Source organism: Dipodomys merriami, unplaced genomic scaffold, assembly GCF_024711535.1.
Source record: "Dipodomys merriami isolate MVZ:Mamm:240054 unplaced genomic scaffold, mDipMer1.0.p SCAF_340, whole genome shotgun sequence".
Classification (NCBI taxonomy): domain Eukaryota; kingdom Metazoa; phylum Chordata; class Mammalia; order Rodentia; family Heteromyidae; genus Dipodomys; species Dipodomys merriami.
Genome location: NW_027204938.1, coordinates 86,071 through 230,249, shown reverse-complemented (window position 1 = coordinate 230,249; position 144,179 = coordinate 86,071). Strand labels below are relative to the sequence as shown.

General features: G+C 38.1%; 2 pseudogenes; both read right to left on the bottom strand.

The window, feature by feature from the left end:
• Positions 1 to 5,525, bottom strand: part of LOC138803563 (tubulin beta-2 chain-like) — a 5,756-nt pseudogene extending 231 nt beyond the window's left edge.
• Positions 5,526 to 34,233: 28,708 nt separating this feature from the next.
• Positions 34,234 to 113,438, bottom strand: LOC138803562 (leucine-rich repeat-containing protein 14B-like; annotated as a pseudogene).
• Positions 113,439 to 144,179: the final 30,741 nt, after the last annotated feature.

Genomic DNA, 144,179 nt, shown 5'->3' with positions numbered 1-144,179 from the left:
GCCGATGAAGGTGGCCGACATCATGAGTCTATGTGGGGGTGGGGTGGGGGGGAAAGGAAGGGGGGATGTCACACACAGCCATCTTCACATTGTTGGGGATCCAGTCTCCAACGTAGCTGCTGTTCTTGTTCTGCATGTTGAGCATCTGTTCATCCACCTCTTCATGGACATGCAGCCTCGGAAGATGGCAGCCGCTGTCAGGTAGCAGCCATGGCGGAGATCACAGGTGACCATCAAGTTCTTAGGGTCAAATATCTGCTGGGTGAAGCTCGCGCACTGAGAGAGCATGGTGCTGCTGGCTGGCAAGGCTGGCCAGGGGCACAAAGCCAGGCATGAAGAAGTGCAGGCGGGAAAGAGCACCATATTCAAGGCCAGCTTGTGCAGGTGTGCATTCAGCTGGCCAGGGAAGCACAGGCAGATGGTAACCCCGCTGTTGGTGCCTGACACCAGGTGGTTCAGGTTGCCATAGTTGGGCGTGGGCAGCTTCAAGTTACAGAAGCAGATGTTGTACAGGGCCTTGTTGTCGATGCAGAAAGTTTTATCTGCATTTTCCACCAGCTGGTGGACAGAGAAGATCGCGTTGTAGGGTTCCAGCACTGTGTTTGACACCTTTGGGGAGGGCATGACACTAAAGGTGTTCATGGTGTGGTTTGGGTACCCCTCTTGAATATTGTTGAGAATCAGGGTGCCCATGCTTGACCCGGTGCCACCTCCCAAAGAGTGGGCCAGCTAGAAACCCTGTAGATAGTCACACCTTTCTGACTTCCGCCTCACCACATCCAGTACCGGCTCCACCAGCTCAGCTTCCTCTGTGTAGTAGCCCTTGGTCCAGTTATTGGTTGCCCCGCTCTGGCCTATCAGACACAAGCCATGATGGGACACACACTCCAAGAGTATTTACTGTGCCATTTGCATTGTGAAGACAACAGGACTCTTCTGAGCCAACCTTTGCTTTTAATTTAGATAACTTTGGTGAAATAAAGGAAATGTTTTCATTGTATCTGGGACCCTACAAATCACCCAGGTTCTAAAGAAATAAAGACAATGTGGAGGAAGATACATTTTAACCCAAATCAACTACTTGTAGAAATGAAGAACAGAGCCTGCCTCAATACTGGAAATGTAATTAGTTTCACAGGAGGGACAGGAGCCCATTGTGATCATAGGAAAGCTAAGCTGCAAGCACTTGTCTGCACCTTGCTCACACATAGCTATGCTTTGATTTCTGGTGTCCTGAAGTAGTTCTCTGTTATTGCCGGGCCTTTGAAATGACCAGCAGTGCTGAATCCTTGTTGGAGGCTTTCCCTGATTGCTGATCTTTCCCTTCAGAGGCTTCTATGTCATGGAGGGCTTGCAGAGTTGCACTGATCTGAGCTGTCTGAGTGGCCAGGGGCATGACTCCAGTGGAATGGAATAGGTGGGTTAGGTGAGGACAATATCTAGGTGTATAAAGGCTCAGCCCAGCACTGGAGTGCCTGGATGTTAGGACCCATAGACCATGATGACATACCAAATATGAAGTTGTCTGGCCTGAAGCTCTGGCCAAATGGTCCTGATCTCACTGAGTCTAAGGTTCCAGGCTCTAGGTCCACCATGATGGCCCGAGGAACATATTTTTTGCCTGTGGAGACAAGAGTTGACTTAGGCCTATAATTGACAAGAAACTTAGGGGCAGAGCTTATGATTCTGAGTGACTCTCAGCATTCATTACAGAAATTACAGCATTTGAGACATGGAAACAGAAAAGATTGGTTCAGCCATTGAGGGATTTTTTGAAGAGGAGATTAGCAGTGGTTCTCTCACTTCAGCCCTCCCTTCTTTTCAGGCCTCCTGGTCACTTCCGCCTTTTGCACACCATCCCATCCCTGCCAATCCTCCAGGGCTAGTCAGTCTTTACTGATGCAGTCAATATAAGCTAGCTTATGTGGATTCAGAACAGGCAGAAGAAAGTAGAAATGCATTTGGAAGGTGGATGGAAAATGCCTCTCAACTGTGACTACCCTTTTTGCCCTTTGGCCAATGAGACAGTCATGAGACAATCAAATTGCTTCAGCTTTCTTGTCATCAAGAGGTGATTCAAACTTATGCATTCTCTTTCTTGACACTGTCTCTCAAATTACAGAGGAACAATATGGTAATCTTGCTTCACAAAAAAAAAATGGAAAAGACAACATTGAAGGAAAAGCTCATTGCTTCATGATGAGTGTTGGGCTGTTAAGAGCCAGTTGTCATTGTTGGAGTTTTTTAAAGTTACTCACCCATAAATCCTTACAGGTGTCTTCCTTGCCAAGGTAATTCAAGTGATTGATTGATATTACCCTTTAAAACTTCCATGGAGATGTTGAATATTTTTGTGATTACCATCTTGTTGTGAGATGAAATCCACTTCTGACTTAGTAAGGAATGGACTTGAGAATTCTGATAATTCTCTTAGAACTTCAATTCTGAAGGAAGCTAAATAAATCTTGATAGGATAAGAACAAATATATGTGAACTAATCTTTCCTCTTCATCCCTTTTCCTTCCCCAGTACTGTTAATTGGGCCACTGGCTCCTCTTCTCCAGTTCCAAATGCCTCAGGCCTTAACCCATTCCTTCTCCACCTCCTCGCATTTTTCTCGTCTCCATTCCTGCCAGTTTTCATCTTCAGGTTCACCTTTAATTCACCTGCTATTGTCTCTGCACATTCCAACACTGTAGATTCCACCAAATGTGGCTTGTCAAGGGAAATAATTATACACTATTTTCTTCTCATATACTTGTACTGTACTCTATAGTAAATCCACTGGCTACATAGCATGTACCTGTTATTAAGTATGATGTCATGTAGAGACACTTGAATGTGTGTGGCAGATTATTTGTAGGTTCTATACAAATACTATTTTATATAAAGAACTTGAGTGTGTGAAGATGTTGTTATTGGTGGGGGTCCTCGAGCCCATTCCATGAGGATACTGAGGGGTGATTGAATTTTAAGTAATGGTGCTGTTTTCATACTTCTTTAAATGAACTTATGAACTTATTAAAAGACTATTTTTTCAGCCCTTTGTTTATGGATCAAATCTATAATCCTAGCTAATCAGGAGGCTGAGATCTGAGGATCATGTTTCAGTGTTGGCTCAGAAGGGAAGGAATGTACTTGGAACTCTTATTTCCAATTAACCACACACACACGCGCGCGCGCACACACACACACACACACACACACACGCACCACAACACAACACAAAGCTAGAAGAGAAGCTCTATCAATTGAGCCACTAGTAGACTTCCATGTGAACAGTGACCTGATTGAGCCTCACAGGTGTCTGCTGGACCAGACATCCATTAAAAGGGCTAAAGAATGCAGATATCTCATACAAGCTGTGTGACATCTCTGATTGGGTCTGGGATGGATATGGCCACAGAATGTCCTATGACCTTGAGAGTCATATAGCTCTCTCCTACAGACAATTAAACCCTGTACAAAGCATCCCAGTAAGTACCTTCCCTTAGGACCCCTCCTGTCTAGCAAGACATTTGATATTCTCTTCTTCAATAAATCATTGCTGTTTTATTCTTCCCTCTGCATCCATGAACTCATTCTTTGAGATCATAGAGACAAAAGATGTGATTCAGTTATTAGGTTTTCAGTATCAACATGATGGCCTGCTTCAAAACAGAACTTTTTTCTGCTTCCTGGGCACCAAAGCTGGTGGATCCTGAATGCTTTTATCTTGAGCCCTTTTTGTGTTGCCACCAAACCTGTGCTAGAGTATCATCAGTGCCCAAGGGACACACCGGGAATGCGTTTGTTCCAATCACACATGGTATACCTAGGTGTTGAGTCTGCAAACATGATGGGTACTCACAGATGTGTGACTTAGTGATGTCAGCCACTCAGCACAAGGTTTCCCTGGACCAGAGTCTCATCTCCATGCATTGATTGGATGATAGGTGAAACCTTTGTTTCTCATACACAGATTATATCCTGATTGTTCCTAGCAAATGAATTCCATAGACCACAGGGGAAACAAGCTGAATCCTTCTTTTAGTCATTTCTTCCCTAACACTGACACATCTGCTCCTTGAAGACACCATGGCCACATACCTCTCAGTAGAGGCTTTCCAAGACCCTACTCCATCATGTCACCCACCCACTTCAGATCTTTTAGCAGCCACTTTCCTCTAATAAACACTTCCCTCACGTCCAGCCTCCCCTATGAAAGTCTTCACTGTTGGGTTTTTATCCTAATGTAGGGGTCACATGCTTAACTATCAAGGTCATGGTTATTTGATATCTTTGGGTCTACACACAGGACTGCTCAGGGCCATATTGATCCAATGTCTATGGCTCTGTTCACAAGACTGCTCAGTGCCATGGTGATGGGATGTATAGTGTCTGCATATGGGACTGCTCAGGACTATAGTGAATGATGCAGAATATCCATAGAAGGGCACCATTTTCCCATTGAGATTTTCAGCTTTCATTACTTGTGTATAGCTGGTATTCCACACAGCACTCTAAAATCTATGGGAATTTAGGAGAGAGCCTCTTTATCATGAGTTAGCAGAGAATGGAATAAAATAGAATACTCAGCTGTAGTGGTGGTGGCTCTAGCTGGTATTTCTTGATACTCAGCAGACTAAGATCTGAGGATCTAAGTTCAAGGCCAGTCCAGGCAAGAAAATTCAGTGAGATTCTTATCCCTAATTAACCACCAAAAATCCCGAAGTAGAACTATGACTGAAGTGGTAGAGCACTAATCTTCAGCAAAAAAAAATCCAAATCAATGTTTATGCATTAATTTAAGCCTTAGGACCAACACACACACACACACACACACACACACACACACACACACACACAGAGAGAGAGAGAGAGAGAGAGAGAGAGAGAGAGAGAGAGAGAGAGAGAGAGAGACAACCATTTGTCCAGCACTGGTGGCTCACACACCTGTAATCCTAGCTATTTAGGACGCTGAGGTCTGAACTTCAGAGTTTCAATCCAGCCTAGGCAGAAAAGTTTGAGACTTATCTCTAATTAACCACCAGAAACCAGAAGTGGTCCTGTGGCTCAAAGTGCAAAAGCACTAGCCTTGAGGGACAGTGTCTAGGTCCTGAGTTCAAGCCTTTCGACTGACAAGAAAAATAAAATGTAACACCTGGATCAGGTCCTTTGTCTCCTTTGTTTGAGGAAAGAGTCTACAGACAAAAAGGAAGAGGTAAGACAGCATAACTTTATTGAAGGAAAAGACCATCAGAACCCTTGCTAGACAGGAGAGGCCCATGGGAGGGAAGGCACTAGTTGGTGTGGGTTATGTAGGTATTAATGAGGTGTCTTTAGGAATGAACTATATGTCTCTCAAGACCATTGGACAGTCTGCAGGTCATATCACTCCCCAGGCCTAGTCAGAAGCTCCACAAAGCCAACCCAAGATCTTTATGCATTCTTTAGTCCTTCTGAGTAAGTTATAATTTTGGTACCTACCTCTGGGGTATAGTCACCTCATCACAGTGTTCATTGTTCCAGGGGCGATGGGCCATGATATGATGTCAAGGAGCCTGCACACAGGACTGCTCAAGGCCAAAGTAAAAGAGAACTTCTATGGGAGAGAGACTTTGCCTCCATTGCACAGACATGCTCTTTTTATGCTCTGATAACTCTGGGCGGTTTTTCCATGTTTTCTCATTTTTTTCTCCAATGCTTTAGATGGAAACCAGGACATCATGCATGTAAGGCACGCACTTTCCCATTGCACTTATATTTCTTTCCTTGGATTTGTTTTTAAATGAGCAGTAGATTTCATCTTTGTGTATAGGAAAATAGTTATCAAATATCTCCATTTTAAAGGTTTCAGCTGATGAAGTAGCACAGTATTTTTTATAATCTAAAATAGAGATATTCTGCCTTGGATATGTCCAGAGGCCTCAAACATAAAAAGGCTTGGGATAACTGCTGTGCAATTGGAAAGGCCAGGTTGAAGCCTTTTCCTTTTGCTCCAGCTTGCTGTTGCACCAGTGCTCCTTTCACCAGAAATGCTCATTTTCTCCATTTCTGCTCTTTGACACTTAGCTAGAGGAGTCAGCTCCAGCCCTCTGAGAACTCTCTATGGGGGTGCGGAGTGGGGATTCCAGTATGGGAGAGGGCTTCTCTTCCCCCTCCATCTTTTGTGCTGGTCTTGGGCTTGATCTCAGGGACTGGCTCAGTCAGTTTTTCTGTTTGTTTATTTTTTCTTGTTTGTTTGATTTTTAGTCAAGAGCAGAACTTAGGCAACAGTTTCACTTCCAGATATTTGGGCTCCTAATTAGTGATGAGTCTCATGAACTTCCCTACAAAGGCTGGCTTTGAACCTCATTCCTCAGATGTTTGCCTCATGAATAACGTGGATTATAAGCATGAGTCACAATCACCTGGCAGAGAGAGGGGTCTTCTTTCAGACATACCGACTACACAGTGACAAAGATCAAGAGGGGTAGCCTCTTTGTTTCAGCTGACCCAATCTTTTTCCATCACATCCAGCGTCAGCCCTGTACCAGCTATGGAGAAGAGCTTGGTGCTTCTTCAGGCCTGATCTGAATTAATTCATTGATCATACTAATAATAAATAAAATATTTCATGAGTATGTTTGTCTTCTCACCAACAGGAACGGATCTAGAAATCAAGAATCATTTATACCTTAGCTTTCCAACTCCAGAATGTAGAAAATTACTCACGTTGCATATGCCTTTCTTTACTAAGTGAATTAGATCAGAGCAGCCTTCACATGTGCTTCTCACCCAGTGGAGATGATAACAAGGTAGCAAGATGTTGGGCAGTCTTGTATAGAAATTGGGCAAGGACCATAAAAACAAACACATTTTGACTTTGAAAGGCTGGAACAAAATCTACAAAGCAACGGTCCCCATAAACAGGCAGGAGTAGCAATACTAATATCAGATAAAATAGACTTCAAATTAAAATTAGTTAGAAGAGATAAAGAAGGTCGCTACATACTAATGAAGGGATTTCTCCTTCAGGAGGATAGTACAATTGTAAATAGTTATTCGCCAAACAACGGAACACCCAAATTTATCCGAGAAACACTCCTTTCTCTCAAATCTCATATAGATCTAAAAACATTATTGTTGGGGACTTTAACACACCACTATCGCCACTACATAGATCAACTCAGCAAAAACTCAACATAGAAACCGCAGACCTAAACAGCTGCATAGATCAACTAGATTTAACAGACATCTACTGAATATTTCACCTAGCAGCATCAGAATACACGTTTTTCTCAGCAGCACATGGAACATTTTCCAAAATAGACTACATTTTAGGTCACAAAGCAAATTTGTCCAAATTCAGAAACATTGAAGTTATACCTTGCATTCTCTGAGACAACAAGGGAATATAATTAGAACTCAACACCAAAAGCCACCAAAGAAAGTCCTGTAACATATGGAGGCTGAACAACACACTGTTGAACCACCAGGTGGTCATGGAAGAGATTAGAAACAAAATTCAATTGTTCATGATATTCAAAAAAAATGAGCACACAAACTACCAGCTTCTCTGGGACACAGCAAAGACAGTACTCAGAGGCAAGTTTATAGATCTGAGTTCCTACATCAACAAATTGGAGAGAGCTGAAACCAACAATTTAATGAGACAGCTGAGCTTCCTTGAAAAAGAGCAGCAAGATAAACCCAATCCAGTAGATGGAAAGAAATAAAGAAAGTTAAATCAGAAATAAATGAATTAGAATCCAAAAAAATCATAGAAAGAATCAACAAAACAAAGAGTTGGTTCTTCAAAAACATTAACAAAATTGAGAGACCCTTAGCAAATCTTATCAGAAAAAGAAGAGAACACACCTAAATAAATAAACTCAGAGATGAGAATGGTAACATCACCACTGAAACAACCAAGATTCAGAATATTATAAGGGAATATTTCTCAAAACTTTATGCTTATAAGTTTGAGAACTTGCCAAAAATGGACCTTTTCCTAGCAAATATCGACATGCAGAGACTAAACCAAGATGAGTTAAACCATCTTAACAGGCCCATATCAAGAATTGAAGTAGTAATAGCAATCAGAGACCTCCTTTCTGCTGTTTTACAGCGGAATTCTACAAGGCCTTCAAAGCAGAAATCACACGAGTACTCATTAAACACTTCAATGAAATTAAAGAGAAAGTTCACTACAGAATTCATTCTATGAAGCTATAATAACCATCTTCCCAAATCCAGGCAGGGACTCATCAAAGAAAGAACTATAGACCCATATCTTTGATGAACACTGATGCCAAACTTCTCAACAAAATTTTGGCAAATCAGCTTCAACAATTCATCCAAAAACATCATACAGCACAATCAAACAGGATTCATTTCAGGGATGCAGTGCTGGTTCAATATACGCAAATCAATAAACATAATTCATCACATCAACAAGGGTAAGGACAAGAACCACATGATTATCTCAATAGATGCAGAAAAAACATTTGACAAGATCCACCACCCCTTTTGAAGGTTCTGGAAAAATTAGGAATCCATGGAACATTCCTCAATACAATAAAGGCTGTATAAGACAAACCTACAGCCAGTATTATACTCAATTGTGAAAAACTAAAGCCATTTACTCTAAACTCAGGAAAGAAACAAGGATGCTCACTCTCTCCTCTACTCTTCAATCTAGTATTAGAATGCTTAGTTACAGCAATAAGACAAGATGCAAACATAAAGGGAATACAAATAGGGAAAGAAGTAAAACTCTCCCTCTTTGAATATGAGGTGATCTTGTATTTTAAGAATTCCATGGACTCTGCTCCCAAATTACTCATGGTGATTAAAAACTTTGGCAAAGTAGCAAGGTATAAAATTAATCCCCCAATATCAATGGCTTTTCTATATGCCAACAAGGGGAAAAGTGTGGCTAAAATCAGGAAAACAGCTCCATTCAGAATAGCCCTACAAAAAATAAAATAACTAGGAATTAACTTAACCAAAGAAGTGAAGGACCTCTATGATGAAAACTTTAAAAACCTGAAAATGGAAATCGAAACAGAACTTAGAAAGTGACAAAAAACTCCCATGCTCCTGGATTGGAAAGATCAACATCGTCAAAATGGCAATACTTCCCAAGGCTATCTACAAATTCAATGCGATATCTATCAACATTCCAACCTCATTCTTCAAGGAAATAGAAGAGGCAATCTAAAAATTCATATGGAACAATAAAAGACCCAGAATAGCAAAAACGATCCTTAACAGAAAGAACACTGCTGGAGGAATATCAATACCAAATTTCAAACTCTACTATAAAGCATAGTAATCAAAACAGCTTGGTATTGGCACAAGAACAGACCTCAGGACCAATGGAATAGAATTGAAAACACAGAAATGAACCTACAGACCTATAGCCATCTAATCTTTGATAAGGGAGCTAAAAAAAATAGAATAGAAGAAAGACAGCCTCTTCAGTAAATGGTGCTGGCAAAAATGGTTAACTAGTTGTAGAAAATTAAGCTAGATTGTTATCTATCTCCCTGCACCAGAATCAACTCCAAATGGATCAAATATCTCAGAGTCAAAGCAGACACTCTGAAAACTTTACAGGATGGAGTAGGAGAAACCGTAGGTCTCCTTGGCACAGGCCAAAATTTTCTTAATAGATACCCAGAAACACAAGAAATCAAAGAAAAGTTGGACAAATAGGATTGCATGAAAGTGCATAGCTTCTGTATGGCAAAGGACATAGTTCGCAAGATTAATAGAAAGCCCACGGATTGGGAGAAGATCTTCACTATCCTTACAACAGACAAGGTCTTATATCTGAAATATACCTGGAACTCAATAAATTAAATCCCCCAACAACAAATCTTCAAAGAAACAACTCCCCAATAAATAAGTGGGCTAAAGACGTAAAGGGAAAATTCTCTGAATAGGAAAGAAGAATGGCCAATAGACACATGCTCAACCTCTCTAGCCATAAAAGTAATGCAAATCAAAAAAATATTGATATACCACCTCACACCAGTTAGAATGTCTATAATCAAGAAGTCTAATTACAACAGATGCTGGAGGGGATGTGGACAGAAGGGAACCTTACTGCATTGTTGGTGGGAGTGTAAACTTGTTCAACAACTTTGGAAAGCAGTATGGAGCTTGCTCAAAATACTCCACATAGAGCTGCAATCCCACTTTTGGGCATTTACCCAAACGTTCACAATCAACAACACACTAAAGCTCCCAGCACAACTATGTTTACTGCAGCATTATTTACCATTGCTAAGATATGGAACCAACCCAGATGCCCCTTGGTAGATGAATGGATCAAGAAAATGTGGTATATATACACAATAGAATTCTATGCCTCCATCAGAAAGAATGGAATTGCCCCATTTGTTAGGAATTGGAAAGACTTGGAAAAAAATATATTAAGTGAAGTAAGCCAGGCCCAAAGAATCATAGGTCCCATGGTTTCCCTTATTTGCAATAACTAGTATATGTCTGAGTCAACCAGAAAAGGTCAGATAAGTTGATGTTAGGGGAATGAACCCCAAGGTACGTATTCAGATGTTTTTTGTTTTTTTTTTTCCTTTCATGCAATTGTTTCTATCATATTTACAAGATTATTTCTATGTTGCTTTGTATGTCCCTCCACCACAGTATAACCCATACTTTCACTGTTTTTGATGTTGGGATAATTTGTGGAGGAGAAGTGAAAAAACAAATCGTTTAACTAGGGATACAGGTGGACCCATTGCACCAATGAGATGTACAAGTTGTTATGTCGAAAAACGAACTTAACAACTTGGGGGAGGATCGGTTGGGGGGAGGAGAGGAGTATGGGAAGGGATGGGAAGGGGAAAGGAGGAGTCAACAATGCATGGTAAGAAATGTACTCGTTATCTTGCCCATGTAATTGTAACTCCTCTGTATGGAATTCTCATAGTAAAAAAAGTAAAAAATAAAATAAAATAAAATAAAAAGATGTTGGAAAGGGTGGCTCGTCTGAAATCTGAGCTACTCAGGAGGACAAGATCTGAGGTTTGAGGTTTGAAGCCAGCCATAGCCAAAAACTGACACTTTTGTCTCCAGTAAACCAACAAAAAACCTCAAGTGTATCTCAAGTGACAGACCCCTAGCCTTGAGCACAAAAGTGAAGAGAGAGTATAAGGCCAAAAATTCAAGCCCTAGGGCCATCACACACATATACACGCACACACACACACTCACACACTCACAGAGTGGGAGAAGCTACGTGGACTAAATGAACAATTGGGACTCTGCCAGTGGTTTTTTGTTTTGTTTGTTTGCTTTTGTTGGTCATGGGGCTTGAAGTCTGATGCTAGGCACTGTCCCTCAGGTCTTCAGCTCAAGGCAAATGCTCTACCACTTGAGCCATAGCGCCACTTCTGGTTTTCTGGTGGTTTATTGGAGATAAGAGTCTCACGGACCGGGCACCAGTGGCTCATGCCTGTAAACCCATGGTTTCCCTTATTTGCAATATCTAGTATATGTATGAGTCAAGCTGAAAAGGTCAAATAATGTGATGTTAGGAAAATGAACCCTTAGATATGTATTTTAATGTTTTTTCTTTCATGCATGTGTTTCTAACGCATTTATAAGATTATTTCTTTGTTGCTTTCTATGTCCCTCCCCCACAATATAACCCCCGCTATCACTATATTTGATGTCAGTATAACTTGTGGAGGAGATGGGGGAAAAAAAGTCGTTTAAGGATTCAGGTGGACCTGTTGCAACAATGAGAAGTGCAAGTTGTCATGTCAAAAACGAGCTTTACAACGTCGTGGGGGGGGGAAGGATTGAGTGGGGGGAGAGGGGGGAGGCTGGGAAGGGATGTGAAAGGTAAACAAAGGAGGAGGCTGCAATGCTTGGTAAGAAATGTATGCATTATCCTGCCCATGTAATTGTAACCCCTCTGTACAGTATGTTCACAAATAAAATTAAAAAAAATAAAAAAAAGAGTCTCACGGACCGGGCACCGGTGGCTCATGCTTGTAATCCTAGCTACTCAGGATGCTGAGATCTGTGGAATGCGGTTCAAAGCCAGCCCAGGCAGGAAAGTCCGTGAGACTCTTATCTCCAATAAACCACTAGAAAACCAGAAGTGGTGTTGTGGCTTAAGCGGTAGAGTGCTCACCTTGAGCTGAAGAGCTGAGGGATAGCGCCCAGGCCCAGAGTTCAAGTCCCATGACGGAACAACAACAATAAAAAAGAGTCTCATGGTCTTTTCTGCCTAGGCTGGTTTTGAACCATGATCCTCAGATTCAGCCTCTTGAGTAGTTAAGATTGCAGCCATGAACGACTGGCACCCAGCTATGCCAGTGTTTTTAATGATCTCCTTCCCTCATGAGTTCTGCTTGAGAATGTGGCTTCTGCCTTTGGACAGTGGCCACCGGTAGCGCTAGCTCTGGTCAAATCCAGGAAGGAATTTCTGAAGCTTCTCTGACCCTGTGTACCCAGGCACCCTCACCACCAGCCCTCGCTGCCAACAGGAATGAGTAATGAACAATCACATGACCAGATGAAGTGCAGAAAATTCCATGCTTAGTGATCTTTTACTCTAAATAGCATTTTTAAAAGAAACATTTGGTAACACAATGAAGAGACAAAGGTCAAGGGGGGAACCAATACAACAACAATATAAACAAAACAATATGTTGGAAATGATCTGTACAACTTGGGGCTGGGTGATGGGGGTAGAGAAAGCAGGAGAAAATTGAGGGATGGGGTAACAAGTTTGTCAAGAAATGTATTTATTACCTTATGTAACACTAAACTGTACATCATCTTGACAATAAAAATAAATAAATAAAAATGTATAAATAAAAGGAAAATTTCAGCACAGCAGACTGGGAGTGAAAAGTCATGTTTATGAAAGCAGAGTCAAACAAGAATAGTTTCTTAGGTTAGTGAAGGAAAAGATGATGTCATATTCATTTTTATATTACTCAGCCTCAGAAGACAATGACCACATACTTAAACATACATTTTATGCGAGGCACTATTGTCTCATGGATACAATTCTAGCTACTCAGGAAGCTGACATCTGAGGACCAACGTTCAAAGTCAGCATAGGCTGACAAGTTTTCAAGACTGTTATCTCCAATTAACTAGCAAAAATAATGATACTAGAGGCATAACTATATGGCATATCACCAGCCACAAGCCAAAACAAAATAAAACAAAGAACCCCAGTAAGAATGAGAGATCCATTTTTCAAGACCTAATAGTGGGACACACACACACACACACACACACACACACACACACACACACACACACACACACACAGAGGTAAGCAGGATGCTATCACTGTATGCCAGAGATTAACTTGTAGGTATGCTAGAAACTACTTCTCAGGAGATCTCTCCCAACCCTGAGCAAAGGACAGGCTCTCTGAGAAGATCCTCTCTTCCCCTGGCAAGTCCCACATATGCACAGCCCTCTGTCCTCCAATTAAATCACTTTGTTTTGTGTTTGCTCTTATGTGGTCTTGAACTCAGGACCTTTTACTGTGATGTAGCTTATTCACCTTTTCAGTGCTTACTTGGAAATAAGAGTCTCATAAACTTTCTTCCTAAGACTGGCTTTCAATCTCTTATCTTTAGATCTCAGACTTAGTACCTAGGGTTACAGGTGTGAGAAATGAGTGCATGACCTCTAAACTATTTTTAAGCCTTAAATTTCTTTTTTGTGCATTCATGGTCCCCCCTCTTCTTTTCAATGGCAGTCTCTGTGGTTTTCTGACTCATTTCCTTTGGCATTCAGTGATATCATTAACCAGATCTCTGATGGTGGGACAAATCTCATTGTTTGATAGACATACAAGGAAAAAGTTGGGGCTTGAAATTTTTCCCCAGGTAACAGGAGATTAAAAACTTGGTGAGGATAGGAGTAGAGAGGTGGTCGTTAGGATTCTAAGGTGTATTAGTTAATATTGTTTAAAAAGAAATTAGGATATACTTACATAATTTTTCCAATTTTTAATGCTACTCATTAAAATCATATTCATTATGGTTCGGACCTGGAATGTCTCCAAAAAGGAGTCATCCATTGTAGCGATTAATGTTCAGAGATGCAGCTTCAGTGAAGTAATTGCATTTGAGTGCTCTGTCCTCATCAGTAAGTAAATCCATTGTTAAGTTCCTAATTTGATAGACTTTTGGAAGCGATGGAATCTTTGAAGGTTAAAAGACCTAGTTGAAAGACCTGGGGTTTTAAAAGTGATATCCTTTCCTGGCCTGTTCCTCTCATTTATCCTCGTGCTCTGTTTGATTCCTATTTGGTCCATGAGCTGAGTAGCTTTTTCTTAACACATGCTTCCACCACAATGTGGCAGACTCTCTGGAATCTTCCCAGATTCATCAAAGGACAAAGCTGCCCTTGAGTGTGTTTACCACAATGATAAAAATAGGTAAATCTGTCATTTTTGGAGGTTAATTGCTTTTAATTAGAACAGTGATTCTCAGAGTATGGCTCAAACCTACATCATCAGCACTGAGGAATTGTCAGAACTGTCCGGTTTTTTGTCTTTTAATATTTTTTGGTAGTTCTGAGGTTTGAATGAAGGGTTTTACACATTGTAGGTAGTCACTCTAGCAACTTGAGCCATGCCTTTTAAACTTTAGTTATTTTTCCTATAAGGTTCTATGTTTACAACCCCAAGGCAAGCCTCAAACCATTATCGTATCATCTAGCTTTCTGAGTTGTTGGATTTACAGGTGGGTTTGATCCTGAGATAGGATCTTGATAATATTTTTTCTGAGTTGGCCTTGCTTCCGAAGTAGCTGAGATTATTGGCTAATGCAAACCCAAATTGTTGGCTGTCCTTTTCCTTTGCCCCAGATAAGCTAATTAGAGAAGAAGGGTAAGAGTGAGCCTATCCAAATGATTTTGGGGAAATGTAGATTAAATGTAGATTGGATTTGCAGGAACTGTGTTGAGGACTGCTTTAGTAGAAATTTAAAAAAATATTCTAAGGATGATAAAGGCTGATTTTTGAAGAGATATGAGTGATGGAAAAACATGTTTATCACTCTTTAATTTGTTATCTGTCCCTTCACAAACATGTGACATCCAAAGCTGGCAAAACTATGTCCATATTGTCAAACATAGCTAACATCCTGTCCACACACAGCCAGCAGGCAGCAGATATCCATTATTAAGTTAACATGCATAATTGAATAATAGTAGAATATTAAACTATTATTTCAGTCTTTATTAGAAAGACAGTCAGCAATGTAGGCCCATATAGTTCAAGCATTTGTGTGTCTTAAATCATTTAAATAAGGATACAGTTGGACTCATTGCAACAATGAGATGTACAACTCCTTATGTCGAAAACGAACTTTACAACTGTGATGGGGGAGGAGGATTAGGAGGCGGGGTATGGAGAGGATGGGAAGGAATGGGAAGGGGAAACAAAGGGGGAGACTACAATGCTTGATAAGAACTGTACTCATTATCTTGCCCATCTAATTGTAACCCCTCTGTATAGTATTTTCACAATAAAAAAGTGTACAAAATATCTGGGTTCAAGTTGTAATTAATTAACTTTAATTTTTGTGCCTTTCCTGGGCTTGAATTCAGGGCCTAGACAATGTCCTCATGCATTTTTGCTCAAGATTTGTGCCCTACTGCTTCAGACATGGCTCCACCTCTGGTTTGTTGATGGTTCATTCGAGTTAAGAGTATTACAGACTTTCCTACCCAGACTGGCTATACATATGATTCTCAGATCTTAGTCTCCTGAGTAGCTGGGATTTATGAATATATCATCAGTATCCTGAAAGCTTTTATTATAGAGATCTTAACATGTTCATTTGTATGCAGAATTAGAACAAATCATTATTTTCCTTAAAAGCTTTGATTGCATATTCTAATTATAGCATGTGCATTAATTTTGTTGCTGTCATTAAAAATCCCTACAACTTCGGGGATTTAATTGACTTAAATTTTGTATATCAAAGTGACATATAAGCTTGGTACTGGTGGTTCGCACCTGTAATCTATAGGTCTCTGGGTTCATTTCATTTCTGATTTTTCAATTCTATTCCATTAGTCCTGAGGTCTGTTCTTATGCCAATACCAAGCTGTTTTGATTACTATGGCTTTATAGTAGTTTGAAATTTGGTATTGATATTCCTCCAGCAGTGTTCTTTCCGTTGAGGAGCGTTTTTGCTATTCGGGGTCTTTTATTGTTTCACATGAATTTTTGGATTGCCTCTTCTATTTCCTTGAAGAATGAGTTTGGAATTTTGATAGGTATCGCGTTGAATTTATAGATAGCCTTGGGAAGTATTGCCATTTTCACGATGTTACTCTTCCCAATCCAGGAGCATGGGAGGTTTTGCTATTTTTGAAGTTCTGTTTTGATTTCCTTTTTCAAGATTTTAAAGTTTTCATCATAGAGGTCCTTCACCTCTTTGGTTAAGTTAATTCCTAGGTATTTTATTTTTTGTGGGGCTATTACAAATGGAGTTGCTTTCCTAATTTCAGCCAAAGTTTTCTCATTGTTGGCATACAGAAAAGCCATTGATTTTGGGGGGTTAATTTTATACCCTTCTACCTTCCGAAAGTTTTGAATTAGCTTGAGTAATTTGGGAGTGGAGTCTATGGGATTCTTTAAATACAAGATCATGTCATCTGCAAAGAGGGAGAGTTTTATTTCTTCTTTCACTATTTGGATCCCTTTTATGTTTGCATCTTGTGTCATTGCTGTAGCTAGGCATTCCAATACTAGATCGAAGAGAAGTGGAGAGAGTGGACATCCTTGTCTTGTTCCTGAGTTAAGAGGAAATGGCTTTAGTTTTTCACCATTAAATATAATGCTGGCTGTAAGTTTGTCATATTCACCTTTATTGTATTGAGGAATGTTCCATGGATTCCTAATTTTTCCAGAACGTTCATCATAAAGTGGTGATGGATCTTGTCGAAAGCTTTTTCTACATCTATTGAGATAACCATGTGGTTCTTATTCTTGCTCCGGTTGATGTGATGAATAATATTAATTGATTTGCGTATATTGAACCAGCTTTGCATACCTGAAATGAATCCTGTTTGATCGCGCTGTATGATTTTTGGATGAATTGTTGAGGTCGATTGTCCAAAATTTTGTTGAAAAATTTTGCATCAATGTTCATCAAAGTAATGGGTCTATAGTTCTCTTTCTTTGATGAGTCCCTGCCTGGTTTTGGGATGAGGGTTATGATGGCTTCATAGAATGTGTTCGGTAGTGAACTTTCCTATTTCAATTTCATTGAAGATTTGGAAGAGTATTGGTGTGAGGTGTGTTTGAAGGCCTTGTAAAATTCCACTGTAAAAACATCTGGTCCTGGACTTTTCTTAGCAGGAAGTCTCTTATTGCTGTTTCTATTTCCATGCTTGATATGGACCTGTTAAGATGGTTTAACTCATCTTGGTTTAGTTTTGGCATGTCAGTATTTGCTAGGAAAAGGTCCATTTCCGTTATTCTCAAACTTATTAGCATAAAGTTTTGAGAAGTAGTCCCTTATAATGTTCTGAATCTTGGTTGTTTCTGTGGTGATGTTTCCATTCTCATCTCTGAGTTTATTTAATTGGGTGTGTTCTCTTCTTTTTCTGATAAGATTTGCTAAGGGTCTGTCAATTTTGCTAATTGTTTCGAAGAACCAACTCTTTGTTTTGTTGATTCTTTCTATACTTTTTGGATTCTAATTAATTTAATTCTGATATAATTTTAATTATTTCTTTCCCTCTACTGGATTGGGATTTATCTTGCTGTTCTTTTTCAAGGAGGTTTAGCTGTGTCATTAAATTATTGGTTTCAGATCTCTCAAATTTGTTTATGTAGGAGGTCAGAGCTATACACTTGCCTCTGAGTACTGCCTTTGGTGTATCCCAGAGGAGCTGTTAATTTGTGTGTTCATTTTTGTTGAATAGCATAAACATTTAAATTTTCTTTCTAATGTCTTCCATGTTCCACTCGTGATTCAGCAGTGTGTTGTTCAGCCTCATGTGTTACCAGAATTTCTTTGGTGGCATTTGGTATTGAGTTCTAATTTTATTCCCTTGTGGTCAGAGAAAATGCATGGTATAACTTCAATGTTTCTGAGTTTGCTTTGTGGCCTAAAATTTGGTCTATTTTAGAAAATGTTCCATGGGCTGCTGAGAAAAACCTGTATTCTGATGGTGCTGGGTGAAATGTGCGGTAGATGTCTATTAAATCTAATTGACCTATGCAACTGTTTAGATCTGCGGTTTCTCTGTTGAGTGTTTGCCGAGTTGATCTAACTAGTGGGGAGAGTGGTGTGTTGAAATCCCCAACCATTAATGTCTTTGGATCTATGTGGGTTTTGTGGGAGAATAGTGTTTCTTTGATACATTTGGGTGCTCCATTGTTTGGTAAATAGATATTTAGAATTGTAATATCCTCCTGAAAAAGGGATCCCTTAATTAGTATGTAGGGACCTTCTTTATCTTTTCTCATGAATTTTCATTTGAAGTCTATTTTATCTGATATTAGGATTGCAACTCCCACCTATTTATGGGGTCTGTTTTCATGGTAGATTTTGTTCCAGTCTTTAACATTGAAAATGTGTTCGTTTTTACGGGCAAGATGTGACTCCTGAAGGCAGCAGAAAAAGGGATCTTGTTTTTTAATCCAACTAGACAGTCTATGTCGCTTACTTGGAGAGTTAAGTCCGTTAACATTAGTAGATAGAACTGAGGGGTATTTGGTATTTCCTGCCATGTTATCCACCTTCTTGGGGGCTGCAAAAACTAGGTTCTTCCTATGGTTCTTGGATTCTCAGTTTGGGTGCAGTTTCTTGGCCTTTATTGTGGTCTTGTTTGTTTTCTATGTGTAGGAAATCTTTAGGAATCTTTTGTAGGGCTGGTTTGGTGGAGATGTATTGTTTCAATTTTTCTTTGTTATGGAAGGTTTTTATTTGGCCTTCAGTTATGAAGGAGAGTTTAGCTGGGTACAGTATTCTTGGTTGATAGTTGTTTGTTTTTAAGGCATGGCATACATCATTCCAGGCTCTTCTTGCTGTGATTGTCTCTGCTGAGAAATCTGAGGTGATTCTAATTGGTTGCCCTTTATAGATGATTAATCTTTTCTCCTTGACAGCTTTAAGGATCTTTTCCTTGGTCTGAGTTGATCCTGTTTGGATTGTAATGTGATAGTGGGATGTTCTATATTCTTCTTGTCTATTTGGGGTTCTAAAAGTTTCTTGTATCTGAATAGGCCTATCTTTTTGCATGTTTGGGAAGTTCTCTGCTAGCATCCTGTTAAACAAATTTCCTAGACCATTAACTTCTGTTTCTAGGTGCTCCTCTACGCCCATTATCCATAGATTAGGCCTTCTGATGGTGTCTTCCAAGTGTTGGACAGATCTATCATATTTCTTGGACTTGTCTTGGATGGTAGTATGTTCTTTCTCTATAATATCTAGGCTGTCTTCAAACCCTTAGATTCGATCTTCTTCATGGTCTAACCTGCTGTCCAGACTTTCTACTTTGTTTTTTTATCTCTTTTCCTTCTAATTGGTCGCTTTGATGGCTTCATATTCTTTGTTGAAACTTTGTTTTAGATCTTGTATGAACTTCTTTACTTCCTTAATTTGATGTTCAGTGTTTATTCTCAAATCACTTAGTTGATTAGTTATGGTTTCCTTGGACTCCCATTCCTTCTGTTTGGTTCCATTCAGCATTGCCTTTTTGGTCTTCCTGACTTCCTTCAGCTCTTTGTTAATGTATTCCATGAATTCCTTTAGTGATCTTTGTGTATTCTCATCCTGCTCTCTCAATTCCTGTATTACTCTTTGCTAGCTTCCTCCCTTTCGTGGGATTCCTGTAGTTCTCTTTGAGTATTCTCAGCCTGCTCATGCCATTCCTGCCTTTCTCTTTGTGTATTCTCATGCTGCTCACGCAAATCCTGTATCAATTTTTGAGTAGCTTCCTCGCGCTTATGATATTCCTGTATAAACTTTTGGATTGCCTCCTCTCTCTCCCTATCACGCTCATACAGAGACCTTTTTATGTTTTCAATCTTTTCATTTATCATTTTTGCCAGCAGTGTTTGTAGAGCTATTTGGGAACTCTCCTCTGGATTATTCATTATCTGTTCCTTCCCCTGGTTATCAAGAGTGGGAATTGAGATACCCGGATTTGCCATTTTTCTTGTGTTTTTCCGTCTTACTCTGCCCGTTTGAGATGAAAAGAGCTCCAGTGTTGTGCTAGTACACTATCTTAAGGCAAGCATCAACCAAAGTCTGAATTTGCACACACAATAGTCTACAGATACAATCTAGTTCAACAGATACATCTATTCCACATCAAACAACTATATGTTAATGGGCTACAAACAGCGAAGAAGAATTTTCACAACCAGAAATTATTAGGGTTAGGGAGAGATGTGGTTAAAAAAAGTAATAGATTGATGTGGGAAGGCACAGGGAGAGTTAACTAAGTCCTAATCTCAAAGCAGGAAATAGGTTGTGTAGGATGAAAGTAGAGAGAGAGATAAAAAAGAAGAAATGGAAAGGGAAAAGAAAGAGAATAGAAAAAATATAAAAGTAAAAATTAATAATATTATGCAGAACAAAAACAATCTATTTAGAGAAGAACGTGAATATATTGAGAGAAGGGGAAGGATATAAAGCAGATGTGAAAAACTTAAAAATAAAAATCCTTAAGGGGCTGGGATGGTGGCTCAGTGGTAGAGTGCTTGCCTTGCATGCATGAGGCTCTGGGTTCGATTCCTCAGCACCACATATACAAAAAAAGCCGGAAATGGTGCTGTGACTCATGTGGTAGAGCACTTGCTTTGAGCTGAAGAGTTAAGGGACAGCGCCCAAGCCCAGAGTTTAGGCCCACAACCGACCAAAAAAATAAAAATAAAAATAAAAATGCTTAAAATATTATATAGGTATAAAGAGGTAGTACTGCTATTAAGGAATTTAAGCCTCAGAGGTTTTGAATTGAGTAATAAATTTGTGGATTAAGTGTGTACACAATGGGGGATATTGTCTAATAGTCAACTAAGAGTTTATCTGAGGATGAGCAGGACAACAATTAAGTCACATAAAGAAGAACGAAATAGAGGAAATGGTGAAAAGGACAAGAAAGGAAGAAAAAAAGATCAGAAGTCCAGTAGAGCTAAACAAAAAACAAAAAGATAATTAAAAAAGAAAAAAAGAGAAAGAAAACAAAAAAAGAAATAAAAACGCACACTCAGGTATCCCTAAAATAAAAATTATAAGAGGAATAAAAAGTTACTGGAAAACAATTTTTTTTAAAACGCAAAAATTAAAGATTAAAAAAAGTTTTAGAAAAGAAAAAAAAATTTTATATAAGGTACCAAAAAAAGAAGAAGAAGTAGAAGTAGAAGAAGAAGAAGGAGAAGAAGAAGGAGAAGAAGAAGAAGAAGAAGAAGAAGAAGAAGAAGAAGAAGAAGAAGAAGAAGAAGAAGAAGAAGAAGAAGAAGAAGAAGAAGAAGAAGAAGAAGAAGAAGAAGAAGAAGAAGAAGAAGACGAAGACGAAGAAGAAGAAGAAGAGGAAGAAGAAGAAGAAGAAGAAGAAGAAGAAGAAGAAGAAGAAGAAGAAGAAGAAGAAGAAGAAGAAGAAGAAGAAGAAGAAGAAGAAGAAGAAGAAGAAGAAGAAGAAGAAGAAGAAGAAGAAGAAGACGAAGACGAAGAGGAAGAAGAAGAGGAAGACGAAGAAGAAGAAGAAGAGGAAGAAGAAGAAGAAGAAGAAGAAGAAGAAGAAGAAGAAGAAGAAGAAGAAGAAGAAGAAGAAGAAGAAGAAGAAGAAGAAGAAGAAGAAGAAGAAGAAGAAGAAGAAGAAGAAGACGAAGACGAGGAAGAAGAAGAGGAAGAAGAAGAAGAAGAAGAAGAAGAAGAAGAAGAAGAAGAAGAAGAAGAAGAAGAAGAAGAAGAAGAAGAAGAAGAAGAAGAAGAAGAAGAAGAAGAAGAAGAAGAAGAAGAAGAAGAAGAGGAAGAGGAAGAGGAAGAAGAGGAAGAGGAAGAAGAGGAAGAGGAAGAAGAAGAAGAAGAAGAAGAAGAAGAAGAAGAAGAAGAAGAAGAAGAAGAAGAAGAAGAAGAAGAAGAAGAAGAAGAAGAAGAAGAAGAAGAAGAAGAAGAAGAAGAAGAAGAAGAAGAAGAAGAAGAAGAAGAAGAAGAAGAAGAAGAAGAAGAAGAAGAAGAAGAAGAAGAAGAAGAAGAAGAAGAAGAAGAAGAAGAAGAAGCAGAAGAAGAAGAAGAAGAAGAAGAAGAGGAGGAGGAGGAGGAGGAAGAAATTTCTTTGATTTTTTTTGGGGAGGGGTGGGAAAAATCCAGTATCTCCCTTGTGTATGTAACCAGCCTCTTGTTGGAGTCTCTGGTCTGCTTGTGGTCCTGTGTCTTGGTTGGTTTCTTAAGTCAGTTTTTTCGAACAGGCAGAAACATGCTCTGCTTTACCCAGGATTTTGCGATCCTCCTCCAAGGCTAGTTCAATGGGAGGCAGATCTACTTTGAGAATCACAAAAGAGGGAGTTGCAGTGATGAAGCTAGGTTCTGGGTAGAGTTGAGGCCTTTCAACAAACAGTAGCTTTTCCCGCTGGCTAGTTTGTGAGAAATTCACAGCACCCACTCTGGAGCCATTCTCAGGGTTTCTGTTTACTGAATTACAATTGATTGTCGAGGCTGCTGAAGGGAGGGGCAGCTTCTGGCTCTGATTACCCAGTGAAGAAAGCCACTGCTAGGGCTGGCGCCTGAGCTGGGTGACTTTTCCCTGGGTGGAGCTGAGTCTGGCAGGTCACGCCGCTGTTAAGTTCTTTTGACCTGCTAAATGACTTGTTTTATTCCAAGGCTTGAGTTGGGGCTAGCAGCTCCAATGAGCTTTGTCAGTATCCAAGATGGAGATCTCCGGTACTGGGGGGGTGGGAGGGGTGGCCTTCCTTCCTCTGCTCCCTGGGAAGGAGTGAGGATGTCAGGCTTCTACTCCCGCCGAGTCTTGGTTCCTGGGTCATCTCTGGTTCTCTGAACTGCAGGATGAAGATGTCCGCTCCTTGTCGGTTCTTGCTGCTGTTGAGTAGAATCCACTTGCCCGCTGCATCTGGCTCCTTCATCCCAGACTCTCTGTGGTTCAGGTATGGCCCCTGCAGTCGCCGCCGCCAGTGCTGCCGCCAGTGCTGCCGCCGCCGCCGCCACCGCAGCTGCTAGCAAGAGCTCAGATCTGTCTCCTAGCCTGGATTTTCTCTCTCTGGCCTGACTCTCTTTTCTGTGATGGCACACTTGGTGTGATTCTCTGGCTTAGGACTGTTCACTGGAACTCTAAAACTGCTTTCTATGCGAGAGCTTGTTTAGACTCCAGCTTCTGCTCCTCCATCTTCCCGGAATTCCATCTCCATGAGACTCTTATCTCCAATAAACCACAAGATAAACCAGAACTGGCACTGTGATTCAAGTACAGTGTTAGCCTTGAGCTGAAGAGCTAACTGACAGCTCCCAGGCCCAGAGTACAAGCCCCATAACCAAAAATGTGTATATTCAAACACACACACACACACACATACGTAGTGATTGTGTTATTCTTTTACCCATTCATCATTGGTGGACCTACAGCTTTCTTAATGATTGCAATAAATATGGACAAGATCACATAGTAGATCTACTATTGCCAACTTAGATATTTTAAAATGTGCATTTCCATGCAATTTAGTACATTAATGATGTTGTCCAGTGATCTACTTTGAAACTTTTTCCATCTTCTCTAATTGAAACATTGGAGAAATGCACCTTCTACAGATCTGCTTTGCTAATTACATCACCATCAATTATTTAATGCATATGGCATTCCATTAAGGTAACTGTCTTTTGAACTAGTGCAGCTGCAAGCACTTAATCATTCATATGTTTACTCATATTTTTTTTATTTTCAAGATGATGTACAGAGGGGTTACATTTACCTAAGTAAAGTAGAATGTGCATTTCTTCTCAAACATGTTACCACTTCCCTCATTTTTCTCATAATTTCCCTCCCCTCTTACACCTTCCCCCCAAGTTGTACAATCATTTCCGACATATTATTCTGTGTATATTGCTGCTCTGTCATCTTTTCTCACCTTTCTGTTGTTCCCCTTCCTTTTCCTTATTCAGATAAATGTATATAAAATACCAGAGTACCAAAATCAAATACAATGACAACAGGGGATATATCGTAGTGGGAAGAAAATACAAAAAATTTACTTGTTTTTATTTTTTATTTTTGGCAGGGGGCGGGTGGTCATGAGGCCTGAACTCTGGGCTGGGGCCTCTCCTGGGGCCTCTCCCTCAGCTCTTCAGCTCAAGTCTAATATTCTACTACTTGAATCATAGCATCACATCTGGCTTTTTCTGTTTAGATGTTGCTGAAGAATTGAACCCAGGGCCACATGATTGCAATAAATAGAGGCAAGTACTCTACTACTGAGCCACCTTCCCATCCTGTTGTTGCACTTTTAATGTACTATGTGATTTTTTCGTTTTTTTGGTACATTCTCTTTTTTTTAATGAGTTTCAAATAATTGTGGAAAATTCTTTCACATACAAATAGATCCTGTGGAAATTTTAGCTAGAAAAATTTTCTATGTGTTTCATTATTTTTTATTTTTGTCGGTCATGGGACAAAAAAAAGAAACTTTGCCACTTTAGCGGGGAGGGGGGGAGGGAGGAGGAAATGGGAAGGTATGGGAAGGGGAAACAAAGGAGGAGCAACAATGCTTGATAAGAAATGTACTCATTTCCTTGCCCATGTAATTGTAATCCCTCTGTGTGGTATTTTCACAATAAAAAACAATAATAAAAAATTGCTATGTGATCTGGTATATAGGTATAATACTGTCTTCTTTGGAGGCCAAAGTAGGAAGATTTCTTGTTCAAGTCCAGCCCTAGTAGATTAGCAAAACTATATAACCCCCAAGTATAAACAAAAGGGGTTGTGGACATAACTCAAATACTATAGCACCTACGTAGCATGCACAGGCTTTGGTTCAATCTTCAGGGGAAACAAAAGTGAAAAGGAAGAGAAAAAATCCTGAATTTTCAAAGTTGATACTGTGCAGATATTTCTAGATAACCATTTAGCCATCAAATCTATACAGGAATTTTTAGAAAGAGATAAGAATTTCAACAAATTGCAATTGCAGCAAACATGGCTTATTTATCTTATTTATATTATGGTGGGAATAATAGGCAATTAGAATGAATATGAGAGCTTCAGAAGAAATTGGCAATTTATCGAGGAAGAATGTCAAGCATTGCTTTGAGACACTAAAAATGGAAGCAGCAGGTCAGATTTCAGACATATTTGCAGCTGAATTGGGATGTAGACCAGCCCTGCCCTTACTACAGTCCCCTGAAAAATTTTTTGCCAACCTCTGCTATCCTTCTGGGCTGTAAAGCCATTCTCCTAACCTGCTCAGAGACAGGGGCTTCACCCCAACCAACGTCTTACAAAAAAGTTCACCTTTTGCCAGCCCCAATCAAAAGTCCTGACAAATAAGCAATGGAATTCCCATCTCTCCTTCGTGTTTTTGAGCTAAAATTCTGCAGCCATATTTTAAGAATGTATTTTCAAGATTGTTTGAATTCGTGTTTCCTGGATGGGAAACTGGAATAGCCCCAAATGCATCTATTTTTATTTGTTTCCCACTCTGCTGATGTTGTACTCACTTGACACCATGGAAATCATTGTGGGTAACCCTTGAAGTTGAGCTAATTTTTCAAGGCCCCTGGGCAGTGGGATAGATCACCCTCTCAGATTAGCTATTACAACCAGTGATTAAAGTGTAACCTGGTCTTTCAGAAATAACAGAAATTCTGCCACGTTTTTCAGTTCTGTTAAATGTGGTGGACAGAGCTAACCCTGAATGCTGGCTGCATGTTGGGTTGCCATAGAAGCAAGCGGCATCCTTGGCCACTTGTTCCACAGAGAAGCTCCTCCCTGTGCCAGCTTAATAAAGCAGAAAGTACCTTTCTTTGTTGCTGGCATAGCTATCTCTGCCCTCCCCAAGATAGCTGAACAATAGAAGGGGTATCTCACTAATATGTGGCATGGAAAATACAGGCAACAAAGTGATGGACTTAGCTGTGTCCATCGCTGGCCTTAATGACCCTAGGGGATAGGTGAGATTTTACATTAGACAAGATCATCAGTAATGCCAGTGGGAGATTCTTGTCTAAGCATTGGGAATAGCTCTCAGTGTTTCTTTTGCCTACATTAAAGGCTGCTTAATGCACTAGAGCTTATCTTCGAAAAGACACTGAAAGGAAAAACAGAGGGGATCGAAAGGGCCACAGAGACACAGAGTTGTCCTAGCCCCTTGTTAGGGATCTTAGAAGAGGAGGTGCACACATGTGGAAGCCCTCAATTTAAGCCTCACTTGATTTGTGAAATAAAATCATTCACTGAGTTGATGTGCCTCCTGGATTCTGCCTACCTGCATGATTCCCTTTACAATTCACCCAAATGCCAAGGATGATACAGTACACTGTACTCAACACTCTTTAAATAAACTGAGGCTCAGGGATATGAGCATGAGTTCCTTGGTAAGCAGCAATGCTGGCACTTGGATCTATGACTCCAGCTGTGAACCTACACTTCATTTGTCTTTTCTGACCTTGAAATAAGAAAATTCTCTTTTCCTGCCTGCCAGCTAACTAGCTCCATGCTCAGTGCCCACTTCCCTATACTCCAGTTCTATCTAGAGAATAAAATACTCGAAGTCATCTATCTTCCACACTGATGTGTCTCTGCTTACCAGGAATCAATGCCTGGGGTGCTGGTAGGGCAGCAGAGGACAGCCTCCTTCTGCCTTCCTTATTTCACGCAAGTTTCTTTGTATATACTATCTCTCTTGTAACGCAAGGCTCTGGTGGAGCAGTGTTGCTAATGGGGCAAGATAGAAATCCTAGGAGGTGGAGTTCTCTTTTAATTTTAAATTCCTTAATTCTCAGTTGTCTCACTTTCTGAGGTATAACATATAAGCAAGGGGACAAAGAAATATGCTTTTAGCAAATATCAGAAGAGTTCTCTGTGTCTATTAGAATTGTTGTTTTTGTTGATCATAGAGTTTGAACTTAGGGTCCCGGCACTGTCCCTGGGCTTTTTTGCTCAAGACTAGAGCCCTACCACATTGAGCCAAATTTCCACTTCCAGTTTTCTGGTGGTTAATTGGAGATAAGAGTCTCACAGACTTTCCTGCCTGGGCTGGATTTGAACCACAATTCTCAGATTTCAGCCTCCTGAGTAACAAGTATTACAGTCGTGGGCCACCAGCACCTGGCAGAAATTTTTTTCTTTTTTCTTTTTTTAAATACTGTGAGATTTGCAGAGAAAGCAAGAAATTAGAATCTATTGTTGGGAGAACAAATTAATTAAATGTTTTGTGGACAGCTTGACAAAGTACATTAAGTAATGAAATATGCCTCATCTTTGACCCAGCTAACTACATCTGAATATTCCTCAAAATAAGTCACAGAGAGAGGAAGATATTCTGGGCAAGCATGCCTCAGCACCATATGTCCATCCTAGGCAAGGTCTGGAAAAATAACCTAGGTGATAAAATTATTACTGCATGTATTCAACTAACTGGAAAGCAATTCTTAAAATACTACATGCCTATTGAAAGGAAAAGGTATTCTTGACACAGGAAGCAAAACAAAAACAAAGTGTTAAAAATAATAGAGTTATCTTGGGGTTCATTTCGCCTAGCATCATCTTTTCTGACCATCTCTGCTTGTCTCATATGTCTATAGTTCTAGCTATTCTGGAACCTAAAGCCAGAAGCTCACTTGAACTCTAGTTCAGGGCTCACCTAAGCAACATATTGAGATACTGTCTAAACACAAATAGCTGTCTTCATCCAACCAGACCATGCTCAAGAAATTATGTAGTCCCAAATGTTTGTATAAAGTACACTTAGGAAGAAGAGGTTCAGGTGTACCTTCACATACAAGGGTGACAGATAGGTAATGACAAATATTTAAGGCTTGAAGACAGAATTTTTATTGTGTTCACTATAAATGATGTATTTGAACAGATCAGACAGATAGAATTGTGTCCATTCATTGAGCCTAAATCAGAATAAAACATACTTAATCGAATCCATTACATGTTACCACAAATTATAAGGCAGCTATCCAACCTGGGTCCTTGCATCCAGCATAAGGAGAATTCAGGTAAGAAGAAAACATATGTAAAGATGATCGAAGGGTTTAGTAGAAGAGAAAAATAACAAAGAGCACATATTATAGACACACCACAGAGAAAAGGGCAATTCGGCCCAGGTCAGCCATCTTGGCCATCTTCCTCATTACAGAGATTGGTCTTGGGTTAAATAGGGAGAATTGTAGACCTTGAAGATGGCTTTCCGATTGGTGGCTATCCTTTCTGTTTCTTGTAATGTTATGACTTCAAAGATTTATTGTCCCATCCTTATGTACTCAACATTTTGAGCATACTCTTTATTCTTCTGTAGCCCTCTTCGCCCATATCCATGTCAGCTAGCTTTGGTTTAGCAGCTGATCATGCCATCTGCCTGTTCTATAGACCACATGTTCTGATTGACTACTTTGCACTAACTCACACTAGAATTACTCTGATTTAAAAAATATGCCATGTTATACATGCATCTGAACATGTGGTAGTACATAGTACATTATGTATCAGGTAAAAATAGGGAATAAACATTTTCAGAACAAATACTGTAGTATATTCCCTAAAGTATTAAGTACTACAATTGTTTTATTGAAATGTATAATCATACGTAACTGGTATTTTTGTCAATAAACCTGCTTTTATTTAGGAGGAAGTATGTACAGAAATAGCTCTTAGACAGAATATTAAGTTATCGTAAAAACAACTCCACTTCCATTTCTATTCAAGATGGGTAATTTAGGTATCAATTCCCTCACTTTCTAGAGCAATGAGTTCTCTTCTTCATAGGCAGAACACAGATTCTGATAGCCTTCTTGCTTTAGAGCTGGCCCTGACATCACCCTGACACACTGGCATGGCTTTTTCTTCCCACCAGGTTTCTATCAGATAGGGAAGCTTTATGGTTGCACACTGAAGACTGACCACCCCAATCTCCAGTCCATGTCTCCCAACTTGAGATAGTATATTTCTTACAGTACCTGAAGTCCATTAGTCCATTAGTCCATTATCTATCTATCTATCTATCTATCTATCTATCTATCTATCTATCTATCTATCTATCTATCTATCTATCTATCTATCTATCTATCTATCTATCTATCTATCTATCTATCTATCTACCTATCTATCTATCTATCCATCCATCCATCCATCCATCCATCTATCCATCTATCCATCTATCTATCTATCTATCTATCTATCTATCTATCTATCTATCTATCTATCTATCTATCTATCTATCTATCTATCTATCTATCTATCTATCTATCTATCTATCTATCTATCTATCTATCTGTCTGTCTGTCTGTCTGTCTGTCTGTCTGTCTGTCTGTCTGTCTGTCTGTCTGTCTGTCTATCTATGCTCTATTTTGTGTGCCAGTACTGGAGTTTGAATAGAAAGCCTCATGCTCTTCCTTAGCTGTTTTTGTTCAAGGTTGTCAGCCTCCCATTTTAGCCACACTTCTGCTTCCAATTTTTTGCTGGTTAATTAAATATAAGAGGCTATGGACTTTCCTGCCCAGGGTGGCTTTGAAACACAATCCTCAGATCTCATCCTTCCAAGTAGCTAGGATTACAAATGTGAGCCACCCCTGGGTGACTTCTTATCTTCATACACCTCCTATGGTTTGTGTCATCACCCAAAGGGCTTCTAGCCATAGAAAGCTTACCCATTCTGTCCATGGTTTCAAGATGGAGGCAGCCAAAACTGACAGTCTCAAAGCCTGTGATTTCATCCCACTAGACCCTACCGAAGCCTTCACCACATGAGGCATCTCCCTGCCATGTTCTAGCTCCAATCTTTTTATATCCTTTCTCCCTTTTCTCACCTTCTACCCAGACATGCATAATCTCATCATTAACTTGGAACTAGTCATCTATCCATCTCATTCCTGGCATTTAAAGAACCCCTGGATTCCAATAGCTCAAGCCTGTATTCCTAGCAACTCAGGAGTCTGAGATCTGAGGATTGTGGATCAAAGTCAGCTTAGTAAGAGTGAAGCCCACGAGAACCTTACCTTCACTTAACTACTAGAAGTTGAGCTGTGGTTCAAGTGACAGAACACGCTAGCATTAAGTAATAAAGTTCAGGGACCATGTACAGGTCCAGGTCTGTTGTGCATGTACACAAATACGCATGAAAACACATAATGTAATCTGGTTTTATCATTTGGTGTTTGAATAAGGCTACTTGTTTACAACCTTAGGAAAGAGCACATTTCAGTTGCTTTTTCTACAGTGAACTTGGATGTAAGTCCTGTGTTGTCCTCAAACCCCTGAGTTTCAACAACTGAATATTACAAGTACTGGGATGTTATGCCTGAATGAAATCAACTGATGGTTGAGTCTGCCTTTGCCAGCTGACACTGTCCACAGGGTACTTCTAGTCTTTAGACACTTCCTATGGAAGTGACTGTCCCTTGTAACGTAAAGACTTTTCAGCTGGGGGGGGGGAGGGTGTTGGGCTGGTAGGGATGGTAAGGGGAAAAAAAGGAGGCAACAATGCTTAATAAGAAATGTACTCATTACCTTGTTCATGTAATTGTAACCCCTCTGTACAATGTTTTCACAATAAAACTTACTAATAATAAAACAAACAAACAAAAAAGACTTTTCTGCCCCCTGGCTCCTGAAACCTCCTCTGAAGTTTTCTTCCTCCTGTTGTCAGGATTCAGCTCATGTGTGCTCCTCTCCAAAAGGCTGAGCAAGCTTTCTTAGAAGATGCATTCTGTCTCCAGGGAGAATGAGACATAATACCTCTTTGGGCAGTAACTCAGGTTTCTGCCCAATCCCATCTGCCAGGATTTTGACTGGGCACTCAGAGCTGCAGCTAATATGGAATGAATGAAAAAGACAACAGTGAAATAGAAGACCTCCCAAAAGAGCTTAGAGAAAGAATCATAGATTGGAAATTGCTTGGAATATGGTCTTCCCTCCATGAGGCCTCTCCATTTACTAGCTAGCATTCCTGGGCTGGAGTGCCTCTTTGTGGCTCCACCCTTGTTCATGTAGACAATTCCTATATTGCCAATGTAACATCAAAAGCTGATGTTCCCAGGGACATTGGAGGGGACAGTAAGAGGTAGCTACCTATTACTTACACACAAACTACTTAGGCTGTCTAAAGAAATGAAGTCTGGTCATTTGTAGCATTGTGTTGGCAAATTCACCATCTATGGATGGGAGTGCACCTTAATCCTAGTGGAGCTAGAAGAGTCATACAAACGGATTACCCTGAAGCTTTGAGCAGAGCTAGCTGTTGCTGCTGGCTTCTCGACTATTATGTCTTTGAAGTACCAAGAAAATGATGAAAACATCAGCACATCAAAGCAATTCTCAGTGTTCTTTTGTCACAAGAGTTCCAAAATAAGTTTCCAGCAATAGTTTTGCAAAAGCTTTGGCTGCTCTGTCCCCAGGAGAGACGTCACCTGCCCAAAGTGCCTATTGGACCTGGACATCATCTTAGAAACCAGCTCATCTGGGCTTGTTTGAGGGCTCTCGAGGTAGAGGCGGGGGTGGGAAGTTGATATCCCCAGACCTTATGTCTTTTATCGAGGCATTATCTCTTATTATAATGGTCTCTTTTCTTTTCAGTGAATATCAAGTGTTGTCCTGAATACTGGGTACAAAGCTGTGAACAGAATGAGGTACTTTCATCATGGGGCTTATTTATTGCTGCAAAGCCTAATGCATCATAAATAAGTGGAGATTATGCAGAATATTATGAGAAAAAGTCATGGTAAGGAAAGCCAAACTGTATGATTTCACAATTGAGGGTTGTGTAGCTTATACACAAAGCCCAAAAAACAAACAGCTTTAATGTTGTTTCTCTTTTTTTTTTTTTGGTGGTAGTAGGGCTTGAACTTTGGGATTGGGCGTTGTCCTTGTGCTCTTCAGCTGAGGTCGAGAACTCTATTTGGTTTTCTGGTGATTATTTGGAGATAAGAATCGCAGGGAGGGCTGGGAAGGTGGCTCAGTGCTAGAGAGCTCTCCTTGCATGCTTGAGGCCCTGGGTTCGATTCTTCAGCACCACATAAGCAGAAAAAAAAGCAAGAAATGGCGCTGTGGCTCAAGTGGTAGAGTGCTAGCCTTGAGCTGAATAGCTGAGGGACAGCACCCAGGCCCAGAGTTCAGGCCCCACCATCCGACCCCCACGCCAAAATAAAAAAGAATTGCAGGGAGTTTCCTGCCCATGTTGGTTTTGAATCGTGATCCTCAGATCAGCCTCCTCAGTAGCTAGGTTTACAGGTGTGAACCACTGGTGCCTGGCTAATGTTGCTTCTTACTTGCTCACCTTTGGTGCCAACGACCTCCATGAGTCAAATCTCGAAGTGTCAAATTGAGAACTATCTTGTACTTTGAGAAGTTATAGGGAAATAAAAAATTCAGAGATATATGCCACAGGTTAGGGAGTCAAAGTTGGATTTGAATGTTTTGTCTCCCTTTGGGTGAATGCTTCCTCTTCAAAGATTTAACACTTTTCTCAAAAACAAAACCAAAAAATATGGGATGGATATACTTAAGCCATATCTTGTCTTGAAAGCCTTCTTGTTTTGAAATTATTTTAAACTCAAAGAAGAGTTGCAAAGAGTAGTGAGAGTTCCCACATACTTCTTCACTGCTTTTTTACTACGAACATACTATTAACATCTTATATAACCACTCTCATTTACTGATTCTAAGACATTCACATTTGCACAATATTTTCAAGCTCCAGATGTTATTTGAATTGTATCATATCCCTCTCTAATGTCTTTGTGTATGTGTTCTTGTATTAAAGTACTGATGGCCACAAAAAGGGGTCAGAAATAATTTTTTCCTTATCTGAAAAGGAAGAGGCATGGGACATAGTGCTAACAGTGTGTAAGTGTGGAGACTGCACATTTTGGAAATGGTTACAAGCCTTATTAAAAGAACTATCTAGCTAATAAAAGTTGTCACCCTGGTCAATTGTCCTGGGCCACTGCCTCAAATGTTGCCTTAAAAACCAGCTGGACACCCGCCTATCAAGCCTATGCCACATATCCTTAACCAGTCTTAGTAGAAATTTGCAGCCCAGAAAAATGTGTGATAACCCTTTTGAGTCGGTGTGGGACCCTGCTGCTGCTTCTACCCACCCTTCTGGATAAAGTTCAAGGACGGCCTTATAGTCATCTGGAAGGAAATCTATGTTGTCATCCTGACCATGTTGACCATAGTGACAGTGGACTGGACTCCTGCCTGACTCCATCACCTCTGACTGCTTCCCAGTGGAAAGCTGCTTTGGATCTGCTGAAACTGAGTCTGTGGTATATTATTTCAGTGATATCCAGTAACTCTCTCTATTCCCACAGTAGATATTGAGGGCAAGGATGATATCACTGGCTTGCCTCAGGCACTTCAAGGATTAGGAAACTAGAAATCCACTCTACAATCAAAGCCTTGCTTGGTTTGGGTGTGGTAAAAGGCCGCTTCCAACAATAGCTATAAAGGAGAGATCTTTATCAATGGAGGTAGTAAGAGGAATGAAACTCACCCCTGCTATTAGAATTAAAAATTTAACAAAATTCTCCACCCAAGGGATGCCTTGAGGCAGTTCTAATAACCTGGTTCCTCAAGCCAAAGAAACAAAATGGGCCCAAAAGCCACAAAGAAACTCAGGGAAAGAAAGAGTGTAGTAAAGAAAGCCTTAGAAAGTAATTGAAAAAAAATCTCATCTGGATTTTAAAAAAAAAAGGATATAAAAATAAGGATTGTCTTAAAATGTTTGTCACAGTGAAAAGGGGAAGAAGACAAACCCCAGAAAGTTTAAGTATGTAACAAATGGTAGGAGTATGTCTTAAAAATGAAGCTTATGAGTAAGTTGGTATGAAATTAAACTAGCTTTCATATACATAGAGTCAGGATGGGTGAATTGATGTGGAACTATTCTTTATGTTTATCTGTATGGTAGGGAGGAAGGATATGCCCACTTCAATCTAGATGCTGGTTTAGCTAATTAGAGCAGCCAGGTAGACTCGTTGTGAGAGGGGATTCTCTTAAATTTACCATGACTGAATGACTCCTTCCCTTTGCCCTTTTGCGCTCCCATTGCATTGTCTATTCCAAAGGGTTTATGCCCTGTGAAATGATGTTTGGCAGACCATCCTTCTTGTGTCCTCGCTTAAAAACTGCAATGTTGACATAGATGACTGCTCCAGTCTTTACAGGCACTGCAGACTGTTCAACAGGAACTCCATTCCCAATTTTAGGCACTCCTGCAGGCAGCCCCTGTAGTTGGCCCTAATTACTGATCATGAGACACTGTGTGGGTCATATGACATTAAAAAAAACTAACTATCCTCAGTGGAAAGGACCTTATACTGCTATCCTAACAGCTCCAACCACTGTCAAGGTGAATGGGATCTGGTCCTGGATGCACACTTCACCACTTAAGGTGGCCCTGCTACCAGAAGAGACAAATGGATGGTGTATAAGGACCCTGAAAAGCCTCTCAAGCTAAGACTTATCTCATCATAATTTTTCATTTATGCTTCTGTGCTCTAAATGATGTTAACTACCACTGGCAGTTTAAAATCAAAGAGACAAGGGGACAGTTTTCTTACTTCTGCTATTGTAATGTCCCTGATTGTAGCAATTTAATTTTACCAACCAACTCAACTTGTGGAATATGACAAACTGCTTCAGGTATCTTGATGTCACACCCCTTCTCCTACTATGTTCTGGTGCAATGGAAGCCTATGGTCATACATTAATCCAACCTTGGCCTCTTGGATTTTGATATTAGCAGTTCCCCAATTAAATCTTTATACCAAAAGTGAAAATTTTCAGAGATTGTTATCCCACCTCTTAACCAAGAGGACAGATTTTATTCCTATAATGTTAGGGGTGAGTCTGGTTACCTCTGTTGGAGGAGCAGCTTTTGCTGGAGGTGCTGTAAGACATAGTTTAAAACTTGCTCAAGAATTTGAGGAGAGGGTAGATGAGGATACTCATGCCTCTTCAGTGTCTCTGGCATGCATACAAAGACAAATGAACTCTCTAGCGGGGGTGGCCTTGCAGAATCATAGGGCACTAGACCTTCTCACATCTTCCAAAGAGGGAACCTATGTTTTTCTAAGGGAAGAGTGCTGATACTGTGTAAATGAATCACGGCTGGAGAAGAAAACATAAAGGTTCTAGGTAAACTGTGTGAAGGACTCCACCAGCAACCATCTGCTAAACTAGATCTAGTATGGGTTCAAAGCCTTTTGGCCTGGTGGCTAGTATCTCTAGCCACCAGCAATTATACTATTTCTTCTACTTGTTATTACTGGTTCCTGTGTGGTTAAGTCTTTGATATCACTTATAGAAAAAATAATTGGGACTGTCAAGCTGATGGCCCTTCAGGCCCAGTACAGCCTCCTGAGTCAGGAAAAAGAGTCAAGAATTTGACTCAGTTACAAAAAGAAAGGGGAATGTAAGGATCTCTTAGGATAAAAGACCCCAAGACCAAGCAAGGACACTGAGTCAGAATATTAACCTCTTATGGGGAACTGAGGAATGCAATAATCTCTTGCTTGAAACTGAGGAATGAAATAACAGGAAATTGCCATTGTAAAAGTCCCTTGTTTGAAAAAAAAAGTTGATGTTATCATATTAATACAACTTTGCAGCTTGTACCTGCTTGTGTTTTTTGCCTTCAATAGCCTAGGCTGTGTTCATGTTTAGGGTCATAGTGTTTGCTCCCAAGTCTACACTGTGTCCCTGGCAGGACAACTTCTGTAACACCTAACAAACTTCTTTAATCTCTAAGCCCACTTTGATGGACTCATTCTCAGACCCTGTAAGAATTGAAATAACAGTGATTAAGTTGTCTTAGACACTAATGAGGGGAATTTGTTTTAAGGATATCTCAGGTAACCTCAAAGTAAGAATAGAGTAGGATCAGACCTAAAATCTAGAAGTAGCCATGAACATCCATTGGCAACCTGGGAATGATTGTCTCCTGAACCCACATACCTGTTTCAGCATTCTCACTGTTAAGAAAATGGAGGAAAACAGAAAAGGAATAGGCCAGACCCAATGATCAACAGGTGGGGACTGTTTATTGCCAGCAATGTGCATAGACCTTTCAGGTTTGGAGGTTGTTTGAGGGACTATATTTTGGATGGACTTATATAGGGCTTGTTTTCACAAAGAAGCAGAAAATAAAAAGTGGCTTATGCTCTCTTAGGCCACAAGGAGACTTCCTTGACCAGGCCCACAAGTTGAATGTTCTACACTGGATGAAGGGCTATTGCCCCCTGGGGACCAAGTGTTATATCCTTGGCCAGGCACCGATTGGAACCTGCCTGCTGACAGGCATGTGGCCACGCTTGTTTTCTTGTACCTGGTGTCTTGCTTGAGCTGGAGGAATTAGGCAGGAATCAATCTTTCACTCACTGTAACAAATTTTTCAAGCCAAATTGCACAGATTCCAGCCTGTTACCTTTCCTGCAGCAGAATGTGGGGACATCAGGTTATACAGTGCTGTGGCGTTTTAGTGAGAGCAATGAAAAGAGTCCCCAGTATGTGACTTCTGTTAGAGTCATAGGAACTCTTGAACAGAAAAGTGTTGGTAGCTAGTTGTGATTCAGCTAGCTGCAGAAGGTCTCTGGCATCTCTAAAGGAGAACTGGGTCTCTCTGTTGACTGCCACTGGCAGGTAAGAATGTTACTGTAACAGAATAGAGTTCTAATGCCTGTTCCCAGAGCTAGGGCTGGCTCTGATTAGTAGAACCAAAGGACGAGGCTTGGGAGTGGTAGAGGCTGGTGGTCAAATGAATCTAGCTGCTCAGCAGAAAATGGAATATGAATTTTACTAAGAAATACTGGAGCATCTCTTAGTCATGAGATACCCTCAAATCAGGCTTTCACTGAGCTGGATGCAGAGCAAAACAAGCACAAAGCCACTGGTAACAACCAAAAACCAGCCCTGCTTCTATTCCCTGCAAACATTCTCCAGGAAATATTGCACACCATGCAGAACAATTCCTACCAGATCTGCTGAGTTTCTGCTAGGCCCAAAAGTCGGGTTCCCTTTCCATTTTACTTTTCATTTTCAGTCTTTTTCTCTTGTTTGTTTTTCTATGAGATCTTCTTTTATTTGTATTTATACACACACACACACACACACACACACACACACACACACACACACACACACACACACATTTGTGAAAATACCTTACAGAGAAGTTACAATTACATGAGTACATGAGCAAGGTAATGAGTACATTTCTTATTAGGGAGGGTAAGAGGAAACAAAGTGGGAGGCAACAATGCTTGATAAGAAATGTACCCATTACCTTTTATTTGTATTCTGTGACAAGTGATCTGATTTTTCCCTGTTACTGCTTCCAGCACATGCTGCCCTAGGTCCAATTGAAAACTCTACCACAACGCCTGGACCTCTGCTGTAACAGCTTCACCTAGTCCTATAATTGAATCCCAGGAGGCTGGGAATATGGCTCAGTGATAGAATGCTTCCCTAGCATGCATGAATTCATGGGTTCGATTCCTCAGCAACACATAAGCAGAAAACACCAGAAGTGGTGCTGTGGCTCAAGTGGTACAGTGCTAGCCTTGAGTAAAAGAAGTTCAGGGGCAGTGCAAAGGCCCTGAGTTCAAGCCCCAGGACTGGCACAAAAAAGGAAAAAGAATTGAACCCCAGGGCTTCCGATGTCACATTTAGAAGGCATGTTTTCTTCCTACATTGCCTGTCATGTGTATCTACAGCTTTCTCTAACAAAGGTTTTTCATTGAAACTACAGTTGCTTACATCTTAGCCTTAGGATCTGATATAGGGATTGATCTCTGGGAAACAGGGCTGGTTGAAATGCAAGACATTTCCTTAGCACAATTCAAGGGCCTACTCTACTTGTTTTAATGTTCTGGGAAAGTTTTCTTTTTTTGGGGGGGGGGTCCAGTCGTGGGGCCTGAACTCTGGGCCTGGGCACTGTCCCTCAGCTCTTCAGCTCAAGGCTAGCACTCTACCACTTAAGCCACAGCGCCCCTTCCGGGGTTTTCTTTTTGCTTATGTGGTGCTGAAGAATCAAACCCAGGCCCTCGAGCATGCAAGGCAAGCACTCTACCACTGAGCCACCTTCCCAGCCCCTGGGAAAGTTTTCTAAAGCAGTTTTGAAAGTTTGAAGCAAGAAAGCACCAAGCTCATGGCTGGTCTCATTAACTATTGGGTGAAAACTCCAGAAAAGTGGTGGGAGGTGGGGATGTCTTCCTGCTTGGCCCATAGTAGCACGGCATGCAGCTCTTCTGCAATCAAGCATATTTCTACTGATCATATGTGGACATGGCCAGCTCATCCTGGTACTCTCCAGGTAGTATTTCTTAGGCACCAGGAACTCCATGTAATGAAGTTCAGGGAGTTTACACAGTGCAGAGAAGAGGCGCTTGAGGGTTCAGGCTGACAGCAGGTTAGCAAGGAACTTGAGCTCCTAGAGATAGAGGCAGGAACACAGGCCCAGGATCATCATGACCACATAGCTATGGGTAATAGCACACTCCACTGGGGTCCACACCCGCACTATCTGGGCAACCTGTTGCCGGAGCTTGAGGAAAGTAGAGGGATATAAATGAAGCAGATTGTGTCTACTGAGGTGCAACACATCCAGCTGGGCAGCATGGATACAGTCTGCCAAGAAGTTCATGTCCACATGGTTCAGAGCACAATTGGCCAGGTCCAGCATTCTCAATCATGTCCTGAACGGGCTGTAGAACATGGAATAATCAGCACTAATCAGAGGAGTTCCATGTGAGCAACAATGGATGTGAGCAATCCATCTGCTTGTCTGCCACAGAGAACAAAGACTACACCTTGCAGGGCAAGTCTTGTTCTTACCTGACTGCATGCAGTCTATGAAAATAGTTTGTGACACATGATGCTACATGAAATGCAAATGTCTGTGTCCATAAATATGGTTCACTGGGATGCAGGCTGGCTCCCTTGCTTTCAGACAGTCTACAGCTGCTGGGCTTGCTGTGTGGTTCAGAATTAACCTGAACCAATGAAACCTTTGTCTTCATCTCACCTAAATGGCAGATTTTATCAACAACCATTTTCATATGAAAGGAGTTATGTACATGATCCTGGAGAGAACATCCACTCTGAGAGCTTGCTACAGAGGAAATGAGGCATTAGTAAGAAAAAAGAGCCATTACTCTAACAATAGAAGAATCCATTACTGTAGAGCCAGGAAGGGAAAGCCAGACATCCCCAACTGAGGCACCATATCCACAATCCATTAATTCTGATTTAGATAGTGTTGGCAGCAAGCATCAGCAAAGGGGCAGCTGGGCCCTGTCTCTGACTGAGTCCCTCACTGTCTGTGCATGCCCCTCTTGATATCATCAGGCTTCTGAGTGTTGGGATTGCAAGCCTGGTTTTGATGCCTACCTTACACATTGTCTCTTTCTAACTAGAAGCAGTCCCCTGAGGTCCCTCACTATTCTGGATCACTCCTGGTCCTCCAACTTCTTTATTTCTCTTTTGTGCTCTCTTATGTGCAGCTCCAGAGAGCATTGAGCTTGGGGCTTTGTGAATAAGCTGTTCTTCTACCTATCACTCAGTGCCCCTACAGCCTGTGAAGCCAATGACCAGAGTGCTTGACCCATCCCTCCTCCTTTCAGTCTCTGAGATTCACCCTAGGAGAATCTGGATCTTCCCTGTCAGCATGGAGAGGGCCACACTCAGCTCTATCAGGTAAGTCATGTGACTGAGCTCTCAGGAGATGGAGCCAAGGAGGCAGTCTTCATGCTTAGAAGTTGGGACAGAAGTGAAGGGTGTGTCAAAGGCCTTAATGTGGAGGATGAGTGAAGTCAGACGAGGGAATCCCACCTGGGCTAACAACTGCTGCACATGCCAGCATGTAGCCGCACATTGTGGGCCACTTCCAGCTTGCACAGCTAACCTGTCCTGGCTAGGCCTAACACCTGCAGAAGCTACCCAGGGCTCAAGCTGTCTTCCCTGAATGAGGGGCAGTGCATTTGCAGAGCAGCCATACCTGCTGATTCCAGGGCCTGCACCACTATCTCAAAGTTGCCTTCAATGGGCTGGGAAGGTGGCTCGGTGGTAGAGCACTTGCCTTGCATGCCTGAGGCCCTGAGTTCGATTCCTCAGCACCACATAAGCAAAAGGAAAAAAGCCGAACGTGGCGCTGTGGCTCAAGTGGTAGAGCGCTAACCTTGAGCTGAAGAGCTGAGGGACAGTGCCCAGGCCCAGAAGGGCCCCACGACCGGACCTCCCCCCCAAAAAAAGTTGCCTTCAATGACAAAGAAATAAATGAGGACTTCAATAGGTCACTTAACTGCACAGGGCTCTGCCTGTAGTTGGCAGCATATTCTAGCCAGGAGCTCAGTGTAGTTCCATATTCCCAGAGCCCTTCCACAAGGGCATTGCTGTACCTGCACATCCCGGATACCCATAAGGTCAGATTTCTGCAGCTGATGAATCCTTTTAAAGAATTATTTAAGAAAGATTTTTCCTTTGTTTTATTTAGAAAAGAATATTTTAAAGGTTCATTCCCTGGAAAACACTTCCCCAGTTTTAAATGCCAAGACAAATAGTTGGGTTCCACATGAGAGTGCCATTAAGATACTAGAACTCTACGTACTTTTCAGGGATACAATGAATTTTGGGATGACTCAATGTTTTAGGTATCCATGATTCTAACACTAGATACATTTCTACTTTCTCAAAACACTGAGAAGAGATTTTGATTCCAAGAGACTTTGAAAAATAGTATGAAGTCTTTCATAACTCCGCATCAACTCTTCATTTTATGAACTTATTTTCCTAATATAATTTATGAAGCTTTATAGTTAATTATTTTCTCCAAAGTCACAAAATCATTTTTTGAAGATTTTCTAATAGGGATAAAGCTTTGAGACTGAAAGGTCAATATAATCCTTTTTGTCTACTATAATCAAGAATCTCTTAAAATTATTGTTGAATGTTAAATTCCTCCAAAGCCTATACTTGAATGGAATCGCTTCTATCTTGAGGGTATGAATTGTGTGTGCTTGGGAAAAGTTCCATTTATCCCATTAATATGTGGAGGATATTTCACAGTAAGGAGATCCAGGTAGTACTTACCCACTTTGGTCTCATCTCTGTACTCTGTGCGTTTGGGCAAACTTCAACTTTGTTCACGACTCATTTAACTTCTGTAGATTCTATGATGAAGATACTCTTTTTTTGTGGGGCGGGGTCTGGTTGTGGGGCCTGAACTCGGCCTGGGCACTGTCCCTCAGCTCTTCAGCTCAAGGCTAGCGTTCTACTACTTGAGTCACAATGCCACTTCTGGCTTTTTTCTTTTTGCTTATGTGATGCTGAGGAATTGAACCTAGGGCCTCAGGCATGCCAGGCAAGCACTCTACCCCTGAGCCAACTTCCCAGCCTGATGAAGATTCTCTTAAATTTAATTTTTTTCTAAAATATATCAGAAACCTGTAAGTATTCCTCAATACATCATGTATTCCCACAACTTATGCAATCCCTTCCTTTGATAAAAAGTCCTTCCTCTAATTAATATTAGCTAACTCCAATAGTATAGTATAAATAATTACTCAGGTTGAGGAGAGAAAGTTGTTCTATAAGTGAAATAAATACTTAGTTTTATCAAATTTTATCATTTTTAACCTCTGAAAAACTCTAGAGGTCCTAACTAAAAGCAGCTTTCATTTACACACACAAGAAAAGAGGTTAATTAATCTATTATACACTAAGAACAATGAACCTCTGACAGAAAAACCCATGGCATTTTTAATTATGGCTGTTATTATTATTTTAAGAACTTTTGTATCCCTTTTTATCCAAAGAAAAAAATTAGATACTATTCTTAAACAGACCAAGTTTCATTACCAAGAAAGGTAAAAGAAAACCTAAATAATGTGAGAAAATAACTATATATTATAGATTTTAACCTCAGAGAATATATGAAGAACTCCTCAATCAAGTAACACAAAAGGAAATTCACTTTAAAATAGTTGTGGAACTTCAACAAACATTTCTTCAAAGCAGAGAGATAAAGCACCACTAAGCAACCCCAAAGTTGCTAGGAAAATGCCATCAAAATCACAGGAAGATACTGCTTCATGCCTTCTACAATGACTGTGACTTAAAAAAAATACAGAAAATGGTCTGGGAATGTGGCTTAGTTGTAGAGTGCTTGCCTAGCATGCATGAAGCCCTGGGTTCAATTCCTCAGTACCACATAAATTGAGAGAGCTGGAACTGATGGTGTTGCTCAAGTGGTAGAGAAAAAGAAGCTCAGGAAGAGTGCCCAGACCCTGAGTTCAAGCCCCAGGACTAGGAAAAAAAGACTTGGCACAGCTAAGGTAATGAGAATGTAGAATGTTACAACCACATAGAAAACAAGTTGGTGAATCTTCAAAGAGTCTAACATAGAATTACAATATGACTCAACAATTCTATTTGTAAAGATACAAACAAACAATGGACAATAGAACTTACATGGATGCCAGTGTTCATTGTAGCATTATTTATAAATACTGGAGAGAAACCTTCCGAATGTTCATTTATAGATGAATGAATAAACAAAATATGGCATCTCATAGTGTGGAAATTAATGTGCCACAAGAAATAAATTACACTCTGTCCATGCTGTAACATGGATTGCACCAACCTTGAAAAACATTATAAAACTAAGTATTTCAAACCAGACACAAAAGCATAGCTCATGTATGATTGTACTTATAAGAAATATCTAGAATAGACAACAGAAACTGATAGCAGATTAGAGATTGTCCACAGTTAGAGGGAGGAAGAGATGAGTGACAATTTATTGATTAATGATGATACAGTTTCTGTCGGGTCTTTGTCCGTCCCACGAAAGATGGACGGGGTCTGAGGAAAGGTAAGTGCGGCGCTCGCCCGTTCCCCAGCCTCCCTCAGCCCGGGAGACAATCAGACCCAGGAGGGAGCCAAATCCAGCAGGTAGAAAACTCATTTATTAACAGAGAGCAGCCTTTTTTAAAGACAAAAAGGCAAAGGAGGAAGAGGAACCAATCACTGTCAAGGTCATACCCTATCATGCACCTAAGCCTTCACGGACTGGTTAGGAACTGATCAGAAGGTAAATTGGGCTCTGCCCACTCTACTCCCTCCCAGCGCCATCTTTGCTGCCCATGTGCTCTACACTTTCTGTTTGAAGCAATAAAAAATTTAAATACTGGTGATGGTTGCACAACACTATGAATATGAGCAATGTAACTTAAACACTTATATATTGGAAATTTGGTTATTTATAATTCACCACAGTTTAAAATGTCAAAACATGAAAATTAGTATTAAAGATGTGTTTCATGGGCTGATAAAAACCAAAATGACAGCTCAACATGAGTGGCTCATGCTTGTAATCCTAGCTACTCAGGAGGCTGTGACCTGAGGATTACAGTTTGCAGCTAATCCAGTCAGGACTTTTATCTCCAATTATATACAAAATAAACTAGAATTGTGGCTGTGACTCACATGGTAGAGAGCCAGCCTTGTGTGAAAAGGGCTAAGGGACTTGAGCTCAAGCCCCAGTACTAGCACAAAAGAACAAAAAAAAAACCCAAATGATAATGGTTGTTCTCAGCACTCAAGAAACCTACTAATTTTTGTTCTTTCTCAATGTTTCCCTAATGTTAGGATATGAAAACCACATCCAGGAACTTTTAAAAATTCATCTTTCCTCAGCGTTTCCATAAATGCATGGCAAATCCCAGAATTGCTATACTGATTTCTATTACAGGCTTGTGACATCATGATTTCAAAACCACACACAAGGGGCTAGGGATGCAGCTCAGTGGTAGTCTTCTTGCGAAGTGTGCACAAGACCCTGTGCTCCATCCCCACGACTTCTATGAAAAAACTCCAAATCACAACACACATACTCATAAACAAAAGTATTGTTTTAACTGATCATTTCCTATAAGAATGGCTTCTATTATTTCTTTGACTAATGTTTAGCAAATCTGTGGCTCCTAAGAGAGACACAATTTACACTAACAGAGTTAACTGAAGTGATAATTTATGTGGAAGGTAGAAATTTCTCATAAACTCTAACGGAGAGCATTATATTTCAAGTGGTACTAGGGAATTTCTTTTATCTTGCAGAAACCAGTAACATTTAGAGGCACATCAAAGACCTTTTAAAAGAAAATATGGGAAAGAATAACACGACCATTTAGGAATGCCTCAATTTCTTTTTGAGACAACAAAATAATAATAATAATCAGAATGAATATTTTCTGGATTTTGAAGATTCTGCGTATTAGCACAATGAAAATATGAAGTTTTTATAAAATTTAAAACTCTTCATTCTAACAGATCACATACAGTTGGATTTAAAAGTTTCTCTTTCTTATTTGGTAAAAGAAAATGTTACATTTTGTCTGGCTTGCCCCAGAGGATCAAAAAAAAGCAAGAAAATCCAAGTATTCCAGCTGGTTGCTGGTGGCTCATACATGTTATCTTAGCTGAGGATGAGATCTGAGGATTGCAGTTGAAAGGCCAGGAAGAAAACTTCCTGAGAAATTTATTTCCAATTAACCACCAAAGAAAGCCAGAAATAGGGCTGTGGCTTAAGTGGTAATGTACTAGCCTTGAGCAGAAATGTTCAAGTACAGGACCCTAGTCCTGAGTTCATGCCCCAGGATTAGCAAAAACCAAACGAAACCAAACAAAAAATACCACCCAAGAGAAAACCCCCAAATATCCCCTTTATTCCAATCTTGCTTTCTCAGATATTAGTGAGCACATGCCTGATAAATCCTGCCCCATATTGGTGAGCATTGTGCCCCCAGGAAAACTTGATCATTCTCCATCATGTAAACTCTGAAGTGGATGAGAAAGGGAAGTGTTTGAGACTTAAGCACTAATATTTCGTTTAGTATCTTTTTTCCAGTAGCAGGAAAAATTGATGAAAGTCTGTTATTGCAATATCTCAAAGCTGGGATTCAGCCGAGCTGCATTCCTGAGTTCATAGAAGAATTTACGTTAGGAAGTGGCGCTGTAGCTCAAGTGGTAGAGCGCTCGCCTTGAGCTGAAGAGCTAAGGGACAACGCCCAGGCCCAGAGTTCAAGCCCCACGACCGACAAAAAAAAAAAAAAAAAAAAAGAATTTACGTTATGCTCCTCAGTTCAACAAGAAGAGGTCCATGTTTTTATTTTCCATGCTACTTCAACACTTCAACCCTTGACATTCAGATAGAACACACACACACATATGCCTTCAAGGGCTTCTCTTCCACATTTTGCAAAAGATAACGTTGAGCATGTAGGTTTAGGTATCCATTTCTGTTGTTGCCAGGGGCCAGCCTCGGATCACAATCCTCTACATACTCATCCTTCATAGCTCAAATTATAATGTGTACCATTATCCCTGCTTGTTGGTTGATCTTGAAACTCACATTTTACCCAAGCTGGCTTCAAAATGCAATCTTCAATACTACTTTCCAAGGTGGTTGAGCAAGTTTATACTCCGACCAACAATGCAGTAAGGTTCCCTTCTGTCCACATCCCATTCAGCATCTGTTGTTAATAGAGTTCTTAATTATAGCCAATCTACTGGGGTGAGGTGGAATCTCAATGTTGTTTTGATTTGTATTTCTTTTATGGCTAGGGAGGTTGAGCATTTATTTCTTCATTGGCCATCCTTCTTTCCTCTTCAGAGAAATTTCTCTTTCATTCTTTAGCCCACTTATTTATTGGGCAGTTGTTTCTTTGAGGATTTGTTGTTGGGGGATTTAATTGAGTTCCAGGTATATTGTAGATATGAGACACTTGTCCATTGTATGGCTATTGAAGATCTTCTCCCAATCAGTGGACTTCCTATTGATCTTGCCAGCTATGACCTTTGTCTTGCAGAAATTCTGCAATTTCATGCACTCCCAATTGTCCAACCTTTCCTTGATTTGCTGTGTTTCTGGATCTCTTTTACAAAAATTTCTGCCTGTGCCAAGGAGACCTAGGGTTTCTCCTATTTTATCTTGTAATTTTTTCAGGGTGTCTGCTTTGACACCCAGGTCTTTGATCCATTTGGAGTTGATTCTAGTACAGGGTGATATATAAGGATCTAGCTTTAGTTTTCTACAAGTGATTAACGAATTTTGCCAGCACCATTTACTGAAGAGGCTGTCTTTCTTCCATTCTATTTTTTTTAGCTCCCTTATCGAAGATTAGATGGCTATAGGTCTGTGGGTTCATTTCTGGGTTCTCAATTCTATCCCATTAGTCCTGAAGTCTGTTCTTGTGCCAGTACCAAGCTGGTATCATTACTATGGCTTTGTAGTAAAGTTTGAAATTTGGTATTGATATTCCTCCAGCACTATTTTTTCTGTTAAGGATCGTGTTTGCTATTCGGGGTATTTTATTATTCCATATCAGCTACTTTGAAAAATAGTATGGAGGTTCCTCAGAAGACTCCATATAGAGCTCCCCTATGACCCAGCAATACCACTTTTGGGCGTTTACCCAAATGATCACAAACAAGGCCACACTAAAGCTACCAGCACGACTACGTTTATTGCAGCATTATTTACCATAGATAAGATATGGAACCAACCCAAATGCCCCTTCATAGATGAATGGATCAAGAAAATGTGGTATATATACACAATGAAATTCTCTGCTTCCATCAGAAAGAATGGCATTGCCCCATTTGTTAGGAAATGGAAAGATTGGTACAAATTATATTAAGTGAAGTAAGTCAGGCCCAAAGAAACATAGGTCCCATGGTTTCCCTTATTTGCAATAACTAGTATATGTCTGAGACAAGCAGAAACGGTCAGATAAGTTGATGTTAGGCAAAATGAACCCTAAGATAAGGACTCATGTTTTTTTTTCTTTCTTGTGATTTTTTCTTTTTTTGAGGGGGGGGGGTCCGGTTGTGGGGCCTGAACTCTGGGCCTTGGTACTGTCCCTCAGCTCTTCAGCTCAAGGTTAGCGCTCTATCACTTGAACCACAGCACCATTTCTGGCTTTTTTCTTTTTGTTTATGTGGTGCTGGGGAATTGAACCTAGGGCCTCATGCATGCAAGCAAGTGATGTACCACTGAGCCACTTTCCCTGCCCCTTTCTTGTGATTATTTCTAACATATTTATAAGATGATTTCTTTCTTGCTTTGTATGTCCCTCCCCCACAGTATAACCACTGTTTTCACTGTAGTTGATGTTGGTATAATTTGTGGAGGGGAAGGGAATAAACAAATTGTTTAAATAAGGATACAGGTGGATCCATTTCAACAATGAGATGTACAAGACGTTATGTCAAAAAACGAACTTTACAACTTTGGTGGGGGGGCGCATATGGGGGAAGGGATGGGAACAAAGAAGGAGGCAACAATGCTTGATAAGAAATGTACATTACCTTGCTCATGTAATTGTAACCTCTCTATATGGTACTTTCACAATTAAAAAATGCAATCTTCCCTATCTCCACCTCCAGAATAGCTAGGATTATATATATGCCACCGTGTTCAATGTAAAATTAACTCATTTTTTTGTTTGACTGAGGTTTCAACTCAGGGTGGCATTCTACCACTTTGTCCATACACCAGCTCTTATCAAGTTTTTTATCTTTAGTTTATGGATCACTTAATTCACTCCAAGTATCAATTTCATTTTAATTTTAAGAATTATAGTTTATTTTTGTTTTCCTTAAAATATTTGTGCAAAGGAAGGAATGTTCTGTTTGAAAAATAAAGATAGTTACCCTTTAAAATATTTACTCTGTATTGAAACTCTTAGAAGCAAGGTATGGCTCAAGTGGCAGAGCACCATTCTTGAGTAAAAACCAAGCAAGCATGTGAACAAGCCCAATTTTACCGCACACACACACACACACACACACACACACACACACACACACACACACACACACACAACAACAACAATAACAACAACACTTGGCATGAAATTTTAAGCTTTACAGGTATTAATAATTTTACTTCTCACAAAAATGATTGTGTTAACTAATACCTATAGTTAACACACGAAAAGTCACTAGAATTATATATACTATTTTATTTTCCAGATGAGGAAACTGAGTCATGGGAAAGATCAGAGGATATTTTAGAAGAGGAAGCCAGGAATTCTGTTTTAGAACCTACAGGACTTAACACACCATTGACACTATAATACTGCTTGATTTAGTGTATTAAAAATCCCCTCTGTACATTATTTTTACCACACCTCTGATGGACTTCCTGCTCATTGTGTTGATTAAAATTTGACCACTTTCATTAATTCACTAAACATTTTCCCAGAGCTGCCCATGCTTCTGAAAACACTAAGCTAAGAGATAATTTTGAGGGTCAAGTAAAAATCTGCAGAGATAGGTTTGTATGAAGCTAATGAAGTTTAAGCTTATCCTCTTGGGAGCCCTTCAAGATCTTGGAAGAGGAACAAGCTGTGGTCACCCAGTCAAAAATTTTGATACATTTTGAGACATATAAATTCAAATGGATAGAAATAGTATGTCTTTCTAACCCAATATTCCTGTGTCGTTTGGCATGCTTTCTTCCCTTTTTAATTATTTTTAGATAGTTGTAGGAGTTTCAACTAAATGTGTCCCTTTACATGTACAGTGCATTTTGATCAGTTAATGCTTCCATCATTCTCCCCTCCACATATCCATTTCCTTGCCTATTTTCTAATATGTCTGAGTTCCATTTCCACATGTGCAAATTGAATATTATTACTATATTTGCCCACCATTCATCCCTCTATTTGTCTACTCACTTCTCCTTATTTCCCATCCCTCTCACTCATATTTGAGCTCCTTAGTATTCTTTTTGTTAAACTGTTGTTCAAAGTTGTACTAATTTATATTTCCACCAATTAAGGTTCCTTCTCCCCTCCTACTCCATTCTTGTCAGCATTTGTTGCTGTTTGTATTCTTGATGATGGCCATTATGTCTAGAATGAGATGGAATCTTGATTCTGTTTTGATTTGCATTTCTTTTTTGGCTAGAGGTCTTCTACAGGTTGTATTTTTAGGTTAATAACCATGTCCTTTGCTGTGCAGAAGCTTTTTAGCTTGATACAATCCTGTTTGCCAAGTCTCTTTTCTATTTTCTAAGTTCCTGGAGTTATATTTAGGGAGTTTCTGCCTATGTCAATACATTCTAATGTTTACTCTTTCCTGTAGTAAAGTTTTAAATCTTATATTGAGGTTTTTGATCCACTCTGAATTGATATTAATTTAAGGTGTGAGAGAGGTCATATATATGGACATTTGGTTTTCCCAGCACCATTTGTTGAAGAGGCTGTCTTTTTCCACCATACATTTTATCAGATAGCTGTGGGTTCTTGTATTCATTTCTTCGCCTTCTAGTCTGTTCCACTTCAGGTCTGTCATACTTTCTAGAGTGGCTAGGACTATTTTGAGATTAACTAAGGAGAATGTGAGTTGGAATTCATTTAGTTTGATTTTACAGAAGTCTCTGATAATCACATATTGAATAATTTATTTACTGATAGTGATTGTACTGTAGCAATAATTTTTATGGCACATTTTTAATAGAAACATTGAGCAAAGCTGTTTAATTGTTTAATCATTTGTTAATGAAGAGGAATTCATCACATAGATTGAGAGAATATTTTGGTTCTCTTGCTGATTGATATATATACACTTAAAATTGATGAAAGCAACATAATTGTTAGACACACAGGTTAATGAGTGTCTAAGTAAGTTGAAAATGATTTAAGGTTAGTCTCTGGACAGGAAAAAAATAAAAGGATCTGAGAATATAGAACTCACCTAGAAAAAACTTCAGAGAAAGGATTTCACAAACAAGACAATTCAAAACTGAAAATATGGAAGAATGAAAATATAGTCAATTATATTGTATGAAAGTATGAATTATTTTTTATAAAATATATTAATAAACAATTATCATTTTACAAAAGATTTATAGTATAACCTAAAATAGTAAAATACCTTTTCATTTCAAAGAATGAAAAAAAAGATACCAAAGGAATATGGGATAACTGCAAAAGACGTTACATATGGATAATGGGAATATCATAAGGAGTAAAGGAAAAGAAATAGAAAAAGTATTTGAAATAATAATGACAGAACTTTCCCCAAATTAATGTCAGGTATGAGCTACACTTTCAGGAGAAACTCTGGTAACAGCAAGTTACCAGAATGAATTCTGCAAACAACAATAAAGGCCCCTAAAAGAAGAAAAAAATCCTCACACAAACAGGTATATGTGGCATGCTGTAATAGTTCATGGTTATAAATTAAAAATAGCCAAAAGGTCTAAGCATCTTGCAGAACTGTAGTACAGGTGATGACAAGTCCCTGGACACTTTCCTGATGTCTATGACAATCAGAGGGAAACCTTCCTTGACCCCATGAGAGCAGAACTTTCTAGAGGATTACGAGGTTCCTATGACAATGAGTCTGAAATACCTTATTTTCCCTGTGGACAAAGTCATTACACTACTTATAAGCTATATGAATCTTAAAATGAAGCTTACTCCTGCAAAATCTGCTTAAAGTGCATTTATGAAAGAAAGAACTGATAGCTCAATATAAGAATAAGAAAATGGGAAGCATTCCTAAACTCTGAAAATGGAATTCTCAAAGTTAGTCAGCTGACTACTGACCATATACATGCCCTGGACCTGCTTCTATTTTCTACATTGTAACACTGCTAGTGGTTCATACCTGTAATTATAGCTACTCAAGAGGCTGAGATCCTAGGATGGCAGGTCAAAGAAGTCAGACTGGGCAGAAAAATACCAGAAAATCTTATCTCCAATTAACCAGCAAATAGCCAGAGGTATGACTCAAATGGTAGCATGCTAGCCTCAAATCTCAAATAAATAGAGAGAGAATCCAAGGCCCTGAGTTCAAGTCTCAATTCCGGCACACAGAAAAACAAACTAAAAGAATACTGTTATGGGGGGAGGGGAGCATCAAAAATATAAAAAATAAAAAAGAATACTGCTAAAGGAAAGTTTTTGAGTATTAGAAGGGGCTCAAGATTTATAACTTTATATTATATACGCATATAATACGTACAGCTATAATTTAAAATATATAATCAATTTATACATGTAAGAGAGTCCAATCATGATATAGATTATATAATATGTTTTTCCTTTTTTTACTTTTTTATTGTGAAAATACTGTACAGAGAGATTATAATATATTTTTCTATGGACGAACAAAGACAAGAATTTCATTTTTAGAAGCCAAACAAGTAAGAATATGAAGTGAAATACTTAAACTCTACTAAAAACAAAAATCACTAACCTGGAATTCTGAACCCATGAAATTATCCTTCATCAGTCAGATAAATATAATTGACATCTACATTAGAAGGGATTGTATTCAAGTTCACACATGAAAAAAAAAAAGGTCACACATGAGCTTTCATCGAGACAGAGAAAATTCCAGGTAAGAAGATAAATGAAAACAATAGAAATAATATAATACCTGCTCTTGGACCAAATAGAATTAAACTTGAATTCCATAATATAAATTAATAATAGAAAGATACTTAAAGATTAAACACTGCTAGGTGTCCAGGGTACATATCTGTTGTCTTAGCTATGTGAAAGGCTGAGACTAGGCAGATTGATGTTCCAGGCCAGCCAGGGTGGAAAACAAAAGTCTTCAAAACTTCATTTAATGGAATGAAGATGGTATACACCAGTCATCTCAGCAATGATGAAAATCCATATGGGAAGGAGGTGAGACACATCTCAGAAGTATATAACCAATGCTAAAAAGACTGGAGATATGGATCAGCAGTATGACACCTGACTAGCAAATGTGAGGGCCTGAGTCAAACTCCAGTGTCACCTAAACAAAGAAACGAACAAATATATCTCAAACTGTGAAATGCATCAGAAGCAGTGCTTTGAAAGAAACTTCTAGCACTGAATGCATACAGTAGGAGGTAGACCTCAAGTTATTAAACCAAGTTTCTATTTTAGTTAACTAGAAAAATTCCTGAGTTCAATCTCTAATACCACTACCACCACCCAGAAAAAATAAATGAAACTTGTAGAAAATCCATACATCGAAACCTGCAATGATAAATTCAAAAGTAATTCTTTGAAAAGATCAAGAAAATCAGTAAGATACTACTTAAGATGAGGATAAGATAAATTAACAATATGAGAAATAAAAGAGATATCTGATAATTTCAATGATGTTAAAGTATAATAAAGATAACAAAGGAATATTGTGAACAAACCTATGCCACAAATTTGATAATCTAAATGTAATAGACCAATTTCTTCCAAAATATCTGTCAAAATTTACACAAGAAGAAATCAAGCAGGATAAGTCTGAATCAATTGAAAAAAATTGAATAGCTAGGATTACAGGTGTGAGAACCAGAACCTGTCCATCTTAATGTATTTTTAATGACTTCAAGTCTATCAAGTTATCACAAAGACTGTGAAATCTTATTACTTATTTATCCCTTTTTATACTAGGTGCTATTCTAGGTTTTTTTCCATGTATTATTAACCTGTGTGATAGTTACATTATGCTTTGAGGTTGGTGTAACTACAAATTTTCCAGAAAGAAATTGATGCAAAATAAATTGTTCAATTCTATGAGGCGGTTTAAATGGCACACCGGGGGCTCAAACCAGAATTTGGTGTTTGTGCCTTAGTGCAGTGTACTCCTCTCTGTGCCACTTCTGTGAGATAGGATGCATTTATAATTCCATACCTGGATTTCTATTTCACTTTGAATTCTATAGCATTTGCTATGGGTTCCATAGCTTTGTTTTTATTTCCTCTGTTGTAATTTTAGGTCTTAGAAAGGGCAGTGATTATTTTTTTACTCTGTCCTATTGTTTCAGATTTTAGACTATATATGGACCCAGCATTATAAAGCAATTTTCCACTGGTCTAGATAATTTAGCACACACTGCAAACTCTGAAAGCTTCAATTGGGAGATATGTCCAATTACTTTCCAATCTATTTTTATGTAATAATCAATTTTGAAAGGATAAACCATATTCTGTTTGTAGGATTTGCATTTTGCTTAAAATAAAGTCCAATTTCTGAGATTCTCTAATAAGCATTGTAGATTATCCAAAACCTTAGCAAGTCAAATACTTGTCTCACTTCTTCGTCTACCAAGAAGAAACCTGGAGTTCCCCAATCTTAATATTTTGTGCCATTTTGAGCATAATATTGTAACAGGTCCGAAGGCCCTTTGACTGAGGGGCACTATCATTTGGGCTCAGAGATTAACCAAAAGCAGTATAAAAGCTTGGCATCTCAGCTTCCACTTTATATCCACCTACCAGACCAATGACTTACTGTATCCAGGTTCCAGCTGAGAAATCCTGAGATGATGAACTGCCTGGCTCTCTATGAGTACTGCCTTCCAACTCTCACCACATGAACACGTGTGTGACTGGGACTTTAAAATTATGCATTTGTTATTGGATGCTGGTGTCTCACACCTGTAATCCTAGCTACTCAGCAGGCTGAGATCTGAAGATCCTGATTCAAAGCCAGCCAAGGCAGGAAAGTCAGTGATATGTATCTCCAAATAGGTAGCCCTGAAAAGCCCAAAGTGGAGCTGTGGCACAAGTGGTACAGTGCTAGCTTGACTATAAAAGCTAAAGGAGTGCATCCAGGCCCTGAGTTCAAGACCTAAGAGTAGAACAAAAAACCAAACTACAAAAACAAAAAATATGCATTTCTCTCCTGCCACTGCCTTTTCCTCCTATATAAAGCTAAAGAAAATGTGTACTCAACTTGGGAGGGGGAAGGAAGTAGCTGGGGAGGTGGGGAGGGAAGGTATGGTAGAGGAAAAACAAAGGAGGAGGAAACAATGTTCGATAGGAAATGTATTCATTACCTTACTCATGTAACTGTCCCTCTGTATTCTATTTTTATAATAAAAAACATAAAAAAGAAGAAAATATATGCTTAGTCTGGACCTATGGAACCAGGAGTATATTCCTGGACCCTGTAACAATGGGTTTCATCTATCAAAGTTAATGGACGTATCTTTGATGCTTATATTCATAAGCCATCTATTTGGCATTTTGAATTTATGACAACATTTTTTGCTAGCTTTCAGACTTGAACTCAGAGCCTTGCACTCTTGCTTGGATTCTTCTCTCAAGTCTGGTGATCTCCCACTTGAACCACAGCTCCACTTCTGACTTCTTGTGGGTTAATTGGAGATAAGAGTCTCTTGGATTTGCCTACCTAGGCTCACTTTGAACTGTGATCCTCAGATCGCAGCTTCCTGAGCAGCTTAGAATACAGGCCTGAGCCGCTGGCACCCTCCTATAACAAATATTTTTAACTTTTCAAAACCTCTGTGATCACCTGCCCTTGGAACAGGTAGCAGTACTCTGTTCTATACCAATTTTCCTCCACAGCACCTAAGCAATCGTCCCAGAGAAATCTTCCCTTACCTCCTACTACCCTGTCCCTAGACACTTCTCTAACCCCAATTTCTGTCTCTCTGCTCACACTGTCTTCATTTTCTCCACACTACTTACTGTCTTCTAAAATAACAAGTTGAACTATAAGAAATTGTGATTCACTTAGGGTAGAAGCTCTTGTTTGGTTTCTATGTTTACTTCCACATGGTCCAACATTAAAACAAGACATTTTATCTGCTTCATCAGTCAACTATCCCTACTTCCCTAAATCCAGTACCTGGCAGATATAATAAGATATAAACCATCTTTTCAATCTCAATCATTTCCTTCAATACTGAGTTAAGATAAAAAAAAATCAGGATGATAATTGACAGCACTTCCACAGAGAAGGCCTTTGGGTGTGATTTCTCTACATGTCTAATGATACACCTTTCAATACACACACACATCAACCCTGATTCAAGCACACGTTGTGAGCATGCCACAGCCATTGCTCTGTCATGGGATTGTAATATAAATTCCATTTAATAGTGTCATTACATAATGGAGTTTTTTGTGTTTCCCTGTGAGCATGGTACTTGTTAACTTTGTAGCAAATTTAACAAGCATCTCAGTGACAACCAAACCTCTACATCTTTTTCCTGTGAAAGGTGCAATGGGGAATGATACCAGGCAGGCCTGTATCCTTATATTGATCCAGTTAATCAATTTTATGATGGAATCATTATTTTGAACTTATTCTGCTAAACTGTAGTTAGTTTGCCAGATATGCATTTTTTGAAAATGGAAGAGCTTTGTGGTGCTAGGTCCTCTCCAGGAGAAAACCCACACAAAGGGATAGATTTTTCTATATCTCTTGCTCAACAATCTATTTTGTAAATATTTCTAATTGTGGATTGTTTTTTGGAACTCCTAACTCTTGAACTCAAGTCCTGTGCAATGTCCCTGAGCTTCTATTACTCAAGGATAATACTCTACCACTTGAGCCACAGCAACACTTCTGGCCTTCAATGAGGAATTGAACCCAGAACTTCATGCAAGCACTCTACCACTAAGCCACATTCCCAGACTATGGGTTTTGTGTGTGTGTGTGTGTGTGTGTGTGTGTGTGTGTGTGTGTGTGTGTGTGTGTGTGTGTGTGTGTGTGTGTGTGTATTGGTTCTGGGCTTGAACTCAGGGCCTGAACACTATCCCTGAACTTTTGTACTTAAGGCTACTGCTCTATCACTTGATAGCTCCACTCCAGGGTTTTGGTGACTAATTGGAAATAACAATCACACCAACTTTCTTGTTCAGGCTGGCTTCAAACCATGATCCTCAGATCTCATCCTCCTGAGTAGCTAGAATTACAGGCGTTGGAAATCTAATTCTGTTTGTTTTATTTTTGCTTGCAAATAAACCTATGCACATTGAATTTCAAACTTTACACTGGAATATTGTTTATATGTTTGATGAATAGTGATATTTCTATTGCAATGTTCATCAGAAAAGTATGAATAATTTCTGAAATTGGGTCATTATTTCTGTAGTCAATAACATTGTGATAACAAGTCCAGTCTCTGGCAAATGATTTAAAAATTTATTCTCTGAGATCAATTCATCTTTTTAAATTTGTACCTATCTTCAGTGATCTTAAGGATCACTTAAGGAATAATAATAGGAAGTACTAGTTTGGGGACTATAATAACTGCTCTTGCATTTTACATTAATGAAATGTATGTGAGAAAAATTAAGTTTTTAATTACCTTTTCTCTGAAATTTCCAAACTACCAACAGATTATTTGATAACCTGAAGTTAGTGGTGACTCTGGGGGGAAGGACCTTGATTTGCAGCATTTGCCAAATTTTGTGCTGTAAGTAGTCCCATAATGGGCTATTTTAAGCTAATCAAAAGTTAAGCCCTTTTATATTTCTAAGTACTTTGTCACGGATTTTTGTAAAGTCAAAGATGCATTCGCCTTCCAGCTGACTATTATACTATGAAACTCCTCTTCAAAAACATTGGCCAAGATAGAAAAATAACAGTTACTCTGTCATTTCAGAACTAAAATATGTGGCTTAGATGGTAAGACTTCCTTCAGTGCAGTTTACTCTATGGTTAACAGGTGGCTTATTGGATTCAACTGTTGATAATCCAGCACTGATCCTAGATTCAGAATCAAAGTAAAACTTCACAGTTACAGACAGAGTTTATTCAGTACTTGCTTTTAAATTAGAAAATAAGCTTAAATAGTTAAAACACAAATAGGGCACAGATTTACTTTAATCTGTCAAAAAGATAAATAAATATTTAATGGTTTAAATTGTGACCTTCAAAAATAGGTACAAAGTCTGACCCTTCTATTACCTTTGCGTACCTGGGAGTATGATCTCATTTAAACATAGGCTCTTTGCAAATGTAGTCAATAAAGGATCTTAGTGAGACAACATGTGAATTTAGAGTAGACCCTAAACCCAATGATAAGGTAATTTCAGGGATTGGATTTGTTTGGGTTGTTGTGCAGTACGGCACAGATCATAATTTACCCGAAAGACTCAGCTACTCAATCCCAAGCTGCTTGTTGCCCATGGAAATATGACCTGCCAGATCTTCTGGGTGTTGTTCTTTTGTTTCGTTTGGTTTTGTTTTCCTGAGAAGAAGCCAGAAGCAAGATTTTCATTTGATAGCACTGTAGTTTTAAATGTCTCAAGCAAGGGAAAAGGAAGAAAATAGAAAAAAAATGATTGGTTCTTTTCAGGTTTTGAACAAATGTATGACCTTTGCTTTATAAAGTAACGTCTAGATCTAAAAGAGTTATGATAATTTGTTGTTTGGTAATTGTCATTGTTTCTCAGTGCTTTCAATTAACAATGCTTCCAAATCAAATAAAATAGGCTTAAAATTTGTCATCCTTTATCATCCTAGTTAGAGTGGCCGATGTGTATACAGGAATATCTTAAATTTACAGGCAACTGGTTTTCTAGAACCATTTTGAAGTAAAGAATTTCAAATGATGAAAGTGTGGTATTACAAAACAATAATTTATTTTGAAGGTTCAGCTTTTTCATATACTGCAAGGTAAGCTATTGGGCTGTTGGGTGCTCATAATAAAATGATTGTATAAAGAATTTTAATCTCCGATTTTAGGTTTTAAGCCTACAACTTTTAGAACTAGTTATGTCTTTAAAAAGTCAACTATCCAAGTGAAAAAGGAAATCCATTTTCTCAATTTTCAATCTAATTTGAAGAACATATTTTTAGCTATGGGAACAATAGTTAGCTCTGCCTGATGACATGTTGTCTTTAAATTTTATGAAAAGAAAGAATTAGAAACAATTTCGAGGCTATATATTGCAGAACATAGAGGAGGAGGTTATATTGTAATTTGATTCTTTATTATTATATGCTGTGAGGTTACAAAAGATGGTGACAATTTACATTATTCAGAGGTACAGCTCATGAAGCACTGCCATGGTAGCTGGAAGTCTGACTACAGAATTGGTCCAGACAAGACCCGCCTGCCAAGAAAGCAAACTAAAATGACGTGATATGATAAAAACAAATGAGTGAAAAAGTGGCTACAGCCATTTCCTATCAAATAAAATGATGAAAGAAAGACAGATGGGCCTCGTGGAGCAAGATGGTCGGGTTAAAAGTGAGGATAAAATATTTAACTAAAGGCAGCCACTATTGTTGCATATATATTTAATAAGTTGAAATAAACAAGTGTATATAGCCATAAAGACGAACTGTAGTTCATTGTAGTTCTCTGAAGAGGAATATGGGATATATGGAAAACAAATTATCATAGGAATAGGAATGGGCAACAAAGATTTGCATAAATGAAATAGAAATAAAAGCTGTTTTCTGGAAAACTAATTGTTTTTTATAGGTGGATGATTCATAGATGATCTGTGTGTGTGTGTGTGTGTGTGTGTGTGTGTGTGTGTGTGTGTGTGTGTGTGTGTGTGTACGTGCGTGCGCGCTGTTGTCACTGGGCACTGGGACTTGAACTCAAGGCCAGGGTACTACCCCATAGGCTTATTGCTCAAGGCTGGTGCTCTAGAAGTTCCAAATATAACTTCTCCTAAGTAGCTGGAGATAAAGTCTTCTCTGTCCTGGCTGTCTTCAAATTGTGATCCTCAGATCTCAGCCTCTTGAATAATTACAATTACAAGCATGAGACATGAGTCAGTGGCTACCTGATAAGTCTATGCATGTTTTTGTGTTTTGTATGTTTTTAAATATTCTCTTTTAAGAAAAACCATGAAACATATGAAAATAAAACTTAGTTGAATTAAAAATTTAGCCAGACTTTGTGAAATATTAAATGCCATAAGATGTGTATTGCCTGGGATTTCACTTCTAAAATAAATAATTTAAGCCTTTTTATTTGAGAGATGAGAAATAATTTTCTTCTCAAATGCACATTTGCAAAAGATTTTGGAATGTTGTCTCTAGTGATTTTGACTTTTTTAGGAGATGAATAATGATGAAATTATATTTTATTCAGGGTTCAGAAATCTATCAAACATTTTTGGTTTGCATAAATAAACAAATGGTTAACATTCTATTTTAAAATAAAACAAAATATTCTCTTTTGGTAAAGTTTCCCATAGAAACCTAAGAAAAATAAAATAAATAAATGAGAACATCACTGAGGCTTTGCTCCGAATGATTTACAGTATCCAAAAGTTTTCACTTGCTTTGTGCTAATATTGTCCATGACCATTACATGGGTTTTCAGGAAAAGCTATTATCCATTATGTATACCATTCATAATTGACTCATAGCTCTTACCAGCATGCTGTTGAAATTCTTTTCACTTACTATTTTGGGAACAAAGAAAAACTCAAGGGATTTTTATGCAAAATTTGTAGTATTTCCCCCATTTCAGAGTCCAGGAAGGCAATGTAAACTTTTATGACTCTCCTGAGTCTCAAATTATTCTGCTTTAAATATTCCCTGTATGAGAAATAAAAAGAAGCAATCTATATGTGTGAACTATTTTTAATGTCAGTTTAAACAGATGTTTATCCAAACAAGTCATACAAATCATCATCATTAGTCTTTGAGAGTATGTTCGCCATCATTATCAGGGAAGGCAAGTAAAATTATCTTAAGATATTATTGCTGTTAAGATGGCTATTATAAAAAAAGATAAGAAAACAGATGAGAGGAGTAAAAACAACTATTTTCAATCAGATAGAGAATTCAGAACCTAGATCTCAGAACCTTTGTGCTCTCTTGAGGGTAATTCAAAATAGTGCAATAACTATGGAAACCAGTATGAAGATGCCTCATAAAACTAAAAATAAAACTTCTATATGATTAGTAATTCTACATTTGGATATATATCTAATAGATTAAAATCAGGATCCCATCAAAGACCTTGGAGTCAAAGCAGACACTCTGAAAACATTACAGGATGGAGTAGAAATAAACCCTAGGTCTCCGTTGCACAGGCCGAAATTTTTTTAATAGAGATCCAGAAACACAACAAATCAAAGAAAGGTTGGACAAATGGGATTGCATGAAATTGAAGAGCTTCTCCATGGCAAAGGACATAGCTAGCAAGATCAATAGAATACCGACGTATTGGGAGAAATCTTCACTAGCCATACATCGGTCAAGGGTCTCATATCTAAAACATACCTTGAACTCAAAAAAATTAAATCCCCCAACAACAAATCTTCAAAGAAACAAGTGGGCTAAAGACTTAAAGAGAAACTTCTCTGAAGAGGAAAGAAGGATGGCCAATAGACACATGAAGAAATGCTTAACCTCCCTAGCCATAAAGAAATGCAGGAGCTGGGAAGGTTGCTCAGTGGTAGAGCGCTTGCCTTGCATGTATGAGGCCCGGAGTTCGATTCCTCAGCACCACATAAGCAAAAAGAAAAAAAAGCCGGAGGTGGTGCTGTGGTTCAAGTGGTAGAACGCAAGCCTTGAGCTGAAGAGCTGAGGGACAGCGCCCAGGCTCAGAGTTCAGGCCCCACGACCAGACCCCCCCAAAAAGAAATGCAAATCAAAACAACATTGAGATACCACCACACTACAGTTAGAATGGCTAAAATCAAGAAGTCTAATAATAACAGATGCTGGAGGGGATGTAGACAGAAGGGAACCTTAAGTCATTGTTGGTGGGAGTGTAAACTTGTTCAACCACTTTGGAAAGCAGTATGGAGATTCCTCAAAAGACTCCACAGAGAACTCCCCTATGACCCAGCAATCCCACTTTTGGGCATTTACCCAAATGTTTATGAACAACACCACACTAAAGCTACCAGCACGACTATGTTTATTGCAGCATTATTTACTATAGCTAAGATATGGAACCAACCCAGATGCCCCTCAGTAGATGAATGGTTCAAGAAAATGTGGTATATATACACAATGGAATTCTCTGCCTCCATCAGAAAGAATGGCATTGCCCCATTTGTTAGGAAATGGAAATATTGGAACAAATTATATTAAGAGAAGTAATGCCGGCCCAAAGAAACATAGGTCCCATGGATTCCCTTATTTGCAATATCTAGTATATGTCTGAGTCAAGCAGAAAAGGTCAGATAAGGTGATGTTAGGGAAATGAACACTAAGATATGTATTCAAATGTTTTTTTTTCTTTCATGCGATTTTTTCTAACACATTTATAAGATTATTTCTTTGTTGCTATGTATGTCCCTCCACTACAGTATAACCCTGCTTTCACTGTACTTGATGTCGGTATAATTTGTGTAGGGGAAGGGGAAAACAAATTGTTTAAATAGGGATACAGGTGGACCCATTGCAACAATGAGATGTACAAATCGTTATGTCTAAAACGAACTTTACAAACTTGGTGCGGGGGAGTGGGAGGAGGATTGGGTGCGAGGGAAGGGGTAGGATGTGAAGGGATGGGAAGGGGAAACAAAGGAGGAGGCTACAAGAGGCTACAATGCTTGATAAAAAATGTACTCATGGGCTGGGAAGGTGGCTCAGTGGTAGAGCGCTTACCTTCCAAGCATGAGGCCCTGGGTTCGATTCCTCAGCACCACATAAGCAAAAAGAAAAAAAAATGGAAGTGGTGCTCTGGTTCAAGTGGTAGAGTTCTAGCCTTGAGCTTGACTGGACACCCCCCCAAAAGAAAAGAAAAGAAAAGAAATGTACTCATTATCTTTCCCATGTAATTGTAACCCTCTGTACAGTATTTTCACAATAAAAATATATAAATAAATAAATACATAAATAAATAAAATAAAATCAGGATCCCAAATAGACATCAATATTTCATATTTTTTGCAAAATTATTCACAATAGCCAATATAATGAACCAAACCAAGCATTCCCCAATAGATGAATGCAGAAAGTACAGTATGTACATACAAAGGGATATAAATGAGCCCTAAAAAATTCTGCTACAGAAAAGGTCAAAAGCTATGCACATGTGGCCATAGAAGATGACCCTAAGTGAAATTAACCCCAAGATGGGGACAAAAGTGGTTTTTTCTTTCTCACTGTTGTTTTTAATTTACTAGGTGATTTTTTTGTATGTTCTTCCCATCATGGTATAACCCCTGTTGAAACTCTATTTGATTTCAGTGCTCTGCATCTTCTAATGTGGGGAGTGGAAGGGAAATAACAAAGTGCTGAAACAAGGATACAGTTTGACCCATTGTAACAATGAGATGTACAAGACACTTTGTTGAAAATGAACTTTACAACTCTGTACAACTTCGGTGTCGGGGAGAGGGAGGAGTTCGGGAGATGGGGAAGGAAGGAATAGTAGGGGAAAAACAAAGAATAAGTAACAATGCTCCATAGGAAATGTATTCATTACCTTATTCATGTAACCATAGCCCCTCTGTAGAGTATCTTTACAATAAAAAAATAAGTTCTGCTACTTTCCCCAAAAGGTGTGAACTGGAGGACTTTATGTTAAGTGAAATAAGCCAGTCACAGAAGAATGCCTACGAGATTTGGCTTCTTTGAGGTATCTATAATGATCAAACCTACAGAGACAGGGAACATAGTGGTGGTTTCCAACAACTGAGGGGAAGGGGAAAGTGGAAAGTTGCTTGATGAGAATAATGATTGGGATTTTTTTTCTTGTGACTATCCTGGGACTTTAACTCAAGGCCTGGATGCTATTTTGCTCAAGTTTAATGCTCTACCATTTGAGCCACATCTCCAATTCCTAATTTCTTAGTACTTAATTAGAGATGAGTTCTATGGGCTTTCTTGCCAGGGCTCACTTCGTACGAAGATCTTTAGATCTCAGCCTCCTGAGTAGCAAATATTACAGGCATGAGCCACTGGTGCCCAGTAACAAAAAAACTTTATGTTGGATAAGTATGTTCTGGAGATTGGTTTACAATATGGTGCTTGTAGTTAACAATTAAATATTGCATATGCCAAAATTTAAGATGTTTAGATTTCATAGCAAGAGTTTTTGCTACAAAAGAAAAACAAGGGAATATGAAGAAATTTTGGGTTGGATATGTCTATTACCAGGAGGGAAAAAGGAGCAAATTATTCTTTAATCTGTTTATATTATCTCCAAAGGATCATGACCTAAAAGCCCAAAAGCTTTGTCTGCATTTAGCAGGTGACAGTGGTAATCATTTCTACTAGACATTGAATCAGTAATGTTGAGTAGAAATCTAGAGTGGGAAAGTGAATGTTTATGGCTTTTGAAGTTCTCAGTTCCTGGAAATTTCCATACTGATTACAAACAAGTGAGGAGAAATAGGTGAAATTAATCCACACAAATATACTCTAAAACATATAGTGGTCCTGCAAATTACACACTCTCAAACATATTTCTCATCAATTTCTGAAAACCACTCACAAAATTCTCAAGTAGAGAGAAAACTTTTGAAAGAATTTTATATTTAAAATGCTAATTGGAGTCATATACTGCTTTTTTGATTGGGAATTTAGTTTGTCAGGTGGCATTATATTTCTTCTAGAGTTAACGAGGTTTATAAAAAGATGAGGCAAAGTAAGAATGTTCCTAAACATTGCAAAGATACATTCATTTCCCTGTCCTGAATAAGAATCAATTTTCAATACCCAAGATACCTTCTTTTATGACCTTTATAGAATTATAAATATCAGAACATGCCCTTTTTAATTGTCCAAATTTCTGACAGGAAAATATCTAAATTATTTACCGTCAGCTTTCTTAATTTTGTACTCTTATCTCTAAGCCCAGTGCTTGACATGTAAGTGTCTAATAATTGTTAGATGAGAGGGAAGGTATTCTTAGAAAAATTCAGTCCTTTTGATCAAAGATATAGCCTCTGTCAGTATTGTTACCTTGTCACCATAAGGTATTCATTAACAACTTTTGTCAATGTAGGAGAAAATCTTGTCAAAGTAACGATGTTTTATAACAAAGGCAAGGCTTGCCATGAAAAATTTTAACTTGGGAAATGAAATCAGTATTAATCAGTGAAAAACATTATATTTTCATCTCTGTCACTATAGTAGCAACTGGATTTCTGCTTGTTTTGATCTCTATCCTTTATCTTCTATCTTTTATCTTCGATCCTTTATCTCTGCTCTTTCAAAACTAGGATTGAGAAGGAGTTCATGTCTAAGGAGGGGGATAGAAGAGTAAGATAGAGTAGAAAGAAGGAAAAAATTACTGTAGAATATTAATTGATTTCAGTATAATGCTGCCCATTTAGGAAGTATATATGGTTACTTATTTTTATCCGAACATATGAAAATACTAAGATGGTCTCAGTAAAAATAGCACTTAAACCAAAATTACACCAAAGCCTAGTGTTTACACCAGGTGGTCACAACAGTTCAGGAGAATTGAGCATCAGCAATTGCACATCATAACGAAGGATGACAGGTTGTGTTCAAGATGAAAAAGGACTCAAATGACCCAAGAAAGTATTAATGATGATAACTCAGTTTTTCTCTACCACCTTGGAGACAACTCTAGAAGATCTTAATAATATTAAAAAATAATAATAAACATATAGAAGTGTAACAATATTAACAATACAGGTCGATATCTTAAGATGCACAATGGATTATGGTTAACCTTGTCATCATTTAAAAGTACAACTTACAACATAACTATGCAGATAAAATGATTAGTGTAACTGACTGTGGAATGCATCATTTTAGTTGTAGACCCTGAACCACAAAGATATTTTGAATTGTGGTCACTTTTGTAGTCATGTTTGTAATATTTGTGATGTTATTCTGGATACATAAAAGGCAAATAAATGTTTTAATACTATTAGTAAGAAATATTTTCAGAGACAGAGATGAAAGAAGAGGAGAAAGCTGAGGAGAGAAATTCAAAGATGTTGAAGTAAAAACCTTGTGTATTTAAACTTAAGTTAGAAATATTAGGCAGAATTCATGATTGCTATTTTCCCCTCTAAGGAAAAATGCAGCTGTTTTTAAGGCTTGGGAGTATGACAAATCAGATGCAATGAACATGGAGAATTCCAAATTGTCATATAAAAATGTGCTCCTAAATGGAACCAGAGCTCCTTGGGAAAATGGTTGGTTCTTTGTGTAGGACAGGAAGTATTCTTTCAGTATGAACATCTGATGTATTTTTGTATCAGAAAGCAAGAAACAAAAACTAATGAGGTTATGTCAAAAATAGGATGCAAAAATCTAGGTGCCAGTGGCTCATGCCTATAATCCTAGCTATTCAGGAGGTTGAGATCTCAGGTTTGAAGTCAGCCAGGGTAGGACTCTGATCTCTGGCCAACCACCAGAAAACCAGAAGGTAATGATATTGTTCAAAACATGTTTAGCTGACTTAACTGTAACATCTCCATACATCACTTTATAATAATAATAAAAGTGCACAAAAGGAAAATAAAGTAAAACTAAAAAGAATAAAATTGCAATGTAATATAAGTTGCTTCTGTTGGTACTTAAAAGGAGGCAGAGGAACAAAAATGAAAATCACATACCAAACTCATTGAAATATGTATGTCATTGTTAAAACATCAACTCATTATTTTAACTATTAGTAACTTTAAAAAAAGTTAAGCAATTATCCTATATTTACTTACAAATGTTATTTCAGATAACTATAAAGAAATAAATTATAAAGGAATACAGAAAGATTCCAGTTAGTTAATTGTGAAGGATAAAAAAAAGTCATATTTAAACACTAAGTAATGATGATCAATATATGCCAGAACTTTTAGCTAAAATCTTGATGTAGAGCTTTACAATGAAAGGAATCAAGTTGGCAAATCCTTGAATTCACTGATGGTCTCAGCACCAGTAACTTCTGGCATAGTATATTACTAAAGCAATAGCACCTCCTATTATTTATCCTTAAGAGCACTTTCTCCTTCAAATAATGAATCTGATTCACTTCAGTATTTAGTGCTCAATTCCAATCAATGGGAAATACTTTAGTACAAGTCAATTGCCATAGGAGGAAATAACCACGTGCATTTGCAGATATTCAAGAAAATAATTGACTAATTTCTATAATAAGCTAAAAACATAAAGGAAGAGAGTGAAAGAAAGAGCATGAGATTTTAAGACAACTTAAAAGACCAACAAATAGGAGCAATACAAGATAAACTCAGATATACAAGAAGCATAGATACAAAAATGATGGTCCAAGGCAGGCCCCGAGAGAAAATGGAAACGGGTGACTCTCTCCAAAAAATAACGAAGGCAAAAGAAGGGCTTGGGACATGTCTCAAGTAGGAGATCACCTGCCGAGCAACTATAAAACCCTGGATTCAAATTCCAGTATAAGCAAACAAACAAAAAAGAAAGACCAATAAATATCAGCAGATTGATTTTTATGCTTATTTCCCAAAACAAAATGAAATAAAACAATGGTAATGATAATTTGGAAATGGGCTCCTAATTGAAATATAACAAAGACTCACTAATTTGGGTAGCTGTGATAATACTCCTTTGTCAGAGACATCTTGAAATGTTAAAACATGGAATAACATGATTTTGCTATTGCTTTAAAATATTCAAGGAGAAAGAGAGTAGGAAGAAATAAAATAATTTTGGAAACATGTTGATGGGGGTTTCAGGTAGTGAATGGGTGTTAGAAATGTTATACTTCGCTATACTTTTGTCTGGAAAATGTTACAATAATTCTTAAAAGTTTCACTTTTTGGTAAGTTGCGCCATCAAGTTACATAGAAGAGAAACATATTTAAAAATATGGATTGCTAAAGTTTATAGTTGAATCCAAGTTTAAAGAAGAAATTAAGTCATTTGGTTTAAACAATAAACAATCTGCCACAAACTGGTATCCTTTACTGATGTGGTGAGACTATCACAAACCTTGGAAGATGTCAAAATAAGTCCAAACATGATGAAGAGAGTAAGTCTTATAGTGTAGCTCTGGTCTTAGTCTGGTGTAAAATCATAAAATGTTAACACATGGTGCTGATATGTTTTAATAAATTTAATTGTATACTTCGTAACACATTTTGTAAGTCATTGAATTTGTGGGACCTTTGCTGTGCAAAGATTTGATGTATTAAAAGAATCAGTTATGTTAAATTATAATTGCAATGTTGTATAGAAATACTCAAATCTGCTGGGCGCCAGTGGCTCACGCCTGTAATCCTAGCAAATGAGCTGGCTGCGATCTGAGGATCACAGTTCAAAGCCAGCCCGGGCAGGAAAGTCTATGAGACTCATCTCCAATTAACCACTAGAAAACTGGAAGTGGCGTTGTGGCTCATGTGGTAGAGCACTCTCCTTGAGCTGAAGAGCTGAGGGACAGCATCCCAAGCCCAGAATTCAAGCCCCATGACTGACAAAAATAAAAATTAAAAAATAAACTAAATAAATAACGATATACTCACATCTGTAATCAATGGTTAGATGCTCAGAAAAATATTTGTTTCTAAACTTTCAAAAGATTCATAAGATTTTCATTAGATGAACAAAAGGACCTTAGTGAATTTTTGAATTATTTAGCACTTACTTGGCATTTAAAAATCCTGTCAAAATTAGTATTCAGAAATTTAAAGCTTTATGTTATATTTTTTATTAAAGAAGAAAAAAATCCATCCTATGAAAATTGAAACACACTATGTTTATTTTAAGATGCTTTCTTTGTTCAGGATTTTATGAACTTTTTAGAATTCTAGGATCTTTCATTTGCATATTGAAAAGGAATCATGACACTTCACATTTGTCATGACTGATATAAGTTGATTTGATTATTTGCTGTTTAAAATAGAGGAGGTTGTGTGTTTGTGTAATGTACATTCACATAATCATTTTCGTAATGAAACAATTGTATTTGCAATACATACCTCTTGGTGAATAAATCTGATCAGGACACTACTTAAGACAGACGTCATTGAGATATGCCCTAGAGCAATGTATCTCCTGAGACAATAAAGATAATGATTACAGGACTAAATGTTCATATTTTAATTAATTAATTTTAATTTAAAAATTATTTTTACATAGCTAGTCACATCTTTTTTTTTTGAAAGAATTCTGTTATATAACTGCAGTCTGAAGTTCTGTGCATTTGACATTTCAGGTATTCTACAAATTGAATATGAAGATTTCATTTATTTTTCCCAATAATATATCAACCAGGAGATGTCTGTTCAGAAAGAGATCATTGTCTTCAGTGGTTCTGGGTAGATGGCAGAGGAGAAGCTGGAGGCTAAACAAGCTCTCGCATGTAAAGCAGGTTTAGTGTTCCAGTGAACAGTCTTAAGCCAAGGAATCACACCAAGTGTGCCACTACAGTACAGAGACTTTGGCCAGAGAGGGAAAATCCAAGGAAGGAAACAGACCTGAGCAAATGCCAGAAGCCGCAGCTGCAGTGACGGCAGAGGTGGCAGCGTCCGTAGCCACCATACTTGCAACACAGCGAGTATGGGACCTAGGTGCCAGACGCAGTGGGCATGCAGATTCTACTCAACACCAGCAAGAACTGACAAGGAGAAGACATCTTCATCCTGCAGATCTCAGAAGAGAGACAACCCAGGAACCAAGACTCTGGCGTGAGTAGAAGCATGACATCCTCACTCCTTCTCAGGGAGCAGAGGAGGGAAGGCCACCCCTCCCCATCCCCACTACCAGAGATCTCCATCTTTGATACTGACAAAAGGCTGGCTGGGCAGCTAGCTCCAACTCAGGACTTGGAAGAAAACAAAAGATTGATTTAGCAGGTCACAGGAACCTAACCTGACTTGGCAGGCTCAGCAACACCCAGGGAAAATTCACCCAGCCCAGGCAGAAAAAGCTCCACCCATACAGGAGTGGTTTTGTTCACTGGGTAAATAGAGCCAGAGACAGCCCCTTCCTACAGCAGCCTTGACAATCAATGGAAATTCAGTAAACATAAAGCATGAGAATGGCTCCAGGATGGGCTCTGTGAGTGTCTCAGAAGCTAGCCCCTCAGGGAAAAGCTACAGTTTGCTGAAAGGCCTCAACTCTACCCAGAACCTAGCCTCATCAAAGCATCTCCAAAATAGAGGAAACAGCCATCTCCCTCTTTTGTGATACTCAAAGCAGATCTCCTCCCAGAGAACTACCCTAGGAGGAGGATCACAAAATCTTGGATAAAGCAGAGCAATTTTCTGCTTACCCAAACAAACTGACTTAAGAAACCAATCAATCCACAGGAAAATCAAACACCATAATCAGATCAGAGACTCCAACAAGAGACTGGTTATGGACACAAGGGACATACAGGATCTTCCCATGCCCCTCAAAAATATCAAAGAACTCTTTTATTGTACCTGTTTTAAAAAAAAACTTTTTTAACTTTTCTTAATTTTTAATTTTTAACTTAAAAATTGTTTTCTATTAAACTTTTTTTTCTTCCTCATAATTTTTATTTTAGGGGAATATGTGTGTGGGTGTTTTTGTTCATATAGGTTTACTAATGTTTTGATCCTTTATTTTCTTTCTTTCTCATTCTTTTCACATTCTCTTCTCTTTTGTTCATTTTTGCGTGATTTAATTGCTGTTCTGCTCACCCTCAAATATACCCGTGGTTGATTAGACTTAAATTCCTTAATAGCAGTACTACCTCTTTATACCTATATACTATTTTAAGCATTTTTATTTTTTAGGTTTTCAGGTCTTCTTCCTATCCCTCCACCTTTCTCATCCTATCCCCGTTCTTCTCGGTATATTACATTTCTAATTTTGCAGAATTTTAAAGTGTTTCACTTTTTAATTATAATTCTTGTTTTTCTTCTCTCTTTTTTCTTTTTCTTCTTTTTTTCTCTTTCTCTACTATCATTCTATCCAATCTATTTCCCTCTTTGAGAGTAGGACTTAGTTAATTCAACACTCCCTTTATCTTTCCACAGCCCTCTATTCCTATTTTTACCCACATCTTACCCTAAACCTAATAATTTCTGGTTTGCCAAATTCTTCTTTGCTGTTCGTAGTCCATTAATACACAGTTGTTTAATGTTGAATAAATATATCTGTTGAACTAGATTGTATCTGCAGACTTTTGACTGTTCAACTACACACTTTGGTTGATGCTTGCATTAAGATGGTATTCTAGCACAAAACTGGTGTTACTTTCATCCCAAATGGGCAGAAGAAGACGGAAAAACAAAAGAAAAATGGCAAGTCCTGGTATCTCAAGTCCCACTCATGAAAATCAGGGGACAGAACAGACAATGAATTATCCAGAGGAGAGCTCCCATAAAGCTCTACATACACTACTGGTAAACATGGTAAATGAAAAGATTAAAACCTGCAAAAGACACAGTGTGAGCGTGATAAGGAGAGAGGAGGCAAACCAAAGATAAATACTGGAATATCATGAGCTTGAGGAAGCTACTCAAAGATTGATACAGGAATTGCATGAGCAGCTTGAGAACACTCAAAGAGAAATAAAGGAATGGCGTGAACAGGCTGAGATCAGTCAAAGAGACAGGAATTGCATCAGCTGGCTGAGGACAGACAAAGAGAAAGTCAGGAATGCTGTGAGAATACTCAGAACACTGAAAGAGAACTACAGGAATTGCATGAACTGAGGAAGCTAATCAAAGAGTAATAAAGGAATAGAGAGAGCAGGATGAGAATACACAAAGATCACTAAAGACATTCATGGAATCCATGAATAGAGAGCTGAAAGAAGTCAGGGAGTCCACAAAGGGAATGCTGAATGGAAAACAACAGAAGGAATGGGAGTCAAGGAAACCATAACCAATCAACTAAGTGATTTGAGAATAAACACTGAACACCAAATTAAGGAAGTAAAGTTCATACAAGATGTAAAACAAAGCCCCAACAAAGAATTTGAAGCCATCAAAGCCGACCAAATAGAAGGAAAAGAAATATAAAAACAAAGATGAAAGTCTTGATAGTAGGCTAGACCATGCAGAAGATCGAATATCAGGGATTGAAGACAGCCTAGATATTATAGAGAAAGAACATACAACCGTACAAGACAAATCCATGAAATATGATAGATCTATCCAAAACTTGGCAGACACCATCAGAAGGCCTAATCTGAGAATAATGGGTGTAGAGGAGCACTTAGAGACAGAAGTTAATGGTCTAGGAAATTTTTTAACAAAATCTTAGCAGAGAACTTCCCAAACATGCAAAAAAATAGGCCTATTCAGATACAATTAGCTTTTAGAACTCCAAATAGACAAGACCAGAATAGGACATCCCACCATCACAGTATAATCCACACAGGATCAATTCAGACCAAGGAAAAGATCCTTAAAGCTGTCAAGGAGAAAATATTAATCATATATAAAGGGAAATCAGTCAGAATCACCTGAGATTTCTCAGCAGACACAATTAAAGCAAGAAGAGCCTGGAATGATGTATGCCATGGCCTAAAGACAAACAATTATCAACCAAGAATACTGTATCCAGCTAAACTTTCCTTCATAACCAAAGGTCAAACAAAAACCTTCCATAGCAAAGAAAAATTGAAACAATATATATCCAACAAACCAGTCCTACAAAAATTCTTAAAGATGTCCTACACATAGAAAACCAGCAACTCCGCAATAAAGGCCAATAAATCGCCCCTAAACTGAGAATCCAAGAATCATAGGAAGAACCCAGTTGCTGCAGCACACAAGAAGGTGGATAACATGGCACAAACTCCCAAATACCTCTCATTCCTATCTCTCAACGTTGAAGGACTTAACTCTCCAATTAAGCGACCTAGACTGTCTAGTTGGATTAAAAATCAAGATCCTTCTATCAGCTGCCTTCAGGAGTCACACCTTGCCCATAAAAACAAACACATTTTCAAGAAGAAAGGCTGGAACAAATTCTACCAAGCAAACGGCCCCCATAAACAGGCGGGAGTTGCAATCCTAATATCAGATAAAATAGACTTCAAATTAAAATTATTGAGAAGGGATAAAATATGTCACTACATACAAATTAATGGATCTCTCTTTCAGGAGGATATTACAATTCTAAATCTCTATTCACCGAACAACGGAGCACCAATAGTTAGCCACTACTTTCCCTCAAATCCCACATAGATCCAAAGATATTAATTGGGGATTTTAACACACCACGCTCCCCACTAGATAGATTAACTCGGCAAAAACTCAACAGAGAAACCACAAATCTAAATAACTGCATATGTCAACTAGATTTAACAGACATCTACCTTATATTTCATTCAGGCAGCATCCAAATACACATTTGTCTCAGCAGCATATGGAATATTTTCTAAAATAGACCACTTTTTGGGTCAGAAAGAAAACTTGTCCAAATTCAGAAACCTTGAAATTATACCTTGGATTCTCTCAGACCACAAGGGTATAAAATTAGAACTCAACACCAAAAACCACCAAAGTCCTGTAACACATGGAGGCAGAACAACACACTGCTGAATCACGAGTGGGTCATGGAAGAGATTAGAAACGAAATTCAAAGGTTCAAGATATTGAACAAAAATGAACACAAAAATTAACAACACCTATGGGACACAGCAAAGGCAGTACTCAGAGGCAAGTTTATAGCTCTTCGTTCCTACATCAACAAATTGGAGAGATCTGAAACTAACAGTTTAATGACACATCTGAACCTCCTTGAAAAAGAGCAGCAAGATAAACCCCAATCCAGTAGATGGAAAGAAATAATTAAAATTAAATCAGAATAAAATAAATTAGGATTAGAAAAAAAACATATATAGGATCAACATAACAAAGAGGTGGTTCTTCGAAAAAATTAACAAAATTTACAGATCCTTATCAAATCTTATCAGAAAAAGAAGAGAACCCACCCAGAAACATCACCACAGAAACAACCAAGATTCAGAATATTATAAGGGAATACTTCTCAAAACTTTATGCTAATAAGTGCGACAACTTGTCAGAAATGGACCTTTTTCTAGCGAATATTGACATGCCAAAAGAAAGCCAAGAAGATTTAAACCATCTTAACAGGCCCATATCAAGCATTGAAATAGAAACAACAATAAGAAACTTCCCAGCTAAGAAAAACCCATAACCAGATGGTTTTCAGCAGAATTCACACCAAGCAGAGCTCACACCAATACTGCCCCAACACTTCAATGAAATTGAAAAAGAAAGCTCACTACCAAACTCATTCTATGATGCCATCATACCCTCATCCCCATACCAGGCAGGGACTCATCAAAAAAAGAGAACTATAGGCAGTTTTCTTTGATGAACATTGATGCAAAACTTCTCAACAATATTTTGGCCAATCGACATCAACAATTCATCCAAAAAATCATACTATGAAACAGGATTCATTTCAGGGATGCAAAGCTGGTTCAATATAGGCACATCAATTAATATAATTCATCACATAAACAAAAGAAAGCATAACAACCACAACGTTACCTCAATAGATGCAGAAAAACCATTTGACAAGAGCCAACACCCCTTTATGATGAAGGTTCTGGAAAAATTAGGAATCCATGGAACATTCCTCAATACAGTAAAGGCTGTATATGACAAACCTACAGCCAGCATTATACTTAATGGTGAAAAACTAAAGCAATTTCGTCTTAACTCTGGAACAAAACAAGGAATTCCACTCGCTCCACGTCTCTTCAAACTACTATTAGAATGCCTAGATACAGCAATAAGACAAGAGCAAATATAAATGGGATCTAAATAGAGAAAGAATAAGTTAAACTCTCCCTTTTTGCAGGTGACATGATCTTGTATTTAAAGAATCACACAGATTCCACTACCAAATTACTCAAACTTATTCAAAAGTTTGGCAAAATAGCAGGGTATAAAACTAACCCTCAAAAATCAATGGCTTTTCTGTATGCCAACAATGAGAAAAGTGTGGCTGAAATTAGGAATGCAACTCCATTAGTAAAAGCCCCACAAAAAATAAATTACCTAGGAATTAACTTAACCAAAGAAATTAAGGACCTCTATGATGAGAACTTTAAAAACCTGAAAAAGGAAATAAAAACAGAACCTAGAAAGTATTAAAAAAACTCCCATGCCCCTGGATTGGAAAGATCAACATCATGAAAATGGCAATACTTCCCAAGGCTATCTACAAATTCAATGCAATACCTATCAAAATTCCAACCTCACTCTTCAAGGAAATAGAAGAGGCAATCCAAAAATTCATATGGAACAATAAAAGACCCCGAATAGCAAAAACGCTCCTCAACGGAAAGAACACTGCTGGAGGAATATCAATACCAAATTTCAAACTCTACTACAAAGCCATAGTAGTACAAACAGCTTGGTATTGGCACAAGAACAGACCTCAGGATCAATGGAATAGAATTGAAAACCCAGAAATGAACCTACAGACCTATAGCCATCTAATCTTCGATAAGGGAGCTAAAAAAAATAGAATGGAAGAAAGACAGCCACTTCAGTAAATGGTGCTGGAAAAAAAATGGTTAACTACTTGTAGAAAACTAAAGCTAGATACTTATATATCACCCGGCCCGAGAATCAATTCCAAATGGATCAAAGACCTCAGAGTTAAAGCAGACACTCTGAAAACATTTCTGGATGGAATAGAGGACAAACCCTAGGTCTCCTTGGCACAGGAAGAAATTTTCTTAATAGAGACCCAGAAAGTCAACAAATAAAAGAAAGATTGGACAAATGGGGTTGTATGAAATTGCAGAGCTTCTGTATGGCAAAGGACATAGCTAGCAAGATCAATAGAAACCCCCGGTTTGGGAGAAGACCTTCACTAGCCACACAACAGACAAGGGTCTCATATCTAAAATATAGCTTGAAATCAAAAAATTAAATCCCCCAACAACAAATCTTCAAAGAAACAACTGCCTAATAAATAAGTGGGCTGAAGACTTAAAGAGAAACTGCTCTGAAGAGGAAAGAGGATTTCCAATAGACACAGGAAGAAAAGTTCAACCTCTCTAGCCATAAAAGAAATGCAAATCAATACAACATTGAGATATCACCGCACCCCAGTTAGAATGGCTATAACCAAGAACTCTAATAACAACAGATGCTGGAGGGGATGTGGACAGATGGGAACCTTACTGCATTGTTGATTGGAGTGTAAACTTGTTCAACCACTTTGGAAAGCAGTATGGATATTCCTCAAAAGACTCCACATAGAGCTCCCCTATGACCCAGCAGTCCCACTTTTGGGCATTTACCCAAATGATCACCAACAAGACCACACTAAAGCTATCAGCACGACTATGTTTATTTCAGCATTATTTACCATTGCTAAGATATGGAACCAACCCAGATGCCCCTCAGTAGCTGAATGGATCAAGAAAATGCCATATATATACACAATTGAATTCTCTGCCTCCATCAGAAAGAATGACATTGCCTCATTTGTTAGGAAATGGAAAGACTTGGAAAAAATTACATTAAGTGAAGTAATCTAGGCACAAAGAAACAAAGGTCCCATAGTTTCCCTTATTTGCAATAACTAGTATATGTCTGAGTGAAGCAGAAAAGGTCAGTTATGTTGATGTTAGGGCAATGAAACCTAAGATATATATTCAATTTTTTTCTTTCATGTGATTGTTTCTAACATATTTGTAAGATGATTTCTTTGTTGCTTTGTATGTCACTCCCCCATACTATAACCCCTGCTTTCACTGTATTTGATGTTGGTATAATTTGTGGAAGGGAAGGGAACAAACAAATCGTTTAAATAGAGATACAGTTTGACCCATTGCAACAATGAAATGTACAAGTCATTATATCGAAAAATTAACTTTACAACTTTGGTGATGGGGGTATAGGGAGCGGTGAATTCGGTGGAGGTGGCGGGGTGGTGGGGAGAGGATGTGAAGGGATAGGAAAGGGAAACAAAGGAGGAAGCTACAATGCTTAGTAAGAAATGTACTCATTATCTTGCCCATGTAATTGTAACCCCTCTGTACAGTATTTTCACAATAAGAAAACGAGATCATTGTCTTCTTAATCCTTAACATCTATAACATCTGTTAACATTCTTAATAGTCTATAACATCTGTTTATTCTTCTGAAAGAATGTCACTTTCAACAAAAAATGTCATCCTCAGATTGCTGGGACAGAATTCTTGCAAATGCAACCAGCAATTGATGTTTATGGCTTCCAAAATTAAGTTTGAGCCTGTTGCATTTTAGACAGTCCATGAACGAAACGTATTCAGGTTCCTGCTTTTTTTGGCATTTTCTTTTGGCATTCTCTTCCATTACCTGCCTGTAATGCTCACAGTCACAGTGCTCTTCCTCCTTTGGCTTTGAACCCACTTTCTATAGAACATGGCTGTCATTTGGACTGCATTTTAAATAGGCTTCAGATTCTTGGAACTTCTGTTTGTCCTAGATGTCTAGCCTTAGAATAACAAGACTATGTCTATTAGATTTTTTATGGTAGTATATTACATTATGGTCTCTAATAAGAGTAGTAAACTGGGTCTGCAAGTACTTCATGTATTTCTAGATAAATTACTTCATTCTCTGCTGTTTCAAGGTAAACAAGATTCGTCATATTATTTAGCTCTTGTCTGCCAATTTTTTTTTCTTGTCTCAAGGATCAGATGCCTTCTATGATTCAGAGTCTTCCTCTGCTGCTATTAGAATATTTCAACCATTTGGGGGGAAGGCTTTTTGTAAATTTTCACTTGCAAGGTTTTCTTCCATGTAAGTGTTAATTGAAAAATACAAGGCAGTGTTGTCAGCTTTAACAAACTCAATATAAAAAAAAGAAAAAAAGCAGACAATGTTATTTCTCAAGACTTTATGACTGTTTGTGGACTTGTTCTGAATCATTTTTATGTGACTCCTACCTCAAAAATGCAACAAAACTAGTTCCACCATCTATCCCATAATGTTCCAGAGTTTTCCTGTTGTTACCATTGATAAATGCAATGAAGGGAACAAGTGACTCATTGAAAATAAACGTAGTGCTAGGTTTCCAGACTTGGAACTATAGTCTAGGAGTTTAGATATGACACCACAGCAGGAACTTGTTCTTAGAAATAAAATACAATCCCTACTGATAAAAATATCCTATCATTTATGAACTTTGAATGCCTTTTTTGTTGCTTTTTATGAAATAATAGCATTTTTTCTGAAGGCTAGGAAATCCAAGCTCAAGGTCTCTTTTGGTTAGGACCCGGGCTCTCTGTTTCCAAGATGATATCTTGTCACTGCACTCTTCTAAGAGGGGTGCTCTATCTTCACTATAGGAGATCTAAGGGCAAGGAGGGGAGAATTCTCTTCATCAAACACATACAAGGACTTGTAATCTACTTACCTGTCAAGTACCTCCTAAAGGTAATGCCTCTTTCTAATAGGCCTTTGATGATGAAGTTTCAGTGCTAGTTCTGAGAAGACAATAATATTCTAAACATAGCAAAGCTAGGTGCCAGTGGCTCAAACCTGTAATCCTAGCTGCTCAGGAGGATTATATCTGAGGATCACAGTTCAAAGCCAGTCCGGGCAGGAAAGTCCGGGAGACTCTTATCGCCAATAAACCACTAGAAAACCGGAAGTGGAGTTGTGGCTCAAGCGGTAGAGTACTTGCCTTGAGCTGAAGAGCTGAGGGACAGCGCCCAAGCCCAGAGTTCTAGCCCCACGACCAACCAAAAACAACTGTCCTACACATAGCACAGATATTTATTGAAAATGAAGTAGTAGTTTTTTTTAATACTATCCTATACAAAGAAGAGTAGAAAATATTAGGAGTGATGTTTAGAGTTGAAGGTAACTGTCATACAGGAAGTGGACATGGTGGGAGAAGTAGAGTGGAGGAATGCTTTCTTGTTATGATTTGAAGTACCAATGAGAGTTTAACCATGTCACATGAAATATTTTATTGAGAATAAAAATATTTGAAGAAAATTTTGAGTGACAGCCAGACATTGACATTGCAGAAGAACTAAGTCTGATGTTAAAAATCAACCCATTATAAAATGGAATCTGACAGAGTAGAAATCCTAGAACCCGAGATGAATGCTAAATACTTAAAAGGACTAGATTTTAACAAGAGTATCTGCCTCTTAGTTTTCTATTGGGCCCTTCAAATTATGTAGCCAGAGTGACCAATAATAATTACTTGGACTCTAACAATTCTGATTAATTTTGACTGTTTTTGAGATATATGTAAATAGATTTATGTACTATGTGTTTTTCTTTTGTTTGGTTTCTTTCATTCAACACTGTATTTGTGAGATCCTTCCATATTCATGTATTTATTGGTAGATTATTTATACTCACACTGCATAGCACTGTTTTCAAGACTTTGTATGTTTAGAAAAAATCTGGAGTGTTTATTAAAGCAGATCTCTAGATCCACTTTCAGAACTTCTGTTTTAGCTACTCTAGGGTAAGTTTTAAGGACTGGTTTTACTAACAATGCCCATATGTGATGCTGGAATGGGGATCGTATCTTGAGAAACATTTCTATAGAGGATGCCATATAGGAATTGACTACCATGCTTTCAATAGGCATTTGGTTTGTGATTACTGTTTTCTTTCTTGAGATAAGGTCTCCCTGTTGCTTAGGTTGGCCTGGAACTCTTTATCAGAATTCCCACTTCTGCCTCTCAAGTGCTGAACTTACAGATATATACCACAATGCCCACCTTTTTCTGATCACTTTAAAAAATATTATTCATGTATTTATTTTTGGCTATACTAGTTTATTCTGATAATCTTCATTAATTCCTTTATTAAAAATAAATAGCTCATGTAGTGAGACTATGTATTATCTTATTTTAAAAAATACATTGTACAGACAAAGGATAATAATGACATCATATAGTTTTCTGAGTGCCAAGCAATAAACTCATTTTATTACCATCTCCAGTTTGCTTATGAGAAAGTAAAAAGTATAGGATGCTGAGGTTGGCAAAGTTCAAGGACATGTCCTTAAGTACCACATCTCTTCCCCTAGACATGCCATTTTATGTATGACAAGCCAGAAGTGTAATCTATATAGATATAGATCAGAAGATACAGGAGAAATCACTCTCACTGCAGAAATCTCTGCCTTGCATTCATAGAGCCAATACTCCAGCTGATGGGACAGATACAAAGTCTATACAATAAAGGATAACAGCAGGTAGGTGGGTACAAGTCAGTGAGCTCAATTTCATTTGATAAAATATACAGAAATAATTCAAAAAGAAAAGAATTGAGTCCTACAATCCACGGAGAAATTTAGTAAACAATGTGAAAGGGCCTTCAAGGCAAGGAGGATATTCTGAGTAAAATATCATATGTTCTGACAACTGAAAATAGTTCTATCTGGTTGAGACATGGGGTGAATACGGATGAATTGCATCGTAGAAAACACCTCATGGGGGCTTTGTTATATGAGAGTTTAGAAAAAGGTAAACAACGGAAATGAGGTCAGATTTGCACTGTGTGTGCATGTGTGTGTATGCATATGTACGCATATGTGCAGAGCATGTGTGCACTGGGCCTGGAGCTTGAATTCAGAGGCTAGGTATTATCCTCAAGGCATTCTGCTGGTTAATTGAAGATGAGACTTTGGACTTTTTTTCCCTCTAGCTGGCTTCTAACCTCAGTCCTCAAATCTCAGCCTTCTGAGCATCTGTGATTATAGATACGAGCCTCTGGTACCTGGTTCAGAAGTAGAAACGGTCAGATAAGTTGATGTTAGGTGAAATGAACCCCAAGATAGGGACTCAAATGTTTTTTTTTTCTTACTTGCTATTGTTTCTAATATATTTATGAGATGATTTCTTTGTTGCTTTGGATGTCCCTCCCCCACGGTATAACCCCTGTCACTGTATTTGATGTTGGTATCATTTGGGGAAGGGAAGGGAAAAAGCAAAGTGTTTAAATAGGGATACAGTTTGACCCATTGCAACAATGAGAAGTACAAGACGTTATGTCGAAAAACGAACTTTATAACTTTGGTGCGGGGGAGGGGGGAGGAAGACGGGGAGGTGCGGGGAAGAAGGGGAGATGGGAAGGGATTGGAAGGGTAAACAAAGGAGGAGGCAACAATGCTTGATAAGAAATGTACTCATTACCTTGCTTATGTAATTGTAACTCCTCTGTACGGTATTTTCACAATAAAAATAAAATAAAATAGGTTTAAAAATTTGCCTTTTAAAAGATCACTAAGATGTCAGATAAAGGATAGACTATAAAAAAGGAAGAAAACAATACATTGTCATAACTGAAACTTTTAAGGAGTATTCAGTCAATAGTACATTTTCCTAAAAATTTCTAGCCATAATAGAGCAAGTGATTGATATAATTTTTGTTAGGCACTTTAAGTAATTTCTAATATTAATCTATCTATGCCTACTATATTTATTATCTACTAAAACAAAGATAATGATAAAAATGTCATTCCATTGTAATACTTCACTTGAAATCACTCTGTCTCCAAAGATAACACAATAGATAAGTTACAAAAGTATTCTGGAAAATTACAGACTTGAAAGAAATTGAACTGATTGTAAAAACAAATTATTTCAACTTGATTGATTGGTTCTAAGAATACAGAGTACTTGTAAAGGGTTGGGTATAACAATAGTCATGAAATTAAAAGAAGTGATATTCCTCTGGTATGTGAGAACTCTCTGTTATAGAGCTACAGAACTAGGTATATACATACTCTGTTCCTCTTGAGCAGTACTTTCAAAAATTTTAGATACACTGAAAATGTTAATTATGACGATGGCATTAATGATATGGGTAACTACTGTTCATTAAGTGCTTATTGTGAATTGAATGTTTCATTTTTAAATTAATTTTATTTCTAATTAACATTTTTTTATTATTGTATAAGTGGTTTCAACTCAATGGTCAAGTGTTTCATTTCTATTATTTCAATTATATAGATTAACTATCCTTTCTTTGAAATGTTAGGCATCAGAAGTGTTTTAGATTTCAGATTTGTGATTGGATTTTGGAATATTTGTACATGTGTGTGTGTTTGCATGTATCTTTTAGGACAAGATTGAAATAAAAATATGAAATTTACTGTTTCATATACAATGTACATATTCTGAGGTGATTATATATATATATATATATATATATATATATATATATATATATATACAGTGTGTGTGTGTGTGTGTGTGTGTGTGTGTGTGTGTGTGTGTGTGTGTGTGTACCTTCATTTTCACTGAATTACATCAGAGGCAATTGGGAATTTTCCTCTTGTGAGGTCGTGTCAATACTCTGAAAGCTCTGGATTCAAGTATTTTGGACTTTAAATGTTCAGGTTAGGAATGTTCAGCCGTTTCCAATTCTATGAAGCTGGTATCATTATTCCCATTTAGCGCTAACAAAACTAAGGCTTAAATAATTCATCCAAAACACTCACATTGAATGTGTTAATTACTTACAATGTGAGGATTTTAAGCCTCACATTTATGAGGGTTTTAAGACTCACATGAATGTTACCTAGAAACTCATGTCTTCAATTACGACATAAATCTCTTTGTTCTCTAGATCTGCATGTGATACTCAATTTTCAATAAATAACTGGCTCCAAAATACATGAAATATGTCAAACAATGCATTGAACAAAGCTTTTTAGGACCTAAATAACTTTCTTTAAATCTTCATAAAAGATAAGAATGATACACAATTAACAGAATTATATCCCATAATTATAGCCATAAGGAATAGGACTATAATTATAACCATAAGGAATAGAAAAAATGTGTAAAATTTAGAACTGATTTCAAAACATTTTCTCAATTAATTCTAAAAAAAAGAAAGATAAGCAAAATGAAAGTAGAGATCTCTATACAATGGACAAGAGAAGGGGTATAAGAGGAAGATTTATATGCAATGGGAACTAGAACAATAGATAAAATATATGTAAGCGCTCGTGCCTGCTATCACAGCTACTAAGGAGACTAAATCTGAGGATCCTGATTTGGAGCTTAGCCAGACAGGAACACACACACACACACACACACACACACACACACACACACACACACACACACACACACACACACTGCACATAGATATGGAAACTGAGAGTGTGATAGGGCTTAAGGGTTTGGTGGAAAGTATCCCTTCTGATTGCTTTGGTAATTAAACTTTATATCATAACATTATAGAGAGGAATGACCCCCATGAAAATATCAAGTAAATATACAGACATAAAACTATGAGTATTTCAACCCCCAACTCTAAAGCAGAGGGAAGACATTGGGATTTTATAGAGGGATTAGGCAGCCAAGAGTTGGAGTGTTAAGTTCTGGTTAGCTTGAAACTTGTGTGTCTCAAAGTTTTTGACTATTAAAGGTGTATGTTCTGTTGGGCACTAGTGGCTCACCCCTGTAAATCTTAGCTTAAAAATTGCTTTTTACATATAAAATTAATGATTATAAATACTAAGAATGAAGTTGACATAACTAATTTAAATATTTCATTAGTTATTTCTGGACTTTGACTTTAGTCAGTTTCATATTTCGAAACTAATTTCAAAGTATTTTTATGCTTCCAGCACTTATGTAAGTCCTTGAAAAGCTAGCAAGTGCAAGGCTTAGGTCCTATATTGTATAACAGAACCAATGGTCATGCACCACATGTTACATTGAGTATGCACTGGTGTGGCATGAAGACAGGCACACTTTCTCCTGCATCAACCTATGAGGGAAAACTCCAGTCATTCTCATAGAGGGTTTTGAAACAGAAGTTCAAATTCTACAAATACAAACACACACACACACACACACACACACACACACACACACACACACACACACACACACACACACACACATAGGCATTTTACCAGGGGCAAGATCACAGAAGATCCATCCTCTTTCCAGTAGTCCCTTTCCTCCAAAGGCTTTTCACTTAGCAACCAGTAATTTTGTCTGACTTATCTCTTAGCATTTATTATAAATATAAAATGGTAAATTTCTAACTACATTGTTCTCTCTGATGTGTCACACTTCTACTGTAAAAAGAAGCCTTTTCTTCACATCTATTTACTATCTAATTTATATAATTATCCATACATCTACCCACATAGCCATCTATCTATCTATCTATCTATTTATCTATCTATCTGTCTGTCTGTCTGTCTATCATCACTGGTGTTTTGCACTTTTGGAAGAACCAATGTGTAGCCTTGGATTCTTATTCTATCCAATGGATTTTTGTCTACTTACATTTTCATAGATATGGCCAAATGGGACTTTTTTAGAATTGATCAATTGCCATATTCTTTTGTGGTGTCCCCAGATATTTATAAGAACTCTAGATCTTATTAGTGTGGAAAGGTACTAAGTAAAAAAGATTTGAGTGCTTGATAATGTGTTTAATTAATTTTCTTTAGTAAAGAAAGCTAGAAAACACAAAATATGTCCATGCATTCAAACTTCTACTTAGCTTTACATTCTAATCCAGACTTCATAGAATTTTTCCTTTACTATCAATATTCCATTTGTAATGCCCATCTATAATGAGAAATTTTGTTCCCACTATAAATACATTTCCTTACTTGTTCAATTTATGTAGTTCTACAATATGCACAAAGTTTCAGAATAACTAAATTCTTACACTCCTAAAAAGGACAGCAAAAAAGAGTTTATAATTTTTCCACGTTTTTATTTAGTAAGAGCTTGCTGAATAACCTAGGGTAGCCTCAAAAGCATGATCCTTCTGCCTCAATCTCCCAAGTAATAAGTATACAAGTCTGTTTGACCACCACCTCTAACATTGCCTTTGCTAGGCAAGCTTTTTGCCACTAGCTATATGTTAACTCTTTATCTTCTTTAGATTAAAGATATAACGTAAAGCTATTATATGCCAAAATAACTGGGATAAGTTGGATTTATTTAATACTATTTCTGGTTCATTATCAAATGTGAGGTATGGATAATTTCTACTCCACTTATTAGCTTAAATAAAACTTTCTAATGCTCTGAATTAAGTTCTGTTAGGTGATTTCAGTATCTTTGTTTTTCTGTGAAGAAATTTCCCTTTGAATCGTGTTTCAAAATAGCAGTGATCTGGTCTCTCATTTCAGCTCTGTTAACCTCTGAACAAGTGGTGAGTTTCAACACACTTTTACTGAAAAAATTGAATTTTATGTAATAATTGCTAGAGGATTTTTTTTTAAGTAGGAATTGGAAGAGGTAAGTTGTTACCTATCTTTCTGCTCTATTCCACCTCTTTTCTTTCTGATTTCACAGGCAGAAGAGATACTATTTGAAGTTTGTTGAAAAACATTTCTTAAGATGTTGGGTATATTCTAGGCACTGAAACAACTAGATCTATCTGAGGATTAGCATCTAGTGTCAAAATGAAATTGTCCTGTGACATGAGGCATCCACTGAGAACATTATAAGCTTTTTCTACATGATATATCAAAAAAGTACATGTTTTTATTTGACTAATAATAAGCACATTTCTGTTTATTTTAAAGTATATTTTTGCCTGGTTTGCTTTCCCTCTAGTGATTAAATGGCAAAACTAAATTTCTCACTTGGAGTCCTATGTATCAAGTATGTGTAAGAGTGTGAAGATCCATTACTGACATCACTATACTATAAATCATTGTAAATAATTTTTAAGATGGGTCAAATCTATGTAACCTAATTTGGACCCTCCAAATGAAAATTATGTGTTCAAAATTAATTTTTTCATATGTATTTACAAATGATAAAAAGAAGACACAAGACAATGTATCTTCAACAATAGGGGAAAACCTCTTCACACAAAATTTAAATTAAGTAGAAAAAATATTAACATGAAGTGTTTTTTGTCTCATTTTCTCCCTAGATTCTATGAGGTGTGCACCATCTTTCTCTATAGTCTAAACAGATTATTGCTTATTTCTGTTAAATTCCTATGATGCAGTTGATAAGATTTCCTTCTTCTGCCTTAATTGCTGGAGAAAAGAGTATAGTAATGAACTAGAGAATGCACAAGGAACTCCCATGGACTTATGAGCAAGTTTATGCTAGAATCCAGAAAATCCTTTCCCTGTATCTCTCCTCTTCTGAAATGAAAGCCTTGGATAAAGCCAGTGTTTATTACTAAATAATGGTCCATTTTGAGGATATATTTTTTGAAGATTTAAAATTATATGATGTTCCTCATACTTTGACTGATGGTTAGTGATCATAAGCAATTTGTAGGCCTTATGTGGGTTCTCTTTCTTTCTCTGTGCACAGGTCTGTTCTGTGGACAAATATAAATTAATGCTCAGATACAATTTCTGTTATGTATGATTGGGTGGAAAGGGGAACAGTAAGAGGGATAAACCTGATATTATTCTTAATAGTGAAGCGAGAATAAAGCCAGTCACTGCAGACACAGCACTTATACACTCAGCAGCATGCACTGGAGGATTTTTTAAATTTTAATTTTATTATAAAGGTGTTATACAGAGGAGTTGCAGTTATATAAGTAGTGCAATGAGTACATTTCTTGTTGAACAGTGTTACCCCCTCTACTGTTTTTTTTTCTTTTAGAGGATTTTTCTGACACGAGACAACAAAAACAGTGCCCACAAATTCCAGGAGTTGGTTCTAAGAGTTATCAATCATAGTTTTTAATGCACACGAAGTCAAAAGTGACCATGCCTGGCCTTGTAGCAAGATTCAAAATGTTGGCCAAATATTGTCAAAAAACATTCAGGTGTTAGCTGGCTGGTGGCTCATGCCTGAAACCTCGCTACTCAGGAGGCTTAGATCTGAGGATTGAGGTTCAAAGCCAGACTGGGCAGGCAATTCCGTAGACTCATCTCAAATTAAGCACCAAAGACCTGGAAAAGGAGGTGTGACTCAAGTGGTAGAACATTAACCTTGAGCAAAAACCTCAGGAACAGCAAGCTGGCTCAGAGTTCAAGCTGTAACATACCAAAAAAAAAAATCAATCAAACAAACAAAAACAACTGATATACTCAACAATCTTGTTAAGGGAGGTTTTCAGATAACAGAAGGCAGACAAGAGCTAGGTAACAGAATTGCTAATACAGAGTAAGGGCCAATTCCTAAGAATTAAATCTCAATGTATCCTGGGTTTAGGTTAACATACAAGGTCTCTAATGATTAGATGTTAATTAGGTTACTTACAGAGGCTTTAATACTTTGGCCATAAAATATATCCATTTCAAACAAGTGTTACTTCATACAAATAACACCTTATATGAAGCATGTCTATGTGGGAATATATACGATTGGATTCCTGTTATGTTTACAATAAACAATCTTATGCCAGGTATACCCCGCTGTGAATGACAACTTTCTTGTTAGCAATACCCTGGGTTTTTGGTTAAAGGATATTATCCTTAGAATATTTGTTTATAAGGATATTTAACTAGTCATCTTTTCTCTTCCATAGAAGTATCCTCTTACAATGGAAACGAATGAATTGGAAACCTTTTGTTTATTTCCCAGATGGCAAAATCCAGTGGGTTGAAATCCAGCCAAGTTCTTCCTTTCTGAAATCTGAATTCATTTTGTAATTACTTAAGAACAGAATCAGATAAACTTTAAGGAATTTTGTTTGTCTCATATTCATTTACCTAGTAAATGTATCTCACATCAAATTTTAATAGGTAAAACAGTTCAAGCATTGGTGGCTCATGCCTGTAATCCTAGCTATTTAAGAAGCTGAGGTCTGAGGATCATGGTTTGAAGCCAGCCAGGACACAAAAGTCCATGAGACTCTTACCTCTAATCAAACTCTAGAAAATCACAAGTGGCTCCATGGCCCAAAGTGGTAGAGCACTAGCCTTGAGCAAAAGAGCTCAGGGACAGTGCTCAGACCCTGAGTTCGAGCACCACGACTCACACAAAAAAAGGAAAGGAAAGAAAAGAGGAACGAAAGAGGGAACGAAAGTGGGAAGGAAAAAGGGAAGGGAAGGGAAGGGAAGGGAAGGGAAGGGAAGGAAAGGAAAGGAAAGGAAGGAAAGGAAAGGAAAGGAAAGGAAAAGAAAGGAAAGGAAAGGAAAGGAAAGGAAAGGAAAGGAAAGGGAAGGAAGGAAAGGAAAGGAAAGGAAAGGAAAGGAAAGGAAAGGAAAGGAAAGGAAAGGAAAGGAAAGGAAAGGAAAGGAAAGGAAAGGAAAGGAAAGGAAAGGAAAGGAAAGGAAAGGAAAGGAAAGGAAAGGAAAGCACTGGCCTTGAGCAAAAGAGTTCAGGGACAGTACTCAGATCCTGAGTTCAATCACCATGAGTCACACATACATAAAGAAGAAGAAGGAAAGGAAAGGAAGGAAGGAAGGAAGGAAGGAAAAAGTAAGGAAAGAAAAAACTTACACATGATACTTAAAAACGTGCTCTTTACTATCTGGCATAAGAGAGATGGGACAAATTGATATAATCTGGGCAGTTTTTGTGACCTTTCCTCTTTGAATTTAACTTATTCTCTCAGTGTGATATAATAAGGATGCATTATGCTAGGGGATGATATCCTGTCTTATAAAATCAAAGCATACTCACCCAAAATGCAAAATAGGAGTAAACGTAATAGAGTAAGTCACATTTACTAATGTTAGTAAATAGAATAAATAGAGTAAGCGTAAGTAAAAGTAGTAGAGTAAGTAATATTTACTAATGTTAGTAAATATCCTTTAATGATATATATTCTCTCTTGAATGGGATCAACTTAATTTATCATTAATAAATTCATGACCCATTATCAAATTCAGAAATCTCTCTTAGCAACATCTCATACCACCTGGAAATATTTTGTAAAGAAATTGTTATATCTCAACCATAGCTTCTCATGAACAGTTTCATATCAAACTAAATGTCAGTAGATTTCCTTCCAGTTTAGTTTTTGCTCATAGTTAATGAATAAACAAGAATTAGATATCTTGCATATAAATAATACAAAAGAAAAGAAAACTAAGCAATATTAGGACTATGAGTCTGTTGGCTTTGTGTCTTCCACTTGATGGGCTTTGATACACTGTAACTACTATGAAAATTTACTTTTTAAAAAAGAATCCATGGGCATTTAGAGCTATAACATCAGTGCAGAGAAATTACACATGGTAGGAGCATACAGCTTCTCTGAGACTTTTGACAAAATATGTGAGCAATGGTACATACCATATAAATCTTTTTTTATTTCATATTTATTTATATTTATAGTGTATTTATTATATCATTATATTTATATATTTATTGCTGATACCATGGTTTAAACTCAAGGTCTTGTGCTTGCTTAGCTTGTTTTCTTTGCTGGCATTTTACTACTTGAACATGTCTCCAGTCCTGTTTTTTGCTGTCTATTTCGGAGATAGATTCCCAAGTACTTTTCTGCCTGGGCTGGCTTTGAACAGTGTTCCTCTGAATCTGAGCCTCCTGAGTAGCTAAGCTTATAGGCATAAGCCAACTCTATTAAGCCACCTCTGTTTTGGAGATTTCATGACAGTTCAAATGTAACTATAGGCTTAAAGAGAAAGATATACAGGATAGACTATTATATGTTTTTGAAAAGCAATTAAATTATAATCAAATCCACGTCCTTGAATATAGATGATATAGATTTTAAGAAAAAAGTTTGAAACTACTAATTTGCCAATCTTAATGAGCTTTTATTTATTTATTATTGTCTAATCTATTATTGAAAATAGCTCTAAGAAAATCTTATGTTCTACCCGTATTAGTAACATCTCAATGTGGAAACAGCTTTTGCTTGAAGTACAATTGAATCTCAATGTGGATGGTACTCAGGAGTTTGTAGAGGAGCCTCTGCTGGCCTCCTAAAGATGTGCCTACTGCCATCAGAGTACTGGCTGCCAACCTTCTGCCTTTCAAGTCCAGCAGATGAGGGATTCTAAGAAACATCACTTCTTGCCTGTGAAACACACTTGGCATAGAAAGAGGGTTACCACAGGCCAAGGATGGATACCATAGCTTACTATCTCACTATCTGGTACATTGAAATTTTATTTAAAGCATCTGTACGCAATCTTTGTATGTTAACATTCATGTATTTACCTCAAAGATATGAATTATATCTTCTTTATATAAAAATTAGCCACTTTAAAGTATAGACTGAAGGAAATTCAAAATGGATTTGTCTCATAGTTGAAAGTAATCATGTCGAGAAGACATAATCTTTTGATACTTATATTTATCATTTTAGTCACAAATGTTGCAGAATACTCTGAATTTTGCTTTGTGCTTTGATAAGCAAGAACTGTGGTTTATCATTCTTCAGTGTCACAAGCATGACTAGAAGACAATAATGGTTGGGATAAATTTGTGATCTTTTCTTCATTAGAAAAAAGGTTTTAAGAATCAACATATAAGTATGTATTTACTTCAGTTAACAATACTATTTTTAAATGTTTAATATTTATTTGAAATCATTCCAGGGAACCATATGGAAGGGGCTAATAATATTCCTCTTCCTCCTCCTCGTCGTCCTCCTCCTCCTCTTCCTCGTCTTCCTCCTCCTCCTTGTCCTCCTCTTCATCCTCCTCCTTCTCCTCCTTCACGAGTCCTGGGCTTGAACTCTGTATGGGCACTGTCCCTGAGCTGCTTTTGCTCAAGGCTAGCAGTATACCACCTGAGGCACAGCACTACTTCTGGCTTTTTCTGTTTATGTGCTACTGAGGAATCAAACCCAGCGCTTCATACATGCTAGATAAACACTCTACCACTAGGCCACATTTCCAGCCCAACAATACTATTTTTAAATTAAGGATCTGTAGGAAACAAATTGGTAGTTTGCCAATTTGTTTTTCACATGAATGGTTTATACTGGATATATTTATGAGTTATTGAATTATCAAGTCCTTTTATGTGTAAAATTGTTTGAAATGATGCTATATATCAGACATTCATATCTAAATTTTATGAGGAAGAAATATGGAGGCTAACATCACAGATAGTCAGTGATATTATCTAGGAATTGGATCTAGGTGGCTCCTGTTAACCAATTGCAATTGAAGGTAATATTATAGAACTAGTGGGAACTATATGTTTTTTTTTATTTCAGTATACTAAAAGCCAAAGAGCTGAAGTATCTTGCCTTTGACTATATTGTGAACTACAGAGCTGGAATTATAAGGTACAATAGCAAGGCTACGTTAAGCAAGGTTGTAGCAAACTTGAATCTCAGTGGATTTAATATAGAAAACTGTGATTTATTCTTTCATAATGGCTACTAGGTATTCAGAACACCCTGAGAAATGTATTCTACTTCCCTTACTGTCTTAGACTGGAAGTGACACATTAAATTCCTTTACAAAGAATGAAAACAAATGATCTCAACCTCACTTTCAGAATGTGTGCAGGAATGTAGTCTTCTTACAGATGTCCCTGTCAGAATGAGTCCTTATACTCAGCCACTTACTCTTATCGTGACACTTACCTGTGTCTCAACTTAGATACTGTGAACTTTGAATCTGGTCTGATGTTATTCAAAGAAAATTTGTATCCCTAAGAACTGTTTATTCTTAGCTTTCCTTGCTTTAAAAATATTAACTTAAATATTAAAAAATATTAATATTCTTATAATGGATGGGATTTGGGATATTTTCTTTATCATACTCAATATTAGACAACAATAAACCCTTATTCAAAATTGATGGAGAAACTCATTAGGCTTCAAGAAAGAATTTAGGTTTCAGATTTATTTCTTCAGGTTTTATAGTGAAAATGGGCACTCTGAACATTTCATATCCCTACTTTCTCTTGAAAAATGTCATTCTATAGCTCCAACTACATTTTCTTAGGTGAAATAGCTACAAAAAATATCATTGTAAAACAGAGGAAAATTAAGCCAAGAAATGATGTTTTTATAGTACTCTGAACAAAAGCCATGGTATATAAATGAGAGACACACACTTCATATTTATCATATTCATATAATATATAATGATGCAAAAATTCTAAAATTAAGTAATATTTTAATAAAATATGTAAACCTCACTCTACACTGACACCAAAGGACAATAAAATATGGTAGAACAATTTAATATCACCAAACAAGTTGTGCCATGAAGATTTTACTCTGCAGCCATGTGCCCATATCAAAGGCCTGGCTCATAGCCTCTGGGAGCTTTGGAAAGCTCTATCTTTGTACAGAGAATTTGGGACAAACCAGAGGCTTTATACTAAGGATGACACGTGTGAATGTATTTGTTATCCTAGGATGCTGACCATAGTATGTAAGTTTACTTCAATGAAGACAGGAGGTTATAGGGACTGAGTCTCATAGCTGATTCATGCCTCCATGAGCAGCCCCCAGTAAAAACCCTGATGTTAACACTCTTGTGAGTTTCTCTGGTTGGTACCAAACCTTGTCTCATACTGTTGCTGGGGGAATTAACTTCTGTCTGCTTCTATTATGTTAGTCGAGAATAACTCAAAGTTTGCTCATGGACTTTGCTGTCGGGTTTGTTTTTAATGCCTTTGCTTCAGTTTTCACTGCAATAAATGGCACTGCTTTACCCAGGTCTTCAAGTCTTTCCACTGAATTACTAAAAAGGAGGGAGTTCTTAAGTCCTTTAAAGCTCAAAGTGACTAAAAGTTCATAAATAAACTATTTTCTAAACAAATTATGAGACCAAGTATCATAATAATATTTCAAGTATTTGTTAGGCAATTTTGAATGAATATCCTTTCCTCTGTTTTCTCTAAAGACAAAGAATCCAGCATCGTTTTAATCTGTAGAAGTCTTAAAAGCTTTGTGCATAAGGGTATGAGTTTTAACCTAATCTTACAGAGCTCAGGAGAGAATAGAGCAATGCTTGAAAGCTGCAATCCAGACAACAGTGTAATGAGAAGAAATGAGTTGAAATGTGACTATGAGGTAAGTAAAAAGTTAGTCCTAACAATGTAGATTGGGGCCAAGTTGAAGAGGTTTTTGATTTTTCTGTTGTTTTCCATGAGACCAACAGATACACTTTCAGTAAATTTCAGTTAATCAGATTTCTGAAAGTTTCTGTATGAAGACAATTCCCTATAGGGATCTCTGTATGCTGCTAAATTCTAATCAAAACCTTACTGTTAGAAAAAGCACCTGTAATAAGGATATTGCAGTATTCCACACATATTCTCTCATTGTGACGTCCTTATCAAATTAACACAATACAGAACTGCAAAACTGATTTGTCTCCAGCCAGAAGTTGTTTTCTCCACCTACCATCTAAGAATCCAGCTATGTTCTCTTGGATTATTGTAAATCACAATAGTAAAGGTTTCACAATCACAATCATAATTTGAGTAATGAAATATGATGCAAATCCACTTCTGTCCCAGTTTCCCTGTGTTTTCCATGGCAATTAAAGCTTCCAGAATGACTGTTGTCAGAAAGATGCACTGGCATTTATGTTATTGATCACAGAGAACCTGAGTGCATACTGGTTTCTTTGGAAGTTATTTTTGAGGTATGAGGGTTAGAATGGGTGGAATTCATAAGTGTCAGGTTGAGGTAAATATTTGGATTACACAAGAACATGAGGACCTCATGTAGGGTTTCAAAGGTTATAGCTTCATGATGACCACCTCACATTTTCACTTGCACCAGCTTGGCCACTGCCTTTTCCCCACTGCTATATAAAGATAATATATGAAAGATATGCACTGATTTTAGTTTGTATTGTTTGTTTGTGTTTCTTCTGTCAAATGTGGAAAATAAAGGCAATCTATACTTGATGCTCCTTAATTTGATTCACTTCAAAATTCAGGTGTTTTGGCCATATTGTAGTACTAATTTTCTCACAACTATAGGCTATCTTTCACATTTATGAACGTATCATCTGTATTTATATTATGTGAACATTTATTCCATTTGCTTCTTACTATTTAGTAGACATGAGCTTGCAATACACTAAAATTAGACCTCTTATTTATTTCCTTTTCCTTAAAATTATATTCTTTCATATATTTCCTATCTCAATGTCATCAGTGTCCACGGTGATTTTTAAGTCAGAATCTGCAATCATTATGATTTTTCCCACTTCTTCATAAGTCCATTTAGCCACCATGTTCCAGATAATTTACTGCCAGAAACTTCATTATCCTATGCTCATTTTTTCCTGTTCTCCTATATATAAACAGCAGCATTAGTTTAGGCAACTATTCTTGTCTGATTCCTGTTTCTTATTTTGTATTTTTCATTTTGAAAATATATCATGAAATGTTGTAACAGATGCTTAGAGTATAGAGCAAGAGACATAAAAAGGTCAAGGTAAATCTTGTTTCCCTATGCTGCTAATCCTAGAGGAGTCTTCTATTGAGGAAAACTAACTGGAGCTATAGAACTGGAGTTCTATTGATATGTTAGGCTGAGCACCTGGGTGGAGATGTTGAATTGATGACTGACCCATAAATTGGATTTAAGGATACAGATTTTGGAAGTCACCTGGTTAGTAGTGGTATCAAAAAGCCAAAAGGTTGGATAAGGTCAAAAGTAACTGAGTCTAAGTAGAAAAGGTAGCTGTCTGTAGACTAATAAGTAGAAATTTCCAATTATTTAGGGGATGAGATAAAGGGGACAAGGGAAGTATAATGTAGGTGAAGGTCAGCTACAGGGAAGTGTAGTTGTAGATGTGGGAGGGAAGGGATGGTAGGGGAAAAACAAAGGAGGAGGCAACAATGCTTGATAAGAAATGTACTCATTACCTGGCTCATGTCACTGTAACCCCTCTGTACAATATTTTCACAATAAAACATTATTAAAAAAAGAATAATTGAGGTGATTAAGCAGGAGCTTCCAGAGATGTGTGGTGTTGGAAACCAAGTGATAGGCTCTGTGAACTGATGGTGAAGGGGAAATAGATGAGAACTATTAGCAACTTGAAGCTTATTGGTGACTTTCCAATTCTACTAAAACATTGGGGCAAAAATCAATTATGAACAGTGTCTAAAAAGAATTAGATAATACATTGAGAAGGAAGAGTATAAGTGAGGTGTATAAGGAAGAGTATATAAGTGAGCAGAGAATTGGGATGGTTTTCTAAAAAGAGAAGTACACTCTAAAAGGGTTTTTGAGATGAGAGGTGTTTCATGCTACTGAGCAAGAGAAAATTGATGGCACAGGAAAGGAAGAAGAGAGGGAGCAGAGTAATGTTCTTGAATAAGCAAGAGGGGATTGGATCTGATACATGAGTGGAAGGACTGGATTTATCTAAGATCATGGAGATTTCCTGAATGCACAGAAGAGGAGGCCGAGTGCATAGCTCAGAGGTGGACAGATGAGATGTGATGAGAGCTTGTGAAGTTTTCTTCCTGTTGATGCATTTCTCACTGAGAAATGAAGGTGGCTCAGTGGTATAGCACTTGCTTTGCATGCATAAGGCCCTGGGTTCGATTCCTCAGCACCACATAAGCCAAAAGAAAAAAGCCTGAAGTGGTGCTGTGGCTCAAGTGGTAGAGTACTAGCCTTGAGCTGAAGAACTGAGGGACAGCGCCCAGGCCCAGAGTTAAAGGCCCAAGACCAGACCCAAAAAAGTAAAAGAAATGCAAACCAAGGTCATGATCTGGAAGTGAGGAACTGAAAACTTTGGGAGGTAATTTTCTTTTTCTCATGTCTTAAAGAAATTTATATAAGCCTATGAACTGGGTACCTGTAGCTCACATCTGTAATCTTAGCTACTCAGGAGGCTGAGATCTGAGAATCATGGTTCAAAGCCACCCTAGGCAGGAAAATCTGTGAGATTTTTATATCCAGTTAACCACCAAAAGCCAGAATTGAAGCTGTGGATCAAGTGGTAGAACACAAGCCTTGAATGAAAAAGGTAAAGGACAACACCCAGGTCCTGAGTTCAACCTTTGGGACTAGTACATGTGCACACATGTACGATTGTGTGCACACATGCCACCACACCCACACATGGCTACTTGAATAAAAATAGAACAATTTATATAAGAAGTTGGAGATTTAAAAGATAAAAAACGATACATAAACCTTCAGCTAAGCTAACTAAAGGAAGGCGGGAACAGGCTCAAATGAATAAAATTGTTGGTGGGAGTGTAAACTTGTTCAACCATTTTGGAAAGTAATATGCACGTTCCTCAAAAAACTCCACATAGAGCTCCCCTATGACCCAGCAATCCTACTTTTGGGCATTTACCCAAATGCTCACAAACCAGACCACACTAAATCTACCAGCACGACTATGTTTATTGCAGCCTTATTTACCATAGCTAAGATATGGAACCAACCCTATGCCCCTCAGTAGATGAATGGATCCAGAAAATGTGGTATGTATACACAATGGAATACTATGCCTCCATAAGAAAGAATGACATTGTCTCATTTGTTAGGAAATAGAAAGACTTGGAAAAAATTATATTAAGTGAAGTAAGCCAGACCCAAAGAAACATAGGTCCCATGGTTTTCTCTATTTTCAATTCCTAGTGTATGTCTGAGTCAAACAGAAAAGATCAGATAGGTTGCTGTTAGGGAAATGAACTCTAAGATAGGTATTCAAATGTATTTTTTTCTTTCATGCAATTGTTTCTAACACATTTATAAGATGATTTCTTTGTTGTTTTGTATGTCCCTTCCCCACGGTATAACATCTGCTTTCACTGTATTTGATATTGTTATAATTTGTGGAGGGGAAGGGAAAAAACAAATCATTTAAATAGGGATACAGGTGGACCCATTGCAACAATGAGACATACAAGTTGTTATGTCGAAAATGAACTTTACAACTTTGGTGGGTGGGAGCGGGGAGAGTGGGGAGGATTGGGTGAGGGGGGTGAGGGGAGTATGGGAAAGGATGGGAAGGGGAAACAAAGGAGAAGGCTATGATGCTTGATAAGAAATGTACTCATTGGGGCTGCGAAGGTGGCTCAGTGGTAGAGCACTTGCCTTGCATGCCTGAGGCCCTGGATTTGATTCCTCAGCACCACATAAACAAAAAGAAAAAATCCGGAAGTGGCGCTGTGGCTCAAGTGGTAGAGCGTTAGCCTTGAGCTGAAGAGCTGACGGACAGCGCCCAGGCCCAGAGTTCAGGCCCCATGACCGGACCCCCCCCCCAAAAAAAAAGAAAGGAAAAGGAAATGTTCTCATTATCTTGCCCATGTAATTGTAACCCCTCTCAACAGTATTTTCACAATAAAAAAGAACAAAAAACCAAAAAGGGATAACACACACATCAATGAAATAATGGGCAAAATGGGCTGGGAAGGTGGCTCAGTGGTAGAGCGTCTTGCCTTGCATACCTGAGACCCTGGGTTCGATTCCTTAGCACCACATAAGCAAAAGGAAAAAAGCCGGAAGTGGCACTGTGGCTCAAGTGGTAGGGCGCTAGCCTTGAGCTGAAGGGCTGAGGGACAGTGCCCAGGCCTAGAGTTCAGGCCTCCTAACTGGACCCAAAAAAACCCAAAAATAATAAAGAAAAGAAATAATGAGGATAGTGAGGGAATATTTGAAAGCTTATATTCAAGTAAACTGGACAATCCCAAAGGAAGACACACATTTCTAGAGGTACTTGAACTACCAAAATTCAAACAAGAAAATATAAATCACTTAAATAGATCTATAAGGAATGAGAATGAAGCAGTAATAAAATTCTCCTGACCACAAAACTTCTAGGATCATATAATTCAGTGCTGAATTTGACCAGACCTTTAAAGAAAAACAAGCATAAATACTCAAAATTTTCCATGAGTAGAGGGGAAAAAATACTTTCAAACTTGCCACGCCTACTCCGGTGGAGTCTGCTTAGCATGGAACACCTGCTTTCAGACCTGAGAATGGGGCTTCACAGAAGCCTACCTCTGAGAATGGGACTTCACCAAAGTCTACCTCAGAGAATGGGGCTTCAAAGAGGCCTACCTCTGAGAATGGGACTTCACCGAAGTCTACCTCAAAGAATGGGGCTTCAAAGAGGCCTACCTCCTGGAAAGGCTGGCAAGCCCCTGGGAAAGATGTCTTTCTGTTTCTGTTTTTCTTTTCTTCGCTGTATAGGAGTGCCTATTAATCTTTTACTGTTCTTGCTGCTTGTTCTACTTACTCATGCTCAACGTTCCCTTATTCAAGGCTCTTTCTTGGAAGTGTTGATGATTCCAACATCTGATGAGTGTCCTGAGATTATGACTAACTCACCAGACTTAAGTGCTACCCTAAAAACCCCTCTTATGGAGGGTATTAGACAAGTCATAAGTAAATATAAAAGTATTGGGGGTTTCATGACGTCACTTCAGCAGAAGGAATTGTTTGTAAGAAATTTACAAGAAGCTGTAGGCACGGCTAGAGCAAAAAGAATGTATGGCTATTGGAGACTTCCTTTTAATCCTAAAGCATATACAATAGACTCATATAGATACCCTGTAGATAAAAAAGATGCAGAGGGATATTTGGACCAAAAGATAAAAAAGATCCCTAAAAGGTTGATAGATGAAAGGTGACAATGGCTTATCAGAGGAAAATGGTGGGATCCTCCATTATCTAGAGGACCCCAAAGACTTCCCCCAGATCCATAGCCTTTTACAGGTGTGTATGATAAGGATGGCAACCGTTGGGAAAACTACTTAGGAGAAAGAAATTCCTATTACTCTCTTTCATTTACTGAGAGACTTGCTAGATCTAGGCCTCCTTGGTGCTTACTATCAAAGAAGGAATAAGAAAGATCTTATGAGACAGTTAAGGCCACTATGGAAAAGAGTAAATGATTATGTGAAAGGGTTACAGAAAAGACACTATAAACTTAAATTTGATATATGGCCAGATTTAACTAAGTATACTGAATATCATGATTTTGGCCACAAATTGGGGACCCTCTAAAGAATGACAAAGGATCACAATTGCTTAGAAAATATTTGAAACGCATAAAGTACAAAACTAAACAAAAGTAACAATAAAGTACTAGAGTTCATGCCTTTCTGTCCAGCACCTTGCCCATATGCTCTGGTTAATGGTTAACAGATGATAAACATCGAAACCAATTGTATTTCTTAAAAGTAGAGCTAAAGCCTATCGTCATAGCTCCTCATCCAAAAAGATCAGGTGACCAGCTGGTGACCACCCAAGAATGAAGCCTTGCAGCAAGATTGTGTAACCTTTTGCCCTTTCTCATGGAGACTTTTGCTATAAAAGCTTGTTATCCTCTGCAATAAATCGCACTCAGCATTCACTCCTCTTGTGTGTGAGTTGTGTTTGCCATCTCCCCACCTGTTCCAGTTACCTCCACTAGGTATCCTCTGTCGTCCCGACAGAGCCAGTCCGCGGCACAAACTCATCATATGAAGCCAGTATTCCACTTATTCTAAAACTAGACAGGATACAACAAAAAGAGATTTATAGACCAATCTCTATGATGAACATAGATGTAGAAATTCCCAAAAAAATTGTTGCATGCCAAATGCAATACATCAAAAAGATTATATCCTATGACCAAATTGCTATATTCTAGGTACTCAAGGTTAGTGAATCAACATACTTACATCAATAAATGCAATATCACATATGAACAGACTCAAGGAATCCTATAATCATCTTAATTCAGGCAGAAATATACTTTGACAAAAATTCAACATCTTTTCATGACAAAAGCTCTGGAGAAACTATGAGTTTAGGCAATGTTCCTCAATATAATAAATGCTATATTTGACAAGCCTATATTGTCAACGTCATAGTAAATGAAGGCAGAACTGAAATAATTTTTTCTAAAGTCAAGAACAATACAAGACATTCAGTCTATTCCCTTTATTTCTATTCACGATAGCACTGGAATCCTAGCCAGAGCAACAATGCACAAGAAGAAACAAAAGGGATTCAAATAGGGAAGGAAGAAATAAAGTATTGTTATTTTCAGATGATACGATTCTATACTTAAAGCACCTTAAAGTTCCACCTCTTTTGTAATATAGCAGAATATAAAGTCAGCATTAAAAAAACAATAACTATTCTGTACATCAACAGAAAAATAGGAGAATAATTCCATTTCCCAATAGTTTCAATTTTTTCTATGAATAAATTTAACAAAGGTGAAAGATTTCTATACTTAAAAGCATGAAACATTGAAGAAGAAATTTTAAAAAGACACTAGAAGATAGAAAGACATCCCTTGTTGCTGAATATACAGAATTAATATAAAGAAAATGGCTATATTAAGGAAAGCAATGTTTGCAGATAATGAAATTCCTACCAAAATCTCAATATCATTACTCACAGAAACAGAAAAAAAATCAATACTACAAATATAGCAAATATCCAATGCAATCCTGAACAAAACTAAAACAAAGTTGAAGGTATCATGATACCTCACTTCAAATTATATTACAAAGCCATAGGAACAAAAATAGCAAGCAACTGGCCCCAAAATAGACATGAAGATTACTGAATAGAATGCCCAGAAATGCTGCTACCACAATCTGATTTCTGACAAAGGATCTCAAAGCATGTATCAGAGAAAAGACAGACTTTTCAAGAAATGGTGCTGGAAAAACTTGCTTTCTTCATGCAGCAGACTGAAAACAGATCTCTTTCCCTCTCTCTCTCCCCTCCTCTCTCTCTTTCTCTCTCTCTCCTATCGTCAATTAAAAGTGAATCAAGAATTTTAATGTAAGACCTGAAACTTTGAAACTACTAGTCGTAGTCAAAATACTGGAATGCATTGGCATAGGTAGTGATTTCCTGATTAGAAATTCAATAGCTCAACAAATAAGGGCAAGTATTGACAAATAAAATTGTATTAAACTAAAAAGCTTTTACACAACAATGTCTCTAGAGGCTAAAGGGACCACCTACTGTATGGGAGAAAATCTAAAGCAATTATTCATCTGACGAAGAATATACATTATACAGAATATACAGTATATACATAAAACTCAAAACACTGAACTCTTCAATTACAAAAATGGGCAAAAGTGCTGAACAGATCATTCTTGGGGTAAGAAGAACAAACGGCCAATAAATACATAAAGAAATGCATAACGTCCCTGGCCATAAAGAAATGCAAATCAAAATGACAGAGATTTCATCCCACTCCAGCCAATATGGCTAGAGCAGAAACAACATCACATAGCATATGAGGATGCCAAGAGAAAAGAGTCCTGTTTGTAGGAATGCAAATTAGTGCAACTACTATGTAAATAAGCCTAAATTGATTTCCTCAAAAAAAAATAGTACTGTATGCTGCAACCATGTCATGATTGGGTATTTTATTTATTGAATATTGTTAGTGGGAGTAGGTATTGAATTTAGAGCCTTGAACTTGCTAGGCTGGTGCTCTCCCACTGGAGCCACACATCCAGCTCTGCTTTATGCTGGGCCACACCTCCAGCTCTGCTTTATGCTGGTCATTTTCAAGATGGAGTCTAGCAAACTTTCTTAGGCAGGTTGTCTTTGAACTGTGATCCTCCATATCTTAGCCTCCTGAGTAAGATTACATGTATAAGTTATCATCATTTGGCTCACACTTAGGCATCTATCTGAAGGAATGAAAGTCATAAAACAATGAATGTACTTATATATCCATGTTCATTACAATACTTTTCTTAATAGCCAAACCTGAGAAAAACCCAGATGCCCTATAACTGATGAGTGACTCCAAATATGTGCTCTATATATACAATAGGCAAGGAAAAGAACCACATGGTCATCACAATATATGGGGGAAAACATTTGACAAGATCCAACACCGCTTTATGATGAAAGTTCTGGAGAGTCCAGGAATATATGGGACATTCGTCAATATAATATAGGCATATATAATATAGACAGACCTACAGCCAGCATGTATTTAATGGTGAAAAGTTAAAACCATTCCCTCTAAAATCAAGAATGAGAGAAGGATGTTCACTCTCTCCACTCCTCTGCAATATAGTACTGGAATTTCTAGTTAGAGCAATAAGGCAGGAGACAAACATAAAGGGGATCCATATAGGGAAAGAAGAAATAAAACTCTCCCATTTTGCAGATAACATGATCCTGTATTTAAAGAGTCCCATGGATTCCTTTCCTAAGTTACTTTGGCTGAGTTAGCAGGGTATAAAATTAACCCCAAGCTGGGCACTGGTGGCTTATGCCTGGCATCCTAACCACTCAGAAGGCTGAGATCTGAGGATCGTGGTTCAAAGCCAGCATAGGCAGGAAAGTCCATGAGGCTCTTATCTACAGTTAAGCACCAGAAAACCCAAAGTGTCATTGTTGCTCAAAAGTTAGAGCACTTACCTTGAGCTGAAGAGCTCAAGGCCAGAGTTCAAGCCACATCGCCAACAAAGGAAGAAAGGAAGAAAGAAAGGAAGAAAGAAAGGAAGAAAGAAAGGAAGAAAGAAAGAAAGAAAGAAAGAAAGAAAGAAAGAAAGAAAGAAAGAAAGAAAGAAAGAAAGAAAGAAAGAAAGAAAGACAGAAAGAAAGACAGAAAGAAAGACAGAAAGAAAGAAAGACAGAAAGAAAGAAAGAAAGAAAGAAAGAAAGAAAGAAAGAAAGAAAGAAAGAAAGAAAGAAAGAGAGAAAGAGAGAAAGAGAGAAAGGAAGGAAGAGAGAAAGGAAGGAAGAAAAAGAGAAAGGAAGGAAGGAAGAAAGAAACCCCCAAAAATCAGTAGCTTTTCTGTATGCCAATAAGGAGAAGAGTGAATCTGAAATCAGGAAAGAAAGTCCTTTGTAATAGCCTCAAAAAACACTTTGGAATTACCAAAGAGATGAAGGACCTCTGTGATTAAAACGTTAGAAACAGGTTTAAGGAAGTAGAAAAACCTCCCATGCTCCTGGATTGGGAGGTTTAACCATGAAAATAGCAATATTGCCCAAAGCTATCTACAAATTCAATTCAATACCCATCAATATCCAACAAAATTCTTCAGTGATATAGAACAAACAATTCACAAACTAATCTGGAATATTGGAAGACCCTGAATAGCACAACCAATCCTTAGTAGGAAGATCAGTGCTGGAGGAATATCAGTACCAGGAGGAATATCAGTACCAAGCTTTAATCTCAATTAAAAAGCTATAGAAATTAAAACAAACCAAAGCAACTTGGTACAGGCACAAAATAGGACAGAGGACCAATGGACTAAAATAGAAGAACCAGAAATGAATTTACAGACCCATAGCCACCTTATATTTGATAAGGGAGCCAAAGGATGGCAAAAAGGACAGCCTCTTCAAAATTGATGCTGGCAGAATTGGCTACCCAGTACTTGTGCAGAAAACTGAATTTAGATCCTTATATATCAACCTGCACCAGAATCAACTCCAAATGGATGAAAGACTTTAATGTAAGATCAGACACCCTGATAATATTACAGGAAGATATAGGGGACACGTTAGGGGGTAGTACAGTTCAAAACTTACTAAGTAATGATCCAGAATCAGAACAAATCAAAGACTAGGTAAATGGGATTGCATACAACTGAAGAGTTTCTGCCTGGCAAAAGACATGCTTTAACAATTGCTGGTGGGGATGTGGCCAAAAGGGAACATTACTACACTGTGGTTAGGAATGCAAACTGGTTTAACTACTCTGGAAAGCAATATGGAGGTTCTTTAATAGACTAAACATATAACTTCCCTATGACCCAGCAATTTCACTCCTGGGTATGTATCTAATTGTCTAAAATCAGGCTATACAAAATGCCACCAGCATGACCATGTTCAATGCATCATTGATTACCATACACAAGACATGGAATCAGTTCAGATGTCCCTCAATGAATGAATGGATCAAGAAAATGTGGCCAGGCCCTGGTGGCTCATGCCTGTAATCCTAGCTACTCAGGAGGCTGAGATCTGAGGATCGTGGTTCAAAGCCAGCCTGGGCAGGCAAGTCCAATAAACAACTAGGAAAAAATGGAAGTGGTGTTGTGGCTCAAGCCGTAGTGCATTCGCCTTGAGCTGAAGAGCACCAGGACAGGGCCCAAGCCCAGAGTTCAAGCCCCACGATGAGAAAAGAAAAAGAAAATATTGTATGTAACAATGCTCAACAAGAAATATACTCATTGCCTTACTCATGTAACTGTAACCACTCTGTATAGCATCTTTAGAATAGAACAAAACTTTTTCCAAAAGAAAGAAAATGTGATATGTATACACAGTGTAATTCTATGCTTCCATTGGAGAGCATGACATTCCCTCGTTCATAAGGAAATGAAAAACTTGGAAAAAAAATTATAGTAAATGAAGTAAGACAGACCCAAAGAAAAACAAGCTGCATAATTTCCCTCATTTGTAATAATTAAAATGTGCCTATAAATCTACAAAAAATTCCAATGGATAGTAAAAGACAAATAACTACACTTGGACATAATGAATTAAACAGAAGTCTAAACATTCATACAGTGAGACCAAAGGAGGATATCCTTAATAGAGGGCTCAATAGGTATGTACATATGAGCATATAAAATGATATTTATAGAAATGAACTCCAAAAAATGGAAGTAAAAAGTTTTTTATTGTACTGTTTCAGTTTTTTAAAATCTTTCTTCTCTTCTCTTCTTTCTTTTTCTTTTATTTTTTTTAATTTTTATTTATTTTTTACTGTGAATATACTGTACAGAGGGGTTACAATTACATGGACAAGAAAATGAGTACATTTATTATCAAGCATTGTAGCCTCCTCCTTTGTTTCTCCTTCCCATCCCTTACCAACCTCCTCTCCCCCCACCCCAGCCTTCAAGCCCCCCCCCACCAAAGCTGTAAAGTTCGTTTTCGACATAACGACTTGTACACCTCATTGTTGCAATGGGTCCACCTGTATCTTTATTTAAACGACTTGTTTTTCCCATTACTCTCCACAAATTAAACCGACATCAAATACAGTGAAAGCAGGGGTTATACTGTGGGGGAGGGACATACAAAGCAACAAAGAAATTATCTTATAAATGTGTTGGAAACAATCGCATGAAAGAAAAAAAACTGAATACATATCTTAGGGTTCATTTCCCTAACATTACCTTATCTGAACTTTTTTGCTTGACTCAGACATATACTAGATATTGCAAATCAGGGAAACCTTGGGATCTATGTTTCTTTGGGCTTGGCTTACTTCACTTAATATAATTTTTTTCCGAGTCTTTCCATTTCCTAACAAATGGGGCAATGTCATTCTTTCTGATGGAGGCATAGAATTCCATTGTGTATACGTACCACATTTTCTCGATCCATTCATCAACTGAGGATCATTGGGTTGGTTCCAGATCTTACTATGGTAAGTAATGCTGCAATAAACATAGTTGTGCTGGTAGCTTTAGTGTGGTCTTGATTGTAAACATTTGGATAAATGCCCAAAGTGGGATTGCTGGGTCATAGGGGAGCTCTATGTGGATACATTTAAGTAACCTCCAGACTACTTCCCAAAGTGGTTAAACAAGTTTACACTCCCACCAAAAATGCAGTAAGATTCCCTTCTGTCCAAATTCCCTCCAGCATCTGTTGTTATTAGAGTGCTTGGTTATAGACATTCTAAGTGGGGTGAGGTGGTATCTCAATGTTGTTTTGATTTGCATTTCTTTTATGGGTAGAGAGTTTGAGCATTTCTTCCTGTGTCTATTGGAAATCCTTCTTTGTTCTTCAGAGGAGTGTCTCTTTAAGTCTTTAGCCCCCTTATTTATTGGGCAGTTTTTTTCTTTGAGGATTTGTTGTAGGGGGATTTAATTTTTTGAGTTCCAGGTATATTTTAGATATGAGACCATTGTCCGTTGTATGGCTAGTGAAGATCTTGTCCCAATCTGAGGGCTTTCTATTGATCTTGCTTGGTATATCTTTTGCCATGCAGAAGCTCTGCAACTTCATACAATCCCATTTGTCCAACCTTTCTTTGATTTGTTGTGTTTCTGGGTCTCTATTAAGAAAATTTCGGCCTGCACCAAGGAGAACTAGGATTTCTTCTATTCAATCCTGTAATGTTTTCAGAGTGTCTGCTTTGAATCCGAGGTCTTTGATCCATTTGGAGTTGATTCTGGTGCAGGGTGATATATAAGGATCAAGCGTTATTTTTCTAAGAGTAGTTAACCAGTTTTGCCAGCACCATTTACTGAAGAGGCTGTCTTTCTTCCATTCTATTTTTTTTAGCTCCCTTATGGAACATTAGATGGCTATATGTCTGTAGGTTCATTTCTGGGTTTTCAATTCTATTCCATTGGTCCTGAGGTCTGTTCTTGTGTCAGTACCAAGCTGTTTTGTTTACTATGGCTTTATAGTAGAGTTTGAAATTTGGTATTGATATTTCTCCAGCATTGTTCTTTCTGTTGAGGAGCCTTTTAGCTATTCGGGATATTTCATTATTCCATATGAATATTTGGATTGCCTCTTCTATTTCCTTGAAGAATGAGGTTGGAATTTTGCTAGGTATCACATTGAATTTATAGATAGCCTTGGGAATTATTGCCATTTTGACGATGTTGATCTTTTCAATCCAGGAGCATGGGAGGTTTTGCCATTTTCTAAGTTCTGCTTTGATATCCTTTCTTCAGGTTTTTAAAATTTTCATCATAGAGCCCTTCACTTCTTTCGTTAAGCTTATTTCTAGGTATTTTATTTTTTGTGGGGTTATTACAAATGGAGTTGCTTTCCTAATTACAGACACACTTTTCTCTTTGTTGGCATACAGAAAAGTCATTGATTTGGCGGGTTTAATTTTATACCCTGCTACTTTGCCAGAGTTTTGAATCAGCTTGAGTGATTTGGGAGTGGAGTCTATGGGTTTCTTTAAATACAAGTTCCTGTCATCTGCAAATAGAGAGAGTTTTACTTCTTTTCTTATTTGGATCCTCTTTATGTTTGCATCTTGTCTTATTGCTGTAGCTAGGCACTGTAATAATAGATTGAAGAGAAGTGGAAAGAGTGGACATCCTTGTCCTTTTCCTGAGTTAAGACGAAATGGCTTTAGTTTTCACCATTAATATAATGCTGGCTGTAGGTTTGTCATATACAGCTTTTATTGCATTGACGAATGTTGCATGGATTCCTAATTTTTTAAAAACCTTCATCATAAAGGGGCGCTTGATCTTGTCAAATGCTTTTTCTACATCTATTGAGATAACCAGGTGGTTCTTATCCTTGCTCCTGTTGATGTGATTAATTATATTAATTGATTTGCGTATATTGAACAAGTTTTGCATCCCTGAAATGAATCCTGTTTTATAAGAGTGTATGATTTTTTTATGAATTGTTGATGTATCTGTTGAACTAGATTGTATCTGCAGACTATTGACTGGGCAAATACAGACTTTGGTTGATGGTTGCCTTAAGATCGTGTTCTAGCACAAAACTGGTGTTATTTTCATCCCAAATGGGCAGAATAAGCCGGAAAAATAAACACAAAAAAATAGCAAGTCCGGGTATCTCACTCCCACTCATGATAATCAGGGACAAAATAGATAATGAATAATCCAGAGTAGTGTTCCCAAATAGCTCTATAAACACTGCTGGCCAACATGATAAATGAAAAGATTGAAAACCTACAAAGGACTCTGTATGAGCGTGATAGTGAGAGAGAGGAGGCAAACCAAGATTTATACACGAATAGCATGAGTGTGAGGAAAATACTCAAAAACTAATACACGACTTGCATGAGCAGCTTGAGAATTCTCAAAGAGAAAGGTAGGAATGGCATAGGAAGTCTAAGAACACTCAAAGAGAACTACAGGAATGGTGTGAACGTGAGGAAGCTAAACAAAGTGTAATACAGGAATTTAGAGAGCAGGATGAGAATAAACAAAGATCACTAAAGGCATTCATGGAATCCATTAACAAAGAGGTGAAGGATGTCGGGAGACCACAAACGGAATGCTGAAGGGAAACCAACAGAAGGAATGGAAGTCCAAGGAAACCATAACCAATCAACTAAGTGATTTGAGAATAAACACTGAGCACCAAATTAAGGAAGTAAAGAAGTTCATGCAAGATCTAAAACAAAGCTTCAACAAAGAATTTGAAGCCATCAAAGCTGACCAATTAGAAGGAAAAGAAATAAAAAAACAAAGTAGAAAGTCTTGACAGCAGGTTAGACCATGCAGAAGATCGAATCTCGGGGATTGAAGACAGCCCAGATATTATAGAGAAAGAACATACAACCATCCAAGACAAGTCCAAGAAATATGATAGATCTATCCAACACTTGGAAAACACAAGCAAAAGGAATAATCTGAGGATAATGTGTGTAGAGGAGCACCTAGAAATAGAAATTAATGGTCTAGGAAATTTGTTTAACAGGATCCTAGCAAAGAACTTCCCAAACATGCAAAAAGATAGGCCTATTCAGATACAAGAAACTTTTAAAACCCCAAATAGACAAGACAAGAATAGGACACCCCACTGCAACATTATAATCCACACAGGATCAACTCAGACCAAGGAAAAGATCCTTAAACCTGTCAAGGAGAAAAGATTAATCACCTATAAAGGGCAACCAATTAAAATCACCTCAGATTTCTCAGCAGAGAGAATGAGAGCAAGAAGAGCCTGAAAAGATGTATGCCATGCCCTAAAAACAAACAACTATCAACCAAGAATACTGTACCCAGCTAAACTCTCCTTCATAACTGAAGGCCAAATAAAAACCTTCCATAGCAAAGAAAAAAAAAGAAACAATATATCTCCACCAAACCAGTCCTACAAAAGATTCTTAAAACCAGGGAGACCACAATAAAGGCCAAGAAACTGCACACAAACTGAAAATCCAAGAACCATAGGAAGAACCCAGTTTTTGCAGCCCCCAAGAAGGTGGATAACATGGCAGGAACTCCCAAATACCTCTCAGTCCTTTCTATCAACATTAACGGACTTAACTTTCCAATTAAGCGACATAGACTGTCTAGTTGGATTAAAAAACAAGATCCTTGTATATGCTGCCTTCAGGAGTCACATCTTGCCCGTAAAAACAAACACATTTTCACTGTGAAAGGCTGGAACAAAATCTACCAACCAAACGGCCTCCATAATCAGGCGGGAATTGCAATCCTAATACCAGATAAAATAGACTTCAACTTAAAATTTGTGAGAAGAGATAAAGAAGGTCTCTACAGATTAATTAATGGATCTCTCCTTCAGGAGGATATTACAATTCTAAGTATCTTTCGCCAAACAAAGGAGCACACAAATTTATCCAAGAAACACTACTGTCCCTCAAATCCCACATAGATCCAAAGACATTAATTGTTGGGGATTTTAACACACCACTCTCCCCACTACATAGATCAACTCGGCAAAATCTCAAAAGAGAACCCGCAGGTCTAAACAACTGCATAGATCAACTAGTTTTAACAGACATCTACCGAATATTTCACCCAGCAGCATCAGAATACACGTTTTTCTCAGCAGCACATGGAAAATTTTCTAAAATAGACCACATTTTAGGCCACAAAGGAAGTTATACTTTGCATTCTCTCAGACCACAAGGGAATAAAGTTAGAACTCAACACCAAAAGCCACCAAATAAAGTCCGGTAACACATGGAGGCTGAACAACACACTGCTGAATCACGAGTGATTCATGGAAGAGATTAGAAAGGAAATTCAAATGTTCATGTTATTTAACAAAAATGAGCACACAAATTACCAGGTCCTCTGTGACACAGTAAAGGCAGTACTCAGAGACAAGTTTATAGCTCTGAGTTCCTACATCAACAAATTGGAGAGATCTGAAACCAACAATTTAATGAGACATCTGAACCTCCTTGAAAAAGAGCAGGAATATAAACCCCAATCGAGTAAATGGAAAGAAATAATTAAAATTAAATTAGAATTAAATGAATTAGAATCCAAAAAAACTATAGAAAGAATCAACAAAACAAAGAGTTGGTTCTTTGAAAAAATTAACAAAATTGACACACCCTTAGCAAACTTATCAGAAAAAGAAGAGAACACACCTAAATAAATAAACTCAGAGATGAGAATGGAAACATCACCACAGAAACAACCAAGATTCAGAACATTTTAAGGGAATATTTTTCAAAACTTTATGCTAATAAGTTTCAGAATTTGGCAAAAATGGACCTTTTCCTAGCAAATATTGACATGCCAAAACTAAACCAAGATGAGTTAAACCATCTCAACAGGCCCATATTAAGCATTGGAATAGAAACAGCAATAAGAGCCCTCCCATCTAAGAAAAGTCCACGACCAGATGGTTTTACAGCAGAATTCTACAAGTCCTTCATTGCAGAGCCCACACCAATACTCCTCCAACTCTTCAATGAAATTGAAAGAGAAAGTTCACTACCGAACACATTCTGTCAAGCCATCATAACCTTCACCTTCATCCCAAAACCAGTTGGGGACTCATCAAAGAAAGAGAACTATAGACACATTTCTTTGATGAATATTGATGCCAATCTTCTTTCTTTCATTCCCTTCCGTTGTTGTATAAGATTTCTGCAACCTTCATCTTGTATATAAGCTCATCTGATTTGGGAAGGGGGAACACAGAAATAGTGGGACAATAGGAAAACCAATCTGCAGTTGGATATGAACTATACAACTTTTGGGGGGAGAGAAGTCAGAAGGTGGAAAATTGGGAGAGAATGACGGATGGGGTGACCCCGTTCGAAAGAAAATGTACTCATTACCTGAATCATACTACCCCTGTGGACATCACCTTTATAATAGAGTTTTTAAGAAAGAAAATGTATTTTATTTCTAAATAGAAGAAAGAAGAAATGGTTGGAACTGGGAACACATTAATTGAAGTAAGCCATGTTCAGAAGGACAAAGGTCAAATGTTTTCTCTCATATGTTCATGCTAGACCTAAAAAGTTAACATATACATAAACACATAAAGAATGTTTGTAATTTAGGGGATTGTTGAGGAATGATATAGAGGAAAGGAAAAACAAATGTTAGCTGATGAACAATATAGAAATACAGTGCACCTGTGAAGAGAGCAGAATGAAATTCAGTGAAAGCATTTGAGTAATAGATAGTACTGGAGATAGGAGAAAATTAGAACAAAAGAGGATAGCAATAGAGTAAATTACACACATGTAAAAGGGCATGGTGAAACCCGTTTGAATAATAACCATACACTGAAACAAGCGAATGACAATCAGGAAAAACAGGTCTTATCCAGGGTATAGGTACTAGTGGCAAGGGGAAGGGAGAAGGAAAAGGAGAGTAAATAAGATCAAACTACTCTATGCTCACGTGTGTATAATGGATAATGAAGCTTGTTGTGATTGGTTTGGGAAAGGTGGAAGGGAAAAGAGGGAGAGAGGAGGGATTGAGTCTAATGAAAGTGCATGGTATAAGTATGGACATGTCAAATTGTTCCTCTGCAACTAATTGATGCTAATAAAAATATACAAAAGGAATTGTTATGCACTAAAATGTGATTATTAATTTAAGTTAAAAAAAAAACGATTATATTTGTTGGAAGTGTGCTATTCCAGGTAAATAAAGAGATGGCATTAAGACTACTTTCAGCGATCATTTTTATAGTTTGTTACTAGAGAAACTCTGCTGATTGTGTAGAGTGCCACTATACTATAATGGGAAAAAAATCAGAATCACTACAGATCTCTCTACACTGAATGCAACAAAGGCCTGGGAAAGTATGATCCGAGCCTTGAGAATCAATAACTGCCAGCGCAGACTGATTTAACCAGGAAAGCTAGCAATCACATCCAATGGAGAAACTAAAATTTCTAAAAATAAAGAAAAAATAAATGGATTCATAAACAATAAGCTATCATTACAAAGAATATTAATATGGGGAACACAACCTGAAGAAAGCAATCATGAACAGAAATTTACATCAGCAGATATCACTAGAAGTCTGACTTAATAAGCTCAGGAAGAAAGGAAAGAAGAAAAACTTAGGAAAGCAGGAAATTGACAGGAAACACAATGCATCTCTCTATAATAATCATAAATATTAATGTGCTCAATTCATCAATAAAAAGAAAAAGAACTGCAGATTGGATCAGAAAACAAGACCTATCCACCTGTTGACTTCAGGAGACCCACCTCACAGCCAAACATAAAAACAAACTCCAAGTGAAGGGTTGGAGTAAGATCTACCATGCAAATATTCCCAGCACGAAAGCAGGAGTAGCTATCATGATATCTGGCAAAATAAATTTTTCATTAAAATCAATACAAATAGAAAAAGAAGGATACTACATACTTATACAGGGAACAATCCAAGAAGAATATATAACCATTATTAGCTTATATTACCCAAATACTGGTGCACACAAATATGTTAAGCAAATACTCTCAAACTTAAAGAATAAAATAGATCCAAATACTATAATACTGTTGTGCCCAGATCGCAGGACCCCCACCAAAAAGAACACAAGGGTCAGACTTTACAACTGTTTTAAGTTTTTATTTAGATGGGCTGCAGCTCAGGCCTCTCCCTACACTCCGACACAGCGGAGACTAGGAGGAGAGCCCTGAGATAAGGACTTGCAGGGCTTATAAAGGCTCACAACCCTATGTACCACCATGTGTTGCTCTGCTAGCTGAAACAAGCAACAAATGGTCGCTGCCTCATAACCATTCATTCCCCGCCCCGCCCCACCCCGCTTGACTTATGGTCCTGAGACACAATCTTGTGGCTCCTGCCCAAAATTAACTCCAACAGCACTCGATCTTGAATGAGTTCTTATATTTCTAGTCCCTCTCTGACAGTAGCCATAAACAACAATAACAATAACAATCAGTCCATTTTTCTTTTCTTGAGGCATATGCAAAATGGTTGGTTAGGATGCTTGGAGACTTCCCATGTTTCCCCTGGTCGTCCAGGGCAAAGGGGTCAGCTGGTCTGGAATGGGAGCAGTGGACCCAAGCAGCAATGCCATCTACCTTAAGGGCAGGAGGAGTAGCCAGTAGCACCATGTAAGGTCCCTTCCACCGTGGTTCCAGAGATCTCAGGTTGTGTCTTTGAACAAGCACCCAGTCCCCTGGTATAAACGAATGGGGGGGGGTAAGAATAGAGGCAGAATCATATAATGCTCTAAACTGGGGCCACACATTTTTGTGGACAAGCTGTAGATAGTCAAGTTTACATTGAAATTCAGTATCACTCAAATCAGCAAGCAATTCAGTCTGAAGGCTAGGGATAATGGGTGGAGGGTGTCCATACATTATTTCAAAAGGAGTAAAGCCAAGCTGATAGGGTGAATTTGTTACTCTAAACAGAGCAAAAGGAAGGAGCGATACCCAGTCTGCGCCAGTCTCCAAAGCCAATTTAGTTAAGGTCTCTTTTAGAGTCTGATTCATTCTTTCTACCTGCCCTGAACTCTGGGGTCTATAAGCACAGTGCGATTTCCAATCCATCTCCAGTGCTGCGGCTATTCCCTGACTTACTTTTGAGATGAAGGCCAGTCCATTATCCTACCCGTTGGTGGATGGAAAGCCATACCTGGGTAGGATTTCTTCCAGGATCTTCTTAGCCATGACGTTCACGGTCTCATGCTTTGTTGGGTAAGCTTCAACCCAACAAAAACTAGCAAATATTTATATCCAAATTTTCCAGTTTTATTTTCTGTGAAGTCTACTTTCCAATACACACCTGGCCTATCTCCATGGAGGCAAGCTTCTTTTGTAACCGGTTGAGTGGGGGCATTGGTGAGCTGACAGGCTTTACAATTTTTAACAATGTCCTCAATGAGTTGATTTCCTTGCCTAATTTTTACTTCTGAGTCGGAGCAAGTCCTGCATTCTTCGGGTTCCCATGTGAGAGGTCCAATGGATTTTCTTAAGTATCCCCTTTCCTAACCTTTGTGGCAAGATAAGTTTCCCCTCCCCAGTTTTTCACCAGCCCGGGTTTTATAGACCATGGGAATTTTCTTTATCCACTCCAATCTTCTTGGGAGTACTGAGGCTCATGAGGCAAAGCTCATGGCCCTGGATCTACTAGAGTCAGTACTTCTGCTCTGGGCTGGAGGGCCGCCTCCTTAGCTGCCTGATCGGCCAAGTTATGTCCTTTGGTTATAGAATCAGTTCCCTTTTGCCGGGCGCTAGTGGCTCACGCCTGTAATCCTAGCTACTCAGGAGGCTGAGATCTGAGGATCACGGTTCAAAGCCAGCCCGGGCAGGAGAGACCGTGAGATTCCTATCTCCAATAAACCACCAGAAAACCGGAAGTGGTGCTGAAGCTCAAGTGGTAGAGCATTGAGGTGAAGAGCTGAAGGATAGTGCCCAGGCCCAGAGTTCAAGCCGACCAAAAAAAAAAAAAAAAAAAGAATCAGTTCCCTTTTGATGTCTCGGCAGTGCATAATGGCAATATTTGCTGGTTCCCATAAGGCAGGGATGAGGCTTAAAATTTCTTGTTTGTTTTTAATAGCTTTTCCCTCAGCTGGCAGCAGCCCCCTCTCTTGGTAAATGGCTCCATGCACATGCATGGTGGCAAAAACATACTGACTGTCTGTGTAAATGTTTAGTCTCTGCTCTTTTCCCATCTCTAGGGATTTTGTTAGCACCACTAGTTCTGCTCTTTGTGCAGACATTCCCTTAGGGAGTGCTTCTGCCCACACTATCTCAGTGTCTATGGTGAGTGCTGCACCCGCGTACCTTTTTCCATCTTGAATGAAACTGCTGCCGTCTGTGAACCAGGTATGTTCGGTATGCCATAGTGGCAAGTCCAACAAGTCTGGCCTCTTTTCTTTGGCCAAGTCTCTCTTTTCACGCTCAATTTCATGTTCTCTATCCTTCCTTTCCTGTCTTTGCTCCTCTGTCTCTCTCTTATTGTAAACCTTTTCCGCCATGGCTACTAGATCCCTAATAAACTTTTCACCAAGTCTGTGTAGAGCCAGCAACTTTGGCTTTATGTCTGGTGCAGCTTGATTTATATAGGCAAACATAATCATCTGAGTCGACTCCTGGGTCTCAAGGTTTTGACTAAAAACTTCCATGAGCCTCTCAAGATATGCTGCCAGACGTTCACTTCCTCCCTGTCTAACATCATAAACTTTGGCCATGTTAATAGGTCAGTGAGCTGCCAACTTGAGACCTGCCAACAGAGCCTGGCGATAGAGGAGGAGTCACTTCCTAACTTCAACAGTATTGTAGTACCATGTTGGTCAGATCTCAGGAAAATAGGCAGCGATCAAGGCAGGATCTGTGATGGGCACTCCTGTGGGCCCAGGGATATGTTTCCAGGATGCCTCTCAGATATGGTCTCTCTCTTCAGTGGTAAAAAGTACCTGCAAAAGCTGACTACAATCATCCCAAGTGGGCTGATGAGTAAAGAGAATAGTTTCAAATAAACTAATTAAATTCTGGGGTTTCTCAGAAAAGGGGGCATTTTGGGCAAACCAATTGTATATATCACTGGTAGAAAATGGCCATTTTTGGGATTTCTGTCTACCATCCACATCCACAGGATCTACAGTGCATAAGAGAAAAACAGCTGCATTAGATGCCATCGTCGAGTGACTGGCCCCTCAGAAACTTTAAGGGCAGGTGCCGAGTGTTTGGCTGCTGGTTCTATAGCTGCCTTCTTCTCTTGAATATTCTCAGGCTCCACAGAAGGAACCTGGGAAGGGGAGTATGGGGGAGGAATATTTCTTCTTCCAAATCATCTCCCTGAAAAAGCGGGGGGTACAATTTCTTTTCCTCTTTCTTAGTTTCTTTTTGTAAGTCTAGGGGGCTAGATGGAGGGTTGCCCATGGTTTCCAGTCCCGTCAGTCTTACAGTCCAAAAAAACAATAAATAATACAAACAAAACACATGCAGGTCTGACAGTTACAAAGTGGAGATCTCCCAAATTGGTCCCCTGACTCCTGTCACGGCAGGGTTCCACAACACCCCACGCCCCACAGCAGCAGTAGCAGATCCAGAGTGTGTGAGTTGGGCCTTGGTTAGGAGGCCCTCTTGATCAGTTCCGGCCCAACACCAAACAAACCCATACCCCACAATTCTCACGGCGGGGTTCCAAGAACCCCCCCCCACAAGAGGATCTGGGACTTCTCCCAGTTCCTCCAGGTTTGTCGTACCAGCGTGTCTATTTCAACAACCCTTTACACAATATGAATTGGAGCGTTTGTCCTCACAAAGGAAAATGAAAGTGCAAACAGACAACAACAGGACAAGACAAATTAACAAAGACAGCTCTGTTTTACCTTTGGAGTCTGAGGTCTCAGGGGTCTTTGGGGGGATCTTGAATGAGTCCCCACTAATATGTTGTGTCCAGGTCGCAGGACCCCCACCAAGAAGACCACTGAGAGTCAGACATTACAGCTGTTTTAAGGTTTTATTTAGGTGGACTGTAGCTCAGGCCTCTTCCTACATTCTGACACAGCAGAGCCTTGGAGGAGAGCCCCGAGCTAAGGATTTGCAGGGCGTATAAAGTCTCACAACCAGGTGTACTACCATGTGTTGCTCCGCTAGGTGAAACAAGAAACAAATGGTCACTGCCTCATAACCTTTCAATACTAGGAGAGTTTAGTTCCCCAATCTCACCAAAAGACAGGTCTACCAACCAGAGGATTGGCAGAGAAGCCACAGAGTTAAGTGAGGCCATATTTCAAGTGGAATTAATTGACATTTACTGAGTTTGCAACCCTAAAATGACACAGTGCCTATTCTTCTAAGCATCTCATGGAACTTTCTCGAAAATAGATCATATCATAGTTCATACAAGGAATTTAAACAAATACAAGGAGACTGACATAATCCTTTGAATCCTGTCTGACCACAATGGAACCAAGCTAGTTCTCAATAACAAAAGACACTGTAGAAATTGCTCAAATACATGGAAATTGAACAGCACACTTTTGAGCAATATCTGGGTAACAAGAAATTAAAGAAGAAATTTAAAAGTTCCTACAATCTAATGACAAGGAATACACATCACAAAGAAACCTGTGGGACAGGACAAAAGCAATCCTGAGGGGTAAATTTATAGCTTTCAGTGCACACATGAAGAAAATAGACACAGACCAAGAAAATAATTTCATGTTGTGGCTGAAACTGCTGGAAAATCATGGCAAAATAAATGAACCTAAGGTTACTAGATGGAGCAAGATAATCAAAATAAGAGCTGAGATCAATGAGAGAGAAACTAAGAAAACCATAAATAAAATTAATAAAACAAAAGGCTGTTTTAAAAAAATAATAAAATTGATAGAACTTTAGCAAGATAAACAAAAAAAAAAGAGAAGAAACCCAAATCAATAAGATCAGGGATGCCACGGGAAAAGTTACAACAAATACCAAAGACACCCAAAAAATTATAAAGAAGTATTTCCAGAAACTATACTAAGGAAAGAAAACCTAGCAGAAATCGATGAAGTTTTAGAGAAGTACAAATTGCCCAAACCGAACAATTAAATAAGCCAAGATCTTACAATGAGAAATAGGAATCAATCAGAAGTCTCCTAAGAAGGAAAACCCCAGGACCAGATGGATTCACTACAGAACTCTATAAGACCTTTAAAGATGAACTAATACTCATACTCCTCATATGCTTCCGAGAAAGAGAAACAGAGGGAGATATCCCAAACTCATTCTATGATTCCAATATCATACTCATCCCCAAACCAGGCAAAGACCCAACAAAAAAAGAGAACTACAGACCAATCTCCTTGATAAACACAGATCTTAACCGAATTCTAGCCAACAGAATCCAGAAACACATTTAAAAAAATCGTACATTACGACCAAGTAGGCTTCATTCCAGAGATGCAGAGATGGTTTAGCATGCATAAATCAATAAATGCAATCCATCGCATCAACAAATCCAAGGTCAAGAACTACATGATTATCTCCATTGATGCAGAAAAGGCCTTGGATAACATTCAACATTCATTCATGCTAACAGCTATGGAGAAAATAGGAATAGAAGGAACATTCCTTAAAACAATGAAAGCCATATACAACAGAACAATAGCCAATATTATACTCAATGGGGAAAACCTACAACCGATTCTCCAAAAATCAGGAACAAGGCAAGGATGCCCACTTTCACCACTCCTCCTCAATATAGTTCTGGAATCCTTATCCAGAGCAATAAGGCAGGAAAAGGCATTAAAGGGATCTCCATCGGGAAGGAAGTAGTTAAATTACCTCTTTCTGTAAATGACATGGTACTATACCTACATGATCCAAAAAAATCCAACCCCAAACTCCTAGAACTTATAAGTCACTTCTACAAAGTAGCAGGATACAAAATTAACTCACAAAAATCAGTTGCCTCTCTGTACACCAACAATATACAAGCATAAAGGGAAATCAGGGAAACAACCCCATTCACAATAACCTCAAAAAAATTTAGAAATTAACTTAACCAAAGATGTAAAAGAACTATTTAATGAAACCTATAAAAACTTAAAGAGATTATAGAGGATACTAAGAAATCGAAAGACTTTCCATGTTCTTGGATAGGTAGACTTAATATAGTGAGAATGACCATACTGCCAAAATTGATATACAAATTTAGTGCAGTTCCCATTTAAATCCCAATGACCGTTCATTACTGAAATATAGAAAACAAATACAAAAATTCATCTGGAACAAAAAAGGAACTAGAATACCCAAAATAATTCTAGGCAAAACAGACAACACTGGAGGGATCTTGATGCCAGACTTCAAACTCTACTATAGAGCCATAATAACAAAGACAGCTTGGTATTGGCACAAAAACAGACCCAAAGACCAATGGAATAGAATAGAAGATACAGAAATAAAACCACACACACACATCAGCTGATATTTGACAAAGCGGCCAAAGTCACACAGTGGAAGAAGCACAGACTCTTCAACTACTGGTGCTGGGAAAACTGGGTGGCCACCTGAAGAAAACTAAAAGTGGACCACAGCCTGTCTCCACGCAGTAACGTAAACTCAAAATGGATTGAAGACCATAACCTCAAACCTGAAACTGAAACTATTGCAGAACAGAGTAGGAGAGACACTTGAACTTATAATAGGCAAAGGCAAGAACTTCCTGAGCAGAGGTCCAACAAATTGGAGAGAGACTCGACAAATGGGACTACCTTAAAATAACAAGCTTCTACACAGCTAAAGGCATAGCAATCACCCTAGAAAGACAGCCAACAACTGGGAAAAAATACTTTCCAGCAATATATCAGACAAGGAACTAATATCCAGTATATGCAGGGAACTCAAGAAAATAATCCCTCCCAAACCCAACAAACCAATTAGAAATGGGCAAGGGAACTAAAGAGAGACTTCTCAGAAGAAGAGATAAAAATGGCAAAAAAAAAAACCCATGAGGAAATGTTCACCTTTTCTGGTTGTAAAGGAAATGCAAATAAAGACAACCCAGAGACACCACCTTATCCCAGTCAGAATGGCCCACAATCTAAATTCAGCCAGTGACAAATGCTGGTGTGGATGCAGAGAAAGAGGAGCCCTATTACACTGCTGGTGGGAATGTACACTTATACAACCACTCTGGAAAGCATCTGGAGGCATCTCAGAAAGCTAAATATAAACCTCCCCTATGACCTAGCCATACCATTCCTAGGCATCTATCCTGAGCAAGAGGAACCAGGATTCAAGGACACATGCATCTCCATGTTTATTGCAACACTGTTTACAATAGCCAGAAAATGCAAACAACCCAGATGCTCCACTACAGATGAATGGATCCAGAAATTCTGGTACCAATATACAATGGAATATTATGCAGCCATTAGAAAGGACAAAATAATGGCATTCACAGGGAAATGGATGGAACTAGAAGAAACCATGTTGAGTTAGGTAAACCAAGAGCAAAGGGACAAATGGCACATGGTATCCCTGATAGGTGGATGTTAAATACAAAATGTAAAGAGAAAAGACAAAGTAAATAAGACTTGAGAAACAAAGGACCTCCACTCATCTGGTCAAATCATTACTAAATGACCCCATGCTTCTTACCAAATATATGGCATATATGTGCACATTGGAGGAGGACACAGAAATAGAGGGAAAGAGGGGAAAACATATAACAATGGGACCCATCAGCTGCACTGGATATTAATCAAAACGAAATAAGCAACTCAATGACAGTGATGGGTGGGAAGGAATGAGTGGGAAAGAGGGAACAGCTGACACTAAGCAAAAGGAAAGAAATATACAGATCACCTGATATGAAAGAAGTAACTGTGTTGTCAAACCTCATAGAACTCATAAACTTTATAGACCATGATAAAGACAATTGCCCCCATGAACCTTAGAATGTGTTTGTGACTTAACTATCCCACAATACAGTGAAATTTGTGAAATTTATGCAATCACTTAATCACAATTTAAAAATTGCAAAAAAGAGATGTATCAAAGAGAGACACACACATACACATATTTGTGTGTGTTTATATGTCTGTTTATGTATGTTTTTATATATACACATATATTAATATATATATTTCTATATCTATAGATATAGAAACTTATATCTATTGATATAGAGCTACAGGTATAGATATATTACTCCAGTTCTATGGTTGAACTCAGGGCCTGGGCGCTGTGCTTGAGCTTCTTTGGCTCAAGGCTAGCACTCTAACACTTGAGCCACAGTGCCACTTCTGGCCTTTTCTGAACAGTGTACTATAGATAAGAGTCTCCCGGATTTTCCTCCCCAGGCTGGCTTCAAACCACAATCCTCAGATCTCAGCCTCCTGAATAGTGAGGATTACAGTTGAGAGCTATCAGGGCCTGGCTCAGACTTATATTTGACCTTTTATTAGTCAAGAGCAGTCAGCAGCAGAGAAATATTATTTATTCATTTCTCTATTTGTCTATTTATGTATTTGCAGTTCTATGGAGCAGGGAATTGCTTACATAGTTGACAGGAAAAGGTAGGGTGGGCAATTCAAAGATTAGTGTGCACAGCAGCAATGACAACTACTAGGCTACAACTCAGGCTGGCAGTTGAGATACCAGAGCTTCAAAGAGGAGGCCATGTACTGAAGTTAAAACTTTAGTTAGATTCCCCCAGTGGAACTAAGGTTCCATCGGAATTCATACCTTACTTTCAGGTCCAGTGGGTCTAGTTACAGTTTTTGAGCTGGAGCTGCTTCTAGAAAGGTTATTTCAAGCAAAGCAAAACAGGGGAGGTATTCAATCTTGAGTCCTCTTGTCTCCCAGTATCTACTGGTCCTAACCATCCCACTCCATGGAAGCCATTCAAAAGTAGCTGGGTGCAAGAGCTCCTGCCAAAGTGTGCAGGACAAGGGGTGGGCAAGAAGAGGGCAGAGGATACATCTGAGAGCAAAGACACACTCAAGACATCGTATTCAAATTCTTATCAACAATACTTGAAATACTGCACTGACAGAGTCTGCTTTTTCATCTATAATGCAAAAACGGGACATTTACTCCATAGGGTTTTAATAATTCTAAATGCAATAATATATAGGCATAGTGACTGGACATAGATCTATTCCTTTATAAGCATTGGTTTTCCTAGAGAGGTGAAGCGGCTAATCATTCTAAAGTGAACTTCTCCACAAAATCTTTTTTGGCAATGCTTTCATTTTGGTTATTTGATCAAAAACATCAGCAGAACCTAAAACTTCCTCAAAGAAGCAACTACTTAAAGCTCACATTTGTGCTAGAGGTCCCTGATAAGGTACTGCTTATAAGAATGCTCACAAAGATCAATGAAAAAGTGTTATGAAAGACAAGTCAGTAGCAGCTAATCCTTGCTGGTAAGATAGAAACATAAGTTTTCATAAATCTACAAATAGAGAGCCTTTAGTGGCTGCACCAAAGTTTTCGGAGAGGCATGTTTCTTAACAGTAAAATCTGCTTTCAAGGTTAAAAGAGTTCTCAGAATAAATATATCTGAGAAAAGGTAATATAACTTTAGTTAGTTACTTAGTTAGTTTGACCTAATTTGAATTTAGGAGGAAAACTTGGTCTGGGAAAGATTTAGGTTCCTGCAAGAGGATCTAATTAATTAAACTCACCCAGTTCGTGCCCACCACCTACAGCTGCACATGACCTAGAGCTGAGCCCAGGGTGAAAATTCATCATATCTGTCATACTGTCTCTACTTTCAAGGACTTTGTTTCTTGTTCTTTGTGCAAATTGTGATTTAGGGAGCAAATAAAACAAATCTATTTGATAATAAATAAATAAATAAATAATAGGCAAATTTTATGGATCACTGTAATTCTTTTCTGTGTGTGGTGGTCCTGGGGCTTGAACTCAGAACCTTGATCACTGTCCCTGAGCTATTATGCTCAAGTCTAGTGCTCTACCACTTGAGCCAGAGCTCTATTAACAGTTTTCTTGGTGTTTAACTGGAGATAAGAATCTCATGATCTTTCCTGCCTAGGCTGACTTTGAATAATGATCCTTAAATCTTAATTCCTGGCCAAGATGAGCCACTGGCAACTGACTTCAATCTATATCTATATATGTAACAATATATATATATATATATGTATATATATATACATATATATATATATATATATCACTTGATTAAAGCTAGCTGCATAAAACTCTTACTTTGTTTAAAGAGACATTTAATTTTAATGGAAATAATGAGGATTTTCAATAGCTTGTTCTGGAACAATATAGGACTTAGTCATTTACTAGCGTAATGGTTTGGGGAAAATCACCAGCTTGTGGACAATAATATTGACTCTTGTATTTCCATAGTGAGTACCTAAGGATCACCTAAGAGGGTTTGGTCTGCTGCCTGGTTCTACATTCACAAGTAACATGAGACTAATTCATGTGGACATACTCCATCTCGGAGCATCAAATTATTGTTACAATTATTGGAGAGTAATAAATGTTACTCTAAGTTTTCTGCACTTCAAAATTATTTGACGAACGTTTGGGTAAATGCCCAAAAGTGGGATTGCTGGATCATAGGGGAGCTCTATGTGGAGTCTTTTGAGGAAAGTCCGTACTGCTTTCCAAAGTGGTTGAACAAGTTTACACTCCAACCAACAATGCAATAAGGTTCCCTTCTGTCCACATCCTCTCCAGCAGCTGTTGTTATTAGAGTTCTAGATTATAGCTATTCTAACTGGGGTGACGTGGTATCTCAATGTTGTTTTGATTTGCATTTCTTTTATGGCTAGAGAGGTTGAACATTTCTTCATGTATGTATTGGCCATCCTTCTTTCCTCTTCAGAGAAGGTTCTCATTAAGTCTTTAGCCCACTTGTTTATTGGGCAGTTGTTTCTTTGAGGATTTGTTTTAGGGGGATTTAATTTTTTGAGTTCCAAGTATATTTTAGATATGAGACCCTTGTCTGTTGTGTGGCTAGTGAAGATCTTATCCCAATCCGTAGGCTTTCTATTGATCTAATTAGCTGTCCTTTGCCATGCAAAAGCTCTGCAACTTCATGCAATCCCATTTGTCCAACTTTTCTTTGATTTGTTGTGTTTCCGGGTCTCTATTAAGAAAATTTCGGCCTGCACCAAGGAGGCCTAGGGTTTCTTCTATTCCATCCTGTAATGTTTTCAGAGTGTCTGATTTGACTCCGAGGTCTTTTTTCCACTTGGAATTGATTCTGGCATAGGGTGATATATAAAGAACTAGGTTCGTTATCTATAAGTAGTTAACCAATTTTGCCAGCACCATTTACTGAAGAGGCTTTCTTCCATTCTATTTTTTAGCTCCCTTATCAAATATTAGATGGTTATAGGTCTGTGGGTTCATTTCTGGATTTTCAATTCTATTCCATTTGTCCTGAGGTCGGTTCTTGTGCCAGTACCAAGCTCTTTTGATTACTATGGCTTTATAATAGAGTTTGAAAATTGGTATTGTTCTTTCTGTTGAGGATCGTTTTTGTTATTCGGGGTCTTTTATTGTTCCATATGAATTTTTGGCACACTAAAGCTACCAGCACAACTATGTTTATTGCAGCATTATTTACCAAAGCTAACATATGGAACCAACCCAGATGCCCCTCAGTAGATAAATGGATCAAGAAAATGTGGTATATACACACAATCAAATTCTATGCCTCCATCAGAAAGAATGACATTGCTCCATTTGTTAGGAAATGGAAAGACTTGGAAAAAATTATAATCAGTGAAGTAAGCCAGGCCCAAAGAAACTTACGTACCATGGTTTCCTTTATTTGCAATAACTAATATATGTCTGAGTCAAGCAGAAAAGGACAGATAAGTTGATGTTAGGGAAATGAACCCTAAGACATGTATTCAAATGTTTTTTTTTTCTTTCATGCGATTGTTTCTAACACATTTATAAGATTATTTCTTTGTTGTTTTGTATGTCCCTCCTCCACGGTATAACCCCTGCTTCCACTCTATTTGTTGTTGTTATAATTTGTGGAGGGGAAGGGAAAAGAACAAATCGTTTAAATAGGAATACAGGTGGATCCATTCCAACAATGAGACGTACAAATCGTTATGTCGAAAACGAACTTTACAACTTTGGTGAGGGGGGTGGGGAGGAGGGTTGGCTGAGGGAGTGGGGAGCAGAGTGGATGGGAAGGGGAAACAAAAGAGGAGGCTACAATGCTTGAAAAGAAATGTACTCATTATTTTGCCCAGGTAATTGTAACCCCTCTGTACAATATTTTCACAATAAAAAAATTATTTGATGACAGTACTTTTTTTCAATATTGGGGTTTGAACTCAGGACCTTTGCTTACTAGACAAGTAGACTGCTACTTGATCTATGCCCTCAGCCCTACAAAATTATGTTTAACAAACTATGCTCTGTTACCTGTTGTGAGTTTACTTGAATTAGAAAGGAATTTTTCTTGTGTTTCTTATATTTATCTCCAAAATCACAATGAGGTATGGGGTGGTGGATGGAATGAGATTGTTTTCTCCTGATGACCAGATTATTATGAGAATATTGTAAGGAAGCAGAAATTATTTTTCTTAGCTTCATTCCTGAATAGTACCACTGCAACATTATTGGCATATTTTTTCTGTGCTTATTTTTTTCCCTTTCGGGAAATAAAGGTTGTGCTGGTGGCTGAGTAGACCCTCTTTAACTGTGGAGCTGTGCATTGAGTCTTTATGTTTGATCATTACTTTTGAGTTAGGCTCTCACTTTCTGCCTGTGTTCATCCCTGGGCATGACCCACTTACATGAGGCTTGCTGGTAGTGAGTGTAGCATATCTATGTCACGACATCCAGGGCTCCATTAAAAAGAGGTTTCATTCATTTCTTTCTATCCGGGCTGGCCTTGAGCCACGATCCCAAAAATCTCAGCCTCCCAAGTTGTGAGGATTAAAAGCATGGACCACCAATATCTGGCTTCCTTTAGACAGTTAATGGGCTATTTATAAAGATTAAATTTGTACTATGTTTACTGTGCATATTACTATCATGCCTTTTGGTTAATTTTGTATTTTAAGGATTTTCTTATGTCAGTAAACATGCAGAGGTGCAATGCTCATAATGTTATAATATTTCTTAATTATAGAAATATTGCTTCACTGTTGGGCCCTTTGATAACAATAGCATTCGTTTTACAATAAATAACAATATAGCTATCTTGGTGTATTCATATTTGCTTATACTGTTTGGTTGTTTCCTTATACACTAATCATCAAAATTAAATGCATAAAATATAAGCCTTTAAAAATATTTATCTCTAATCAATAAAATAATGTGTATTATATCAGCTTTTATTTATTTTTACCAGTGTTGAAGGTTTTTTGGTTTTGTTTTGTTTTGTTTTTGCTGGAATTGGAATTTGAACTCAAGGCAGTTGACCGTACTCAGCTTTCTTGGCTGGTGTTCTACCACTTGGGTCATGCCACCAACACATAATTTGCTAGTTATATTAATGGATTCATATTGATTTTTCTACCTGACTGGTTTAAAGCTGCAATCCTGCTGGTCTCAGCCTCCTGAATAGTCAATATCATAGTGTTGTGAGATTAAGGAGTTTTAAAAATAGGCTTGGTAGCCATTTGAATATGAGTTTCTTCTTTGACAAACTATTTGTGAAGGAGAAAAGAATCTTTCTTTTATTTTCTGGGATTGAACCTAGAGTTGCTATACTAGCCCAGCATATTTTACTACTGGAGTCTACATATGCCTTTAGTCCTGTTTTTTTTTCTTTTTCTTTCCTCAAGTTCTGTTGTTTTTGAAACAGGGTCCCACTTCCATCTTTGTCCAAGCTGGCTTTCAACTCATGATCCTCCTGCCTCCTGAGTACCTGAAAATATTTTTTGAACATAATTTATGATGTATTCATTGGAAAAGAAGTTTGATATGTAGAGATGCATAAAATATGAATTCTGTATTCAAGTAGCTCTAAATATAAAGAGAAGAGTACAGTGTCACAGGATCAGCAATGGGAATCTGGAATGGCTTCTAGGTAGGCTGAAGAAAAGTTATTCATCTTTGAGAGTGACAATCTTTTGAAGAATGAGTAGGAATTTTCCAGGGAGATAATCAACAGAAGTTTTTCAGAGCAGAAAGTGAATACTATATATGAGCAAAGAATGGAAGCCTGGAAGAACAAATATACAGAAATTTACAAAAGTTAGCAACTGCTGAACTATAAAATAGGTTAAGAGGAGATGGAATTAGAAGACATGTCATCTGCAAAGAGGGAGAGTTTTATTTCTTATTTCCCTATTTGGATCCCCTTTATGTCTGCATCTTGTCTTATTGCTGTAGCTAGGCATTCTAATACTAGATTGAAGAGAAGTGGAGAGAGTGGGCATCCTTGTCTTGTTCCTGAGTTAAGAGGAAATGGCTTTAGTTTTTCACCATTGAGTATAATGCTGGCTGTAGGTTTGTCATATACAGCCTTTATTGTATTGAGGAATGTTCCATGGATTCCTAATTTTTCCAGAACCTTCATCATAAAGGGGTGTTGGATCTTGTCAAATGATTTTTCTGCATCTATTGAGATAACCATGTGGTTCTTATTCTTGCTCCTGTTGATGTGATGAATAATATTAATTGATTTGCTTATATTGAACCAGCTTTGCATCCCTGAAATGAATCCCGTTTGATCATGGTGTATGATATTTTGGATGAATTGTTGAAGTCGATTGGCCAAAATTTTGTTGAGAAGTTTTGCATCAATGTTCATCAAAGAAATGGGTCTATAGTACTCTTTCTTTGATGAGTCCCTGCCTGGTTTTGGGATGAGGGTTATGATGGCTTCATAGAATGTGTTCGGTAGTGAGCTTTCTCTTTCAATTTCATTGAAGAGTTGGAGGAGTATTGGTGTGAGCTCTGCTTTGAAGGCCTTGTAAAATTCCGCTGTAAAACCATCTGGTCCTAGACTTTTCTTAGCTGGGAGGTCTCTTATTGCTGTTTCTATTTCAATGCTTGATATGGGCCTGTTAAGCTGGTTTAACTCATCTTGGTTTAGTTTTGGCATGTCAATATTTGCTAGGAAAAGGTCCATTTCTGTCAAGTTCTCAAACTTATTAGCATAAAGTTTTGAGAAGTATTCCCTTATAATGTTCTGAATCTTGGTTGTTTCCGTGGTGATGTTTCCATTCTCATCTCTGAGTTTATTAATTTGGGTGTGTTCTCTCCTTTTTCTGATAAGGTTTGCTAAGGGTCTGACAGTAATTGTTGGGGATTTTAACACACCACTCTCCCCACTAGACAGATCAACTCGGCAAAAACTCAACAGAGAAACCGCAGATTTAAACAGCTGCACAGATCAACTAGACTTAACAGACATTTACCGAACATTTCACCCAGCAGCATCAGAGTACACGTTCTTCTCAGCAGCACATGGAACGTTTTCTAAAATAGACCACATTCTAGGCCACAAAGCAAACTTGTCTAAATTCAGAAACATTGAAGTTATACCCTGCATTCTCTCTGACCACAAGGAAATAAAATTAGAACTCAACACCAAAAGACACCAAAGAAAGTCCGGTATCATATGGAGGCTAAACAACTCACTGCTGAATCAAGAGTGGGTCATGGAAGAGATTAGAAAGGAAATTCAAATGTTCATGCTATTCAACAAAAATGAACACACAAATTACCAGCTCCTCTGGGACACAGCAAAGGCAGTACTCAGAGGCAAGTTTATAGCTCTGATCTCCTACATCAACAAATTGGAGAGATCTGAAACTAGCAATTTAATGACACATCTAAACCTCCTTGAAAAAGAGCAGCAAGATAAACCCCAATCCAGTAGACGGAAAGAAATAATCAAAATTTAATCAGAATTAAATGAACTAGAATCCAAAAAAACTATAGAAAGAATCAACAAAACAAAGAGTTGGATCTTTGAAAAACTTAAAAAAATTAACAGACCCTTAGCAAATCTTATCAGAAAAAGAAGAGAACACACCCAAATTAATAAACTCAGAGATGAGAATGGAAACATCACCACGGAAACAACCAAGATTCAGAACATTATAAGGGAAAACTTCTCAAAACTTTATGCTAACAAGTTCGACAACTTGACAGAAATGGACCTCTTCCTAGTAAATATTGACATGCCAAAACTAAACCAAGATGAGTTAAACTATCTTGCCAGTCCCATATCAAGCATTGAAATAGAAACAGCAATAAGAGACCTCCCAGCTAAGAAAAGTCCAGGACCAGATGGTTTTACAGCGGAATTTTACAAGGCCTTCAAAACAGAGCTCACACCAATTTTCCTCGAACTCTTCAATGAAATTGAAAGATAAAGCTCACTACCGAACATATTCTATGAAGCCATCATAACCCTCATCCCAAAACCAGGCAGGTACTCATCAAAGAAAGAGAACTATAGACCCATTTCTTTGATGAACATTGATGCAAAATTTCTCAACAAAATTTTGGCCAATCGACTTCAACAATTCATCCAAAAAATCATAAACTACGATCAAACAGGATTCATTTCAGGGATGCAAAGCTGGTTCAATATACGCAAATCAATTAATATTATTCATCACATCAACAGGAGCAGAAAAAGCATTCGACAAGATCCAACACCCCTTTATGATGAAGGTTTTGGAAAAATTAGGAATCCATGGAACATTCCTCAATACAATAAAGGCTGTATATGAGAAACCTACAGCCAGCATTATACTCAATGGTGAAAAACTAAAGCCATTTCCTCTTAACTCAGGAACAAGACAAGGATGCCCACTCTCTCCACATCTTTTCAATCTAGTATTAGAATGCCTAGCTACAGCAATAAGACAAGATGCAGACATAAAGGGGATCCAAATAGGGAAATAAGAAATAAAACTCTCCCTCTTTGCAGATGACATGATCTTGTATTTAAAGAATCCCATAGACTCCACTCCCAAATTACTCAAGCTGATTCAAAACTTTGGCAAAGTAGCAGGTTATAAAATTAACCCCCAAAAATCAATGGCTTTTCTATATGCCAACAATGAGAAAAGTGTGGCTGAAATTAGGAAAGCAACTCCATTTGTAATAGCCCCACAAAAAATAAAATACCTAAGAATTAACTTAACCAAAGAAGTGAAGGACCTCTATGATGAAAACTTTAAAATCTTGAAAAAGGAAATCAACACAGAACTTAAAAAATGGCAAAACCTCCCATGCTCCTGGATTGGCAAGATCAACATCGTGAAAATGGCAATACTTCGCAAGGCTATCTACAAATTCAACGCGATACCTATCAAAATTCCACCCTCATTCTTCAAGGAAATAGAGGAGGCAATGCAAAAATTCATATGGAACAATAAAAGACCCCGAATAGCAAAAACGCTCCTCAACGGAAAGAACACTGCTGGAGGAATATCAATACCAAATTTCAAACTCTACTATAAAGCCATAGTAATCAAAACAGCTTGGTATTGGCATAAGAACAGACCTCAGGACCAATGGAATAGAATTGAAAACCCAGAAATGAACCTACAGACCTATAGCCATCTAATCTTCGATAAGGAAGCTAAAACAATAGAATGGAAGAAAGACAGCCTCTTCAGTAAATGGTGCTGGCAAAATTGGTTAACTACATGTAGAAAACTAAAGCTAGATCCTTATATATCACCCTGCACCAGAATCAACTCCAAATGGATCAAAGACCTTGGAGTCAAAGCAGACACTCTGAAAACATTACAGGATGGAATAGGAGAAACCCTAGGTCTCCTTGGCTCAAGCCAAAATTTTCTGAATAGAGACCCGGAAGCACAACAAATCAAAGAAAGGTTGGACAAATGGGATTGCATAAGATTGCAGAGCTTCTGCAGGGCAAATGACATAGCTGGCAAGATCAATAGAAAGCCCACCGATTGGGAGAAGATCTTTACTAGCCATACAACGGACAAGGGTCTCATATCTAAAATATACTTGGAACTCAAAAAATTAAACGCCCCAACAACAAATCCTCAAAGAAACAACTGCCCAATAAATAAGTGGGCGAAAGACTTAAAGAGAAGCTTCTCTGAAGAAGAAAGAAGGATGGCCATTAGACACAAGAAGAAAAGTTCAACATCCCTAGCCATAAAAGAAATGCAAATCAAAACAACATTGAGATATCACCTCACTCCAGTTAGTACAGCAAAAATCAAGAACTCTAACAACAACAGATGTTGGAGGGGATGTGGACAGAAAGGAACCTTACTTCATTGTTGGTGGGAATGTAAACTTGTTCAACCACTTTGGAAAGCAGTATGGAGGTTCCTCAAAAGACTTCACATAGATCTCCCCTATGATCCAGCAATCCCACTTTTGGGCATTTACCCAAATGTTTACAAACAAGACCACACTAAAGCTTCCAGCACAACTATGTTTATTGCAGCATTATTTACCATAGCTAATATATGGAACCAACCCAGATGCCCCTCAGTAGATGAATGGATCAAGAAAATGTGGTATATATACACAATGGAATTCTATGCCTCCATCAGAAAGAATGACATTTCCCCATTTGTTAGGAAATGGAAAGGTTTGGAAAAAATTATATTAAGTGAAGTAAGCCAGGCCCAAAGAAGCATAGGTCCCATGGTTTCCCTTATTTGCAATGTCTAGTATAGGTATGAGTCAAGCGGAAAAGGTCTGATAATGTGATGTTAGGAAAATGAACCCTTAAATATGTATTTTAATGTTTTCGTTTCTTTCATGCATGTGTTTCTAACGCATTTATAAGATTATTTCTTTGTTGCTTTGTATGTCCCTCCCCCACAGTGTAACCCCCGCTTTCACTATATTTGATGTCAGTATAACATGTGAAGGAGATGGGGACAAACAAGTCGTTTAAGGATTCAGGTGGACCTGTTGCAACAATGAGAAGTACAAAATGTCATGTCAAAACCAGCTTTACAATGTCAGTGTGGGGGGGGAGGGGGGTATAATTGGGTGAGGGGTGGGTGGTAAAATTGGGTGGGGGGAGGGGGGAGGCGGGGAAGAGAAGTGAAGTGTAAACAAAGGAGGAGGCTGCAATGCTTGGTAAGAAATGTATGCATTATCCTGCCCATATAATTGTAGCCCCCCTGTACAGTATGTTCTCAAATAAAATAAAATACAATTAAAAAAATAAAAAAATAAAGTTTACACCTGAGTACCACTATAAAAAAAAAAAAAGAAGACATGAAGGTGGAAAAATGGAACTTAAAAGGACTGAATGGTGATGGACGTAGTACACTTCACAGACTTGATCCTGAAGGAGATACGTAGCCCCTGAAGTCTAATTTATGACCACATAGCTAAATAAGTAGATGGCAATTTGAGTTTTTTGAATGTCTCATCTGTAGACCAGAATCCTCTGTTTAATAATTGGCATTTAATAATTTGGCAATCTCAAAGAAACTCAATACTGATTATGTGCTACTTATCTTGGAGACAGGGGCATTATTTTAGGAAGAAGAATAATTGCCTTATCCATATCTTAATCCCAGTAGAACCCAATTTTATTTCCCCAGCATCACACACATCATTTATCTACTTAGTTCTGGAACACAGTGATATTGTTTTATGTCCCAGTCAAATCAGTGAAGCAGTTTTCATCCTACATAGATACAACATCCATGTCTTTATCCAGCCATTGCATATCATTAGATTTGGGATGGAATTAAACCATATTTCCATTATAGATACTCATTTCATCACCTTGTCCCTTGGAGGTCAAGGAGTCCCAAAGAGCCTCAGGCTAAACTATATAAATATACCTCTCTTGTATTGGTTCTGTCCCAGTAAAAACTGGAGCTATATTTGGTATAGGAGATTTGGATGGCATAGACTAATTTAAATAACAACTGATATCTAGTTATTTCTATGATTTTTTTAAAAAAAATAAACCTTTATATGATACATAGCATATAAATAACTAAATAGCTAGAAGAATTATCACAAATGAAGCTTCCCTTATACCCAACTTTCAGGTCACAAAATTAAATTGGATATAAAAGTTACCCGCTTATATCTGCCCCTGCACCCCAATTTCTATCCTAACTTTTTTTTGGAGGGTGTCCGGTCATGGGGCCTGAACTCTGGGACTGGGCACTGTCCCTCAGCTCTTCAGCTCAAGGCTAGTGCTCTACTATTTGAGCCACAGCACAACTTCCAGCTTTTTTCTTTTTTTGCTTATGTGGTGCTGAGGAATCGAACCCAGGGCCTCATGCATGCAAGGCAAGCGCTCTACCACTGAGCCATCTTCCCAGCCCTATCCTAACTTTTATCACCATAGATTACCTTCTTTGTATCCATTCTGGATAATTATAATATTGTTTGATGTTTGGTGCTTCTCAACCGATTTGTCTATTTTTCCCCCCACCGGCCATTAGGTACCTTCCAGTAGTAACATACTATTTCCACTGTAAGTTCACTGGCCTGAACTACTTAATAGTTTTTGGGTCATAAGAAGCCCACTTACTCCATGTATCCAGAGTGAGGGAAAATTGAAAATGCTTGTAAACACTACTGATGACAAGCCCCACCCCCCACCATTAACTTGCACTCTGTGGAAATCTTCGGTCTTTACTTACAACTTGAAGGTCAAAGAAAAAACCCTATCAATATATTGAATGACAACAACGAATATTCCTTCTTCAACACCTCATATGTTCTTGGAATTGTCATCCAAACAATTTAGCCTTCAAGTCCAAAGAGGCAGGTTTGTCTGAGAATAAGACATATATTTTCTTTTGTCCCCCAAAATCTCAAGCTAAGCACCCCTCTGGTGTATATGTTGTCTGGGAAAGGGAGTCTGGATGTTTCTTTGGTGTCTCTTAGTAATAATCATTGATTGTTTAAAAATATTCTCTACATTCTAAAATATCATATGGAATGCCAATCTTCAAAAATACCAGACAACACAAGTTTAATTTATTTCTTTTGTAATGCAAATACATCACAATGTAGATGTTTTGTAAATGTACCACAATGTAGAATTAGTCCAACGTACTAACCCAACATACCACAGTGTTTTCAGATTTAGTCTATTATATAATAATGATGCTACTTATTTTCTTCATGGTTTCTTTTTATGTATACATATGTATTTCAGTTGGACACATACACATACATGCACACACACACAAGCATTTCTACGAGTGAGATACCAGACCCTATAATGAATTAATAGTTACCCTTAAGCATCAATGTTACAAGGTAGTGTTCCACAATTGGATTTAACCTTCAGTGTCTGCAGCTGCAGTGCATTCTGCTCACATTCACATTTCTTTCCATTCTTGGCCTTCTTCAAAGTACACTGGTACAGCACTTGGTTGTTTTTTTTTAAATTTAATTTAATTGTAAGAGTGATGTACAGAGGGGTTACAATTACACAAGTAAGGCTATGAGAACATTGCTTGTTGAACATTGTTACCTCCTCTCTCACTTTCCCTCCCCGACCAAGTTGTAAAGTTCATTTCCACCATTGTGTCTTGTGACTATTGCTGTTGCATTGGTCCTTTGTCCTTTGTCTCACCATTTTGTTAGCCCCTTTCCATTCCCCAAATCACATAAATACATACACAAGACATGAAGTACCAAAATGAAGAACAGTGACAATAGGGGATAAACTACAAGAGGGAAAATGAAAGAAAAAAGAATTTCACACAGAACATAAAAATTAAAAACAAACAAAACCCCTCATTTCCATGGAGTTCATTTCAATTAGCATCATCTTATATGGTCATATGTATGTTTGGTCATATGTACATTGAGCTACTGCGATCCTCTGCTAGGACTATCATAGACACATGCTAATTATTACAAATAAGGGAAACCATGGAGCCTATATTTCTTTAATCCTGGCTTACTTCATATGATATGATTTTTCCCAATCTTTCTATTTCCTTATGAATGAGGTGATGGCATTCTTCCTGATGGAAGCATAGAATTCTATTGTGTATATATGCCACATTTTCTTCATCCATTCATCTACTGAAGGGCATCTGGTTTGGTTGCTACAAAGAACATAGTTGTGCTGGTAGCTTTAATGTGGCTTTGTTTGCAATTGTTTGGGTAAATGCCCTGGATCCTTAGGGGATCTATGTGGTTTCTTTTGAGGAACCTCCATAATGCTTTCCAAAGTGGTTGAACAAGTTTACATTTCCACCAACAGTGCAGTAGGGTTCCCTTTGGCCACATCCACTCCAGCATCTGTTGTTATTAGACTACTTGATTATAGCCATTCTCACTGGGTGAGGTGTAATCTCAATGTTGTTTTGATTTGCATTTCTTTTATGGCCAGAGATGTTGAACATTTCTTCATGTGTCTATTGGCCATTCTTATTTCCTCTCCAGAGAAATCTCCTTTTTATTCCTTAGCCCATTTTTAATGGGGTGGTTGTTTCTTTTTTAAAAAATAATTTTTATTGAAGTTGTGATTACAAAAATTTCACAGTATTGTGGAATTGTGATACATAGTTATAATCACAAACACATTTTAACCTTCACAAGGCAACTTGCCTTTATCATGGTCTATAAAGTTTGTGAATTTTATAAGCTTTGGCAATACAACTATGTCTTCCAAATCGGGTGATATGTACATTTCTTTACTTTTTCTTAGTGTCAGTTGTTCCCTCTTTCCCTCTCATTCCCTCCCTCCCATCACTGCCCTTGAGTTGCTTAGCTCATTTTCATCAATGTCCAGTGCAGCTGATGGGCCCCTCTGTTGTATATTTTCCACTAATTCTCTGTCCTCCTCCTAGCTTCCCTCAGATGTGCACATGTATATACCATATATGAGGTCAAGAACATGAAGTCATTTAGAAATGATATGACAAATGCAGTAGTGGTCCTTTGATTCTTGTGTCGTGTTTACATTGTCATATCTCCTTTCATTTTGGATTAACATACACATATCAGGGAGATCATGTGTCATTTGTCTCTCTGATCTTGGTTTACCTCGTTTAACATGATTTGTTCTAGTTCCATCCATTTCCCTGTGAATGTCATTATTTTGTCCTTTCTAATGGCTGCATAATATTCCATTGTATACAGATACCACAATTTCTGGATCCATTCATTTGTAGTGGAGCATCTTGGTTGTTTTCATATCTTGGCTATTGTGAATAGCGCAGCAATGAACATGGAGGTGCATGTGTCCTTGTATCCTAGTTCCTGTTGCTCAGGGTAGATGCGTTGGGAGTGGTATGGCTGGGTCATAGGGGAGGTGTATATTTAGCTTTCTGAGGTGCCTCCAGACTGCTTTGCAGAATGGTTGTATTAGTATACATTCCCATCAGCAATGAAGTAGGGTTTCTCTTCCTCTGCATCCCCACCAGCATTTGTGGTTGGCTGAATTTAGGATATAGGCCATTCTGACAGAGGTAAGGTGGTATCTCATGATTGTTTCTATTTACATCTCCTTTATGAACAGGGATGGTGAACATTTCCTCATGTGTTTCTTTGCCACTTTTTTCTTATTTGTCAGTTGTGGGGCCTGAACTCTAGGCCTGGGCACTGTCCCTCAGCTCTGCAGCTCAAGTCTAGCACTCTACCACTTTAGCCACAACTCCACTTCCAGGTTTTTCTGCTTATGTGGTTCTGAGGAATCAAATCCAGGAGCTCATGCATCCAAGGCAAGCACTCTACCAAAGAGCTACTTCCCAGCCCTTCTTTGACATTTTTATCTCTCCTGAGAAGTGTCTCTTTAGTTCTCTTGCCCATTTAATGATTGGTTTGTTGGATTTGAGATGGATTTGTTTATTGAATTACTTTTTTTATTTTGGATATTAAGTCTTTGTCTGATATAGTGCTAATAAATATCTTTTCCCAATTGGTTGGCTGTCTTTCTAGTTTGGTAGCTATGTCTTTAGCTGTGCAGAAACTTTTTATTTTAAGGGATTCCAATTTGTTGAGTCTTTCTCCATTTTATTGTGCCACTGGGACTTTGTTCAGGAAGTTCCTGCCTGTGCCTATAAGTTCATGCGTCTCTCTTCTCAGATTTGATGTTTAGGTCTTTAATCCATTTTGAGTTGGTGTTAGTGCACAGTGACAGGCAGAGATCCATTTTCAGTTTTCTGCATGTGATCACCCAGTTTTCCCAGCACCAATAGTTGAAGAGGCTATGTTCCTATCACTGTGTGTCTTTGGGTCCTTTTTCAATTATCAGCTGACTATAGGTATGTGATTTTATTTCGGGATCTTCTAATCTATTTCATTGGTCTTCAGGTCCGTTTTGTGTCAAGAGCAAGCTACTTTTGTTATTATGGCTTTATAGTACAGTTTGAAGTCTGGCATCGAGGTCCCTCCCGTGTTGTCTCTTTTGCCTAGAATTGTTTTGGTTATTCTAGGTTGTTTGTTGTTTCATATGAAGTTTTGGATTTTTTTCTATTTTCAGTAAAGAACATCATTGGGATTTTGATGGTAACTGCATTGAATTTGTATATCAACTTTGCCAGTATGGTCATTTTCACAATATTGATTCTGCCTATCCAAGAACACGGAAGGTTTTTCCATTTCTTGGTGCTCTCTTTGATTTCTTTCTTTAGGCTTTTATACTTTTCACTAAATAGGTACTTTACATCTTTGGTTAGATTAATTCCTAAATATTTTATTTTATGTGATTATTGTGAATGGAGTTGTTTCCCTGATTTCCCTTTCGGCTAGTACATTGTTGTTGTATAGAAAGGTAACTGATTTTTTGGGTTAATTTTGTATCTTGCTACTTTGCTGAAATGATTCATAAGTTCTAGGAGTTTGGGAGTGGAATTTTTGGTGTTGCTATGGTATAATATCATATCATCTGCAGAAAGGGATAATTTAACTTTTTCCATCCCTATGGAGAACCCTTTAATGTTCTTTTCTTGCCTTATTGCTCTGGCTAAGGATTTCAGAACTATATTGAAGAGGAGTGGTGAGAGTGGGCATCCTTGCCTTGTTCCTGATTTTTGGAGAATTGGTTGTAGGTTTTCTCCATTGAGTATAATATTGGCCATTGTTCTGTTGTATATGGCTTTTATTGTTTTAAGGAATGTTCCTTCTGTTCCTATTTTCTCCATAGCTTTTAGCATGAATGAATGTTGTATCTTATCCAAGGCCTTTTCTGCATCAATGGAGATAATCATGTAGTTCTTACTTTGTATCTGTTGATGTAATGGATTGTATTTATTGATTTATATATGTTAATCTATCCCTGCATCTCTAGGATGAAGCCTACTTGATCATAGTGTTTCATTTTTTGATATGTTGATGGATTCTGTTTGCTAATATTTTATTGAGGACCTATGCATCTGTGTTCAACAAACAAATTGGTCTGTAGTTCTATTTTTTGCTGTATCTTTGCCTGGTTTGGGGTTAATTGTGATATTGGCTTCCTAGAATGAGTTTTGGTTCTCTCCCTCTGCTTCTATTTCATGGAAGAGCTTGAGGAGTATGCGTATTAGTTCCTTTCTGAAGGTGTTATATAATTCCATAGTGAATCAAACTATACCTGGGCTTTTCCTTATTTGAAGACTTCGGATTGCTTCCTCTTTCTCATTGTAAGATCTTGGCTTATTTGATTGATTTCTTCTTGGTTCAGTTTGGGCAACTTGTATTACTCTAAAACTTCATCCATTTCTGCTAGGTTTCCCTACCTTAGAGAGTATAGATTCTGGAAATAGTTCTTTCTGAGTGTTTGGATGTCTTGGATGTTTGTTGTAATTTTTCCTGTGACATCCCTGATCTTATTGATTTGGGTCTCCTCTCTTTTTCCTTAAGCTGGACAGAGGTCCAGCAATTTTATTAATGTATTTAAAAAAAGTTTCTTGTTAATTTTATTTATAGTTTTCTTAATCTCTACCTCATTGGTATCAGCTCTTATTTTGGTTAACTTGCTCCATGTATTATTTTTAGGTTGAATTTTTTCTTGCTTTTCTAGCAGTTTTACTTGCATCATGAGATTATTTACTTGGTCTTTCTCTATTGTCTTTCTTTCTTTTTTTTGGGGGGGTGGGGGGGTCCGATCGTGGTGCTTGAACTCTGGGCTTGGGCGCTGTCCCTCAGCCCTTCAGATCAAGGCTAGCACTCTATCACTTGAGCCACAGCGCCATTTCTGGCTTTTTCCCTTTTGCTTATGTGGTGCTGAGGAATCAAACCCAGGGCCTCATGCAAGGCAAGAGCTTTACCACTGAGCCACCTTCCCAACCCCTGTCTCTATTTTCTTGATGTGTGCACTGACAGTGATAAAATTGCCCCTAAGGACTGCTTTTGTAGTGACCCATATATTTCTTTAAATTCATTAAATTGTAGGAACTTTAAAATTTCTTATTTAATTTCTTCTGTGACCCAGGTGTTTCTCAGAAGTGTGTTGTCCAATTTCCATGTATTTAGTAATTTCTATGGTATGCCTTGTTACTGAGAACTAGCTTGATTTCACTGTGGTCAAATGGAATACAAGGAATTAGTCGATCTTCTTGTATTTGCTTAAATTCTTTGTACAAACTATGATGCTACTTTGGAGAAAGTTCCATGGGCTACTGAAAAGAATGTGTACTGGGTTGTTGTTGGGTTGAAAACTGAGATATTGTATCATTGAATTCAGAGGCTTCTTTACTAATCCTCTGGTTGGTAGACCTGTCCTTTGGTAAGAGTGGAGTGTTAGTATCTATTTTGAGAATATTTACTTAACATATGGATGCATCAATGTTTGGAGAGTTTAAACTGATAATGGTGATATCCTCTTCTTGGATTGTTCTCTGTATTAATATAAAGTGTACTTCTTTGTCTTTTTGTGTTGATTTTAATGAAAAGTTTATTTTGTCAGATATCAGGATGGCAACTCCTACCTTCTTGCAGGGAGCATTTGCATGGTGGATCTTCCTCTATCCCTTCACTTGGAGTTTGTTTTCATCTTTCGCTGTGAGATGGAGTTTTTTTGAGGATTTGTTTGGGGGAGGGCTAAATTTTTATTTTGAAGTATTTTTTGCCAACCCTATGGCTCGAACTTTAGGCCTTGACACTGTCCCTGAGATTCATTTGCTCAAGGCTAGAACTCTACTACTTGAGCCACATCACTGCTTCAGGCTTTTTCTGTGTATGTGGTACTGAGGAATTGAAGTCAAGGCTTCACACATGCTAGGCAAGCACTCTACCACTAGGCCAAAATTCCCAGCCCCTGAGCTTTAGGTATATTTTTGATACGAGGCCCTTGTCTGTTGTATAGCTAGTGAAGATCTCCCAATCTATGGGCTTTTTATGTATCTTCCTAGATATGTCCTTTGCCATGCAGAAGCTTTACAGTTAAATGTATTCCCATCAATCCAGTCTTTTTCTGATTTGTTGTGTTTCTGGATCTTTATGAAGTTTCTACCTGTGCCAATGATGCCTGGAATATCCCCTATCCCATCCTGCAATATTTTCAGGGTATTTGGTCTTTCATTGAGGTCTTTGATCTATTTGGAGTTGATTCTGGTACAGAGTGATACATAAGGATCTAACTTCAGTTTTCTGCACATGTAGCGAATTCTGCCAGCACCATTTGTTAAAGAGGCTGTCTTTCTTCCATCTTAGAATTTTGACTCCCTTATCAAGGAGAGATCTGTGGGATCATTTCTGGGTTTGAATTCTATTCCATTATTACTCAGGTCAGCACTTGGTTTTAACTTACAGTTTTCTGATCCTAATTAAGTGAAGAATCATTTCATACTTTATTGACTCTATGCACATTTTTAGTAAAGTGTCTATTCTGATAGACACTAGTCTCTAACCGAGGTTGTTTTTGTTTTTGTTGTTGTAGGTCATGGGCCTTGATCTATGGGCCTGGGTGCTGGCTCTCAACTATTCAGCTCAAGGCAAGCACTCTACCAATTGAGCCACAGTGCCACTTCCAGTTTTCTGGTGGTTTATTGCAGATAAGAGTCTCATAGACTTTCCTTCCTGGGCTGGCTTTGAACTGCAACCCCCAGATCTCAGCCTCCTGAGTAGTTAGGATTACCGGTGTGAACCATGGGCACCCAGCTAAGCCAAGTTTTTATTTATTCATTTTTTACTTATTTAATTTTTGAAAGTATTTCCTATATTTTGGGTACTATTACATTCCTAATAAAATGTTTATAAGTATTTTTTCAACATGATTTTGTCTCTTCAAAGTATCATGTATGTGAGAAAAGTGTTCTGCCATTAAACTATATCCCTAGCTGTGTTTGTCTTTTTTACTTACTTCGTTTGATTAACAGCCACTTAATATTAATGTCACCTGCTTAATCTCTATTTGTGTTAATCCTCCCCTTTATTGTCCTTGGCTAGACCTATTTTCTCCTTGTAGCCATGGAAAGGCAATGCTGAACAAAATTGCTTTTATTCAGAAAGTTTACTTAATTTCTTTGCATCCAATAGGAAAATTAACATGGAGAAAGCACTTTGAGGGTACTGAGACACTCGGGACTGCACATGCTCAGATGGATTAAGGTATAACTTTTCTGAGTTGGATCTTTTTCAGAGCTAGGGATTCTATGCTGTCATTTGCCTGATGAGGCTTATTCTCAATCTGTATTATGGGAAAGTCAGGACTTTTGGTCCATATAGATTGTATAATCTTTCTCTTGAGGAAGAACGGTACAGAAAAGGAGGGTGGCTTATTAAGAAAGTATCATTCACCAGGCCCTTGTGGCTTATACCTGTAATTCTAGCTCTCATGAGGCACAGATCTGAGGATTGAGGTTTGAAGCCAGCCTAGGATAGAAAAATTGGAGAGATTCTTATCTCCAGTTAACTAATAAAAAGCAAGAAATAGAGGTGTGGCTCAAATGGTAGATCATCAGTTTGAGTGAAAACACTAAGCAAGAGTAAAAGCACCAATTCCAGCATGCAGCTTTGAGTGAAAACACTAAGCAAGAGTTCAAGCTCCAGTTGCAGCCCATGTGTGTGCATGCGCATATACACATGCACACACACAGTAGAAGAAGAAGAAGAAGAAGAAGAAGAAGAAGAAGAAGAAGAAGAAGAAGAAGAAGAAGAAGAAGAAGAAGAAGAAGAAGAAGAAGAAGAAGAAGAAGAAGAAGAAGAAGGAGGAGGAGGAGAAGAAGAAGAAGAAGAAGAAGAAGAAGAAGAAGAAGAAGAAGAAGAAGAAGAAGAAGAAGAAGAAGAAGAAGAAGAAGGAGAAGGAGGAGGAGGAGGAGGAGGAGGAGGAGGAGGAGGAGGAGAGGAGGAGGAGGAGGAGGTGGAGGAGGAGGAGGAGGAGGAGGAGGAGGAGAATGGGCTGGAGGAGGAGGGGCTGGAGGAGACGGAGGAGAAAAAGAAGAACAACAACAACAATAAGGAAAGGAGAAGGCAAGAAGGAGGAGAAGAAAGAAGAAGAAGGTGGAGGAGGGAGAAGGGGAGGAGGGAGAGGTGGATGAGGAGGAAAAGGAGGAAGAGGAGGAGGAGGAGGGATGATAAATAATTCATTTATCTTTTACCCTTTTGCCAGCATTGGTAAAGGTCAGATATTTGCCAAAATCTCACCCCCAAAAGACAAGTACTTCCAGGGAGGAGTGCACATCTACTTGTGTCACAGAGAAAGACAGCTTTGAGTTGAAAAATTAGGAAATTTGGTGAAGAAACTACAAGATAATCTTGGCCAATCCCAGAAACAGGTGGTTTGATGACCCATGGTTGGGCTTCAATGTTTCAGAGAAAGTCACCTGAATAGAATTGAAACATATGTAGAAATGCTTGCATTTCAGACCCTTTCCATGTATTTTCTTCCTTTTTTTAATGTTAGACACTCCTATATCAATCTAATTCTCATAAGATCAAATCTGCTCATTATGAAGTATGACCATAATTTTAAAGAATTACAGCTCTCTGAAAAATCTCCCATAAGCAATAAAGATTATTTTTGAAAGTTGTATTTATATTAAGAGAGCATTCCCGCTGTGTTCCCCTAAATATAGTGAAGAAACATAAAATTCTTCCTTTCTTCTCTGGAGATTGTTATTAATGGCCTTTTAAGGGTATTGGAACAATAGGCCAGAGTTTAACATAATTCTGCATTTCTACAGAATTCCTCTGATGGAAATGTGATGCTATAAGCTAATCTGATTGTCTTTGGGAGTCATTCTTCATATTGGTGATCAAGTATGTACATCCTGCATGCCTTTTACCAATTAAAAGAGGCTATATGAGCCTGATATATTTTTTTTTTTACCAAAGAAGAATTCGTCAAAGAACTATTTAGAATTATTGGCCAGAATACTTAACTATTACATTAATATAGCATTCTTCAGTTACTTTTCAGTCATTTCCTGTCTTCAAGTACAACCTTTTGCCACCTTCTCACATAACTAGTCTCCCTCTTTCTATGGACTTTAATTGTTCTTGGAATTCTGACTCTTGATCCAAGTGTCATGCTGTTAACTACATTTTTGGACAACAAAATCTTCTATTGGCAAGTGGCAAAATAGAACACAAATGCTTCTCTTTCATAAATACCATTTATCTCTCCAATACATTCCATCCTTAATTATACCGAACTCTTTCTAAACATCTAGTAACTCTTGTCCCTCCACTCCTCCTTGATGTGCTTTTCCAGTCTCAATGTGTTGACTGAAGTTGCTGCTTCCACTTGTGCTTAGAAACATTATAACTCCATTCCATCTATTGACAGGAGTTAGTAGAAAACTGGTCAGGAAATTGAAGCTGATACAACTTGCAGATGACAGAATAAGCTGATAAACCAAAACTTGCCTAATGATAACTTGCCTGTTGACAAGGGTTACAGAAGAATAAGGAAGGAAGACGTTTGTTAAGTAAGGAAAAAAAAGAATGAAAAACTAAAGCTAGGATATTAAATCATTGGTGCCATAACTTTACAGAGAAAAGAAGGAACCTCACTAATATTGAGGTCTGTAGTTCTCCCTATTCTCCCTGATGCTAATATCTCTATCCCTGAAGATGGGTGAAGATGAGCTGAAGTACTGTCTTCTCCTAGCATAGCTATTGTATATGTTCTCAATTTTGCTTAAGTTCAACTTTTGCCTGACCTCTTTTCTTGCCAGATACAAAGACCCAAGGTCAATTTAGCTACCCTAAATTTCTGATAACATGATCAACTTCTGGTTATATTTATCCTTCCTGGATTCATTCATCAAAACTTACCTGGTCATTCCTTTATTTTTAAGTAGTTGTACAAAGGGATTTCAGTACAAAAGTCAGACTATGAGTACGATGAATCATGATCAATGTCATCTCTTCACACTAGAGATTATTTAGAAAATGAAGTATATAACTTGCAAGTGGGGACAGGAGGGAAAAACTGGAAGAGAGGGAGAGAAGGGGTAATATTGTTGAAAAGGAAATGTACTTGTTACTTGACATGTGTGGAGAACTACAGGGGCCACGACCAAAGATGTCACTGGCCTCCGCCTTCCACCTTGCCGATGGCTCTCTGTGAAAAACAACTCCTTATATGGCTATGGCTTGGCTACTGGCTTGCTTCCGTGTTTGCGACCCTATTAGTATATGCTGCGTGGCATCTCAGGATTGGCCATCCAGGAGGCTTATACCCGGAGCGCGGGTGCGGGGGGAGGGAGAAGCTTGCAGATGAGGTTCCTGGATAAACTGCTTTGAGAAGAATCCCGGGTCCTGTCTTCCTTGCTGGTCGAGGCGGTCGCGACAAATGGTGGCCCGTACAGGGATCTAACTCCACAAGGGATTCAGAACTCCTGGCAGTCAGGGTGGTGCACCAGTAAGTTCCCAGGTAAGTGGGAATCCGAGATTAAAGCGGGCATAATACTGGGCTCTTCTCTGTAGATAAAGAGAGAGCGGGAACCCGGGAAGAAATAAAATACAGGCCTAAAGTGAAAGTAAAAGAAAATAAAATTTTTAATAACTGAGATGGGTGCCGCGACGTCACATCCAATTTTTCTGGCCCTGGAAGAGCTACTACGCTCAAAAGGACTAAAGTTAAAGAAGGGTACCTTACAGAGGTTCCTTGATGAATGCAACATTGTGGCTCCTTGGTTTATGGTGTCCGGGAGCCTTACAGTAACCTCATGGGACAAATTAGGGAAGGATTTGGACTTTGCCTATGAACAGGGCACATTAAAGGCAGGAGTCCGCCCCATTTGGAAATTGATTAGGGGCTGCCTGGAGGACCAGCTCTGCTGTGAGGTTATAGAAAATGGACAGTCAGCACTGGAACAATTACAGGAGGAGAGGTCAGAGAAGGCGATCAGTGAAAAGAGAGACAATGAACAGGGCAAAAGGGGGCGACTTTACCCAGATCTGTCTGAGCTAAAATCGGAAAGAGGAAGTTTCAGCGAGTTAGAGGAGGAAGAAGTGAGAGCACTTATTCAACAGATGAAAAGGAGCCGTATAAAAAAGGGGGTCACTTTTTTATAGCAAACATGACTTGCAATTTGACTAGTACTGCCCATACTGTGGGTGCCAATTGTCATTTTAGTAAGAATTATACGGTATTTAGTTATCAGCCTACCCCCGTGTGTGTGGTTTCCCCTTTTGTGTTTTTGGTAATTAACAACACATCTGTATGCTCAGATGATGTGTGTGCTTGTACTAATGAAACCTGCTATTTTGCTACCTGCTGGAGTTCTCAGTATCCGTTAGCTATAGTTGAACGCATTCTGCATTGGGTGCCTTTGCCAGTAGATGCTTCTCAAGCTGTAACCTTGTTTAGGCATAAGAGAGATTTTGGCATCACTGCGGCCATTGTAACTGCTATATCTGTGGCTGCTGCGAGTGCGATGGCTGCCGCCGTCTCCATGTCACATACTGTGCAGACGGCTCAGACTTTAAATAACTTGTCGGCTACTACAGCCAGAGCTCTGGATTTACAACAAGTGGCCAATGCACAATTAAAAGGAGGACTGATGCTGTTAAATCAAAGGGTTGACCTTGTGCAGGAGCAGGTTGATATCCTGTGGCAGTTGGCTCAGCTGGGATGTGTTCAAAAATATGAAGGGCTTTGTATTACCACTGTTCAGTATTATAACTATACCCAGGCAGCAAATTTGTCTAAACAACTGTCAAGTTATCTTTTAGGCAACTGGACAGGGGAATTCGACCAATTGATGTTACAGCTACGATCGGCCATTGTCGCGGTAAACTCCAGCCGGATGGATGATGCCCTGTTACAAGATGTTTCCTCCTGGATTTTGACAGCTGTGGATCATTTGAAGGAGGGGGCGGGAATGGGCTCCCTTATCGGTATCCTGGC